Below are 144179 nucleotides of genomic sequence, written 5' to 3'. Positions count from 1 at the left end.
GCCCTCCAGGCCCCATCCCACTTTATAGACATCTGTCCAACTTCTTTACTGCCAAGGGACTGTGGCCTGGATAGCTTTATGGACACAGAAGTACAGTAGTCAGGAATTTGCCAATGAGAGGGTATACGCCTTTAAGTGTACTTCAAATTTTAAAGGATTCTGGAAACTTCATAGGCAATTGTTAGCATCCTTATGGGCAATCCTGACAGAAGGGCTGGTTAATGAGTCAGGAACCGAGGTATTCCAGAATAAGGTGGACCGAGCGAGGGCACACACCTTCAATTCCAGCACTCAGGAGGCTGAGGAAAGTGGATCTCTGTGAGTTTGAGGCCAACCTGGTCTACAGAGTGAGTTCTAGGACAGCTACAGAGAAACCCTGTCTTGAAAAAACAAACAAATAAACAAACGAAAAGGGCAGAAGGGCCAGGAACAAGAAGTTTAAGGAGAAAGTGTGGTCAGGGTCCAAAAAAGTAGCATCCACATTGATAAGGAATAGAATGTTGGTTCTTCCGCATTTAAGGTTACTCAAGCATCATCCACACTGTTCAGCTATGGAGGCCTATGTAGCTTCTGGGTACTATCAGATCTCAAAAAGAATAAAGGCGTGTGCCACCACCACACGGCGGAAGAGGACATTCTTCCTTGCTGGGCTCATCAGGGCCCAGAAACACAGTCCAGAGCATTTTCGTTTTTCAGAACTGACTGTGAGAGAGGTTGATCTTATCTCCCAAGACTGAAAGGGACATTCCTGCTGCTTTCTGTTGCTTTCTGTGACTTAGGTCCTGATTTGCAGATTAGATACGGCCCTAGGGGAGGCTCACAGCTCAGTAGCTATGGGCCCTCCAGGCTGAAGCACCCTAGCTAACTACAGTCATAATAAGAAAGAGTCCTCTGACCCGCAGCTAGGTTTGTTCCCTTAGACTGAACCGGGCGGCCGCAAGATGTGGAACTCTCAGATTTCCCCCAAGACACTGGACGGACAATTACTGCAACCGTTTGTGGAGCTTGCCATTTAGCTATTTCCTCCTCCAGCCTGGCCTTTCTCCTCTTCAAAGTCTCCTCCTGGCTATTAAAGACCTGGAAGGACAGATCTAATAATGTGAAAAGGAAGGTTGGGTTTTGAAGTTCTGTATCTAATATCTGGGAAAGGTTTCGTTTAGAAAACGTGTAGCCAAATGCTAGCCTTTCAGAGTCTCGGTGCACATGGTTTCAGAAAGCTGAGGTGGAAGGAGAGCAGGGTTCTTGGAAACCTTTTGTCACCTCCTACAATTTAATGGGTTTGGCGATGGCCATTTGCATCTCCTTTTCTTTTTCTTTTTTGTTTGTTTGTTTGTTTGTTTTGTCGAGACGTGGTTTCTCTGTAGCTTTGGAGCCTGTCCTGGAACTCACTCGATAGAACACAGTCTCCTGTCAGGTCCTTCACCATCGTTTCCTATGTCTGTAACCTGCCAGGATGAGCAGGGCTTTAAAGCAGGCATGGCAATGGAGCCTGACCTGGCTGCTGCTCTTCTGTGAGTATTAACGTGCTCAACCTTGTCACATATGGAAGATCAAAGACGGGACACCTCTTGAAGCATGCGGCATATTATTGGGATGGTAGGGTTGTCTTGGCAGATTAGATCAAAGGTTACCAGGAGCCCTTTGTATTCCTAAATGAAGGTTGGGGTAGCCTGGATAGTATACAACAAATACAACTTTGGGTTGTGTTTGAGGTGGATCAGACATGGAAATAAATGGTGCCAATGTTTCTATTGCTGCCCTGCAAAGGGGAAGACTGTTCTCTGAGAAAGAGGTGGCGGCTTTCAATTTTCCCTGGAGTTTCCTATGTGGTGTTTCCTGAGAGAATGTGTGGAGAGTGCATCCCGGGAATCAGAAGGGGAAGGGGAGTTAGTGGGAGTTCTGCAGTCTGGAAGGAAGGAAACATAAAGAGTGAGCGGTGGGAGCTGAAGTGCCAGGGAGAGGGGTAGATGGTGGAGGGAGAGTTCGGAGGTTGAGCAGAGACTCGAATGTGCAAAAATAGGGATCATCAAATATGTAATCTGGGGGCTGCATTTCGAGGAGATTTGGCTGGGGCAGGAGAGTCTAGGGAGAAAGATAGCAGAGAGCATCCCACTTCCAGCCGAGGAGAGTGGACAAAGACGCAAAGGCTTGGTTATAAGATACCTCGGAGTCCTCGCCTAAATTACAACACAGCCTGCTTAATTATGGGATGCAATTAGAGTTGATTGGGCCATGAGGTAACCAGCATCCTAGATTAGAGAGAGGATCCAAAGAACAAATGTTGTTACAAACGAAAAGAAGTGCTTTCTTGGTGAGAGTGTAAGAATAAAATTTAGATCAGATTTTGAGGCTACACCCTAGGGGTGGATCAGACCAAATAAAAAGAGACCCTTCCCATGAGTCCTCAACTTGCCAGGGGCATGTTCTTCACCCAGAAGGCATTCCTTGAGAGCAAAGGTCTTCCTATTGTCGCTGGAGAGAAAAGAGGAAACTTGGTCTCATCACACGGGCTTGGCTGCAACACGCTCTATCTGGTTCTACTCAGAGGCCAAACCTGTTTGGTAAGTCAGGCCAGACCAAGCTCTGAGGGAAAGCTTCCAAACCAAAAATGCCCACTAATCCAGTCACAAGGAAAGGGAGACACAGCCCGCTGCCTGGGAAAGAGGAAACACCTGGCTGGCCAAACACGCCTCAGATCAATGATGCTGCTCTAGAGTGGGATGGTAGGGCACACGCCGTCAGCTGCACACTCTACTGCCCAAATGCCAGGGTGTATGACTGGGGAGGGCCCCGGTGAGAAGTGAAAGGGGAAAGGGAAGAGAGCCCTAACAATCTGTAGAGAAATGGGCTCTCAGAGGAGTGCCAGAGTGGCTCCTTCCCCTTGCAGAGCACAGCAAGCAGGCCTCCTCTTCTCACTGTTCCCACCACAGAGCAGCCTTGGCCAGGACCCTTCCCTTGCAAACAAGAAGCTAGGCTTTCACAAAGAACCTGGAATGAGCTCCTGGGGTTTGTGCCTTTATAGACAGCAGAGATCCACAGGCCCAGTCAGGAGGCCTTCGAGTCTCCCCGGAGACTCAGAGACCCAGGCAAAGCCTTCAGAGATTTGTCAACTGACCTAACACCATGAGAACCAAAGTCAAGAGTTACCAAGCAAGGCAAGGAGAGAGTTTCCTATCTGGGCCACCAAAACAATATGCTGAGAGTGCTGGTGACAAGCCAAAGGGGAGGGGGTAAGGAGCATTTAACAGATCGAAACAGATATAGAAAGATTTATTAAGGAACATTTAAGGCTAACGATATGGCTTAGTCGGTAGGAGTTCCTGCTGCCAAGTCTGGTACTTGACTAGTCTCTGGGATTCACAGAGGTCAAGGAGAGAACTGATTACCACAAGCTATTCTCTGACCTCCTCACACACTCCTGGAACACATTTACGCACACACACACACACACACACACACACAATTGCAAAAAGAAAATTTCAAACTATTAAAAAAATTGAACTGCGGGGCAGTAGTGGTACACACCTTTAATCCCAGCACTTGGGAAGCAGAGGTAGGTGGATCTCAGTGAGTTCAAGGCCACCCTGGTCTACAAAGCAAGTCCCAGGAGAGCCAGAAACGTTACATGGAGAAACCTTGTCTGGAAAAAACAAACAAAACAAAATAGGTCCCAATATAGCTCAGTTAGTAATAGGCTTACCTAGAAAGCACAAAATCCTCGTTTCAAGCCCCAGCTCTGACTGAAACTGTGTATGATGATGCATCCCTCCAGTCCTAGCACTGGGGAGGTGGAGGCAGGAGGATCTGAAGTTTAAGGTCGTCCTCCTGACTACACAGAGAATTGAAGGCCAGCCTGGGCTATGTGAGACCTCATAGTCTTAAAAACCTTTTGGCTGTTTGAGGCGATGGCTGAGATAAGTGTCTGGCGTGCAGACACTAGGACCTGAATTTGACCCTCAACACCCACATAAAACAAAAAACTGGATAACGTGGTAGGTGCCAATATTGTCAGCACCGGGAGGGCACAAACAAGATGGTCCCAAGGGCTTTCTGCCGGGCCAGCCTAGCAGAACCAGATAGCTAAAGGCTCAGTGACGGGGCATGTAGCAAAATAATAATAATAGTAATAATAATAATAATAATAAGGCAAAGAGTGAGGAAGGAAGACATCGGCATCAACCTCTGTGTGCACATACGCCTCACACACACATGTACACACACATGTGCAGACATGAGCATGTACACACACACATTTTTTTTTCCATTGAAGAAAACATGCTGCAAACGAGCGGTATGGCTGGTTCTCAGAGAGAGAGAGAGAAAACAAGCCTCTTGAGGGGAGAGGAGACCTTCCTTTCACAGGAAGTAAGGGAAATTTCTTTTGGTTTGGTGTGCCATAAGCGTGGGGTCCCTATCCGGAAGAAAGAGTGGGCATCTCGGTAGCGCGTCAAGTAGTAAACTTACAGATCCAGTCCCCCTTTCTTCTTCGTTTAAACTTATTTTAAGTCTTCACGCACATATATATTGTATATTGAGTATATTTTTCTCACACCCTCATTTTCTCCCTTTTTAAATGCCTCCTCCCCACCCATTAGCTCTCCTCTGTCGTCTTACGGTTTTATTTATGCTTTCAAGTCATATATACAGTTTTGTAAACCATATAACACCCAGGAATCACAAAGAAGAGAAAACATCTGATATTTGTCTGACACTTGCTTCATTTGCTGAATCTGATCGCCATATATTTTCCTACAAATGACATAGATTCATTCTTTTTTTTTCCGTTAGACTTGTTTATTCAAGTATCCGAAAACACTCTTTCCACTTCCTCCCCTCCTCCCAATACCCTCCCACTCCCCCCACTCCCTCTCCTCCTCCCTCACCATTCCCCAGAGCAGTCAGGGTTTCCTGCCCTGTGGGAAATCCAAGTTCCTTCCCCTTCCCTCCAGGTCCAGGAAGGTGAGCATCCAAACAGGCCAGGATCCCAAAAAGCCAGTCCATGCAGACGAAACAAGACCCAGTGCCATTGTCAATGGCTTCTCAGTCTTCATTTGGACCTTGGGGGCTCAGTCAGCCCCCATCTCAACCACATTCAGAGAGTCCGGTTTGATCTCATGCTCTTTCAGTCCCAGTCCAGCTGGCCTTGGTGAGCTCTCATTCGATCAGTCCCCTTGTATCAGTGGGTGAACGCAGCCTTCGCGGTCCTGACTTCCAGTGCTCCAATGTGGGTCTCCATCTCTATCTCCATTCATCGTCAGATGAAGGCCCCCTCTGATTTTGCTTTCCTTGCTCACGATCTCCCTCCCTCTGCTTCTCATTTGGGCCTAGGGAGTTAAGTCCAGTGTTCCAATATGTGTCTCTGTCTCTATCTCCATCCATCGCCATATGAAGGTTCTGTGGTGATATGCAAAATATTCATCAGTATGGTTATGGGCCAAGGCCAGATCAGGCACCACCTCCTCTGCTGCCCAGAGTACAATCTGGGGACCTCTCCTTGGGCCTGGGAACCCCTTCAGAATCAAGTCTCTTGCATACCCTAAAATGGCTCCCTTAGTTGAGATATAAACTTCCCTGCTCCCATAACCATCCTTCCTCCCTCCCCCCTCCCATTCCCCCAATCCATCCCCGATCCTCCCCCTCTCCCCTCTCCCTAACCATCTCCCCGTACTTCCACCTCCCAACCCCCCCCCCCCCCCGTGCACCCAAGTTTGCCTGGCAATCTTGCCTACTTCTAATATCCAGGAGAATAACTATATGATGCATAGATTCATTCTTATTTGTGGTAAAAAGCAATTCCATTGTATAAAACTCATGGTTTTTTTTTTTATTTTATCTTTTCCTCTCATTGGACACCTAAGTTGATTCCATGTAAGTTGTCTTTCTTGAGATTGACCATCTGGGATAAGGCTCCATGGATGTTTTTTGGGTTTTGTTTTGTTTGGGTTTGGTTTTTCAAGACAGGGTTTCTCTGTGAAACAGCTCTGGCTGTCCTGGAACTAGCTCTGTAGACAAGCTCCATAGGTTATTAGAGATAGTCTCTCAGTGCTTCTAGAAGGCGTCATAAGTAACTGGAGCAAGGTTCCAAGTGATCAATGTATGAATATTTGTTTTTATTTTGGGCCTTTTTGGTCTTCCATCCATCCATCCATCCATTCATCCATACATCCATCTAGGTTGCCATTGTCTATCATCTGTTTCCTCCCTTCTTTTCTTTCTCCCTCCCTTCCTTACTTTTTTCTTTCCAAACTCAACAGCCAGACCTTTCAAATGCCCCTCCTGAGATTCTCTCTCCAGGCGCCAGTTTACGGGAGGCTGGAGAAATGCTGTCATAACAGTGTTGGAGAAGATGGGCTTAGGGGAGAGAGAGAGAGAGAGAGAGAGAGAGAGAGAGAGAGCAGCCAGAGCTTGCATAAACCTGAGTGCTCACTGGGAAATGCCCCTGTGGTCCAGAGACCTCATTAGCTTATCTCTCCACTTGACCAGCCTTCTCCCATCTCACTCCCCTTCACACCATCAGTAGCTCAACTTGTCCCCTAGTTTAGCAATGTCCTAGGTCCTACACTCTAAGATCTCCATGTTGACCACGGAGGAAAATACAAATTGATCTTACGTCACACAGAAGAGGGTGAAAAGGGATACTGAGAAATGATGAATTAAATTCTACTACACAATTTCTCTTGGGTTAGTATTAATTTTTTTAAATGTGTAGTCTATGAAACAGAATATGTGACCTTACTTCAAATTTGTATACGTATGAGGGCTTTACCAGCATGCACATATGCATACCACTTGTAGAGACCAGCGGAGGCCAGAAGAGAGCATCAGATCACCTACCCCGGAATTGGAATTACCCATAATTACCGCCTGCCACAGGGGTGCTAGGAACCCAACCTGGGACATCTGCAACAGCAGCAAATGCTCTCAACTTCTAAACAATCTGCCCGACCTAATGTCTTACGTGACAACTAACCACCTGCATCTGTAGCAGCCACAGCTTCTCGGCTGAGGGGCTTTCTAGTTCTCATACTTCTCCTTTGAATGATGACCTTTATACAGACTGCAAGGTTGGGAAAGCAGAATGTATGAAGTTTTGTTTTTAAAGATTTATTTATGTATTTTGTTTACCGTGTTCTGCCTGCATGCATGCCTGCGGTCTAGTAAAGAGCAAGAGATCTCATTCCAGATGGTTGTGAGTCACCATGTAGTTGCTGGGAATTGAACGCAGGACCTCTGGAAGAGCAGCCAGTGCTCTTAACCACCGAGCCATCTCTCCAGCCCAATGTATGGTGATTAATCACCATTTTATACTACTTGAATTGGTTTGAAACCAGAAAAACAAAGTGATTATTCTTCTCTTTTCCCCTTTGAATTCATTCATTCAAAATATGTATTCACTTTTGTTGCTACATCTGACACTAAATGAAATGCTGGAGGTGCTTAAACACCCATAGACTAGGGTGATGATGGATGATGGTTTCGACGTCAAGGATGTTACAGCAGAATGTCACAGACTGAATAATGTAAAGAACAGAGGCTTCTTTCTTATAATTCTAAGGGCCAGAAAGAGGCTACATCTGGAAGGGTGTTCTATTTTATTTGTTGTTTGTTTTGTTGTTTTTGTCTTGCTTTCTTTTTGTTTGTTGTTTTTATTTTTTGAGGCAGGGTTTCTCTGGGGAGCCCTGGCTGTCCTGGAACTCCCTCTGTAGGCTGGCCTCGGACTCAGAGATCCTCCTGTCGCTGCTTCCCAAGTGCTGGGTTTAAAAGTGTGTACCACCACTGCCTGGTGTTCTGTCTTGTTTTCAAAGACAGGATCTCAATTCATGGTCCGAGCTGCCTCAAATTCCCCACAGTTCCCCTGCCCAGCCTTCATCCTCCTAAGTGCTGGGATTATTGGGTATGAAAAAACACAGCCCAGATATAAGGGTTTTCTTGATGAATCATTGCCTAGCAATAGATGGAAACAGGAGAGAGAAAGGGAGTGGGTGGGCAAGGGAAAGAGAGGCAGACGTAAGAAGAGAAGATGGGTAAATGGTGTGAGAGAGAAAGACAGAGTCATAATAAGAAGGAAGGGAAGAAAAACAATGAATAGGGAGGAAAACAAATCCATTCTTCCATCAGCAACTCACGCCTACAATGGCATTACCTACCTTGTGCAGAAAGAGAGCCCCCTCATGACCTGGACACCTCCTACACGAGGTCCTACCCTAATGATCTCAACATTGGGGGATCACATTTTCAACACTCGAATTTTGAGGAACCCATTGAAACCACAGCAGGTTGTTCATCCACACAGGAAGCCAGCTATTGGAATATGGTGATGGGAGGACTCTTCAAGGTCTTCGTTGGGTTGGCCTGAGGATATCCACCCAAGGAGCAGGTAACAGTCCAGGAGGTTTGGGTAAGGGTCCCCGAGGAAGTAGCACAAGCCAAGATTTGCAGTAAAGCAGGAGCCTCTGGCTCAGCATTCCTTGTCAAGGAATTCTATCAAAGAACGTGAGTTTTGTCCTTCAGACTTTCTCCTAGTGGCTCCTTTTTCTTTTAAAAATTCTGCCTATTTATTTGTGTCTGTCTGTCTGTGTATCTGTCTGTCTGTCTGTGCAAGTATGCCAAGTGCCTCTATCAGGGTGTCAGAGGACAACCTGTGGGATTGGTTCTCAGACCATTGGGTTTGACAGCACAGCACCTTTACCCAGCGAGCCAGCTCTCCAGCCACATGGCTCCTTTTTCTCCTTGTGATTATTTAGACTACTAGAAAAGCATTAGTTTTTATTATTTTTTTAGTATTTTATTATTATTTCTCAGACTTGCATTAGCTAGCACCTTTCATGCGTTGTCTTACTTGATATTCGCAACAGGGACTGGCAAGATGACTAAGCCAGAAAAAAATCTCTTGGTTCTCCTTGTGCAAGCCTGATGACCCGAGTTCGAGTCTCTGAATGCCCATAAAACGGAAGGAGAGGAAGAACTCCACAAAGCTGTCTTCTGACTCTGGCACACCACACACTGTGACATTCTTGTAACCCCCTCGCCCCGAACACACACGCATCATACACACACGACAATAATTTTAAAATGTTGATATCCACAATGACTTCATGATCTTAGTTGTGTTAGTATTTCAATGTGTGTGTAAGGAACAGTGAAGGGTTAGACATATTTACAGAGCTAGTAAAGAAAAGGTTTGGCATGAGGGCACAGGCAGTCCTTGTCAAGAAACAACATTTTTAGCCATGCGGTGGTGGTGCATGCTTTTAATTCCAGCACTTGGGAGGTAGAGACAGGTAGATCTCTGTGAGTTTGAGGCCGGCTTGGTCAACAGAGCTAGTCCTAGAACACCCAGGGCTGTTACATAGAGAAACTCTATCTTGCAAAAGGAAACCAACACTGGGCGGTGGTGGCGCACACCTTTAATTCCAGCACTTGGGAGGCAGAGGCAGGTGGATCTCTGTGAGTTTGAGCCCAGCCTGGTGTACAAGAGCTAGTTCCAGGCTCCAAAGCTACAGAGAAACCCTGTCTCAAAAAAAAAAAAAAAAAAAAAGAAAGAAGAAAAAGAAAAACGAAACCAAACCAAATCAAAACAAAACAAAACAAAAAAAAACTAAAAAAAAAAAAAAAAACACTTTAAATCAGTTTCCAGGTGTTTCTCTTACCTGTGTTGATGTCTGTACAAAGTGAGGTTGGCAGCCTGGGATGAAAAGCAGGCATGGTTCATGCTCTCACCCTCTTAGAACTAAAAAAGGCAGAGGGCAAAATCCAGGCCAGCCTCCTCCGTGAATGGAGACGTCCTGAGTTTCCGGGTGGTGGTATGGCTTTTGAGAAGGATTTTGCTCTTAGTCTTGGTTCACTTAAAGGGATGCAAAGCTTCCCACTTACAGATCACTAATGTTGACAGCCCAAAGAAGCTGGATTTATGTAATTTCCTGGCCCTAAACAGATGAATGAACTCAGTATAATAGCAAAGCTTATGTTATTGGTAACACCTGAGAATTGGGAAGAAGGTTGACTTTTGGCTCACAGCTTTTGAACCTGTCTGTCTATGACTATTTGGTGTTCTTGCTTTAGGTCTGTGGGTACAGCACAGAGCAAAGCTGCCCATCTCATTTCAAGGACATAAAGGAAGAGTAAGGAGGGGCCCAGAGTCACCCAGCCACTCTCAAGCAATCCCTGCCCCCAAGGGATCCAAAGGCATCCCACAAGACCACTTCTCTTAAAGGTTCAGCCACTCACACTGCCATTCTTTGGCCACGTCAGATGTAGGTGTTCCAAATGCAAACTTCAGCCTAAGAAACCCTGGGGCCCTCCACCACGGGTAGCCATCCAGCCCAGAGCTCTCTGTATTACTCCCAACTTTGAGGGGACACGGGTTCTGGCCCACTGCCCTGGCAACCGTGTGAGTGCATAGTGCTTTGTCATGATGGCAGACCACAGTTACCGGATTATGTCTTTACCACACCATCTGCATTCCTATCTCCCTTTTTAACGATTCATTGATTTATATTCCTGTCTGGGTCTGTTTGCATGAATGTGTGTTCCACGGGCACGTAAGGTGCCTGAGGAGGCCAGAGGGTGTCCTTCCCTGGCTTTTGAGTTGCAGGTAGTTGTGAGCCATCTGATGTGGGTGCTGGGAACCTGGGTCCTCTCCACAAGAACTTTAAGTGCTCTTAACCACTGAGCCATCTCTCCAGCCTCTCTGCTTTTCATAGCGACTTTAGAGCAGACTGCTTCTGCTTATGAAGTTGACTGTAAATAAGTCTGCCATGTTGGGCCGTGGATTAATTTCACCTCATGTTCTGCTGTTCACTGTGGCCCTAGGGGTAAGAGTCTATCGTGCATACACACACAGACAGACAGACAGACAGACAGATATACAATGCTTGTGAATTCCCTAAGATTCCTTCTGTTATTAGACGTCATAGAAACGTGACTAGAAATACTACCTGGAGTTGACTGTATCTTCTTGGGTTTGCGAAGGCTTGTTTTCTGCTCCAACACTGGATCTGTAGTTGAGAATGTTTGATACCTGCTAGAGCAGAACATCTACTCCGCAGCTGTGATGGAAAATTCCGTCTGCTCTGACGTGAGCTTTGAATCCAGCACTCCCTTGCGTGTGTTCCATCTGAATAATCTAACCATCTTGGAAGTGGAATGCTGACGTCACCTACTCTGTTTGTCCTTCATATTTCTATGATGCTTCTTCATGTCCTTCATTTGTTTTACATGGTTAGGCACTCCAGTTTAGGCTCATATGGTTTGTAAGGGTTACATCACCCTGATCAACTGGATCCTTATGGCTAGGTAATGACAATCCTTTGTCTCTAGTAAGTTTTTTAATCTACAAGATTCTATTTATATTTATTTTCTCTGTGTGTGTGTGTGTGTGCGCGCGCATATGTGTTAGTGTGTCATGGCATGCATGTAGAGATCAAAGTACAACTTGCAGGATTTGGTTCAGTTTGGTTGCCAGGCTCGGCAGCATGTGCCTTTATTCACATGGCCATCCCAACCCTTTGATTTGAAGTTCATTTTATCTCACAGAAAGACAACCACCTATCTTCTCTTTTGAAACCGGAGCATCAGCCAGGCGGTGGTGGCGCACGCCTTTAATCCCAGCACTCAGGAAGCAGAGGGTGGCGGATCTCTGTGAGTTCGAGGCCAGCCTGGTCTACAAGAGCAAGTTCCAGGACAGGCTCCAAAAGCTACAGAGAGACCCTGTCTTGAATAAACAAAACAAAACAAAACAAAAAAAACCTGGAACATCTTCTGTCTTTCACATTCTTATTTATATAGTGCACAGGTGCCAAAGTGCACACGCAGACGTCAAGTGACAGCTTCAGGAGTTGGTTCTCTCCTTCTGCCATGGGGGTCCTTGAGATTCTGGTGATCTCTACCCTTCACTGTCAGTCTACTGCATGTTCTTACCACCAAACTGGGTCTTTTATACACAGTATATATAGTTGGAGTTTGTGGTCCCTAATAAAATTCTTTAAATCTAATCTCCCCCACGGGGTGTGTGTGTGTGTGTGTGTGTGTGTGAGAGAGAGAGAGAGAGAGAGAGAGAGAGAGAGAGAGAGAGAGAAAGAGAGATAAAGAGAGAAGAGAGAGAGAGAGAGAGAGAGAGAGAGAGAGACTACTCTGTTACACTCTCACATCTTTCTTTGAGATAGGGTCTCTGGGTCTTCAGCCAGGCAGGTGCAGCAAACCACAGCAATTCTTTTGGGTCCACATGACACAGCACTGGGGATATAGGCATGCACACACACACACCCACACACACACACCCACACACACACACACACACACACACACACACTATGGAATTTTATATGTATGCTTGGATCAGAACTCAGGTCCTGACGTATGCTCAGCAAGTTTTCTTACCCTTTGAGCCATTTCCCCAGCCCACCCCATCCAATTTCCCTCCTGCAGAACAAGATTCTTTCCCCTCCCTTTCCCAATTCAGAGGTTCAAGGTCAACTTCCACCTTTCCCTCCCCACTCCTACCTCACTGCTCCACTCCTGGACCCCCACTGTGCACTGGGCCAGCCCCTCCCATGCTCCCTTTTCTCTTCTAAATCTCTCTCAGGTAGAAAAGCAGCTAGGTTCCTTTTCTACTAATCATTCTGCTTCCTCAGTCAGTATCAGATGTTAGGAAAGAGTTTAAAAAAAAAAAAAGTTGATGATGGTCCCCAAACTCCTATATGGGAATTGGTGAAAATGGCCTTAAAAGTTTTTAATGCCCGAGAGGAATCAGCTGAGTCTTCCTGACAGACAAGGCTACAACAGGCAGCTAACCTACAGGTCCAGGCCTTAGCAGCTGCCCTAAGGTCACAGGAAGGGGAACAAAGGAAGCCAAACACAAGACTCTACCCTGGTGGAGCCCAGGCTAAGTCAACCTCACAGGCAAACTGCTTCAAATGTGGCCTGAATGGTCACATGGCACAATATTGCACTACACTTACTCCAAGGTTGTGCCATATCTGCCAACAACCTGAACACTGGAAATCACAGTGCCCCCGTGCGGGCTTGTCCTCTATGCCAAGCCACGAAGGTCCAGCCTCATCACCATCGGCAAGTGAAACTGTGCCAGCCTTCAAATGTCTCAGCCTTGCAGAGGATTGTACTGCCCAGACTTGGTTTATCCCGTAACCCTCTCCAAGCCTAGGGTCACGCTACAAGTGGCAGGTAAGTCCATTACTTTTATTCTCACTCAGGCCTTAAGTTTCCCTCACTAGTTTCAGCTATGGGGGTAGATGGGACCCGTTCCTCCCCAGTTAAAATTTTGCCATTGCCCTACCATCTTGCAGAACATTTTTTTTTGTCATTTTTTCTTAGCAATACCGGCTTGCCCAGCACATTTACTGGGTGGAGTTAGCCTTAGCGGCTTCTCCAAAGCTTTGTTCCGTTTCTTGGAGCCCCTTTTAACCCCACCCATCTCCAAGATTCTACTTTACAGGTTCACTCCTCCTGCCAGACATGTGCCCAGGCCAACCCACAAGGAGCTCTCCACATACACCAGCTTTGTGGACACCAACCGGGCAAGGATTGACAGGTTAATTTTACCCATATGCCTACTCATAAAAAACTCTGTTATTTCTTAACACTTGTGGACATGTTTACAAGATGGATTAAAAAGTGTTTCCAGTCTCCAGGGAAACAGCAGATGTGGTGGCTCAGGGTCAGAAGCTCTCAACATCTCCTGGACAATGTGACTCATTAAACAGCAACTAACAAAGCTCTCCACTGAATTCAGGTTATCTTGGCCCTCACCTTGGGGTCACCCCACATTCCCCTATGGACCTGAGCCCTTCTGAGTTGCTTTATGGCAGGCCCTTTCTCCTTAACCATCACCTCCCAGTTCAAACTCTTCCACTGGCGGGGTGCCTACCCTACCTCTCCCTCTTAAGGTCCCTTCTCCATTCACACGCTGACATTTGTCTTCCTGCCACCACACCAGTGGACCCTAAAGCCCCTAAACCTGCCCTGCTCTCCCCAGAGGACAGAGTACTCCTCAAACAGTTAACTCCTAGGTCTTTCGAGCCTCGATGGACAGGACCTCACACAGTAATCCTCACCACACCCTCAGCTGCCAAGCTCTTGGGGCACCCATGCTGGTACCATCTCTCCAGGCTCAAGCAGGCGCCTACTCAAGACACTTGGTCTGTTCAGCAGACAGGACCTTCCACCCTCTGGTTTTCCAGGATGCCATAATGAAGGGCCTACCTGCTCCTCATTCTGGCACACTCATCTTTAGTGATAACATTTTTTTTTCCTAGACATCTGCCTTCTCATCTCCCCCAAGGAATAGGTGCCTGCCTTCTCCGGGATGACAGTTCATGGGATGTCTTTCCAGCCACGCCTCTTGCTAAACGTGGACACCTGGCTGTCCCCTTCCCCATGCCGCCCATGCCCGCGGGAAGTAGCCAGATTTGAGTCTACGCCCTTTTTCCAAAGAGAGCCTAAGTGTTTGTCATAATTACCATTCCAATTTTCTGTCACCCCTATATCCAAAGAGTCTGGAATGTTAAGTTGGGAATGTAGGTCCTAGTCCCTCACATCCATCCCAGCCCCCAGGCCTGGTCTAGACTCCAAATCCCAGCAGGCCAGGCCCTGGGGGTGAGGTCAGGACCACTTCCCAGGGTATTTAAGTGATTCCCCCAAAAGAGGAACACGTGGTCTCCTTTCTTCCTCCCGGGGGTCGCGTTTCTGCAGCTCCCTGTTTTACCCCTGGGGCCACCCGTGAGCACAGATCTCCTATTAAACCTGGATTTTTAAGAAATATTTATTTATTTATTCATTCATTTATTATGTATACAATATTCTGTCTGTGTGTATGCCTGCAGGCCAGAAGAGGGCACCAGACTCCATTACAGATGGTTGTGAGCCACCATGTGGTTGCTGGGAACTGAACTCAGGACCTTTGGAAGAGCAGGCAATGCTCTTAACCTCTGAGCCATCTCTCCAGCCCCAACCTGAATATTTCTTAATTTGTCTTGTTTTGATTTGGCTTGATTGGGAATTTTTGTGTCGGGAGGGAGCTAATATTAGGAAATATTCCTAATATTACCTAACAAAGGAGCAGGAGAAGAACTGTCTAAGGTTCTTCAAGGATGTTCAGAATCTTATTCTGAGTTTGTTGACCACCTGTTACAGCTGAGAAGTCACATTTTTGGGGATGTGGGCTCAGCTATGCCTGTCATAAAGCAACTAGCCTATGAAAATGCTAACAAATACTGTCAAGAGGCTAGACGTCCCCGTAGAAATAGGAGTTTAAATGACTTTATCCGGTTATGCAGGGACATTGATGGCACTCACGTCATTGGTCAGGTAATTTTTTCTGCCCTTAGCCAGAGACAAAGGCAATCTCAAGTTAGTGTCACCACTTGGCGAGTCCTCATAGCTATTGACCCGGAGGATCTTTCAGTGCACATCTGGCTGAACTCAGTGATGCCAGATGACTAGTGAGCCAATGATGGGAAAGATTTTTGGGGGCTGCCCCAACCTAAGACAGGAAATATGTTTTGACCTGGACGCTTTCCCATGAAGGGCAAGGGGTATTGCCCGATGTTCAATGCCACCTAAGACAGAAATTCCTTGTGCAGTAGCTAGGTATATAAGGATTTCCCCAAGGTTGAATAGATGGCATTTGGCTAATCTCCTTTCGAATGACCCAGGTCTCTTGTGTGCTATTTTAATCTCCGGGCCCTGGCCCAGCTCGCATACGGTACAGTGGTGCATGAACTGTACCAAGAGTAATGCAGGTGTGGGCGTTACAGTTGGAGGCACCCCTGGGATCAGGCATTACAGTTGGAGGCCCGCCAGCAAGATCAGGAGTTACACCCTAGGCTGTATAGATGCTAGGTGTATTAGTTACTTTCCTGTTGCTACGAGAAAATGCTACGGCCAATGCTTATGGAAGAAAGAGTTTATTTTATCTGACAGTTGCGGAGGGGTAAGACCACCATGCTGGGAGGTGTCGCAGCAAGAAGTAGGCACAGTGACTGGAACAGCAAGCTAATAGCTTGCTTTGTCAAATATATGCATGAAGCAGAGAGGGTGAACTGGAAGTAGGGTGAAGTTTTAAATCTCTAAGCCTGCCCCGGTGACATGCTTCCTTTAGTAAGGCAGCACCTCCTAAACCTCCCCCAAACAGCGCCACCATCGTGCCACCAAGTCTTTAAATGTCTGAGACTATAAGGGACATTTTTCATTCAAACCCACCATACTGGGTAACCAGTATGTTAGTAGGAACTGAACTACATCTGTAGCCTTATAACTAAGTAATGGAGCTGGTGCTTTATAAAGAAACATTTATCTGGGCATGGTGGCACACAGCTGCGAGGTCGCCATCTGGAAGGCTGAGGCAGGAGGACTGAGAGTTTGAGGTCAGTCTGAGCTATGCAGCAAAGTCTTGCTTCAACAGCAACAACAAAAAGGGAACAGAGGAAAGAAACAAGGTGGCGTGGGACGAGGAGGGGGAAAGGAATAGAAACTTTAAATAGCTCACCAAGTTCAAGTCCATGCAGCCCCTCTGTTTAATATGTGCTGGAGAAACAGAAGTGGAAACCGCCGGCTTGAAGCAAGGGTTAGGCGTGGGAGGTAGGTTCATTTTGCTAACCCCATTTTGGGGAATGAAGTCATTCCACACAGCCAGCACTAATTCCCTCCTTAATGGCGCCCCCACAATCTAATCCCCAACAGGCCTTGCCTCTCACAGGCTCCCTCACGGCTCAACACCACCACCCTGAGCATTAAGTTTCTAACACATGAACCTTCGGTACACTTTTGAAACATACCAAACAAGTGGACTGGAGAGATGGCCTGAGATAACAAATCAGGATTAGAAGCTTGACCTGAGCAGGAAGTAAACTGGACAACATCCTTAACATTTTCAAGTGTGTTTTCTCACCTACTAAAGGGAAACAAAAAGGCTTATCTTGGGGCTGGAGAGACAGCTCAACAGCAAAGGACACTTGATGCTCTTACAAAGGATCCAGGTTTGGTTCCCAGAAACAATGCAGCGGAGCAGCTCACAAGCACACATAACCGTGGTTCCAACACCCTCTTCTGATCTCCAAGGGCACCAGGACAGCCAATATACACATGCATAAAGTGTTCAAACACATAAAATAAATCTTTAAAAATGTTTACTGTCACGACGTTGTTATAAAAAGCTTTAAATAATATCTTTAAAGTCAATGTATAAGGTATATTATATGAGACACATAAAGGATAATATTTATTATTTCTGTTAACGTGTATTTTCTCTATCTACTGATTATCTCCTGCAAGACCCTGCTTTAGCCTTCCTCTCACTCATTTGTTGGGAGGATACAAATTTCTTATTCACTTACAGATACTTTCCATTTATTTAAGACATTTAGTTCTCAGCCATGTGTGTTAAAATGTCTTTCTTGCTAGCAAAGTTTTTGTGGCATCTAATAAGCCTGTTGGTAGCTATCACAAACCCAGAGTTAAATCAGATGTACAAACTGAGACTTTTCCCAGCCCTACACAGATTACAAAAGAGATCCTCTTAGTCAGGCATGGAGGCAGCGTCAGGGAGATCTCTGAGTTTTAGTCCTGATCTATAAAATGAGTTACAGGATAGCCAGAACTACACAAAGAAACCCTGTCTTGAAAAGCAAATAAAAAAGAAAGAAAAGAAGGAAGGAAGGAAGGAAGGAAGGAAGGAAGGAAGGAAGGAAGGGGGAAAATAGACCCTCTCTCTCAAAATGTCCTCTTTACAAATGTCTGGTTTGCCAATGGTCCATGAGACAACAGGAATTGGAAAGGAACATGGGTAGACTATATTCAATAGTCTAAAGTTAGGATAGTTGCCTCTTTGGGTTCAACATGCACATTCTCTGAACACGGGAAAGAAGAGAGGAGTCATGCACAATGGAGCATCTAACTTTACAACTAAAGAGTTGGGAGGTCTTAGGAATGCTTGGCAGCCATGTGCTTCCATGTCTGACCTTCTGGAAGGATCCTGGAATCATTTGTAAGCAGAAATCACACGAGAAGAAGGCCACTGGGAAGCTATGCCTGTTGTACTGAGTGGTGTAGTCTGACTAGGACCTCAGAATGTGGCCTTATTTAGCAGAAGGGTCACTGCAGAGGTCTCTACAGTAAGAACTGTGATGGGACAACACTAGAGTAGGCGGGCACTAACTCAACAAGAACACAATTCTAAGGGCTAGGAGAAGAAGGTAATGCAGAAGCAGAGGTGATCTACAGATGATGGTGAGAGATGGTGTCCACAAGGCAAAGAATGCCAGACTGCTGGCAGTCATCAAATGCTAGGAGTTAGGAATGGGATGGCTTTCTAGCACAGTCTCCACAGGGAAGCTGTCATGCTGACCCCTTGACCCCAGACCTGGAGGTTCCAGAATTTTTACCATGTTTAGCCGCCACATTTGTGTTGTGAAAGTGGTAGGAAGTGCTGGGCAGTGGTGGTGCACACCTTTAATCCCAGCACTAGGGAGGCAGAGGCAGGTGGATCTCTCTGAGTTCAAGGCCAGCCTGGTCTACAAAGTGAGTCCCGGGATAGGCTCTGAAGCTACACAGAGAAACTCTGTCTCAAAAAACCAAACCTAAAACAAACCAAAACAACAAAAACAAAAACAAAAAAGAAAGGATGAGGATGATGTTAGATTCCCCTCTGTATGCTATGAATATTTTAATACCATTGGTTATTGAAGAAGCTGTTTCGGCCAATGGCTTAGTAGGGTAAAGTTAGGTGGGAAATTCGAATAGAGATATAGAGAGAAAATAGGCAGAGTCAAAGAGACACCATGAAGTTGCTGAAAAAGAAGGACACACTGGAACCTTAGGAACCTTACTGGTAGGCCACAGCCTCATGGAAATATACAGATTGATATAAATGGGTTAATTTAAGATGCAAGAGCTAGCTAGAAATATGCTTGAATCATTGGTCAAGCAGTGTTGTAATTAATACAGTTTCTGTGTGATTTTTCTGGTGTGGACTGCCAGGAAATGAATGAGCAACCTCTGCCTACAGGGCTGAAGACAGATAATTATAGTTTTCCTTAGTTATGGTAAAAGATAAAGTATATAAATATTGTAACTGTAATTCTTGCTTGATACCTGTTTTGCATATGTAATTTTACTATGTTAAAGCTAAAACCTCCCTTTTTAATTAGACAGAAAAGGGGAGATGATGTGGAATGTCCTTCTGTATATCTGTTGCTTTTATTGGTTGATGAATAAAGCTGTTTCGGACAATGGCTTAGCAAAGTAAAGCCAGGCAGGAGATCTGAACAGAAATATAGAGAGAGAGTAGAGATGCCATGTAGCTGCCAAAGAAGTGCACTCTGGAACCTTACTTGTAGGCCACAGCCTCATGGCCATACACAGACTGATAGAAATGGGTTAATTTAAGATATAAGAGTTAGTTAATAAGAAACTTGAGCTAAGAGGCCAAGCAGTGTTGTAATTATTATAGTTTCTGTGTAATTATTTGGGTCTGGGCAGCCAGGAATGAATGAACAGTCTCTGCCTATAAAAGAAAGTGGTAGGAAACAAAATGGAGTAACTTGCATAGAATAAAACAAAACAAAAATCAAACAAATTCTAATAAAAGTAAACAAAGAGAAGGCAGGTCATGAAACAAAGGAGCCTTCTCACAGAAGTTTATGAACAAAAACTGCCACTATACTTACAACTTGCAAAGGCCATGGCAACCTGACACAAAGAGTATGTCTGTGAGAATATCTGCCCACTAAATGCTTATTCAACCACAAACTGATGCCACCTTCATTACTGAGTACAAAAAGATAGTTTCCAAATACTCTTTGGTGCTCTCTTCACCGACCTGCGAAGTCCTTCTCTTTCTGAATACATCCATTGAAAGGGGCCTCAGAGTCAGCACAAGACACCTCAAATTCTCAGCACAAAGGAGATTTACTACCCCCAGAGAAAAAAAGTGTGTGTGCAGGGTGGGGGTGTGTGTCTGGATCAGGGAAAGATGGCAGCAGGTGTTTCTGCAGGCGTGGTTTTTAAGAAAAAAAAAAAGCAGAAGTGTGTGCTAGAGAGTTGGTAAGTCTTGACTGGATCTCTTAGTCAGTGTAGCCAAATAACACATTTTGATAGCTGAACCTTTGTGTTTTGTTCGCTGGACTTTGGAGTTTTAGACAGGTATAAGGAAGAGATCAAATAAGGGAATGGACTTTGGGGGCTAGCATTAGGAATGCGATCTGTTTAGCAAGGGAGAGGGCAAGATCTGCCAGTGCAATGTTTGCCATGCCTGGGACTCTTCGAGAACCCTTCATTCACGGATTCTCACCACAACCCCCTCTCTGCAGGCTCTACAGATCCACATTAAATTAAATATTAAAATTATCTTTGGCAACCTGCTCTCTGCTGTTGTTTACCTCAGCCATAGAAACGATCATGGCATTCTTAGAAAACATCCCGATATTACTCAAGAAAGTGGATAATGCCCTATGTGGGATAGGTGAGCTAAGAGCTATGACAGTTGAGCTTGGTCAAGTAGAGCTATGCCCACAAAGGTTTCAAGAGTTTAGGAGACAAAAGAAAGAACGGAAAAGACTTTAAGTAGAGTGTACCTCAAAGGAACCCACAAAGTGGACTGAATTTACAGGCAGAAATGGGAGACAGAGTTGGGAGGGAGGGGGATTCCAAGTAGAGGCTGCCAGGGAAGAAAATCATGAAGGAGACAAAGCTTATGAAGCTCAGAGATGTCAAGTGGTCCAGCTTGGTTTAAAGAAAACAGTCTAAAAAAAATTAAGTCATTGCTAGAGGTTCCCAGAAACAATATATGCACATTAAAATGCATTCGTATGCTAGATAAATCCCAAGCTAGCATCAACACCATCCATCTAAGAATTTAGGATCTGTTAAAACATATATCTTGATAAAAACATATCAAGAAATGGATATTAAAGACTTCATTTATTTTCCTTAATGTCAGAGAGGTGGATCTGTAACAGGGACAAGACTAAATTCTAAATCCTTTGTGGAACAGTCGTGTGTGTGTGCGTGCGTGCGTGCGTGCGTGTGTGTGTGTGTGTGTATCTGTCTTTCAGAACGAGCCCATAGGCTGTTGAGATGGCTCAGTGGGTAAAGACAATCAGTACTCAAGTCTGCCCACTCAAGTTCAGTTCCTGGAACCCAAATAAAGGTGGAAGAACTGAATTCACGAACTTGTCTTTGACCTCCACGCACCCACATGACACAGTGCTGCCCACACACCCACCACGGCACAGCTGCTGCCCACACATCCACCACGGCACAGCTGCTGCCCACACACCCACAATGGCACAGTGTTGCCCACACACCCACAATGGCACAGCTGTTGCCCACACACCCACAATGGCACAGCTGTTGCTCACACTCACACAAACATACCATGAACATCCATTAACAAAAAATCGCAAAGTTTAGGATTTTTTATTTGTTTATTTGTTTTTTTTAATGGTTTATTTAACTTTATTTTATGTGCATTGGTGTGAAGATGTCAGATCCCCTGCAACTGGATCTTCAGACAGTTCTGAGCTGCCATGTGGGAGCTGGGAATTGAACCTGGGACCTCTGGAAGAGCAGTCAGTACTCTTAACCACTGAGCCATCTCTCCAGCCCCTTTTGGTTTGTTTTTTCGAGACAAGGTTTAGCTGTTCTGGAACTCACTCTGCAGATCAGTCTGGCCTTCAACTCTGAGATCTGCCTGCCTTTGCTTCCCACTGGGATTAAAGGCCTGTGCTACCAAGGCCCAGCTCAATATGCAAATTTTTAAGTAGAAAAGTGACTCATTATTTTCTCTTCTGTCCAACTAATTTCTGTTGGATTTTCTTTTAAAATGAAGCACACGTACATAGGACAACTCAAGTATCTGAAAAGAAGACCCCATAACTTACCAAGTGTGGCCATACATGCTTGTAATCTTATCACTGGGGAGCTGGAGACAGGAGGATCAAAAGTTCAAGGCAGTCTCAGTTACTATCTAGTGAGCTTGAGGCTAGCCTGGGCTACGTGAAACTCTGCCCAACTCACAACAAATAAAATTCACAATGATTTATTGATGCTGTACGTGTTTAGTGCAGATGAGGGAACAGACGATGTTTCTTATGCATGGGTATTTTGGGGTCTTCTTTTCTGGAAAAAAAAAAAAACCAAAGTATACCGTAGGCTCTCCTGCTTCCTTCTCTTTGTTTCCAGACAGGGTCTTCCCTGTTGTTCAAGCTGCAAGCTGTAACGCAATCTGCCTGTGTAGCCCAGGCTTGCCTAGAATTTTTGATTGTCTCATCTTATTCTCTGTAACGCTGGGATTATCATCACCCCCGTGGAACTCACACTTGGCCTGTGTCCCCTCATCCTCTTCCTTAAACGTGAATTAGCAGCTAAGGCCCGATGGGACATAGCTGTGACCTCAGCTACTTCTATACCAAGGCAAGAAGACCAGAGGTATTTTGGTTTGTTTTCAAGACAGAGTTTCTCTATGTAGCCCTGGCTGGCCTGGAACTCCCTCTGCAGACCAAGATGGCCTCGAAGACGCATGTCACCACCACCTGGTTAGGAGGATCATAATTTCAAGGCAAGTTTGGGCACTTGAATTATTCCATGTCTAAAAATAAAGATTAAAACAATACCAGATCATTCATTTTAATGTGTCTTAAATGTCACTCCCCACTCCTACACCGCAGTAAGAATGAGATCTCAATATCTTAGCTTATTTAGATCCCAGTGGGGCCTCCTCAATTCTCTGGTTGAAATTTTCTATACTAAAGTCCTTATTGATAGCTTGAGATTTTGATAGTCTCTCATCTTCAATCCCGCAAATTTAAACTCATTGCTTGGTTTGGTTGTTTTTAGAAACCAGGTCCCCTTTGTTTCTTTCTTTTTCTTTTCTTTTTTCTTTTTCTTTTTTGGTTTTTCGAGACAGGGTTTCTCTGTAGCTTTAGAGCCTGTCCTGGAGCTGGCTGTCCTCAAACTCACAGAGATCTGCCTGCCTCTGCCTCCCTAGTGCTGGGATTAAAGGCGTGCGCCACCACCGTCCGGCCCCCTTTGTTTCTTACACTGGCTAGAAATTGCTGTGTGCGGACTCTTTTTACTACAGGGCTTTTGCACTGGATCTCTGAGAGACTGTAACCAGCGGGCGACTCTGTGTTAGTGAAGTCTCAACTCCAAGTTCTTTTTTCAGCGAGGCCTTCTGGGTTGATGCGGGCACTCCTGGTTCTGTCCAGTAGGCTGTTTAATTTTAATCTTTGTATTTCGCTCGAGAACTTCGAAACGGCAGCAGGCAGCCACCAGAAGCGGAGAGTTCAAGCCCCAAGCAAAGCAAACTTGCAATGGCTCAGAATCTTGAAACTCTCAGAGCAGGCCTCTAGAGACACGTGTCCCCAACAGAGCCACACCTCCTAAAGTCCTCCAAACAGCATCACCAACTGGGGACCATGTGAAGACTCAAATGGCCAAACCTATGGGAACATGCTTATTTAAACCACTATATTATGCAAGGCTCACTGGTTTGACAGCACTCCGTGTGGACCAAGCCGGCCTCCAACTAGCAGTGATCTTCTTGCCTGATTAGAGGTGAGCATTGCCAGGTTCGGCTATCATCACTCTTTCCGCTCCTTTAGTCTTATCACTTAATCAGTATTCCTCCACTTCACTAACTTGCCTGATGGCACACATCAGGCACTATGCTAAAGTTTTTGTTTCATCAGCCACACACCCACCTTTAAGCCTAATGTTGCCAAGTGAGTTGTCTTGGGCCTTACCTTCAATGTCACTCGAACTGACCTGGCACATCACCCTGGAAGGACAATTCCTACCCAAGGGGATGAGCAAAACCTTTACATGTGTCACCATACATATTATTGCTAATCACCAACTAATCTAGCCCTGTGATTGATGTAATTAATATCCTTACTGGATTTCAACTCTTATTTATTTATTTAGCTTTGTGTGTGTGTGTGTGTGTGTGTGTGTGTGTGTGAGGAGGGTAGGGTTAATGTGGCCCCAAACAGCCTGGAGTTTGCTACTTAGCTGTTTGGGTTAAGGCTTCACCCCAGTCCCTGGCATCCAGACATCCAAAGAGTCTGGAATGTTTGGGTGGAAGTTCCATCCCAAGCCCTCTCCCCTGGGAGTTGTCTCAGTCCAGACTCCACTTCCCGGAAAGCTGGCCAAATGATGACCCCCTTCCCCAGAGATGCTCAAGACCGCCCCCAGGAAAAAAAAAAAAACACATGGTTTTTCAGTCTTCTTTCCCCATTTCCTCTGGGGGGCTGGAAGGCCACCCGGGAGCGCTGGCATCCAATAAACCTGGGCTTTTTCTAATTTGGTTTGATTTGGATTATTGCATCGGTAGAGAGGTTTATTGGGCACAAAAACTTTTCATTAGCCAAAAATGACCTCAAACTCCCCATGCTCCTGCTTCTGGTTTCCAAATGTTGGAATTATAGGCATGGGTTACCATGCAAGGTTTATTTAATTTTTTTAACTAAAAAAAGTGTGTGTGTGTGTGTACGCGTGCTCGCGTGCAGGTGGGGTTGCATCTCTGAGCAGGTGCGTTTGTGAAGGCCAGAGGTTGACTTAAGGGTGTCATTCCTCAAGACTTTCCTCTTTCTTTTAGAGACAGGATCTCTTAGGATCTCGAAGTTCCCTTTTTAGGCTTGACTGGCTGGTCAGCCAGCTCGAGGGTCTTCCTGTCTCAGCCTCCAGGCACAAGCGACCCTGGCCAGCTTTTTTTTTTTTTCCATCTTTTTTTTTTTTTTGAAAGTAATTTTATTAAATTATAAAGAGTTTCCATTTACGCCCCTCCTCCCAACACCCTCCCACTCCCCCCCTCCCTCTTCTCCTCCCTCTTTGTCCCCAAGGGCAGTCAGGGTCTCCTGCCCTGTGGGAAGTCCAAGTTCCTCCCCCCTCCCTCCAGGTCCAGGAAGGTGAGCATCCAAACAGACTGGATCCCAAAAATCCAGTATATGCAGAGGAAACCAGTCCCAGTGTCATTGTCAATGGCTTCTCAGTAAGACTGCAGGCCAGCCACATTCAGAAAATCCGGCCACATTCAGAGAATCTGGTTGGATCACATGCTCGTTCAGTCACGGTCCATCTGGCCTTGGTAAACTCTCATTAGATCCGACCCCTTGTATCAGTGGGTGATAGTATCCCTCGCAGTCCTTCGTCATTTTCTTCCTTCCATTTGGATCTTGGGGGGCTCAGTTCCGTGCTCCAACGCGGGCCTCCATCTGTATCGTCATCCAACGCCAGATGAGGGCTGGCCAGCTTTTTGTAGGTTCTGGGAATCTGAACTCAGGTCTTCATGCTGAGACTTTCCCAACCCTGTCTTGCAGGCATTTTTTTTTCTTCCTTCTTTTTTTTTTTTTCTTTTTTAAGACAAGGTCTTACTTTATATGCTTGGCTAACCTGGAACTCAGTAGCAGACCAGGCTAGAGTCAAACTCAAAAAGATCCATGTGTCTCTGACTTCCGGAAGTAATGGGATTAAGGTCATGTCCCACCACACTTGTCCCCCTCCCCCCTTTTGAGACTGGGGAAGGTGTGTCACTGTGAGGCACAGACTGATTTAGAATTTCTGGTAGTTTTACATAATATAATACATGCTAGCACTAAGCTTCTTGCCTTAGCCTCCATGTAATACTGGGATTACAGCTCTGGCTGTTCTGGAACTCACAGAGATCCACCTGCCTCTGCCTCCCGGGTGCTGGTATTAAAGGCATGCACCACCACCACCCGGCTTCCATCTGTAAACTAATAGGTTGGTAGCTGGGCCATTGCGGCACACGCCTTTAATCCTAGAACTCCTGAGTCGCGTGCCGATAGATTTCTGAGTTCGAGGCCAGTCTGGACTACAGGGCAAGTTCCAGAACAGCAGGACCACACAGAGAAATCCTGTCTTGAAAAACCAAAAGCGTTTAAACTAATAGGTCTTTCATCGCTCCATTTGTTTATGGTTGGATCCAAATAGATTATTAGGTATTTCATTGTCTCGCACTTCTTCACCCTCTTAGGAACTGAAACTACAATCCCCCAGGGAAACGAGAGGGGTATATGAGAAATGTAAGGTTAAAACGATGCTGAGTGTTCAGAGGGATGGGCATGGCATTCACCCCTCTCCCACATTAATCTGTTCTTCCTAATTGCACAAGGATCAGCAGAACTGAAGCAAAGCATACAGATAAAAAGTTTTGGCTTTAGACCAGTAGGCCTAATTCTGTATGCCGAATTCCTTTCCCCCTTTGTTCGCTAATATCCCCCTCCAGGTACTAAAACCCTTCATCTAACTCTTTTTCGCCCTTCCACTGCTGCCTCCTAGTCACCCTTGACTCCCCCGGTCCTTATCTTTAGCATCCTGTCTGCTTGTGATCCAAGGGCTCCGCGAGCCACATGGTCCCGCGGTCAACCTGAGTCCACGCCCAAGTTGCCCCGTGGAGGTGGTCTTTTGAGACCCTTTGGGGTATTGCGGGGTTTGGGAGGCGCGCTCGGCCGAAGTGATCCTCACGTTCATTTGCCAGGAGTTCTCATACGAGAGACCTGGCAAGTCTTACTATTTCCCAATTGTTTACTCGCCAGGCTTTCGGGTCCACGCGCCTCCCAGCTGCGCCTCGCACGCTGAACTTCATTCAAAGGCCAGGCAGGGCGGCCCACGAGGTTGCGAATGGGCTAGTGGATGACCTCCGGGCTACTTCCTCCCTTTCGGCGCCCTTCCCCCACTCCTCCAACCACCTTCTGGTAAACAAAACTGTCCCCCAGGGCGAGGGGAGGTCTTGCTCTTCCGCGCCCTCTCGCGCAAAGGGTTAATTTTCCTGATCGCATGAGGGGGAGGAGATTTCCCTGTAGACGAGTAAAAAGCGTGATGGACAAACGTGCGGGCACTAAGACCGCAAGGCATTCATTTCCTCCTACCGTGGTTGCGGACGCTGGGAGGAGAACCCCTGAGCCAGGAGCTGGGAGCCGAAGCGCAGGCAATGCTCAACCCTGGATGTAGCTGAGAGACTGGGAGAGAGATCGGCCGAGGAGACTGACAGCGGGGCAATACCCAGGGGGGGGGTGGGTGGGGGAAGCAGACAGGAGAGCACTCAAAATAAAAGGCTCTTTACAGATTTTTTTATTTTGTATAGAGAACACGTAGCGACTCCGAAGATCAGCCCCAATGAACATGTCAGTGTTGACTTTACAAGAATATGAATTCGAAAAGCAGTTCAACGGGAATGAAGCCATCCAATGGATGCAGGAAAACTGGTAGGTGATGCTTTTCGCGTGGTACTGTTCCCGGGAGTGCATTAATGTCGGTATTCACGGTCGGAGCATGAGCGAAGCGATGAATTGCTAGCAGCAGGCAGCAAGCAGATCGAGGAGTTCTCGAGTCTAATGTCTGCAGGAGTCTGAGGCTGCATGAAGCGTGCGGTTTGGGGGTGCCCTGTCTGAGCCGCGGCCACGCGGGCATCTTTGTGTAGATTATATAACGTAGACCATATAATATGTGTGCCTGGAATGATATACGGGAGACAAGGGAGACAGACACATACAATCCAGATACCCCACCTGTGCTGTCTCCCGGCTTTCGCCTAGATTTGGGGGTTTTCTTGGCCTCCGGCAACTGGAGCGTGCGAGGCAGTGGAGGGAGGACCCGGTCTCCGCTCTCTTTAACCCTCTCCAACCCACCTCTCCCTGAGCCTCTCCCTCTCCCGGTCCCTCGTGCCCTTCCTTTCTCCTTGTAGTTCTCACACTTCACTGCCCTCCCATGACTGCCGCCCCCAGTCGTAGATGCCCGAGGCCCAGGACCCCTTCCCCACTCTGATTACTCTCCGGTTTCTTAAAGACGTCGGGGAAGAGGGGACAATGAAAACTGCAGTAAAAATGAATGAACCCGAGCAAGTGGAGCCACGCCATTATTAAGTTTCTGTGTAAAGGAAACGCCTTTTGGACACACTTCTCAGTGCGGAGCGGCAGGAGTTTGGGCACTAGAAAGCTCTTGCCGAGCAGTCTTGGGGGTCCTTCCCCAGAACTTCGAATCTGGGAAAACATCTTGTTTACTGTGTTCCCTCCGTCCGTCTTTTGAAAAATCCCTGAGTGGGAGGCGATCCAGTGTCACCTTGCAATACTTAACAAGGGAGGTCCCTCCTTCCCCATAGACTGTGTTGTGGTGGAGACGTAGCCCTCCGGCTTAGTGCGAGCCCTGTGATCCCCCGCTGCGCAGCGGCTGGCCCTCGGGGGGCTTCCGGGCTTGGGGAGGTTCCGCTGCCGCGTGCGAGGGCGCTCGCTACCTGCCTTCCCTCCCTCCATTCATCAATGGGAAACCGGAGACGCTGCCGCGCCCGGGGCTGGCGCGGGTGGTGGCAGCCGGCAGGAGTGCAGGCGGCGGAGGCCAGGAGATCGACTTCCTCTGCCCGGCCCACGGCTTGTGGCTCCCGCCCCTTGGCGCCCACCCTTGGCCTTCAGCCTCCGAGTTGGGCCCTTGGGCGGTTTACGGCGGCGACCGGGCGGGCGGAGCCTGGCTCCCGGGCGCGCGAGTTGGGCTGAGGCATGGCGGCTGCCCGCGTGAGGCCCGAGCCCTAGAGCTAGCTTGGTGTTGTCGCTGGTGTCCTCCGGGACGCCGAAGCCGCTGAGGGCGCGGGCCTGGGTCTGGAGGGTGGTTACACCCGGGGAGTCTGGATCGCCCCGTAAGGGGGCGGTCAGACGGAGGCCAGGGCGCTGCAGGAAGCCCAGCCTCCTCGGGCTGGCTTTCAAGGGTCCTAGAGGTGCATCTCCTCCTCCTGCAAGGGGCTTGGGGGGTGCGGTGGCCTGAGAACAGCCCTCTAGCCTGGGACTTCTAGCCTAGAATTTTTTAATTCCACTTGTCACCGTCCCTTGCCGCACCTACTCTAGCCTGCCTTTCTCCTCCAGTAACCCGCTGCTCGCCTCTCCAAACGTGCATTAGCACTGCTTGCTGTATCCCGGTTGGGCCTGCCTTTTGGGAGTAGGCTTTCCCAGCCTCTGCAGGAGCATGGCCCTCACTGTCCGACCTTCACCACCTGTGAATACTGTCTCTGTTTGTTGCCCTCCTAACCCCCAAAACTACTTTCTGTTCCTGCCCCAGGACCATTTCCCGCCTCTTTCTGCAGACACTCAAATAAGTGACAACCAGACAGGTCCTTAGCCCTCATGGGACTGAAAATAACCCAAATCACAAATTTCTTTTCTCTTGTTCACCTCTGGCCAATGTTTCTTCTTAGCTCTTGAATGAACAGTCCCCTTTTTTCCTGGTCGTGCGTTTTCCTGGCGCTCTGTTTTGTAAGAGGTAGATACTTACATATGCTTCCTAGAACATCATGGGCTGATGAGGGCAAGGTTTTGCAAACACACACACACACACACACACACACACACACACACACACACACACCCCTTGATTCTGCAAAGCACTATATTCATGGCAGACGTTTGCAAAGTCCAGTGTTGAAAATGCTCACTTTGCCGCCAATAGTATCTGCCCAGATCCACACTACCGCGAGTTGAGCGTACTTGGCTTTTTGCGTTTTGCCCTTCCTGCCTTCTGATCCTTGCCGTTGTGTTCTTGGATTGCATGGTACTGATCTTAATCGCTTCCCCTTTCTTCTTCACTCCCTTTCCTTCAGCCTGCTTTTAGAGCGCTCCCACCTGCCCTCTCAAGATAACCCCCAACAGCCAAAATGTCTTGAACAAAAAGAAGGTCCTTTTTTTTTCTCATGTTGTCATTAGAAGAGAATGCCATCATAAAGGCTCATAGACCCTCTGGAGAGGAGTGGGGATGACTGGAAAATCACGGAGGCTCATCTTAACTTGACCTGGTCACTCAGAATATTTTGAAATAGCCTCTGGAGGAAAAACATGGAGAGAAACTTCTTCCTTGGCCTTTGAGGACTTGTTTGTAAAAGTTCTTTAAAATCTCTTAGACCTAGTCTAACGGTATCTCTACAGAGCGAGCTAGCTGCAGGGGTAGCTGAAGACTGGGGGAGGGGAGGGAAGCAGGTGTGGTGTCTTGCATTGCAGTAGTCTGAATGTACTAACCAGCCTCGTGTAGGAGGACTCAAAATAAGGGATGGGTGACACTGACCCTATGATGTTTACCTTAACTACCTCAGCATCCATTCAAATGGGGCCCCAAGTTTTGGGTAAACTCCTGAGGGCTGGACTGAGACAAGCTCATGAAGTTTATTGCCGCTTTGAATGTCTAACCCGATACAAATTGGCCTAGAGACGAACTATTGTCGACTTTATTTTTGTAGCAAATAGTTTTATACAGAATAAGTTGGGATGATAATTTCAGTGAGAAGTAGTGTCATATCTTGAAACTGCTTCCCAGTTTAAAATACCCTGGGTAATTTTTTTTTTTCCGGTGCCGTTTCTAACAATGAGGCACAGGAAAACGCCTGCTTTTTAGTTCCAAATGATATTTTTGAGTTGCAGGCTTAGAGTGAAAGGCCAAGTTAACCGCGTGGACATGGGGACATTTTGTTCCTTTAGGAGATGCCCAGCCTTTACCTGCTGTGCTCAGTAATAGCAGACTCGGTCAGTAAGTGCTGCTGGCTAGAGCGCAGGCACCCAGCCGTCCTCAGGAAGGGTTGGAAAGGAGACATAAACTTCATTGAGAAGGAAAGCAAGCTGTGTCTTCTCTGCTTCTGCAGCCTGCCAGGTTTGTGCTAACCACCGCCAATGCTAGTTGCTCCGGTTGTAATTGCCTGACCAATGATGATTATCTTCTGATGTCGGCTGACACGGTGTTCACCAATAGGAACGCAGGAGGCCTGTGCTGACTGCTGTAACATTATGTATGTGGGGTGATGTCATCAAAGGGCTTGCCTGGAACCTCATGAAACCCTCCCCCCTCTCCTGGCGTCCTCCACACATCCAGCTTTGAGTGCTTTGTATGTGTTTCTGACTTTCTCCTCGCCTGTGATTTCTAGAAGACTTTTATTGTTGTTGACACTTTCTGTCTGTATTCTAAGGTTATGAGACAAGGTTTTAGAATGAAATACTATCCCGCAGAGGAAACATTTTTACTTTTACTGAAGGGGAAAAAACTGACTTTGCCTGTCTGTGTATTCTTCTGTATATGAAGCTTTAAAAAGTAATGTGACGTGGCATGTCAGGGTTCTAGGGCGTTATAAACCCGTGTTAGCTGTTTACATGTTTTCAAATGGAGAGATTTGGACTGTTTTTCCAGTAGGGAGAACTGCTTTGAATTGTTCTGGAATTTTCCCCTCTTCCCCTCAACTTGCTGTATGCATCTGAGGAAAGTGCTGGGAAACCCTGGTGTCTGTGGGCATGGAACAGAATAGACCAGACTTTTCACTGGGTGATCATTAACAATACAGGAAATGTGATCTGGGTTGCTGTCCAGGAAAATCTTGTGTCCATATTGAAATATGTGTGTTGTTGCTACTTACTTGGAGAACCATAGCTCATGCTCACATCACGACTGGGAGTCTAAGGAGCTGACAGCCTTTCCATTGAACTTCAGTGCGCAGGGGCATAGGTCTCATATATGATAAGAGGGGTAAGGCTCTCACTTTTATAGAGAAGAGAATCATCATTTGTGTAACACAGGAAGTAATAAAAGGCTGTGTGGGAACTTTGACCTGAACTTCCAAGTAGTCAGGTCTCTTTCCTTTTTCAGGGTCTCAGTGATGAAAGCCAGTTTAACGTAGATTACTTGGTTATTCTGTTATCTACCTATATGTTTGTGTTAGTTAGTATATGGGGATGAAGGGGTATTTGTTTGTTTGCTTTTTGTTATTTGTCTTTACAAAAGACCTCTTGCTCAATTGGTCATTTCTTTATTTCTGGAAAATTGCCGGTTGCCTTTACATCGCTGATTCTAAAGGTGTCATGGGACACCTTAGAATTTAACCCTAAAGTTCCCCTACTTCATATCCAATGGATGCTTTATATATTCGCTTGAAAGAAGACTCACTCCAAGACAGTGGAAAACTCCAAGAGGGATGGAGGCCTTCAAACACTTTGGAAAAAAATAACCCACCCAGTTAGTTATTAGCCAGCAAAGTAAGATGAAGATGATCTATGTCCATGATCTGGAATATGTTGGGTCTGTGCACTTTTTTTAAATTAGTTTTCCAAATTAACTTGCCTTGGTCATTTATTTAATCTTTGACATATGGATGGGTGAGCTGTGTTGCTCCTTATTTATTAATTAAGTCAGACACCAGTCTGTCAAGCTTGCCCTGGCGCTTCCTTTGCTTGTCCCTGCATCAGGTCTGCCAGCTTCCCCTTGGTTCCTAGTGCCTTTGTTAGGTGAGCTCAAACGTGTAATTAGAAAAATTACCATACTCAAGGTCCCCCCTCCTCCCCCCCAGACGGTTTCTTTGTGTAGTCCTGGCTGTCTTGGAACTCTCTGTAGACCAGGCTGGCCTCTAACTCACAGAGATCTGCTTGCTGTTGTCTCCCTAATGCTAGGATTAAAGGCACGCACCAGCACCATGAGGCTTCTACTCTTGATTCTTGTAGAAAATTCTGTATGTGGGGTAAACAACAATAATTGGGGCCTCGTATATTTTTTGTTTGTTTAATAGTTAAAACTTGTTAAAATCCTCTCTTGCTGTCTAATCAGCCCAGTTGCTTAGCTTCTGTGTTAGGATGTTAAATACACGGGAAATGCTTCAGCCGCGGGACTAACTGGAGTGACAGACGTCCAGGTGAAGGGCAGCAGGTGGCACTGAATGCTTCTGACGTTGGGATTTCAGAGTCCTGTGTTGGGAGGCTTAATGAAAACAGCAAGGAGGTGATGCAAAGATTTGTTCCCCAAACTTGTTGGAATTCTGTTTTGAGACTTCTGTTGAGGCCCCCAGTACCTTTGCGGGGACAGGTGGCAGGGTAGCCGAGAAAATGGGTTAGCTGTCCTGAAGAAGGTAAGAAGGAAGCTCAGTAAAAGGCATTTTACAAAGAAAAGTACCTTACACATCAACTCCAGTCAATTTCCTCTGAACTTCGTCTGGCTTTTTGGTTATAGAGGGAAAAATGGAGAAATGCAGAATAGGCTTCCTTTGATTTGGTGAAAGGATGTTAATTATTGATTGCAGCATTTCTTTTAAGATGTTTTAAGACTGTTGATTAGTCTCCGCACCAAACTTGCACTGCTTTATTTATTTGTTTGTTTGTTTGTTTGTTTTTATTGATACTTATTGAGCTCTACATTTTTCTCTGCTCCCCTCCCTGCCTCTCCTCTCCCACCTCCAATCCTCTCCCAAGGTCTCCATGCTCCCAATTTACTCAGGAGATCTTGACTTTTTATACTTTCTACTTCCCATGTAGATTATATCTGTTTGTTTATTTATTTATTTATAAATAATAAGAAAGCAGAAGAAAGCAGGTGCTGTGTGTGTCTCTGTGTGTGCGTGTTCCCATGTCCGTATCCCTATAGGGACAAGTGGAAAATAAACTCCTGGTCTACCTAAGGCTCAGGCTGGGGAAGAATTCACACAGACCCACTCTTCCTGTTGTTCAAATATAGTATCCAGTCCGTCTGACAATATACAGGAAAACTTAGCTACCCTAAAACGTTCCTGTGGTTTTAGTCAATGATCTGCAAGTGTCTCTTGTCTTAATTTTCTTTAAGTAGATCCCAAACACTTAGAGCCAGAATAACTACAGAAAGCCCTTGCTCATTGTACTGGGTACAGTGGACAGAGAACCGTGTAAATACTTTAACCACTGCAAGTATTACTTTCCGAATACTGCTTGTTCCCGAGTGTCAGCACCTTTAATGACGCTTGAATAATAAGACTGACAGCTTTTCATCTCAAATACTGGCACAGGGATTGGGAACAGTCATTAAGCTTCGGCCTTTCCAGTGCCGTCTGCCTTTTTGTGATACCCACCTCTCACTCTTGGTCCTAGACCCCACGGGTGATGCCGGTGGCCGTGCTTTCTTGGGGACAGTTTCCGTCGCTGGTAATAGTCGCTACTCTGCAGATACACAGGCTAGGGGTTGCCCTGTCCTCAGAGGTCAGCTCTACAGTGTGAATGTTTAAAAAACGTCTTGAATTTTGCTTTTGAAACTTTTCCCAGTTCTAAAGCAACAAAAGTGCTTGTTAGAAAAAAAAAAAACAAACTCACTTAAAAAGAAAAAGACAGAGCCAGGAGAACGATCTCTTTAATTCTTACTGAGAAGTAAACGCGGCTCTTTCTATACAGTGCCTTCAGTTCTCTTTCTGGGGTTTTTCTCCCCACTAAGGCATTTAAGGATTTATGTGTTAGGTATGTGGTTATGGGTAGTTGCCATTTCCATGCTGCCTCCTCTCACCTTTCTGTGTTGCTGTTGTTGTCTTTACATAATAGATGTGTGTGTGTGTGTGTGTGTGTGTGTGTGTGTGTGTGTGTTACTAACACTTTAATATTAGTGACTACTTAGTATTTTGTTGACTGGGTCTCTTTGTCCAGCTCTGGCTGTCCTGAAACTCTGTAGACCAGGCTGGGATTTGAACTCAGAAACCCACCTGCCTCTGCCTTCTGAGTGATCAAAGGGCGTGCACCACAACCGCCCAGCTTGGGTAGACATTACATTCTTAATACATAGAATGTTATATTTCTTGTATTTTGTTACTAGGAATAATTCTCTGAACATCTTTAGATTTATTTATTTCTAATCTTAGGAGTGTTTGCTTGCATGTGTGTGCACCACATGCATGCCTGGCACCCTCAAAAGTCAGAAGAGGGTGTCAGCTCTCTGGGACTAGAGCTGCAGGTGCTTGTGGGCTGCCACGTAGGTGTTGGGAACTAAACTTTAGTTGACTATTAAGTGCTTTTGACCTCCAAGCCATTGCTCCAACCCCAAGGTGATGATGAGCATCTTTATATGTTTATCCGTTTACTCATTGATTTCCTTTGGAGAAATGTGAGTCCCAATTTAAGAGATTCTGATGTTTATAGTAGAACTGCTGTCTAGAGAAGCTGGGTCAGTTTATACTCTGGCAAGGATGGGCATTATTTAGACTTGTAACAGTGAAGATGATTTCATGTGAGACATCTTGAATAAGTTGGTAAGGACAGAATGATAACCCATCGTTTTAATTTCTACTTTATGGTGTGTGGAGAGAGTCAGCCTTTGTTTTCCTTTTGTCCTGGCAAATTATTACTCCGGTATTTGTCCGCCCAGCTACTTGCATACCATATGATGCATTAGGGAGATTAGTGATTTTTGTCTAGCGTGACTTCATACTTTCCTCTTTGGGAGGATTAGTGTGACCTCTGCTGTACTAATTACATAGTCGAGCAGATTAGAAGCCAGTTTAGTGGCTGGATAATGGCACACGCCTTTAATCCCAGCACTTGGTGGCAAAGACAGGCAGAGTTAGTTCTGAGTTCAAGGCCAGACTGGTTTATTATATACACAGTGAGTTGTAGGAAAGTCAGAGTTCTATAGGAAGACCCTGTCTTGAGAAAAGAAAAGAAAGACCCTAAGAGAGACATATATGGATCTAATCTACATGGGAAGTAGAAAAAGACAGGATCTCCTTAGTAAATTGGGAGTGTAAGGATCGCAGGAGAGGGTAGAAAGGGAGGGGGGAGGAAGGGAAGGGAGCAGAGAAAAATATATAGCTCAGTAAAAACAACAAATTTTTCACTGTAAAAATTATATGTTTACTAAAGCAGTTCAAAGGAGAACAAAGGAAGAGATCAGTGTGTGCAGTAGCCCGCGGGTCAGCCGCCTCAGGAAGAAGGGCCTTGAATTTATCTTAATACAGACAGGTTAAGCATTTCTTTGGCTTCCTGCCAGTTCGGACATTCTTACTGCCGCACTGTTCGGGTTTTCGTGGATGTAGCATCAAGCACTTGCTAGGGCAAGGTAATGTAGTGGCGAGTGCAGAGACTGCGGATTTAGGGTGACTGGGTTCGGGTTCTCAATCTACCAGGTAGAAGCTGGGTGGTTCCTGCTTTGGTTCTTTCTTCTGCAAGTTGGAGATGTATAACATGAAGGACTGCTTGTTGGGGTTTCTGTCCTGCCTGGTACCCCACAGCTGACAAGACCCCAAAGAAAATCACACAGAGATCTCCATAAGTTATAAAACAGATTGGCCCATTAGCTCAGGCTTATTAGCTCTTATCACTTATTTAACCCATTATTCGTATCTATGTTAGCCTTATGGCTCAGTGCCTTTCTCAGTGGGGCAGCTCACATCTTGCTTCTTCAGTATCTGAGCAGAACTGTGGAGGGAGCTTCCTGCTTCCCAGAATACTCCTATTCTCGTCACCCCGCCTCTACTTCCTGTCTGGTTGACCCACCTATACTTCCTGCCTGGCCAATCAGCATTTATTTAAAATAGGATTGACAGAATACAGACAGTTTTCCCGCACCAGAGATGTTCTTGCTGCTCCCCATTGGCCTCTGGTTGGAAAAGCCCATGGAATGAAGTCAGCTGTCCGTAGGCTGTGAGAATTTTACGTAAGGGTCAACTGTGTCCAGTCTCCAGTGCTGTGCCCAGCACATCCATTTTTACTGTACTATTACAGTCCCCTTTACCATTGATTCTGAGTTCAGGAGAGAAGAGGGAGTCTCTGTGGAATCATAATGTAGTTTCTGAGGTAACTCCAGATGGCTCTGTGTCAGCCCTACAAACTGACAAGTGCCCCTGAGTGGGTCCTGAGGAAGAGGAGAGAGTGGCTTCAGCTCCACCTGGAAGACATCTGTAATCCGCTTAGAAAGATCTTGGCAAGAGAATACATTGATAACACAGATGTGGTTTCATCCTCTGCCTTTGCTGTGCCCATTTGGAAACATTTTGAGAAGCTAGGCTTTTTCTGCAATCACACCTGATGAACAGGATGAAGGACAGACAGCCTAGCAATAGACACTGACTGCTAATGTATTTTCTACAGAGGACCTGGAGTTACTCACCAAATGCCTGCAGCCTCTCTACATGTTACACCAATAATAAGATTGCTCTGCCGGTCAATGAAATGATGGTGACTGAACATCTGAGAACCTTAAAATGCTTTCATGAAGTGCTTGGTTATTGTTCAAAGAATCTCTTATTTAGAGGCCTGGTTTTATTAATGAACTTAAAATTCGACAATATCCCATGTTTATTTTATTTTTGAGTCAGGGTAAGGGGACAAGGGTATTTCTTTTTGTCTGCTTGTTCAGGCAGGGCCTTGCTAGGTGCATTGCAGTGGAGGATGCTGGCTTGCCTTACAGCTAAGGTGAAGCATTATCTGCATTATCAGTGGCTTGTTCCTGTAGGCAGATACACAGAGATTTCTTCCTCAGATTTAGTGTTTTAAATCCTTGGGATTTATGATCATAATATGCAGGGAAGCAATTCTTGGTTCTTTATACACTTGCACACGTGCACATACACACACACACACACACACACACACACACACACACACACACCCCTGTATCAAACTCATGGATCTTAGGCCAGTGCTCTGCCCCTAAACTTCATCCTCGGCAATGCTTTATTCTTGACTTGGTGATCCAGGTTCAGAAACTGAGAACTTCCTGAAGTTGCTTTCAGTTTGCTCCTCTCCAGTGGCTCTCATTGCCTGAGGCTCTTTGTGACTAAGGATTCTTCTATCTATTGATCTAAAAGCTGCCAGTCAGTTTTTCATGGTTCTGGCTCTAATTGTACTTTACTCTTTCGCAAGGACATCAGTACCTCTTTTAAAATACCTATTGAGCCCTCTCTAGGCCTTTCTAATGCATTCCTCCAATACTGTTTGCAGTCCCCTGGTGATCTGCAGAGACACTGTTGAAAATAAACAATCAAGCATCTTTGGATTTGAACGATTACATATTTTCTTTATTAGGATACTAAGAAATCTATTGACGCTTATGAAAATTTGGCACATTCAAATGAGGGAGCCTGTGTTAGAGACCTGATTGGAGGAAGGAATGGAGACCTCCCCACAACTCTTACTGTATATGAAATTCTAGAAGATGTAAGCATCCTGCCACCAGCAAACCACCGGGGTTGAGTTTGGTTGTAGTTGGTGTTATTTTGTTGTTGTTGTTTTGTTTATGCCCCCCCCCCCCCAGAGCAGGTTTCTCTGTGTAGCCCTGGATGACTAGGAACTCGCTCTGTTGACCAGGCTGGCCTCAGATTCAGAGATCCAACTGCCTTTGCCTCCTGGGTGCTGACACTAAAGGCGTGTGCCACTGCTGTCGGGCTTGTGTTCTTATTTTCAAAACTACCATCTGCAGCCTGTATTCTGTGATTCCTTCCTGATGATGTGATGTTGGTACCTCTCTGTTGGTACTGGGTTATTCTCTGGGTCGCTAAAATTATTGAAGTATTTTTGTACTGATTAGAAAGAAGCATAATTAATGATTTCACTCTTTAGTCAGGTAGGTTTGCCCTACTCACCTGGATGCTCCCTTGCTCCCATAAGCATCTGCAGGCCTCCTCAATCAGTTGGCCAGGCTGTGGAGGGCCTCAGGTGGAAAAGCTCTGCTCCCTGGGCCTCGGGGCTCTCCTGTATTGTTTGAGGCTGGCTTCCGACACCCTGGATAAGGACTCCTCGCCTTCAGCCATCCTCACTCCGACTTCTCTCCCACGTGGAGATCACACCAAGCCCCCAGTTCGACTCCTGTCTCTGCCTCTGCCTCTGTGTCTTCCGCTACTCGCACACCTCCTCCTTCTTGAGCTTTAGTATAAAGTCTCAGATTTGATCATATCATTAAAAACTTAGTGGTTTCCCATTGTTTATTAGATGAATACAATTGTTTTGAGAGGCTCTTCAGCTCCCTGACCTTACTAATGTTACCTACTTCTATGGCTTGTCTCCCAGCCTGTCAAAAATCTGTTGTTCTTGCCTTGTGGCTTCCTCTCATTTGGTTCATAAAAAGATTACTGTTTTCTCTCCCACTAAGTCTGTGTCAGCCATAGTTTTTATCAATAGTTAAATATTTGTGTATCAACTAGAAGAATGGATATATACATCAATGCCCAAGTCCAAATGTATCTGATTGGCATCTGATACATCTTTTTATTTTCTTAGTGAGGTGTGGAGGACTGACTGTTCAGTGTCTTGAAAATGCATGCCCTAATTGTGTCAGCTGGTCTCCATTTTAAGAAGAGAAGACATGGGTTTGGCATGACTAACTTTTAGGGAACATTTGCTAATTTGGAGGACGATCCGTTCTTTTCTAGGCACTCAGAACTATCCACTCCTCTCAGAAAGAAATGACTTTTAAAGAAGGGGCTGGAGGGATGGCTCAGAGGTTAAGAGCTCTGGCTGCTCTTCTAGAGGTCCTGAGTTCAATCCCCAACAACCCCATGGTGACTCGTAACCATCTGCAGGGAGATTTAATGCCCACTTCTGGTGTGCAGGCATACATGCAGATAGAGCGCTCATATATGTAAAATAAATAAATAAATCTTGAAAAAAGAGTCCCCTGGAATTGAATATGGAATGGTAGAAAAAGGTAGGTAGAGGGACCGGAAGAAAATGGAACAGTACTCAGATGTAATTGTATAAAGATGGCAGGTGTCAGTTAATATTTCTCTCTGCTGTTCCTATTTCCTGGAGTCTGTATTATATTCTAGGTAGGTGTGAGTCCTGAGGTCTTATCTTTATTGTTGTGCTCTGTGTTTTTGTAAAGAAAGATTCAGATTATAAGACGTTTCCATGAATAAGTGTGTATTATATCTAGTGTCAGGTGATAACATGCTTTTAAGCGAATACATTTTAGGATTAGAATTAAGGCCAGCATCCAGGTGAGCGGAGAAGCAGTTTGAAAGGACGATGAATTGCAGTCTTAACCTCATTGAACGTGTTTTTTTGAGTTAGGGTTAGAGGCTAGGGGTTAGGGGCTAGGGTTGCTTACTTTAGTAAGAAAGGACCATAGTCTTTGAAAGAGAAGGTTAAAAGACAATTAATTAACCTTAATATTTTTATGCACAGGATCTAGTGGGGCTTGGGGTCCCTACGGATAGAGTTATCTAATCTAATAGAGGAGAAGGATTCTACATAAACTTCTCCCTGGGGGAAAAGAGTGAATAGTGTAATTGCCTGAGGGACCTTGTGGCACCTGGAAACATGCTGCGCACATACCTGGAATACCTCATTAGCAAATATGTCTCACATTGAAGGGCACTTAAGCTAGATTTAGGGAGGCTCACAGGATCTTGGTGCTGAAAATTAGGACTGTTACTGACCAGTGTGTCCGAGGGTATGGGTCCAGGGAGCTAGTGCACACGATGTGGGTGGAACACTGTGGTGAGCTTCCTCACAGGGCTGTGTGGTGGAGCAAATTGTTCTAGGCATTGTTTATGGCATCTAGCTGCTTCTAGGAACCTCCCCCACCCCGCTTTGGGAGAGATGGAGGGTCACTTCTGCGTGTACAACAGGTTTTTTTTTGTTGTTATTGTTTTTTTGAGACAGTTTCTCTGTGTAGCTTGGAACCTGACCTAGAACTCACTCTGTAGATCAGACTGGCCTCAAACTCACAAAGATCTGCCTGCTTCTGCCTCCAGAGTGATGGGATTAAAGATGTGTGCCATCAATCTATCAAGGTGTTTTTTTGTTTTTTTGTTTTTTTTTTTTTAAGTTGGCAAGTTAGCCAGGCTCTAGGAAGTTACTCTAAGTCTAAGTCCAGGGTTCATCTGTCAATCCCAGTCTTTTCCTGTCTACCAGCCGTGCCAAGAAACAAGATGGAGGGGGAGAGACATTCTAGAACGCTGTTCTGAGTTGTCTGGGTACCGTCTTTTAAAAAACCTCTGTAAAGAAGTTGGCGATCCTCGGGGTTCTTCTTTATCTAAATTTAGATGAAATACCATTATTAAATTATAGACTGAGCTAAGTACTTCTGAATGCAAAAAACAAACTGTAGTGGAAAAATAGAATGCTGTTTCAGTATAGATTTATTGTCAGATAAATGCTGTGGAGAATCAGTATTACCGTGAATTAGTAAGCTAATGATTCATGCACTAGTTGAATTAAAATGATTAATGTTTTCGGCATATTAGCCTTGGCTTTTTTAGAACAACATGAGAACACTCTTTCCTCACAAAGATAGTTGATCCTACTGTACTTTAATCTGCTCAACATTGTGACGCTTGAGTTAGGAAAAAAGACAGGATTCTCTTTCAAGTAATTTTGAAGGGAAACTTTTTCTTATTGTAGAAAGAAAAAATGTCTTTTTTTTTCCATTTTCAGAGACAGAATTTTCCTATGTAACCTTGGCTGTCCTGATGTTTCCTCTGTAGACCAGGCTGGCCTTGAACTCAGATCCTCCTGCTTCTGCCTCCCTAGTGCTAGGATTAAAGGTGTGAGCCACAACCTCCTGGCAGAAGTTCATTAACAATTAACTACCCCAGAATAAATCATAAATACTTATTCAACGCTTCATATTCTGTGGCCACCTCTTTTTTTTCACTTGTCAGTATTAAAACTCCCACTTATTAAACATACAGTGTTCTGGCTAGAATTTCTGAGCCCGTACACACGGGAAAAGAAAAGCCACGTACCCTGCCCCCAACTCTTCCATCTACATTTTTACCTTATATAAAGCCTTCCGTCTACATTTTTAAAAACTGTTTGTTTTTGTTTTCTGAGACAGAGTTTCTCTGTGTAGCCGTGGTTGTCCTAGAACTCCCTCTGTAGACCAAGCTGGCCTCCATACTTTCCTTAAAATTCATGACCATTTTTTTCATTGTTTACATGTATCTCTCTCTCTCTCTCTCTCTCTCTCTGTGTGTGTGTGTGTGTGTGTGTGTGTTCCTAAATAGGTAGAGACAACCTGCTCAGTTGGTAGATTGTTACTTGTGTGTTTTCAGCGCTGACCCTTCTGTATTGGGGAGCCAGCTGGGATGCTCTTCCCCAGGGAAGACCTAATTCCCCCACTCTGCGCGCATCTCTTCAGTTACCTGTCCTTCCTTGTGGATGGTTGAATCTCCTGGGCTTTTACAATCTCCATATACTAAGGTTAAGCATATTTCCTTTTAAAAATAAACTTTGATCTTAATGCTGGATACAATGAGTATTGTATTTAAAAGTAAACTTCACTACCGATGCGGCTTATTCCAAATCCAGCAGGTGTGGACAAGCGCCTCCCATTTGGCTGTGCGAGTGTAGACGAGCTTGACATGGGATCCTTTGGTCTGGGCTTAGAGTTCAGTGTTGTTTCCTACGGCCAACCTATGGTTTTGTTTTGTTTTGTTTTTTAATTTGCATTACAAGGATGAAATAACACACCCAGGATGGAAAGCTACACAGATCAAACAAGGTCTCCATGTTGTTTGGAATTACTTTGAATAAGGAATAGAAAGTTCAGGCTCAGACAGATGACTGAAGTTTTTGTAGGGAGTATCTATTCTCCACAAGGGACCAGGCGTACATAAGCACCTTTTGCCCAAGCCCTGCTGAGGTTACAAGGACCAGGAAGCTGTGACACCCAGTGTATTTTACTGTGTCTCCATGAGTACACTCTATACCAAAAGGGTGCAAGGCCGGTCCTGCCTCACCACTAAGTTTACGCAGCGGAAGGAGCTAGGCCTCTTCTGCGCTGAGTTTATTATGTCTGGGCATGCTGGAACAGATCTTGTGTTTTCTTTAGGTAGTTAACAGTCTAACAGCTCCATATGTCTTGTTGATGTGCAATGACTGGGACATTTGGAGCGCAGCCGTTTTCTGAAACGGCCTCGTAAGTTACGTTTTCCTTGGTCTCTGGCCAGACTGTCAGATGCTTGCCAGTTGTCCCCCCACAGTTACCTGACATCGCTATTTCTTCCCTTCATGTGACAGGCATTACTTATATTTTCCGGGGAGTTCATATGGACTTAACCACTCAATCCATATACCCAACCTTCTGAAATAAAAACTTCCAAATTTATATTTGTGTAGACATTGCTTTACTTTGTCAGTTTATCTTTTGTGAGAACTAGAATTATGAAGCTGGGCACAGCATCTTTTCTGTTTGAGTATGTGTGCATTTGTGTGGCGGAGTACTAGGTTTTAAACTGATAGAACAAAGATGTGTGTTGTCTCAGAAAGAAACATTTACATTATTTTATGTGTTTGGGTGTTTTGCCTGTGCACCATGTGAGTGCCTGGTGTCCCTTGGGGTTAAAAATTACTGATGAGTGCTTGTGAGCCACCATGTAGGTGCTGGGAATGAAGATCTGGTCCTCTGCAAGAGCAGCCAGGGCTCTTAATCACTGAGCCATCTCCTTGTGTCAAATTTAAAAGGAATGAATTATCATTTAATACTTTGTGCTTATTCTGAATAAGCCTGAAACAAGAAATTTAACACACTGGGAAAATAGAATTAACCAAAAAAGGAAAAAAGTATTACCTGCACCGAAATAGTGTTTACATTTTAACATTTAAAAACATTCAGTCCTTTTGTTTGTTTTTGAGACAGGGTCTCACTCTTAACCTTGGGTGGCCTTGAATTTGTGGCTATTTTGCCAACTGCCTCCTGGGGCTGGGATTGAAGGCGTGCACCACCACAGGCGTGCACTTCCACAGGTGTGCTCCACCACAGGCTTGCACCACCACCACCACAGGCTTGCACTACCACCACAGGCGTGCACCACCACAGGTGTGCTCCACCACCACAGGCTTGCACTACCACCACAGGCGTGCACCACCACAGGCTTACACCACCAGCAGCCACATCTTTCTTGAAAACACATGTTAATCACAGTACTCATTAATCTTATCTTTTCTGGAACCTTCTGTTTACCTCTGTTTGTGTTTTGAGACTGGCTTGCTGCATAGCCCTGCCATATACGGTACTCACTATATGGACCAGACTGGTCTCAAATGTATGGTAGCCCTGCCTTAGTCTCCCAAATCCGGGGATTATTGGTGTGCACTCCAAGAAAATGGAATGGTATGTAGCACAGCAAACGGAAGCCTTTCTTTAATCTTGTTGACATGGCAACTTGTGGGTGCTACGTGTAATCAGCGTGGGGTTTGCTTTTGTTCTTTTGTTTGTTTTTTTCTTTTCTTAAGACAGGAGAAAGAAACCTAGGAGCTTTAAAAGAAAGCAGAGCTTCTCTGAATACTAGTATTTCAAGGGTTCTATCTCTGGGCTGGGGGATGTAATTCAGTAGAATTATTGCTTCCTTAGTCTGAACAGAGTCATGGGTTCAGTCCCTGGGACTGCATAAATCAGGGTGGTAGAGGCAGGAGGAGCAAAAGTTTATCCTCAGCTACCAGCAACTTCAAGGCTGGTTTGCTCTGTGAGATCAAACAATACCCCAAACTCATCCCCACTTTTCTTTTTTTTTTTAAACTGGTCACTGGAGCACAACATTTTGTCAACGAGAGTGGTCACGGGTCCTTGCTGCTGGTTGTGGCAGCTTGGGGAGTTTTCTTTCAAGACCTCTTCCCAGGTGAAGCCAGGATTCTTGACCTTGACTCAACACAAACAAACAAACAAACAAACAAAAACTTTACATTTCAGTGTTGTCCTTTGTTTTTGTTTTGAGTCTCACTGTGTAGCCTTGGCTCCTCTGGTACTCACGTGTCTCCATCTCTGCCTCTAGTGATGGTTTAAAGGCATGCACCACCATGCCCAGTGTATTTCAGTGTCTTTTTTGGTGTGGGGGTGGGGTGGGGTGGGGGTGCATTTTGAGGCAGAGTTTCTCTGTAGCCCTGGCTGTTCTGGAATTGGCTCCCTTCACCTGGCTGGCCTTGAACTCAGATCCACCTTTCTCTTGTCTCCTGAGTGCTGGGATTAAAGGCGTGTGCCAACCACCTCAGTGTCTGAATAATATCTATGCATATAATGTTGGTGGTTCTGAAATTACATTGTTCAAAGTGTTTTTAAGGAAAAGCATCTGTGTGCGTGTGTTGCGTGTGTGTGTGTGTTGTGTGTTGCTATCTTGCCTCCCCTTTCTAAGTAAATGAGATCTTAGGCTGGTTTTTGAGGTACCCTGGATGGGGCTACAGTTTAAGAAGATAATAAAGATGAAAACTCTCACAGAAGTTCTTACTCTAAGTCACAAGGAAGTTCAGAAACATTTCTACTATAAACAAAGTTCCCAGTCTGAGATTTTTCAGGAATTTCTAGTTTATAGCTAGGGAAGGAGTAAGGTTCACGTTTGTATATTCTGAGGCCTTAGACATGTGTGATTCATGGTTACTTTGACATTTTTATTTGAAATATCATTTTATAAAAACAGGAGTATTATCTCTATGTAGGAAACTTCTGAGAGTTTTCTTAGCTGTCAGGATTTGTGACTCTTGGCTGTCTTAGAAACTTTAAGCAGAAACCAGGCATGAGGGGCCCCTTTCCCTCCCCGAGTCCTCTTAATTCTCCTTGTCCTTCTGACCTCCTTCATCTTTGTATTTTTTTTTCCTGTACTATGTCTTCCGTGGTGATTATTCTTCATTTTCCTGTGCAGAGTGTATTGGCCAATCAACAACTCTAGAGCCATTTAAGGCTCAGAATGTAAAGGTGGTTAATCATTCTACAGAATCGTAACCTAATTGTTCGCTGAATTATCATATCAAGTTCTAGGTTCTATCTGAATTGCTGCTGCTGCTCTGTGAACTTTAACCTACAGGCAGTAGGTTCTGTGTAGTTACAAGGCTGCTGCTAACGTATTGCCAAGCTTCCTAAACAGAAGGAGTGAGAAAGTGGTCATTTCTAGTTCTTTCCCCTCGCAAGGAGAACTTCAGCCTGACCTTTTTTTGACATGTTTATTTTGTGTGTGTATGTATGCATGCACGGCATACATGTGGAGGTCAGAGGGCAACTTGTGGGTCCTGGTGCCCAGTTGCATGTCACCGGCCTCCTAATGTGTGCATGTTCATTTTTACAAGTCTTTGCTCAGAATTGTCATCCCTGCCAAACCTAGGCCCCGGCTCTCCCTTGTAGACCCAGCACTGGCAAAGAGCCTGGGATTTCTTTGCCCACTCCTAACAAAGACCTTTATACCAGTAATGTCTTTTTGTGTTAGCACAGGGAGGCACGTGGAAGATGAACTTTGACCATGCTAGCTAGAGCAGCCACTCTGAGAAGGGAAAAAAAAGCTTTTAAGACTCAAATAAATCCTATTCACCTTGCACTTCTTGCAGAATGTGCTTAAGAATGTGGAAGCATTGCGTTATTAATGATGTTAAATGTGAATTACGCTTTAGCTTCTAAAAATAGAGCTTCCTAATGGAAGTGGGAGAAAAATGGGTAACTACTGTGTGTGAATTCAACCCTTTGGTATTGCTGGAGCAGGAACCATTTCTGCATTCCGAAAGATTCCACATGTGTTCCTTTGAGGAAGCAATTGTTTCGTTTTTAACTCCATTGACCATTGGTGCAGTAGGAAAGAGATGTGAAATTGAACCACTGAGAAAAAGTTCTTTTGTTTGTTTAAATCTGGGTAGAGGATTTTGTAACCTGGAATTCCTCCCCCTTTTGTTTAACAGCTATGCCAACTATTTCTATTATAGTTTATTTAAGGTGTGAATTATATTAGTACATGACTGTGGCGCGCCCCTTGACCAGCAAGGAAGAACGACCACGAATTCAAGGATTCTCAAATCACACTTTATTGGAGCCTCTTGGTTGAAGGGAGAGCGGGAAGCGAGAGAGAGAGAGAGAGAGAGAGAGAGAGAGAGAGAGAGAGAGAGAGAAAAAGAGAGAGAGAGAGAGAGAGCGAGCGCGCAAGCGAAAGCCAAGCGGCATCTGCTTATATAGGTTGAAGGGACTCGGGCACTGTCCTGATTGGTGAATACCAGTCTGCTGATGCCCGAAGCCTCGGGATTGGCCAGGGACAAAGGCTCAATTGCGCATGTACAAGCAAAGGGCGCTCAGCCCCACGCGGCAATGCCAAATAAGGACCTGTTTACCTCCAAGCTGCAGGACCGCCGGGCGCCATCTTGTAATGGCGATAATCGGTCGGCTCCTTACACATGACATCATGACGTTTGAAAAGCGAAGTACAAGCAAATGACTGCGGTCAAGTCTGAGATGGGGGCTCGGGACACTGAGGCGGATTTGGGGGAATGGAGTTTATTAGAAGAGGACATGCTGTCTCTTCTGGACAGACAGCAGCAGTATGACAGGGACTGTGAGGAGAGAGAGTTCAGGTCTTATCTTCATTAGGGTGTGTGTCGGGGTCTTGGAAGAGGAAATCCCAGCCCACATTGCAGAAGTGAGGGATGGATGGCCTTACAGTGCAGAGCCTGCCACCAGGCCGTGATTCTCAGGAGGGGGCTGGGAAGGGGATGGGGGGCAGGATGTATGGCCAACTGTATTCCTTTTGATGTAAACTCACTTGCCTTACAAGAGATCCTGACACACGAGGAAGTCTGGTCCCTAGGGACTCACAGGCAATCTCAGTAGGGTGCTTGTCTGTACCTGTGAGGGCAGAGGCCTGCTGTAGTGCCATGTCTGCTCTATGTGCCACGGTACGGTACGTTTTGAGAGTCGGGCAAGGTGCTGGAAATTGAAACACACACACACACACACACACACACACACACGTAACGCCAAGGATGCCCCTTTATTGTGTTCCTGGGCAGCTTATATAGGGTCTCTTTGACTAATGGCCACACCCTAACTCTCAGCTGCAAGGCCACCAGAAACCACTCCCTTGCCATCAGGAACTCCCCAAGGGTCTCATGCTCAGAGCAGCTGCAGAACAGGTTGTTTACTTCGTCAGCCAGGGGGGTCACAGGAAATTTAGGGTCTGGGGGGGTCCACAGTCTCCAACAGCCCTCTCCAGGTATTGTGGCCTGAGCGGGAGCGGGATCTAACAATCTGAAAGTTTCACATGTTACATGGGCTGAACTGGGAGCCTTAAAACCCAACATCCACAAGGCAGCAGGACCACAGACATCAGAATCTGGTATTTTTGTTCTGCACTTGAAGATCTTCCTCTGCTCTCCAAAGCAATGCTGTGTTGTTAGTGTGTTTTACATCACAGACCACAGAAAGAGGGCCCTTCCAGGATACACCGTGTGGTTTCTGACCCTTAGCCAGACACGGTTAGCTCTCAGGTGGAAGGTCATGCCTTCTCTGAACCGCTGCGTCCTCCTTCGTATCTAAAATAAAGCCGCGTTGGCCCGGTAAGATTGCTGCACGGGTACTAGGCGCTGATGCGTGTAAAGCATTGTGTAACGCCGCATGTCAGCTGTAATTGTGCTAACACGGAGTTTTAAATGTTTCAGTGTTTAAATTTTTACCCAGTAGTGAGTTCCCTGTTGCAGCTGTGCAGAGCTGTCGGAACTTTGACCCTGGCTTCATGGGGAGCACAATTTCATATGCTGGTGTTTTCCCTCCCTCTCTCCCTTCCTTTTCTTCTCAACCCACCCTGCCCTCCTTCCTTCTTTCCTTTCTTTTGACTGTACTGAGGATCCAACCCAGGACCCTCGTGAATGCTAATCAAGCTCTCAACCACGGACCTCCAGCCTTGAACTTGGTTTATGCTTCAATGGGCTTGGGCTGGACGGATGTCCCATGTATGTATAGGGTATAGATGCCACTTCTTAGAAGCTGTCCAATTTGTGTTTTTTGGTTTGTTTTTTTTTTTAAGGCTTATTTTTATTTACCTCTATGTGTGTCTATGTGAGTGTATGCCACCTGTGTGCAGGTACCCACCAAGGCCCGAAAGTGGTCAGCTCCTCTGGAGCTGGAGTTGGAGGTGCTGGAGAGCTGCCCACTCCGGGTGCTGAGAACAACACTCTGGTCTTTGGAAGAGTGGCAAGCTCTCTTAACTGATGACCCGTCTCTCCAATCCCCACCTTGTATTTTAAACAGGGCCTCTCGTTGACCTGGAACTTGCTGATGAGGCTGGACTGAGTGACTAGCAAGTCCCAGGGCATCCCTTGTCTTTGCCTCCCAGAGCTGGGATTACGAGTATACGCTTGCCCTTGTTCTGTGTGGGTTCTGGAGATCAAACTCTGATCTTCGTATTTGCCTGGTAAACACTTCACTGACTTGAGCCATCTCTCGACCCTTTGCCTTTCAGTTTTCTAATTACAAACTTTATTTATATACAAGCCAGAATTACATGTAGAATTTTATTCTTATATCACATGGCCCATGTCAGTCTCATAGAGAATGGAACGTTTAACAATGTTTCAGCAGTCCTTGGACTCGGTGAGAATAACATAGTTCACAGTGTCACATTTTGGGTGTGGGTTTAAGTGCTAGCTTGGTAACAATAGTGGTATAGTGTGGCAGCTTCCTGGGCACTGGTTTATCCAGTACCTGTACATTTCCCATCCGTGTCTGATGAACTGATGGAGAAACATTCATGTATCGAGTCTGTGTCACTGGTTTCTAAGGTGAAGTTTCATGCATCAGGGAATCTAAGGCCAATAGGAATCTTGGCAAGTCAGGTTTAATTCAGTAGGACAACAGACAAAACTCAGTGAAAGAGACTTCTCTGATTTGATTCATGATCAGACGTAGAATTCATTATGAATTCAAAATTCCACATTCAACATTCAAAATGTTGGAATGACTTTACATCCCTTTAAGTCTTCTTAAAAATTACATTGGTAGTGATAGTTTATTTTTATTTCTTTACTTGTTTCACATTTTGATACAGAGTCTCCCCATGTAGTCCAGGCTGGTCTCCAACTTGTGTCTTCCTACTTTAACCTCCAAAGATGCAAGGATTCCAGGCTTGCGCCATCACATCCAACTCTTGATTCTCCAGCCCCCAGCCTCCAAGCATACTGACCAGCCAGTTAAAAAAGATTGGTTTCTTTTGCTTTTTTTTTTTTTTTTTTTTTTTTTTATAGTTCAGGAGTTTTGGCAGGAGGCAGTCAGGGCTAAGTGACATGGGCGATTATATTTATCCATGCCTGCTGTATATCATGAAATCAGGTCAGGAATTATTCTCCTCCCCAGGTTGAACGAAGTTTTCCGTGACAGTCTGGAGTCTTTCAGGGTCTACCAAACTAAATGTCCTAGGATAAAAGAGTGGCTAGTTGTGGGTGTTGTTGTCGCGGGTACTAGCTGTGGGTGTTGGCAGGGGCATCCACAGGACGTGGGGCAGTTGTTGCTGCCCTGAGATTCACGCTCACAGAAAGTTAGTCTACAGATATCACACGGGCTGGTTTCCTTTTATTGCCTGTCTCTCGCCTTCTCACCCTGCAGTCTGTTCTGTCTAGGTGGAAAAGCAGGCCAGAGATGTTATTTTGGCACATAGGTATGCAGGTGGACCTTGAGCCCAAACCTGTGTGTTTGCTCAGCACAGGAGACAATCAAAGTGTCGCTCAACACACGCATATGCGAGAAGTGGCGTGCTCTAAGGTCTACCTTCCTGTAAAAAACCTAAAGACAGACTAAATTCTGGGGGGACATGGAGATTATAGTTGAATTTTTTAACTTGAGCGTGAGCCTCACAGGTTCCTGCATTTCAGATGGATTTTATGTGTGTGTGCTGTATCTGCACACGTATCTGCACACACACCTGCATGCCCGACAAGGGCATCAGATCTCATTGTAGTGTTGGAACTGAACGCAGGACCTCTGGAAGAGCAGCCACTTGCACTTGCACTCTTAACCACTTGCAGTTGGGCCTTATGAGGCCCAGTGTAACGTCCTAAGCCTAACTTGAGTTTGGTGAGGCCTAGTGTAATTTCCTGAGCCTAGTTCAAGTTTGGAGACCTGTCTCCACTACATGACCTAGGCCCACCTCTGCCCAGCCCCACCACTAATGAGGCACAATATTATGGATCCTGTTCCTTGCTCCACCTCAACCCACCCCAGGCTTTCCTACCCCCTGTCTCAGCCTATGTAAGTTTCTGCCTGATGCAATTAAAGGAGTCCCTGCTTTGACAGACTCCCAGCTCAGTGGGTGTGTTTCTTTCCGATGGTCAAGGGGAGGTCTGGGTTGCCCGACACTCAGTAGCACCCTCGGCCCCAGGGAAAGCCCAGCGGGTCCTGCTCTGCCCCCGCCCTTTCTGCCAGAGAACTCGACACTTATCCATCACTCCCGCCGAATTCAAAACTCTTTGAAGTGTCCAATGTCACAGAAAGAACCTCACATTTTTAAGTCCTTGAGGCTAACGTGTACTTACTTATTTTACGCCAGACATACTCAGGTTGCACTTCTCAAGAAACAACCCATACCAAACGCACGCTAAATCTCCCCAGGCCCTTCCTGCTGTTGCCTTGGAGCCTTAAACACACCTGTGGGAGGTCTAGACGCAGAGATACCGTGGGCTGCTGCAATGCTGGGAACACATGGTGCATATTGAACTGCTGTTCCCAGGAGAGATACCGAGGTGGAGGGTTCAGGATGTCTCCAAAGTACTTCTGACTAACTGTTCAAATGTAATCTTATTTTATGGATGCTTCTGGATGAAGTCTCCTACTGCACATGCGTCGTCAGTTGGCCGCCACATGCACAGCCCCTCAGATTGCAAAGCAGTTCATTGAACACAGTTTCTTTGCAAGGTCTGGACAGCCTTGTGTGTAGAGGATTATACAGCGTTTTAGTCTTAGGGTTCTTTTTAAGTCTAAATATTGTGACTAAGGAAACCGAGGAAAAGATACTTGTTTAACATAGTGTGAGTGTCAAAGAAGGCAGACCACCATCTTGCTATACCTCAGTGGGTATGTGCCATCTTTGAGGATGACTCAGGTGACTGTGAGCACACACAGGCAAGAGTTTGTTTTTAAAAGAATATGAAGCTGGGCAGTGGTGGTACACACCTTTAATCCCAGCATTTGGGAGGCAGAGGCAGGCGGATCTCTGAGTTCAAGGCCAGCCTGGTGTACAAGAGCTAGTTTCAGGACAGGCTCCAAAGCTACAGAGAAAGGAGAAACTCTGTCTTGAAAAACAAAACAACAACAAAAAAACAATATGAGTTTTTAAAAGAATATCTTTTATTTATCCTTCGATAACTTCATCCATGGATGCAATGTATCTTGATACCCACCGAGAGCTATGAAATTATAAATCAATTTTCTTGGAAGGTGTGCTCTCAATAGCGAGGCTTGGCGACACTTGTGGAAGGCTCATAGACAGGGTTGTTCTGTGGGAACAACCAGGAACGGATGGGCTTGGTGATAGAGCTCTTGCCTCCCGTGCTCAAGGCCCTGAGAAAAATCAAACCACAACACCAAGTTCATGTCTTCCTCCTGCCCTGGGTAATGGCAGTCTTCCCCTAAAATACTTTCCCACAGGACACCATGAAGACAATCCTTGTCTCTTGTCACAGTTGAGTCACCAAAGGCTCCTCAAGGAGGAAACTTGATAATTTAATTAAAGGAGCTCGGAACGAGAGTGAAAGAGTTCCGTTTTCTCGGAATCCAGAGAGCAATGTGGCTCGCTATGGATATACAGTGAAATCTTTGTGTCCTTCTATGAAGATGGAAGAAGCGTTTCTGCTCGAAATGCTTAGTTGGGGGCTTGTGTTGAACATTCACCAAGGATATTTTAATTACAGAGAGCTTACCCTGTGCCTACTGAGGGCTTTGTGGTGGACAGTATGCTGCCTTGTGTAGTCTGAAGTTGGTCCCTGTGAAGGAGTCCCGCAGACGGGATAGCCACAGAGTTCACTAACCTGCAGAATGTTGTGCATTTGCTAGCCGGTGAGCCAGGTTTTACGGGGTTTTATAGGTCTACCTCTTCTCCTATGAATTCCTCCTCGGAACATCTCGTGGAAACCATCTCTTAAGAGGGGGAGGTGGGCGCCTTTCGTTACAGAAGGCTCAGCTTAGTGAAAATACATGGGATACCAATTTCTGAAAAACTCCAGCATCTGTTTGCCTAGACCAGTAGTCTGCTAACTCATACGGTGTGATGCACAGGGCAACGATGGAGCCAAAAATGCTGATTCGTTCTTGAAGAATGCGAGTATTTTTCTTTGAATAATTCTTTTTGTGACCCTTAAATTCTGGTTGTACTCATAAAGCAACATGAAAGAAAAATTTCTACTGAAACATTATCATAAATAACAACCACTCCCTAACTGGCCTTTCCAAGCACAAAGTCTAAAATATCATCCCTAAAACAAAAGGAAAACATTCCTTAAATGGTCAGATGCTTAAAGGCCTCAAGGACTTTTCTGCAAGCCATTAGGAAACGCTATATAGAGACACTGGTTCTTTTCTGTAGGGCAGTGCCTGCCCTATGCGCCATGCACTATGGTACAGTTCTCGAGTCGGGCAAGGGGCTGGAGATTGAAACACACAGACACAGGTAACCCCAAGAATGCTCACTCAGTTGTGTTCCAGGGCAACCTATATAGGGTCTCCTTGACTAATGGCCACGGGCCCTAATTCTTAGCTGTTTAAACCCACCATAAACCACTCCCCTGCCATCAGGAACTCCTGAGGGTTTTGTGCTCAGAGCAGCTTCAAGCATAGGAAAACAAGTTGTTTACTCCGGCAGGCAGGGGGTCACAGGAAATTCAGAGTCTGGGGGGCCACAACCCCCACACTTTTCCCTCTATTTTAAAAAAAAAAAAGAACGAGACTCCTGCATGCCTTTAAAAAAGTCATTAGAGCTATTTTGCATGTTCTTGACAAAGATTGATAGATCAATAGTAAAGTGGAATTTTTCTCAGTTCCCAATCCCTTATGTCACCATTAAAATCTTGCTATTGAAGAATGTATTTTGACAGGAAATGTACCCATTGGAAAAAAGTCTACAGCAAGTGTAATACAAGGTCAACTCATAGAGTGCACACATGCGTACAATATAAAAATATAAGTAAAGGCTTAGGATTTATACAGTGTCTACGCGTATCATAATCTGATTGTCTTATGAGGAGAGGATGACATTTATATGTTGTTAGGAAACTAGAAGTAAACCCCGGTGCACCAGATACTTCGGCTAGCTCAGAGCTTCAGCCCATAGCAGCTGTGTGCGGGGAGGCTGTGCAAGCTGCCCTTTGGTTGGGCAGTTGGTGGCCGGATGATTGGAGTCGGCTGTTGTTATTATGGGAGACAGGCAAGACAGCCCCAACTATTTCAACTATTGAGTTGCTGTCTACCCTGGAGGGAAAAATGTGCATGCAAAATACGGGCCAGAAGTTGTAAAGCAGGAAGCAGATCTTGGAGTGATGGCGTGCAGCAATGATCGGCCACTCCGAGAAGAAAATGACTGGGGTCGTGAGCAATGCAGATGGCTAAGAGGCAGGGATCCGAGTTGATAGCTGGGCTAACAAAGGGGGTGCTGCTGGTGGAGGTACTTTCTCGATGGTAACAGTGGAATACTGCCTTGTGCTAACAGCGGGAGGGCTAACCACACTGAGGTTGGGTGTCCGTGTGCAAAAATAGGAACACGGGATTTAAGAGTGTTCTTATTATCTCCAAAGAGGAGTAATGTCTAATGACTGTTGTTGGGGGGAGTGTATGCTTTCATAGGCGGTGCTTAAGGATGAACCGCTGAATTAAGCAAAAGACTTGGGGGCAAGTTAGAGATGAAAGTATCAAAGAACATAGAGTCCAGGGGGGCTAAATTAATATGGGCTTGAGCGACCTTCAGAATTTTTAGCTGATGGCAGCTTAGAAATTAAAGTGCCTGAGGAACAGGCTGTGCTTGCAGAATCTGCTCCTAAGATCAGCCCTGGGCTAGGCTATTTTTTATTTTTTTTAAATTTTGCTGAGCCAATAAAGGAGGTGCTGTAGCTGCTTATTGGGAATCTAGGGAAGCCCACATCAGGCGACCTGCTTTCCGCCTTTTCCCTGGTAGACCGGAGGGTTCAAGCAGCGGGTGTGGTGTTGTCTTCGGGAATTGTTCTTGGATCTTTCAGGGACAAATGGTCTGTTTTTCAAAGCAGGTGTTAAACCTGATGGTTTCCACATCAACTTATATTCATAAGTCCTGATAATCCTGGCAGGACTGCATTATCATTGTTAGCCTGTAATCCTGCAGCCAGAGTGATTAGCTCACCCCTGCCCTACTTGGGGTGTGTGACTGAGATCAGAGCTGCCCAGCTCCCAAGACCAGGGCCTATGCTGCCCCCGCCCACGCAGCACTACCACCTGTGTGGTAGAGAGCACAGCCAATGTTCCACCTTCTCATGCCTTTGTGAGCTGGAGGAGCTCACGCGGGATCGTTCTGATTTTTGCAGCATCATTGAAATGCTGGTTTGATAAGCATCAGCAGCTGAGAGAACCAGCCGGACATGACTGAGTGGTTATTGGGGCGAATAAAGTTGGGTACCTGCATGAGTGTAGGACCAACAGCATAAGGACCTGGAAAAAAGATACAGCAGACAGGAAGGGACCATATAAATCAACTAGGAACAAGATGGCCGAAGTCTTCTTTAGACCTTGGTAGTATTGAGGATGAGCTATACAAAATTACTTGTTTGGACCTATGAACTGGCATGGCTCCACCAAACAGGTTTCCTGGCCCTGCTTTCTTTCCACGTTTGCTTTCATGTGAAGGGTAATGCAGAGGCTGTCCTGGCCGCCTGCTGTTTGCCAGTATCAGACACACAGGCAGTTGGGCTTGTCCAACTAGTTGAAGCCAATTCTCTTTTTGCAAAATAGAGGTCAAACAAACCTGCCTCACAGGCTTGTGTGTTGGCGCACTTTGGGTGGGTGTCATAAAGACTAAGTACACAAAACAGCCGCACGGCAACGGCCTCGTGTTTACGCAGGCCATCCCGCCGTACTGCGTGCCTTCACTGCGTCTTTCCAGCACTTATGGTTGGCTTGGGAAATATGAGTTATGCGAAAGTGTTCGGTTGACCACCCTGCTCAGAATTCTCAAGCCATACCTGCTTTCCTTTCTAAGATGGCCATGGCCTTCTCTTCCCTTCTCCTGAATTTCTTACCAGTGAGTTAAAAGTGCGGGGCTTATTGGTTCTTAAGCAAATCTATGCATGCTATTCTGTTGAGCAGGCTTTTGCGTTTCTAAAGGTGAAAATGGGATCATCAAAGGGAGCTACGGTAAGAATTATACAGGTTAAGGTGTGCCGAAGACTTACAGGGCATCAGACACTTTCTGATCCCTCTGTAGACAGCAGCTCAGCCAGTAGGAACGTCAGAAACCCCAGGAGCCCCGCCTTGCATCCAGCACAGCAGCAGAATTCCCATCAGCAGCGCCTTTTAACTTCTTAGGGCGCAGGAATGCTGCACCACTACTCCGCCCACAACTCTCACTACAGCCGAATTACCTGTCTTGGTGACTCTGGTTTGTCGTCCTGGTAGGAAAGACTCCTCGTGTTCTGCCCCCAACTCATCAATCATTTCAGCCTTGAAAAGGCAATGCTCTTCTCCCAGTGTATAGCTTAGGACTCTGGCCAGCTGCACTGCCAGCATGCCACCTGGAATGTCACTCATGTCTTTGAAGGTTCTCTGGTAGTGTCTGAACTCCTCATCCTTCGGTTCATGCTCCCTGCTCGACACTGGTAGCTTATCTCATAATCACTTACGATTAGTACTATATAGGCTATAGCTGTTGCTATACTCCTATATTAGTACTCTAGAGGCTATAACTAGATGGGTATAGCTATTGCTATACTCCTGAGAAGACTTGGCCATCATCTCTCTAGCTGCAGAATTGCACTGACTCAATATGACAGGTGTTTGCCAGATGCTGTTCTAGTCCCAAGACCCCTGTTGGCACAGGTAAGCGTGCCGTGGTATCAAACAGGCAAATCATGATGGGCACTGTGTAACAGTCCAGGAGCAGCCGCCAAAGACTTGCTGTCATTGAGGAAAACCATGCCAGTGCCCAGGCCGTGGGACAGAAGGATTCAGACGAGACAGAGCAGGTCAGAAGCTTCCTCTCCCTCTGAGCCACGGTTAACGTCAGCTTCCCGTTCAGTTATGTAGCTGCGCTCAGATACAGGTGCAGAAGTCAGATTTGGAGTTTGTGCATTCTCAGTGTTGGTCAGAGCTGTTGTTAACTAAATGATGGGCTGTTCTCATAGGATGCTACTTTTCCCTTGCATGTTCTTAGACACAGAACATTTCAAGTCCCTTGTTCTCTCATTTATTACCTGGATGTAAGTTACACACACACACACACACACACACACACACACACACACACACACACAGATTTCTGCCTTGAATAAGGATCCTATTTACTACTTGGTGGGGTTCTGAGACTCATGAAGTGATGGGTAGCAAGTGCCTGGCTTGTGATAGACGCTCAAAATACAGTAAAATTCCTTATGTATTGTACATTGGTGCACTGCTGTAGCTTGGTATACAAGGGTCTCCCAAAAGTTCACATGGTAAAGGCTGGGTTCCCAGCAAGGCACTGCTGAGAGGTGGTGGGAACTTTATTTTAATGGGCTATCCACTTGATCTCATTCTGATCAACACACCCCTTCCTGAGCCGCCTGCCTCCTGTCCCTGAGGATTGCCAGTGGAGCTTTCAAGAGACAAAGCGAATTAACAGTGCATTCAGTGATCGCTCCAAATGGGTTTGGAGGGCCTCTGGGAACAATGTTTCTTTGTAAATTTCTTTTATTTTTATGTGTTGTGAATGCTTTACTTACACATAAGTCTGTGCACCACGTAGGTGCCTACTCTGTCAGATCAGGTGAAATTGGCTCCCCCAAAACTGGATTTAGGGGTGTTTGTGAGTCATCATGTGGGTGCTGGGAAACAAACCCTCACTAAAGTGTTCCTAACTGCTGAGCCATCTCTCCAATCCCTGGGCACAACATTTGACAAGTGATTGCTACATAGCCTTGCTTGCTTTTGTTTTTTGTTTAAAAACACTATTTCAGAGGTACTATTGATTCACTAACGTAGAGTTTTTGTGCCTGGGAAGGCTTATTTTCTACACATTTTCTCTATTGGACACACCACAGCCTTCTTGTGCTAACGTGCCCTAAACACAGGGCCATTTGAAGTCGTAAATACAAAAATGAAAAGAAACACAGAATGGAAAAACGGGGCATTAAATAGTCTTTCTCAGCCATGCAGAGTCAAAACTGGACTTTTATGGCCCCCATCCCCAGCTGCAGTGAAGAGGGTAATGCTCTGCCTCTGGTCTCAGTGGTCACACTGTAAACACGGGTCTTGTTCGTGCTCTATTTAATGCCTCGTCTTTCCATTCTGAGAATTGCCTCATGATTATTGGTTTTTGTGGGGACAGTGTTAGTGGGCAGGAGAGCTTGCAAGGAGAACATCAGTGAAGACGATCAAATGTGTGTCCGTTTTTTGTTGTTCCCCATTAAAGAACAAATGGTATTGTGCAGGACTTGATGTTCTACACCTCCCTGTTTTTACTGGAGGCTGTGTTTTTAAAGGTATTTGATAAACACTCATTTCACTTAGGGTAGGAGAGTCTATGTTCTATTTCGGCTTTGAGGGTATATGTTCCATTAGATGGGTAATTCTTTTTTTTTATCACAATGTTTTATTTGTTGTCTAAAATATTTTTTCCTGTAGGACACAGGTCCTTTTCTCTCTCACACACATAGAGGGCGATAGGACTAGACTCTGGAATTGAGAAGTGACAGACAGACAGACAAGGTGGGGGAGGTCTGTGAAGAAAAGACTCAGCAAAGACTCCAAAGTTACCCACGCTCCTGAGTGGCCTCGAGCTGATGAAATGAGATAGGTTCTTTGTAAGTGTGCATACATACTGTACATACGTGTTTGCTGTGTACCTGGGGACCAGACGACCTTGTATATGTGGCCTGGGACTTGCCAAGTAGGCCAGCAAGTCCCAGGGATTTGCCTCCCCAGCACTGGAATGACAAGTGTGTACTACATCTGGATTTTACATGGGTACTTGAGACTCGTGGTTCCACAGCCACATTACTGAGTTTTCTCCTTGGCCAGAAATTGGCCTTTTTTTCTTTTTTTTTATAAAAAATTTTCATTTTATTGATATTTATTGAGCTCTACATTTTTCTCTGCTTCCCTCCCTGTCTCCCCCCCCTTCAACTCTCCCCCAAGGTCCCTCCCTATGCTCCCAATTTACTCAGGAGATCTTGTCTTTTTCTCCTTTCTACTTCCCAATTAGATCTATGTAAGTCTCTCTTAGTGTCCGCATTGTTGTCTAAGTTCTCTGGGTTTGTGGTTTGTAGGCTGGTTTTCTTTGCTTTATGTTTAAAAGCCCCCTATGAGTGAGTACATGTGATAATTGTCTTTCTGGGTCTGGGTTACCACACTCAAAATAATGTTAGAAGGTTTTACAGATCCATAAGAAAAAGATAAGTAACTTGGAAGATCACAGACAGGAGAATGTTAGTCATTTTTTTTTTCCAACAGAGATAGAAAAAAGCTTTCAACTACACTCAGAACCGAAGAGATAAAATTGCAGTTATTTTAGGATTTTAGACACTGGAAATTTTGAGCAGTCTCGGTGTTTGAGGAAGATGCTGCGTGTGGAAGTGTGAACTCCTTCACTCTTTCCAGTACTTTTGGGTTTTCTGCTTGTTAAACATACCAGTCTCAAGTGCTGCGAAGAAAGACTTCAGAAGTACACCAGGGTGTGGAATATGCCAGGATTCACAGTGATTGGTTATGGCTTACATCTGAACGTCTATCTATTCATATTCACAAGTCATGTGCAAAACTGGAACTGTGGGATTGAGACTAAAGTATGAAAGTGAGACTGGACTTTACTTTTGATAACCACATGTAGTTTTTGTAGTAAAAATTTTAGACGTATTAAATTAAAACTGGAAAAGAAATTTCCCCAAGTATAGTGAAGCAAAGAAGCACGTGACGTCACTATTTGTATCTCCTCACGTGCCATCGACTGATCATCCCCTTGGATTATCAATTCTTGTGTGTCAAGCACTTTACACGTGATAACTTTAAATTTTACAACTGAAAGCGAGGAGGTACTCGACAGATCTCCCCAAGTATTTCAAAAAGTGATCCAAGTAGGCTAAGAAGAAATGAAAGGCAACATCTGTACTAAGGATGTTTAGTATTGAAAACAAGCTAGATTTGTGAGTCGTGAGGAGCTGTTTGTAGTGGATTACCTAGCTTCCTCATTCCTTTTGAAGGTGGTTGTGACAGTTCCTCTGGTTCTTGGCCTTGATAAGGATGGAGCTTTTCTCTGCCCAAGATGTCTTCCTATCTCAGTTAACTAGAATGTTTGTAGCAAAGTGTAGCTTGGTCCTACATTGACAAAAATATTTTGGGGTCATGCTTACTTATTTTGTATGTGATATTCAAAAGCACATGATGACCAACACTGTAGCCCTGTGGTCTGTCTATGTGACTGTGCTGATGTTAGTGCTGTCAGTACTAACATGTGCTGATGGGATGGGTTGACTGGTCCATGGTCCTGGTCCATGACAGGATGAGTGTGTGATACGATTGACTTCTGTAAATAACGTGTATTCTGAGTGCTCTCAATTGAATCCAAGGGCAAGAAAATTAGCATTTTTTGTTTGTTTGTTTGTGTCTGTTTTTGTTTTTTAAGACGGGGCTTCTCTGAGTTGCCCTGACTGTCCTGTCCTGGAACTCAATTTGTAGACCAGGCTGGCCTTGAACTTGGAGATCCGCCTGCCTCTGCCTCCCAAGTTCTGAGATTAAAGGTGTGCATTATCACTGCCTGGCAAATTAGCAGTTTTTTAAGTGAGTCACTTAACTATTTAGACATAGTTAAGTCACTGGATACTGTTTTTTTTCTCCAGTGTACTTAATGACAAACCGTAACCAACGCAACTTATAAAAGAAAGCATTTAATTTTGGCTCCCTGCTGCAGAAAGTTTATCCTTGCGGTTGGTCTAAAGTAACTGCCCATTTTGTAGTCCAACCTTTTCTTTTGGGCCTCCAGCACCAAATACTGACACAGAGGCTTATTATTAATTATGAAAGCTTGTCTTTTTGCTTAGGCTTGTTCTCAACTAGTTCTTTTAACTTAACTAATTGTTTCTATTAATCAACATTTTAGCATGTGGCTTTTTACCTCTCCCCCCATTTTATATATTGGGTCCTCTTCAGGTCTTGCTGGCATCTCTGTGGTGCATTTGGAGTCCCTTCCTCCGCCCGAAGCGCCCTCTAAGCTCTCCTGCCTTGCCATTGGCCATTCAGCTTTTATTTAACCAATCAGAATAATACAGTGACACATTTTTCACACAGTGTGACCAGTATCATCCCACAACAACATTCAGTTATCATTTAAATGTATCTTCTTGGTCCTTCCTGTTTCTGGGAAAGGATTTTCTCCAGCACACTTTCAACTTCGGAAGGTTTTTTGTTTCCTTGTTACCATTCTTTTTTTTTTTTTTTTTAAATATTTATTTATTTGCTCATTATGTATACAGTATTCTTTCTTCAGCCCAGAAGAGGGCACTAGGCCTCATTACAGATGGTTGTGAGCCACCATGTGGTTGCTGGGAATTGAACTCAGGACCTTTGGAAGAGTAGGCAATGCTCTTAACCTCTGAGCCATCTCTCCAGCCCCCTTGTTACCATTCTTGTCACGATTTAGTTACTATATAATGAAACAAAGTATCCTATCTGTTTCAACTGAAATAATTACCCCAGGTCTTTGGGGTCTGCTGCCGGGATTCTGATTCCCTGAAATGGTTGGTGCTCAAAATGGCTCTACAATGGCTCTTGTTTGCTGCTGTTGGTTTTGTTTTCTTTTTGCCTTAGAGCAGTGATTGGAACCTGTGGGTCCGGACCCCTTCTGGCGTCGCATATCAAATATTCTGCATATCAGATATTTACATTATGATTCATAACAGTAGCAAAATTACATTTGAGCCACTGCCTTAATTTAAGGGAAGATAAATATTTCTGGGTATTCAGTAATTTCTTTTGCGTCTCTCCAATTATTGTGATGTCATTTAGCATGTGCTGCTCAAAATAGAATAGTGCTAAGAATTCTTGCCTCACAGTCTACTTATTGAGTTCATTTCTCAGACTCCTGCGGACTCTTCCTAGTTAAAGCAGTAGTTGTTGAAGAGACTTGCATTGCAGTCTGTGTTTTTTTGTTTTGCTTTTTTTTAAAGGGGGTTCGAGTCTTGGCTTGCCTTCTTCACATCTGGCCTCTGATAGGTTTTGGCCTCGCTGAGTGTAATGCATTAAGTAAGAATGCTGTAGGTCCCCAAGTGGCAGCAGTGGGCAGTAGGTCTCAAGAGCAGCTAGTCTTAGGCAAGGATGATGCAGTTCCCCGAGTGCCTGCAGTGGCCACGAGTCCCAGGCAGGGAGCTGCGTGGTGGGTGAGAGACCTGGATGGGGCAGCCAGTACCACGAAGAGACATAGATAGATGGGCACGCCATGAGACTATGCCACAGGTCTTCAGAGGTGGTTGTTCCTGGACAGGGAGCCACGTGACAGGCGAGGAACAGAGACATGGACTGGCAGGCAGAGTGAGGTTGGATATCTATGGAAGGGAGGGAGAGAGAGGTAAGGGGAGAAAGGGAAAGAGCAAAGAGAAGCAGAGAGAGAGAAAGACAGACAGATGGGGGGGGGGAATAGGAAAGCTGAAGATCAGCTGTGGATGTGGAGGGAGTGGGCGTGGCTTGTCTCTTAAAGGGACAGAGATGACCATTACACTGAGGACCTCAAAATATAAGCTGACCTTCTCCTACCTGTCAGTGCAAATCTGTCAGAAGTGCATCAGGGTTTGGTGAGATGGCTGGGTCACTAAAGCACTGCACATGCTTCAGTTGTGAGTACTGAGTTCTGATCACAGTAGCCATGCAACAGCCGAGTGTAGAGCCGTGTGCCACTGGTACCAGAAGATTCACTGTCCAACCGGACAAGCCAGTGATTGAATCCCAAGTTCACGGTCTCAGAAAATAAGGAAGACCAACATAGACACTCAAACATCCCAAGATGGGTTCACAGAATAAAAGTCTATGGGTAACTCTTGTATGAGAAGCCCATTCCCATGTCTGGGGGCGTGTCTTTCTTTTCATTTTCGCTTAACATTTGTGCTTAACGTCTCTATTAAAATTTCTCAGGAAATTCTATCTCTGCTTCATCTTGACGCCTCCTGAAATTCTTTTCTATACCAACGTGGAGACTCCTGGGTTTGCCCGAGGCTGAAATCACCTGGCTGCTGCAGGTGACAGACAGTAGGGGCTGTGTCCCCGCTGCAGTTGAGACTGTGATGGAAATGTTATTCTATAGGAAGAACTTCCCCTCCCAGAACCCTAGTGTATGTGTGGAAGTGGAGCCAAGAGTAGAAGTGACCTGAGTCCCGGTCAGGAAAGCATAGGCTGCCCTTGAATGTCCTTGTTCTGGGCAAAGGGATTCAGGTGCTTCACCCCTACAGGGATGCAGAGCTACAGTATTTGGGGTTATTCCATCCCCATCTGTATGTGCATGCAGGTGTGCTGGTGTGCTGGTGTCCCCAGCTTCCCCCTCCCACACGCCGCTCAGATGGAAGATATAGGTGAATCTGATGGCTGTATGGCTCAGGAGGCCCTTGTGAAGAGTTAGCTAAGACACTCAAGTCTGAGTCATAGCACAATTTCTGTTCAGTCCTGCTATGGCAGAATAGAGCTTGGGGGAAAGAAAGGCGTCCAGGTTAACATTATGACAGATGTCAGTTGGCAGAAAGACTCGAAACCCCTCTCACCTACATGTAACCGAGCACAGCCCCCTTCCTGTGTGGGAGTAGAGAGGGAGGGAGGCAGGCATTGTGGCAGGAGCTTTAGAATTTCAGGTCTGTCCTGGTCCTCTCTCATTTCTGTTCTCAGAAATACTTTCCTCTTTCAACTGTTTCTACTTCTCTTACTTTAGATCAAGACAAAACAAAAAAAAAACCCAGAAAAACATGATATTTTGTTGTGTGGCAGAAATTCATCAATCCTATTTATTGGCCAAGGAAATATCAAATGATTTGCTTTAAAAAAAAAAAACAAAACCTTTCCCCTGAAATGTAAACTGCTAAGTCCTAAAAAAGAACATTTGTTCCCTTGCCAGCGAGTCCTGTTTTTCTGTTACGTGGCTCTGGCCATGAATAAGGTGGCAAATCAAAGCCTGTTGATGGCCAACTGTGTCCATATCCTCAAGAAAGCCCTTAGCTGCTCAGTATCTGCAGACCTTTTGGGAGAACAAAATTGTAATTGTAGGTCACGTGTTATCTAATCCTTAGCTTCAAAACCTCCCATCAAGAAGATATTTTAACTTCATGAATGTTTAGATCTTCCTAGCCCCAATAGGGTCATTCCGATTGTCAAGGCCTTGTTTGGTCAGGGTAGCCATTCCCAAACCTTGCTATCTCCTAACTTTTGGTTTTCTCCCCGCCCCCTGCGTTTTGTTTATTCTATTAAAGAGACAGGCTTGCTGTGTAGCCCTTGCTAACTTGGACTTTGGTCCTCCGACCTCTGATTCTCTTTTTATTCTGCCTTTCTTGCCTTTGAATAGGCATTCAAAGCAAGATAGTCATATTTTGAGTTCTGCCTGCTAAGGCACTATTTTAAAGAAGTGTTTGTAGGATAGCTTTTTGAAAATTCGTGCCCACTCATGCCCTCACGTCTGTGTGGAAGCCAGAGGACCGTTTGCTGGAGTCACATCTCTTTCCATCTTAGGGACCGAACTCAGGCCCTCAGGCTGTGACAGCCAGCACCTTTACCCAGTGAGCCGTCTTCCCAGCCAGGCAACACTCTAATGCTGTGCACTTTATTATTCCTGTGCATTTTGCAGCAACCGTCAGTTAGGCTAGTGGTTCTTCACATGACCTGTGCTTCTTACCTGGAATCCTACGAAGGTTTCCCAGCCACCAAGACCAAAATCTTGAAATCTCTGCATGTGGAGCTTCTAGGGTGTGACGAGAACCAGTTATTAAAATAGATAGTAGAAAGGAAGGCCTTGGTTATCCGCATAGACATTCAAGTGATTGCTTTAAATGCCCTTGCAGTATGTCCTGTTCTGTCCTGTCCTGGCCTATTGAGCTCTCTGTGGATCAGACTATGGATATATGAGCCCCAGGTAGTTTGGGACTCTAATATCTGGAGAGAACAGAATTATTTTAGAGGAAAAATAAATGTTGCAGCAAAAGTCAGTAGTAACATAATCAAACTCTGACATTTGTGGTACAAATTGCTAAACTTTTTGGAGTCTGTCCTGGAACAAGCTCTTGTAGACTAGGCTGGCCTCGAACTCACAGAGATCCACCTGCCTCTGCCTCCCGAGTGCTGGATTAAAAGTGTGCGCCACCACCACCTGGCTCTAAAACTTTTAATCTTGTATAAAACTCACTTTGCAGTAGGTTGTAGTTGCATTTTTTTGGTAGACTGGGGAAAAAGAGAAACAACATTTCTGACTTACACATGATACAGTATTTGGCTGTAGACTAGGTGAGTTACCATGTTCCCAGTCTCTAGCACTGTTCACTGTGGCACATATAACCTGTAGACATAACTCTGCGATCAAATGAGAGAGGTTTGTTTAAAGTCATAGTTTATGATTTCATTCTAGAAAAAAATCAACATAATAACCGCCACCTGAAAGGTTTAAGTGAAAGAGAGGGTTGTGTTTGCTTTTTTTCTGTGTGAACGTGGTCAGTGTATGCGTCATACATATTATATGTATTATATATTTTCATAGAATTTTAACAAAGATACTACCAGTTGTACCCTATATTTGCTTAAAGAAAAATCATGTTGGAGCTAAGCAAGAATATGCCAGGCATTTAACATATGCTTCAGATATACTAATGTAATAAGTATGTAACAATATGGTTCAAGAAAGGGATAGAGTCATGAATAGCGGGGGCCTTAGTTGCAGGGTAAATCATTGTCACGGGTCTTGCTTGAACTCAGCTGTCTCTTGCTGGAAGGTTCTTGTTACGCTTCCTGTTGCGTCCATGTTTTTGTGTGGCGTTACAGCCAGTGTAGCGTTTCTTCTGTGAAATTATATGTGAGACATGGCGTCTACGGCAAAGATGGATGCACACTACCTGTGTCCTGGTGTAAGAGTTACATTTCTCATTGTGATCAAACTTCCATCAAGAAGTGACATAGCTGGGCAGTGGTGGCGCATGCCTTTAATACCAGCACTCGGGAGACAGAGGCAGACGATCTCTGTGAGTTCGAGGCCAACCTGGTCTACAAGAGCTAGTTCCAAGACAAGCTCCATCGCTACAGAGAAACCCTGTCTCGAAAACCAAACCAACCAACCAAACAAAAACAACAAAAAAATAAGCGACATAAAGGAGGAAGCGTGTACTTTGGCTTACAGTCGAAGGAGGGAGTTCTCCATCCAGTGAAAAGTGTGGTAACAAGACCATGAGAGAGCTGGTCATGTTGCACCTGCGGTCCAAAAGCAGACAGTGAGCAGGAAGTGGGGCGGCCCAGGCCAAGAAGCTTGAAGTCCCACCCCCAGCAGTTCACTTCCTGTAGTGAGGCCTCCTCCAGCCTTGTCAAAACAGCATTGCCAGCTGGAGCCTGTGGGGGTCTCCCACACATCCAGGCCCTTTCATGGGGTACCAGGCTTTCTTCTCAGCCTAGGTGGGACTCTGAGAGAGGAGTTGGCAGAGTTTGAATTTGATGAAAGGTATTTAAAAACTTAACTTAAGGGCGAAAGTTAAATCACACGTTAAAGTTGGCGTTAAGAAATTACTAGTGATTAGCCACAGGCTGGTTCTTTCGGGATTCCCGGACGCCACCAACGGAAAGAGGATTTGGGTTTGAATGATTTGAGTCGGCCTCACTGTGTAGCCCAGGCTGTCCTCACCCATTGTCCTCCTGCCTCAGCTTGCCAAGGGCTGGGATTGCAGGAGTTATTTTTATTAGACAAGGCCTACACTTCGAGGGAAAAGTGTGGAGAAAACTCCCATTTCTTTCCCGTGTTGATAAGGTCAAGAATGCTATTAGGTCAGCGAGGCCAGCTGAGCCTCTGAAAGCCGCTTACGTTTGCAGTGAGAAGTTCCACAGTAGGAAAAGCCTGTTACTTATACCATCCGAGAGCTATTTCAGGAATGACGGTGGAAGGGGCTTGGGGAGCCTTGCTTTAAACAAAGACCTGTAAACCTTGCTCAACTCTGTGAACCCAGATTTAAATTCTCAAACTTTTAAGATCACAACACTTTAAATATGAGTAAGTTAAAACTTACACTTTTAAAAGATTATAATAATAAAATTCCTGATTTCTATGGGAGCATGAAGTTTTAATGCCTTTTTGAAAACTACTTTAAGAATGTGATTTACATGAATATATATATATATATAGATTTTTTTTCAAGACAGGGTTTCTCTGTGTAGGCCTGGAACTCAGAGATAGCTTCCAACCTCCCTACTAAAGGCCTGTGCCTACACACCTGACTATAGTTTATAAACCTTAGGAGAGTATTTATTTATGTATTTGAGACAGGTGTTTTAGGATGTAGCCCAGGCTGATCTGGAATTCTATGTAACCTCCCATAGATTTTCCTGCTTCAGCCTAAACTTGCTGGGATTGCAAGCCCTGGGCCAAGCTGGCTTAAAGGACCATTTCTTTCACTTTCCTTTTTATCTTACACAGCAATCTGACCATCAGTGAGTGAATTTCTCATCCTCTTTAACCTACAAGTTCTTTAGTTGCCCCGCTGTCAATGGAGGCTTTCCCCCCACAGTTAAACATTCACGCTGTCTATTAAAGTTGAAAGCTCTCTTTAAAAGAGCTGGGTGTGGTGGTACATGCCCTGGGTCCCAGCATTTGAGAGGAAGAAACAGGGCAGTCGCTTCAAGTTGAGTCTAGCCTCCTGTTCACTGCATTCTGGGGCAGCCTGGGCTAGATAGACACAAAACTCCCTGTCTCAAGACACCAAAAACAAAACAGTCAAAAGAACTAGGTCGAGTAAATGCTGGCGCTGTAAATACTTTGAGCGGGGAATTAAGTCAGCTCTAAGACGTCCCAAGAGATGCTAGCTGTAGTCTCTGGACGTTTATCAGATGCTGTGCTTGCTGTGGTCTCACTATAATTGCAATTCCTTTCTCGTTCGTTTTATTATGGAACTTGAAAAGCTTTACCATGACGCCAGCAAGTTGCCCTGACCTGAATTCTGGCTGAAGTTGCTTCCTTCTGTCTGTCGGTTGCCGCTGCTTTCTAGCCCGCAGCACGGGTCAAGCTGCCTACGCAGAACATGAGGCTGTGCACTTTTTTTTTTCCTGAACACAAGGCCCTTCAAACGGGAGGTTGACCAAGGGTCATACATCTTTATTTTGAGAGGAAAAAAGAGATTGATTTTGGAGATTTCCACCAGTAAAGTTTTGGGGAGAGTCAAACGTTCCTTTTGAAGGAATGTTTGTAGGAGAGAGCAGAGGGACCCTTTTCCCTTTTGTCGTCTAAAGCCTTCTGGAATATTTTTTAGCTGCCCACCATATGAGCAAAGGTGTGCTGGAGTGGGTGTGTGCGTGCGTGCACACAGAGGCACACCGAGGTGGTCCAGTTACCCCAGCCTTCCTCACTGTAGACTGTGGAGAAGCCCCATGTGTGTGCAGTGGCAGGCTGCAGAACCTGCAGGATCTCAGGCGGGATCTAGGCCAACCTACTGCCTTGACTTCTCATGTCAACAATGCACTCTGGACTCCTCAGGGAGCGCGAGGCATGGCCTCCCATTGCTTTCCTTGACTGTTCTCTTTTCCTGCCTGAGAGAACCCATAGTCTTTTTAAAATAAGAGAAACAGGTGTCAGCGAAGTAAGGTGTGCGTATAATGCCGGGAAGCGAAGCCATAGAATCCTTTCTGACAGGTGGCTTTCTCTCAAGTGCTCACTGCTAATACATTCTGGGAGAGGGTTGTGAGGTAGGAGGCAAACTCCTTACAGGTGTTTGGGGAGCTGTGCCAGTGTTCCCGGCTGCCTTGAACGGAGGACCTCTGACTCATCCTCCTGCATGCTAAGATGACAGGCCCATGGGCCGATGCTCAACTGGAAATTGTTCCTTACAGGCTAGCCCAGCAAGAATTAGCCTTTGAAAAGACTTGGAGGGTAGAAGGTAAGAGAGCCCAGTGTTAAGGCAGTGGCGACAGCCATTTGTACTCAGACACTTCTCATGGGAATCTTCCTCCCCGTGACAGATACATCTCCGTTTTGTCATCAAGAAGTAAACATTTAGAAGTTAAGAAAAAAAAACAAACAAATAAAAGTTCTCTTGCTCCATAAAATAAATGCAAAATTGGCTCAGGAGGAAAAAGCTTACTTCCTTAGAAATAACATCCATGCTCTTGCATGTCCGGCCTCTGATGACACCAGATACCATCCAAGCTGCCCTTGTGGCTGACGGCACCGACTCTTCGTGACTAAGCATGTAAAACCTTACCATTACTGCGCTAATTAGTCACAGTCCTTGTGTAATAATTACACACAGGCTCAACACACCCACACAACATGTATCTATCCCATTGGTCACGCCCCAATGCTGATCTTATTGGTAGCTTATTAATGAATCAGTGAGACTAGAATACTTCACAGGCTCCAGTCCTTGGGAATGTAGACCTTACAGAGATGTGGACAGTCAGGACTGGGGAGGTAGCTTGGTAGGTAAAACTTGCTTTGCCAGCATGAGGACCCGAGTTTGATCCCCAGATCCTACATGAAAGAAGCCAGGAACAGTGGTACAGGCTTATAATCTCAGACGGGGGTTTCTGGATCTCTTGAACTTACTAGAGCTTAAATAGGGAGCAACAGACCAGTGAGAAACTGTCTAAAAAACAGAGTAGACAGCTCTTAAGGAATGACATCTAAGGCTGTCCTTTGACCTCCACACACATGGAGAGAGAGAGAGAGAGAGAGAGAATAGAGCAGAAATAACCATTCATTTCAGAGTCTGCAAGTTTAAATTTAAAGCTATATTCTTATTTTAAAACATCACCTAATAATACTGCAAAGATTATTTAACTCAAAAAGGATCCAAAATCATTTAAACAATGTCAAATTTTTAAATATTCTGTTTTAAAGTTTGGTCGGGGAGAGGGGTCTGGAGAACTAGCTCTGGTTAGGAGCACTGACTGCTCTTCTGGAGGACCCAGGTTCAATTCCCAGCTCACACTGCCTTTAACTCCAGTTTTAGGGGACTGGATGCTATCTTCTGGTCTCCTTGGGCACCAGGCACACACATGCCACACAGACACACATGGACACGAACAGCCCATACACATAAAATAATATTAAGACCCTTTCGTTTTACAAATATAAACTAGAGGATTAATTTTTTTTCTCTTTCTGAATTGTTGATAAAGTCATCATTTCAGGAAGTGTCTGATGGAGGAGCCATGTAAGTTCTAGACTCCTGTTGCAGTGCCCAGGAATTGTGTTGACATGGTATTTAGGTATGATGGCCAGTGTGTTCAGACATCCATCCGTTGGATTGAAAACCACTTCAGACAAGTCCAGATCGATTAATGCAAAGTCTCTTCAACTTGCAAGACTTATCCCTTGCAGCCTTGTCTGTTCAAGTTTGACTGACCAGGTCAGGCAATGGGAAGGATGCATGAACCGAATGGGAACACATTTGTGAAGGGAGCTTTATCTATGCATATGTAGAGTATCTGAAGTACGGCGCCAAAATGGAAGAATAGCTTCAGTCTAGAATTCTGTTTCTCAACACACTCCGTCCCTTCTGACGGACTTGCTTTTAAAAAAAAAAAAATTTTAAAAGGCTTTAGGTAAGCAAGCTCTTTAAGCCTGTAGGATTTGGTCTTTGACAAAGAATCTATTCACATGTGTATCAGTGATTTCTCGCGTGCTATGTTATTCACATAGGCAGTAAATACGTCTTAGGAGGAGAAGCGACAGGAAAAACAAAGTAGCCACTCAAAATATTTTAAGAGAAATGGGAATGTTAGGGAGCCTTTTGGTCACTCTTCCCCTTTTGATTTCTCTGCATCCTGTAACCTTTACATATTTGAGCTATTGCTTTGTCTTAGAGATAAAGAAATGGACAGGTCCTCCCAGGCCAGTGATAGAATTTGAGGACTTGATAGAGTTCAAACCCACACCTGCTTCCTTCCTAAAACCACATCCTGTGTTTAATAAGAACATTGTGCCGTCCCATCTCTGTGCCGATTTGCTGTCACTTGGATGTAAATAGGCTGGCCTACAACTCTTCAAGGGCCAAATTGGAAGTCATACAGCTCGTTCCGGGGTCTGGTCTCAGAAAAGCTGTTCTTTGCCATTTCCTATGGGGAGGGCTACTAACCAGCAGCCTCCTCCCTGGGTTGAGAGAGAGTGTGACTGACAAGAATTGCCCCAGGAGGCTTGTTGGGCAGGTCCTTTATTTCTGTCAGTCCTGTTAGCCAGAAACTGAGTCCTAGTTCACACAGCCCTTGCCCCATGCTTGAATCTGCTCACCACCATCAGACAGACCATTGACGTCCACCCTGGACCATCTACGCCCTCCCCGCCACCCCCACTACCATGGCTGTGGCTACATTGCAGCATGCTGAGTGCCAGCCTTCTTGAGCCCTGTCGGTGCCGTCACGCATCTCCTCAGCATGACAAGAGAGCCTTTCAGCAGTCCATGGCTTCCGTCATTTAAATGAAATCCTCAAGTGCGGGGACACGCCTCCATCTTTAACCACGTGTCTTCTGGCAGACTGCCTCTTCACAGTGATACAGTTGTTCCATTTGGAATTAGTTCAGCTGGTCAAAACAGGCGTAGTCTGTTGAAACATTGACAATTTGATGAGTTTGATTTTCTTTTGCTGTGATAAACACCTTCATCAAAAAACAAGTGGGGAAGAAAGCGATCATTTGGCTTACACTCTCCGATCACGGTCCATCATGAAGAGAAACGGGGGCAGGAAGTCCAGGCACTAACCTGGAGGCAGGAACGAAAGCGGAGACCGTGGAGGAATACCGCTTAGTTATTGACTTACTCCGGCTGACTCGATGAACCTGCTTTCTGGCACGGTCTAGGACCACCTGCCCAGAAGTGGTACCACCCATTTTTAGATCAGGGCCAGCCGCAGTCATCATTAGTCAAGAAAGTACCCCGGAGATTTGTCTGAAGGCCAAGTGGATGCCGACACGCATCTCCGTTGAGGTGTCTTCTCAGATTGTCTCTTCCATTGCATTCTTTCTTCAAATACGGTAGCAGTGGAAGGCAGGAGCATTGCTGAGATACAGCTTCGTGAGTGGCCAGCACACTGGTGGCTAGCCACACTCATTTCCATAAAATGTTCATACTCGTCAAAGAATTGGAAAAGGAGGCAGACAAACTTGATCTTCAGATCACGATAGTTTCCTATATACGTATGCTATAAAACGTTGAACCAGGCGCTTGATTTCCAATAGAAGAGGGCTGTTCTGTGTACAGAGTAGCCATAGTTACTCCCAGCGAATCTCCACGCCTTTTGAGAGACTCTACCTAAAGTTATTGACCTAGGTGGAGTCAACGTGCAGGCCTTTACCTATGTGAGGGTGGCTCCCGCAGAAATGGACGCTGACGTGAATTGCTCTTTATCTGGTAGAAAATGTCCCTGTGTGGGAATCAACATTGTGTCGTTCAAATTGCCTTATTAGCTCCTCCGTTTAAAGTTTTTCAAGATGCTTCCATTATGATACTGTGAAAGTGACTCGTCTTATATTGTTACTGAATTTTATTTTTTTAAGATGGAAAATAAATCCTCTAATGCAGTAGTGATCAGATTTTAGTATGCATCTGAATATCCTTAGGGAATCCCACAAAGGGTAGGTTTTTAGATAGCAACACAGATTCGTACCTTAGATAATGTTAATAGAGCTACTATCCTCATTTGTTTTCCTTTTTAAAATAAAAACAAAACATTTTTAGGATGGGTATTTTCTATACAAACTAGATTTCTTAAAACCATTCCATGAATGCAAATGCATTTAAAACTGAACTAACAAACTGAAAACTCTGTAATATACATTAATCTTCAGAGGCAGGCTGGGGCGGGAGTTGGTAGGGTCCTAGCCCAAAATACTTGAAGTCCTGAGTTGAATAAACTGCACACTTATTGTATATACCCTATCATCCTAGTGCCCAGGACGTAGAGACAGGAGTAATCAGTTCAAAGTCAGCATTAGGAGAATCAGGAGCTCAAGCTATATCTTCAGCTATATAGTGAGGTTGAGGCCAAGCTGGGCAACAAGAGATTCTGTCTCACCAAGTGAAGGAGAAGGAAATCTTCAAAAGAGTGGCGAAACATACTTTGGGTGTCTTTGTGATCACATTTATTGGAGTGTTGGAGAAAACTCAAAGTGCCATTTGCTTAAGAAGTTGTATGTTGGTAATCAGCTCACTTCCACAGTGTAATACTCCTCAGATTATTTCTTAGCATCAAAATGTCTCCATTTCAAGAGCCAACTAGCTGTGCAGTTCTGTTTTCCACACAGGGTAAGCTTTTCTGTTTCACACGTCTCTTGGAGAGGCAACTGGTCTACCAACAACCTCGTAGATGGAAGCTGCATAGTTGTGAGGCTTTGGGTAGTCAGGAAACATGAAGTATGCTTGAAATCCCCACTATGTCTTGGCAAAATGTTAGATAAAGCTTGGAAGATAGCCTAGCAGCTTCCCAAATATAGAAGGTTTCATACATATATTCATGTATTGGGCAATTTCTGTAGTCACGGGAGTTTCTTCCTTATTTCCCAGTATTTTTTTTAAATAACAAACTGGCTATCCTGGATCTTCTGTAGACCATGCTGGCTGAGCTCCACCTGCCTTTGCCTTCTGCGTGCTGGGATTAAAGTGTGCGCCACCACCACCCAGCTTCAATATCAATTTTAAATGTTACGCATAAGTATGTAATCTGCATCCGTGTATCCAATACAAAAACATAAGGTTTTGTACCCAAACTGAGGCTCACTAGACCCAAGGGTTTCTAATGTCAATTGTGGCTTATCTGTGTTTTATGAAACATGTTTCCAGCCCTGCACTGTTCCCTGTTCTCCCCGGAGAACAAGAACATCTCAAAGAACAAGAACATCTCAAAGAAACAGAACACTGAAGTGTGAAACAAACATAGATTTTAGGGAAGAGTTTATTGTAAAGATAAGCATGAGAACCCAGGGCAAGGGCATTTGCTGTTCTATCAGAAGACCTGAGAGTTCAGTTCCCAGAACGTGCACGACCACCACAACTATCTAGCTTCATTTCCTGGGATCTGAAACCCTCTTCTGACTTCCACAGGAGGCAGACAAACACATGAGGTGTATATACATACATGTAGGCAAAACTCATGCTCATAAGCTCAGATAAATCTAAAAATAAAGCTGTGTTGGAAATGACACGGTGGAGGAACATGCTCTGTGTAAAGGCTTTCTGGGTGTGGAGCTGAGGGACACCATTAGCACCCAGCAATGTAGAAGAGGCAGTATTTGGTTTTGTAGTGACGATTCGAGGTCAAATCCTGATATTCTCCGTGCACTTGTCCAAAATTGAACAGCAGCGGTCATTCCAGCCTTCCTCATTTCCTACACAGGAGAGAGGTGTTGGGTGTTTCATTTTAAAGATTTTATTTTTTAAATTTATGTGAGTGTGAGTGTGTGTGTGTGTGTGTGTGTGTGTGTGTGTGTATACATGTGAGTACATATTTGTGTGTGCTTGTGAATACAGGCCAGAGGCATTGAATCTCCCTAGGGCGAGAGTAAGATGTACACACTTTGAACTATCCCATCTCTCCAATGTTATTAGCTTATAATATTAGACTCAAGGGTCTAAGGAACCTGGGAAGAGATGAGTCATTTTGCATGTTCTGAAGGAAGTAGGTGGGAGTCGATATGAGAAATAGAAAACCAGTAATTCAGTGAGATTTTTGTTTGGTATAATTAATAACTTTTTGAAAAAGTATGCCTATAATTAAAAGATGACAAATCAATAGGCTATAGCTTGCTTGATAAGTGTGTGTGTGTGTGTGGGGGATGGTGACTAGCCTATAAATCTCCCAGGCATAGGGCATGAAATGGTAGAAAAAAATTAGCCTGGAGTCAGTAATTCTGTCATCTCGTTACTCATTATGAGCGGACACAAGCCATGATCTGTCCCGAGGAGGAAGAACCAATTCAATTATCAAGAGAACAAGAGTTCATTTCAACCAGTTCAATATTAACTAATTCACCCAACTGTATTATCAGAAGTGCCTTAGGTGGACTAACTAGAAAGATTGACATCACCAACAGTGAGAGATTACAGTTGGGACAGGCCTACGTGGGACCGGAAGCTGTCTATACATTTCCTTTAGAATGGAAACCAAACTAGTCCTGCTGTTTTTTTATTTATTTATTTATTTTTTTAGTTTTTGAGATTTATTTCTTTAAAATGTTATTTTTTTTAATGCACATGAGTGTTTTGTCTTTATGTATGCTGTGCACCATCTGCGTGTTTGGTGCCTATAGAAGCCTGAGAATCGAACCCTGGTCCTTTGAAGAACAGCCAGTGCCCCAAAACACTGAGCCTGCTGATAATTTCTTTTCAAGCAGTGGTTCTCAACCTGTGAGTTATGACCCCTTTGGGCCAAATAACCCGTTCACGGGGGTTGCCTAAAACCATCGGAAAATACAGATATTTACATTATGACTCAGAACAGTAACAAAATTACAGTTATAAAGTAGCAGCGAAAACAGTTTTATTGCTGGTAGTCACCACAACATGAACTGTATTAAAGGGTCACACGCAGCATTCGGAAGGTCGATCCACGCTTAAAGAGCCTGGGAAAATTTCCTATGACCCCGTGAATATTACCAAATGCTAGTTAAGGGCAGGCTATCCAGGATGAAGTTCACTGCACCTCAGAAATGCAAGAAATAGATGGCAGTTGATAGACAAAGGCCAAGATCAACTTTGCAATAATACAGTCACACCACTTCCTCCTCTGCTCAGAAATGGAAATGCCGGCCGTGCCACCAAATGGACAGCACAGTCAATGAATGTCATCAGTAATCACTTGCTGAGTAACTCGAATGACATTGATCTTTATATAAAGAACTTTGACCTAAAAAATTTTTTTTTTAAATTCCACAGTCCAAAATAAAAATACGATAGTCTCAGAAAATACATGTCTTATCAATTCCTTTTGGGTTTTGATGCCCAGTCCAATGTCACTGGTAGACGCAGAGCGAGGTAAACAGTATGTGTGATGCCCTGCCAAGTTCTCACACCCTCACCTGCAGCTTCTGTGCCAGAAGCCACAGATGCTCCCAGCCTGTTTGGAACCGGGAGTGTGGAGTTTTACAGCCTACCAAATGAAGAGAAAGCTCCTCGTTGAGAAGTGATGTCTGAAAAATACGATATATGTGAAGGAACTTGCAGATCTGATGTTCTCAGTCTGGATGGTTTGCATAGGATTGTTTCCTGGGAGGATGAAGTTCTTTTGCAGGCTAGGTGGGAGCTGGTCTTTGGGGTGAAGGAAAGTGAGTAGCGCCCACTCGGGAGGGCTGCAGGAGCAGAAAAGGGTGCCTCTGGGGGATGTGGTAACCTTTTCATGTGGGAAAAGCACATTTCGAAGCCTGTTCATATTAGAGAACAATAGCATTTGGAGGGATTCAATCAGGAAACATCCTATTTAGAGAGGAGAGCTACTCATTTTAGAATCAATAATTTCATTTTATCAGAGTGAAGCAGGAGACATTCCACCCATGAGGAAATTAGATAGGAAGCGAAGTGCTTCTGTAATCTTATCAACTTTCCTTTGGGGTTGTCAGATTGCCAACCCCACTGGGCTGTGACACAGAGGGCATTAGCATTTGATCAGCACTCCCCAGAGATTCCAGCGCCACCAGTCACAAGTGGACGGGCAGGCCTCAGGGACGGTTTTGGTTTATTAAGGACTCTGCTCCAGACTCCCAGAATTACTGATGTTTGAGTGACCACTGAGGGAGTGGGGCTTTGAACCTTGTGCGCAGAATCAGAAAAAAAAAAATAGAGCCTGGAACCTGCTCCCGGAAGAGTGAAGAAGGGGCAACGCGGGGGCTTTGTAAACCTTTTCTTCTTTATTCTGTTTCTGTGAAAAACAGTTTGAGGCAAGCAGAAAGGTGCCAGCTCTGGCCTTTCTCACAGGCGACACTGAGAAGGAGAACTGACAGCCAAGTAGGGAAGGCGCACCTGCGCCAGTACAGGGTGTGCTGAGCATGGGTCCCGATGATGGCTGCATGGCAGCCTTGTGATGCCAAGTGGACAAGAGGCAGCCAGCCCTGAAGGTGCAATGAGCAGTCTCGGAGGTGAATTATGTAAGGTTCCCTGCCAGAGAAGGGTGCTCATGGGACACGGTTTCAAGCCAAGTAGGGAAATGAGACCGCTTGCGGGGAGGTGACCCCAGGTCTGTCACCCGTTGATAATATTCAGAGTGGGCTGGGGAAGGTGAGCAGAGCTAGGCTATGGTCTGATGGGGCAGGGGAAATCTCAGTTCTGCTTAGTCACTGTAAACCAAGGGCCTGGAAAGATGGCTATCAATAAATTGCCCGTCATACATCAGAACCTGAATTTGGAACGTCCTCCCTGGAAAAAGGAGACGGGAGGATCCAGGGCCATGGAGGCTAGTCAGTCGAGCTCAACTAAGCTCCAGGTTTTCAGTGAGAGACCCTGTCCCCCCAAATAAGGTAGAGAGTGATTGAGAAAGACATGGAACATTGGCCTCTGACCTCAGAATATACAGGTACACACGTACATGTGTATATGCACACACTCACATGAATCTGCACCCATGCAAGGTCCTAAAATCTAAAAAAGTGGTGTTTCTTACATAGTGGATCTTTTCTTTGCTTGCAAACCTATTCCCAAAGGAAAGAGAAAAGAATTGACCGAGGAGGGAAAAAGTCTATGTCCAGCAGAACATGGAAACGGAAACAAATTTCTGATGTGCGTGGTTAGTCTCTCAAAAAGAATGCCCAAGCCTTAACCAAAACAGATCATCTGAACAGACAGAAGGGGAGCTTTAGGGATGAGAAGAGACGCTGGTCAAGTGGCCGTGGCTCTCAGCATGTGTCTACCTGTCTCTGAAGAGTGAAATATTGACAGATGAGCTCTCCAAGTGGCTAGAAACGCATCTAGGTCTCAAATAAAAATATATTGGGCTCCATGCCAGTGAATATTCTTGGATTTGATTTTCTTCCTTGCCTAATTTTAGCAGCCCATGTGGAAGAAAATTTTTAAGTGTGAGAATTGCTTTGTGGTGAAACTTAGGAACCCCAGTTCCTTCCTGAGAGAGATGTGCCAGAAACTATGTCGTTGAACCTGAGCAGTAGGCCTATGCATTCCCGTAAAAATTCAAGCAGAAGCCATGGGAAGAATAAAGCACTGGTCTGGCTTTGAACTCAGATCTGTAATGCGTTAGTCAGTCATTAATGAGTTCTTTTGTGAATCTCGCTCTTATCTGTAAAAGGCAATAAGTTTGTCTCATAAGAATAATGTGACATCTAGGCTTCCATTAAATTCCGATGCCATGGAAGCCGCTGCTCTGTCTGCAAACCTATTCCCAAAGGAAAGAGAAAAGAATAGACCGAGGAGGGAAAAAGTCTATGTCCAGCAGAACATGGAAACAAATTTCTGATGTGCGTGGTTAGTCTCTCAAAAAGAATGCCCAAGCATTAACCAAAACAGATGTATCTGTATCAATAGCTATGTTTATGACGTCACTAATTCGTGGTGACCTTTGTGAAAGGGATGGCAGCTCTGCCATGTCAGCAGGCTTCTGTGTTTAATCTGTGGTCGCTCACAGTGCAGCTGTTCTAGCTGTGGTCCTTGGAAGCAGGAGTTTGGCGCCCGGACACTGGGCTGTCCCCATCCCCGTCAAGTGACAGTGGTTTGTTATCAGCTCCTGATAATGACAGATTCTGGTTTTCGGGTTCTCTGAGATGCATCCCTTTCTCTGTGGGCCTCTTCCTTCCATCCAGGCTGTCTTCTGTGACACCAGTGTGTTTGCTATTTCTTAGGGAAACATTTCTGCTCTTTCCATAAAGCCCTCTCACATCCATACCTCGCGTCTTTCAGAACCCTCTGTGCTTTGCTGAGTGATTTATCGTGGGCTACTTTATTTGGTCATTGCACAACATCTGTCTCTTCACTTGCCATCAGCACAGGCTCTGTGAGGCTCACGTCAGCGACGTCCACAGCACCCAAAAAGGGCCTATTTGTAGAATAAGAAGGGTTCACCTTCATTAGTAATAACTTCATTCGTACAAACCCATGATGTCATGAAGCGGGGCGGTGGGCGGGCGGGGGGGGTGTCGTTTGAATAGTGTTTCATAGATAAGTTTCCAAATTAAAAGTTACAAGTGGATCCTTGGAGAAGTGACATCATAGGTAGGTGATAGGACATGTAGTCGTTGCTTCATAGGTTTTCTAGGCAACGTGAATACACCTGTCCTCATCCGAGCAAGGGCACCAACCAAAAGGAGGTTTCGCTCAAGTCCGTCTCAGTGAACCAGTGAGTTTAATTGGAGTTATTTCCAGGAACATGGGTTGGGGGTTCCTTGAGGACTATGGACAACTTCCAGGCTGTTGCACCATGGAAGACAAGAACCACCCACCAACGCCCACAGCAACCAGCAACCTTGGGAGTTATGGTGCTGGCACCACTGTCACATGAACCGTTTGTTCCTTGCGTGTCACCTCATGTACCCCGGGAGCTCATCCCTTTCCTCGGTAAGGAAGAGTTAGTGGCCCTGATCTTGGGGAGCTCCCCGTTGCTTTGTTATCAAGGAGACCCATGTCGTGCCTGGAAGATTCGCAGGTTCCAGAAACTATGTCGTTGAACCTGAGCAGTAGGCCTATGCATTCCCGTAAAAATTCAAGCAGAAGCCATGGGAAGAATAAAGCACTGGTCTGGCTTTGAACTCAGATCTGTAATGCGTTAGTCAGTCATTAATGAGTTCTTTTGTGAATCTCGCTCTTATCTGTAAAAGGCAATAAGTTTGTCTCATAAGAATAATGTGACATCTAGGCTTCCATTAAATCCCGATGCCATGGAAGCCGCTGCTCTGTCTTCTCATTCATGAAGACAGCTGTCTGGGAGTTCGGGGTAGTTCTGTTAGCAAAACACCAAAACCTACCCTGGGGATGGAATGTGTGTGTTGTCAAGGACATTTAGTTAGGGAATGCATTGTGTAAATTATGAAAGTCCATGCAGATTTATGTTCACTGTAACTATTGGTGAATGGTTAAAAATTCCACAGACTTTATCAATCAGTAAAAGGAATCCGCTAATACTATTGGCTCTCTTGAAAACAGTTGCCTTTTTAGATAGATTGAGATATGCAGTAAAGCTAAATGCGGTTGTAGAGCCAGGGTTGCTGACCGTCGAGAGTGAGTCTTCTCACTAGGTGAAAGGTCAGTTGGCTCCATTTCTGGCTGACTTTGACCTTGGCGTCTCAGCCTTGCCCTGGAGGATGTTAGTCAGGATAATGAACATGAGGAAACAGTCTCTCATAGAGGAAAGGTTATTTTCTAACAACAAAATGCCGTTGTCAAGAAACCTGTGTAATGTTAGCAAAAGGGTTTTGTGAACTACGAAAGCACACAGGCTCATATACAGAACATGCAAATATATGTTCTATTACTCTTGTTATAGGGTTTAAAACTCCTATCGACTAGCTAGTAATCCATGTCATTGCTCATTATGACGGCTGCTTTAATCCTGGCCCCAAGTCAGAATCCTTGGTTTCTAGTTCTTTCTAGAACTCACGGCTGTTCTTATGAATCCTAATGTCTTCAGCTCTCATGACTGCTGGTCTTCTAAGGAATTTTTTTTTTAAAGAATTGTTGATGTATATCTGTATATGTAGAGGTATATATTTAAAATTTCCGGAGTTAGTAATTTCCTTTCCCAGCTTTGATGTGTGATATTTAATGTCACGGTGCCCTTTGCCTTCCAGCAAGAGAGGGGGTGGGAGGTAATTCTGCAGTTATGGGATTCCGCAGCTCTTAGTTGACAGTCCCAGACAACACTGGGAGAATCCTGTGTTCAGGTTTCTTTTCAGGCCTCCATGTCTCTTCTTGCAGTACCCCCTCCTCCCCCCGCCTTCTAGACTCAATATTGTGTCCATGTCTCTTCTTGTAGTACCCCCTTGCTTTCTAGACTCAATATTGTGTCACAAGGTGGGGGGCATGATATGTTTGACAGTGACTGCTGATTTTGTTGACTTAGCCTCAAAGAACAGTTTTAAGAAAGAACAAGCATTTGAGGACTTAGAAACACGAAGGTGATATGAAGTCAGAAAACCTTGGCTGACCCTGAGCCAGCCGTCCCAAGGGTCATGCTCCACGTGGTCATGGGATATGGCCAGAATAATTAGGGAGTGACAGTCCTGTAGAAAGCTGTTCAGGGTAAACACAACCAATACTCATTAATCTAGGGTGTCTGTGTCTCTAGTTTACTTCAGCTTTTATGGAAGCGCTGTATTTTCCCTTGCGTAGGTCATTATATCTGTTGGTAGTCCTTCCTCAGTTAGAGGAAGATATATCTCCTCTATTGCTCCTTATGTGTTTCTAAAACTTTAAATGAGATAATCACCAAGGATTAAAGAGAATCCTAAAATTGTATGAATTTTACTCAGTAGTAGTATTGGCTTGGTCTTCTGCGCTGTAGGAATGACTGAGCATAAATGTGGAACTCAAAGTGTGTTGCTTTGTCCTTCTCTCGTAGAGTGAAGGAACATCAGAGACACTTGTCACAAGAGAAATGAAGCTTTATTGAGAAAATTAAGCCCGAATTTATATCTAGAATTTCAAGTATGCAGAGCCAGGAAAAAGAATACATAGAACTTAACCCTTTTGGTGTGTGTGTGTGTGTGTGTGTGTGTGTGTGTGTGTGTGTGTGTGTGTGTTTGAGTTTGAGAGAAGGTCTCACTATGTACCTCTGACTGTCTTGGAACATCTATGTAGACCAGACTGGTCTAGAACTTACAGAGATCCACCTGCCTCTGCCTCCTGAGTGCTGGGGTTGAGGGCATGCGTCACCACATCTGGCGAGTTAATTGTTCTGAACAAACACATCCCACTGTGTGTGTATAAGTGTACTTCAGTGTATGTATGTGCATATACATGCAGGAACCTCCAGAAGTCACAAGAGGGCATTGGACAATCCCCCTGCCACCTCCCCCGGAATTGGCTTTAAAGATGGTTGTAAGCCACCATTTGGGTTCTGGGAATTGAATCCAGGCTCTCTGCTAAAGTAGTGAGTGCTCTTAATTGCTGAGCCACCTCTCTAGCCCTGGATGTTTTGAAATTATCTTGAGACTAGTTTTAAGAAAAACATTTAGCTAGTACTTCATAAAGTAACTAGAGGCTGAGTTGGGTTTGTTAATGATATCAGAGCCTACAAACATGTTGATTTAACTTGGTAAACATGTTGATTTAACTTGGTGAACTGATATATTTTCTTTATTTACCCTCTTAATTTTATTTAGAGACCATGATAGAGTATATTGGAAAACAATGACTCGCTTAGCTTCTTTATAATTCTCTTAATCAGGTCTACGAAGAGTCCTGAGGTCAAGCTGTTGCTTGCCTGCCCTCTGTCTCAGAGGCGGCTGTCACACACACACACACACACACACACACACACACACACACACACACATACACACACACACCCTGGTTTGTCCAAGTGCAACGGCAATACTCTACCTACAAATAAATTCATTTCTCATGCTTGGTCAGCTTACATGAAAGAAGCCACTGCTCATGTTGGCAAGGAAGCATAGAATTTATTTGCTGTGCTTTCAGGTTAGGATGAGATTGGCTTTGCTTCGGGACTTGACTTTCTTGGATGGGATTACTGTTCTTGATCCCCTGAAGCCTTGACTTCTCTGTATCTCCTGGCTGAATCTTCACACTCGGGTTTCCTTTTTGCTTTCTGCTTGCCTGGTGCTACTCTGACCCACCAAGCACTCGAGGGGCTGAAGGTCAGAGTGTAATTGGGAATCTTTGTAGGCTCTCTGGATACAAATACATACCGACTGCATTCTAAATTCCTGTTTGGCTTTTCTCATTAGACCAAAAGCAGCTTGTGACCTATGTTCCCACCCTCTGAAAGAGCATAAACCGTTGTCCTCTACAGTGGGCCTCTGTGGGTTCTCCACAAGATGTCAGAATTTCTTAGGTCTTCTCCCCACCCTCACAGCACTTAGAGCTGTGTGGTTTTAATCTTTCTAATGCTGCCACCCTTTACTACATACAGTTCCTCATGTTATGATGACCTCTCCCAACCATAAAATTATTTTCGCTGGTACTTCATAATTGTAATTTTGCTATTGTTATTAATCATTATGTACATATTTTTGGAGATGGAGGTTTTCCAAGGGGATCATGACCCACAGGTTGAGAACTTTTGATAAAAACAGTCAAAATTGATGTATTTGTTTACAATAGAACCCCACAGGTTGTTTGTTTGTTTGTTTTTTTCTGGGTTTTTGAGAGAGGATTTCTCTGTGTAACTTCAGAGACTGTCCTGGACCTTGCTCTGTAGATCAGGTTGACCTCAAACTCACAGAGATCCATAATCTCTACCTCCAGTTTTGTGTGCCAGGGTTACAGGTATGTGCTGTATGTGCTTGGAAGAGAGTACTTGTCTTCCAAGCAACTCCTATTAAATGGGTCTGTAATAAATATGTTAGAATAAATAAGTAAATCTGCTGAATCCATTTATTATATTGCCTTCCCATGCACTGCAGCAATTTAGATTTGTTGCTGATAATTCTAAAAATACACATCATGTTTATAAAACAGCAGTTCTCGGAGAAAAGATTGCTTATCTGTTCTAAAGTGAAGTGGGGATTTGGAAATCCCATGGCCAGTTTTGATCAACGTAAACAAACAATTTGAATAGTTCGGGATAAAAATAATCCGCCCAAGAACTCCTTTGCTGTCTCACGGTGCGGAAACTCATCTTCTTTCCACATACATAAGAATCAGTGCAAGGCTCGGAACAGCCCACGGGAACGGCAGCAATGTTGTGACAGACATTTCATAGTGTTTTGTTATTTTCTCCTTGTTGTCCAAATCCAAGGTGCAGGCGTTAAGTGCTAATAAATTCGGAAGCTCCTAGTATATTGAGGAAAAACAATAAAAGAAAACCGCAGCCAGAGCTTCCGTCCAGAAGTGGGAGCTCATTTGCTAAAGATCCCCATCGTGTGTGAAACCTACACAGGCTCACTTCAAACAGAAACGCATACTTATCCGCGTTCACATGCACACATTCATGCACAGATGCAAGCCTGCTGCCTTTGATAGCTCCAAGTGACTGCATGTGTTGCTCATAGAAGTCAATCAGAGAGTCCTGGAGCCTGCCAAGCAGGTTATACCTCTGAGTAAATACATGCAGTGGTTGCTGCCTGCAGCCCACGTGACACATTTGATTTCAGGTGAAATATCCAGTAGCTGCCAGGGCGGATGGTGGCTGAACTGCTGGCTGAGTCGAAGATTGCTTAATGCTGTGTTACTTAAATTTCCCGAAGGATTTTCATGGAAACTTTTGTCCTCTCCTTTTCACCTGGGAAGCCGCTTGGTGGTGGTGGTGGGAGGGGAGCAACTTAGCTAAATGAGACTTTAAGGACAAGATGCCCAGGAAGTATGCGGAGAGTCTTGAGTTCTGTTTTCTTGCTCTTTCCCATAGGTTAGATCAGATCAATGTACTTATAGGAGACGGTATAGATGCTACCTTGTATTGGTGTGTTTGTGAGCATTTGTTTTGTGTGTGTGTGTGTGTGAGCATGTGTTGTATGTGAGCATGTGTACTCTGTGTGTATGACTACTATAGAACTTTAGATTGTTCGCAGCAACAGGATTTAGGATGGTACACTTGGGTTTGAATAGAGTATTAAGGCTGTGTTGTGCGGGTCTAATGTACAGTCCACAGTCCAGGCCTTGATGCAAAAGTGGGGAATATCTTTGTTTCACTCACAAGTCCAAAGAGCATAATGTGGAGCCTAAAAGCATCTCCTCGTTGATGGTATCAGGAAAGCTCTTTGGTCTTCCACTCCATCCTTCTCATGTGTGACTCACGGTGCAAGGTGATTGTCAGGCAATGGTGGTAGCGCAGAGGCCTAAAGCTCAAAGCTGTGTCACCCGTATGGACCCAGGGTCTCTCAGAGGTGTGCCCCTTAGACCGTTCGGCTATGTGGTTGGTGCTCCAGCTTCACCAGTTGACTGTTTCCGTCCTCACTGAGAGGAAAAGCGAAGGGGAAACCTGCCGTGGCCGGAACTTGAGTCAACCTGGAGAGGCGCACTGGGAGCCTGCCCAGGAACACTTGGTTCCCCTCGGAAGACATCTTGTGGGGCGTGCCAAGAAATATATTGTCCATCCTGGTGTTGTGGGATCCGAGATTCAAGGGCTTGTGGCCACTCTTTAGCTATCACGGGGGAGAGACTCCTCACAGTTAGTTGTGCGTCTCTCAGAAAATACAAAACACAGTACTAGTGTTGGTATTCACAAATAATTCATTTTCTCCTCAGGGAGGAAAGCTCCCTCAGTGATTTCAAAATACAGTTCAGCGGCAGAAGAGACAGTTACAATCCTTGCCTTGGCGTCACTCTGCCGTGCAGTGAAAGATGACAGCTCCGTTCTTATGTGTGAGGCCCCAAGTGCTTCTCTTGCTCAATAATCTCAGATTTACCTATTCTCATCAGTCCAGCTTTTCTTGGGGCTTCTAGAACACATTGCCAGGTTGCTGAGGGCTTTCTGTCTTGTTGTTTGGGTAGGAGTTTTCTTAGTCCTGAATCTGACACCGTTGACACAGAGGGTGGAGATGTCTGACCCAGGAGTAGACACCAAGACAAAGGAGGACGTGTCAGGCTTGCCTGTGTACCCAGCGCTCGCAAGTAAATACGGAGAGAACTTGTTTGCAGAAACCACGCGCCGAACCTTATATACACGAACATCTGTGGAACATTTGACCCATTGCCCTGACATGATTCCCAGCTAGGGCGTGCTGACCTGTGAATGTAACCTAACTACGCATGGTGCCTGCCTTCTTTGTCCCCAGCTTTGGGTCCTGCTCTCACATCTAGGCCACTCCTGTAAGACTCATTCAGGCATTTGCTTCTTTCCCAAGTCCAAGCCTGGCTTCATTCACTTAGAACCCCCTGTGAGTTTCTGCCGCTCAGACTTAAGTTTGTTTGGTCCACTGGAGCTGTCTTCGGGTTGTTTTTTTTTTTTAAGTTATTTTAATTTATGTGTATGTGTGTACCTGAGTGTACGTATATGTACCACCTGTGTCCAGAAGCTCATGGAGGTCAAAAGAGATCACTGGATCCCCTGAAACTAATGTTAAGCCGTGTGGGTGCTGGGAATGGAACCCAGGTCCTCTGTAAGAGTAGCAAGTGCTCTTAGAGCAAAAGCTTTTAACTAGAGTTGACTTAACTAGAGCTGTTCAGGGGTATCGGTCCATTTACTGTCATGGTGGGAAGTAGGGTAGCATGCGGGCAACCATGATGCTGGAGAAGTAGTTTAGATTTCTACATCCGGATGCTCAGGGAAAGTGACACTGGGCCTGGCTTATGCATCTGAAAGCTCAAAACCCATCCCCAGTGACACATTTCCCCCAACAAGGCCACACCCGCAACCACAAAGCCGCACCTCCTAATAGTGCACCCTCTATGAGCCTATGGGGCCATTATCATTCAAAGTACCACTGAAGCCCTAATCATCTGTCTACCACTGGAGCCTTTGTCTTTCACCCTTATCTCTCTGGGATTGGAGGTTGAGCACTGTTCAGGGTCTTACAGTTCCCTGGAATGTGCTCTCTCCACTGGCTCTACAGCGAGCCTTCTCGGACTTACTTAGATCACAGAGGCTCCTGTTTCCTAATTGTCCCTTATCTCAATTTGCCACTTACTTTTCTGTTTTCCTCCCAAAGCCATTGAAAGCCCTGAGGTCAGGGAATGCCGTCTGTTTTGTTAACTGTTCTGCATACCTGGGACATTGAAATATTTATTGTTTAACCCTTGGGGTGTTTGTGGAGCTCTGTAAGAAACAATGGGTGAACCACTGCCCTCCTCCTCTGTGGTAAGAGCTATCGATCCTGAAGGAGTGTGTGCCAAAACCCAAGTCTTTGTGAAATTTGAAGTTACAAATAAATAAATCCCTTGGCGCTGTGTCTTTAGACTCAATTGCCATCCTCAAAACCATTCCTGGAGAGCAGTGTATTTCATCCAATATAGCTGATTACTCATGAAAAGAAGTTACTCTTCGCTTCAGTTTTCTTAAGCAGAAAACAAAATAATAAGGACTCGGTGCTGTGAGATTCTTAAACGTATGAGAAGGTGTAGGCGCTTTGTAAGACACTGGTTTACCTTTGTAGGAGTGGAGCCGTGGCAGCCACGGAGCCTGGCCTCAGATATGGGAGATGGTCTCTTAAGTCCCTTTGTCTTGTTTTCCTCCCCCTTGAAAGACTGTTCATTTTAATTCAGTCTTTTGCTTTCATTTCTGTTCATGATTTTTATATGCAGATGATAGTTAGAAATGTTCAATTTTACTACAGGATGCAATTGACTTGGATTGGGGGTCCAGTTGCAGTATCTTGAAACTAGGAAGTCAGAATCCAAGAGGGTTTGAGAGAGCGGTGGCTAAGGCTGTGAAGCTAGCTCATCATGATGATCTAGTAGTTTGAGCTGAAGGCGATGCCTCTTCTAAGATTCCTGTTTAACCGCGGATCCCTCATTTAACTAAAATACGGTTGCATTATTTCCTCCTCTCCCCCCACCCCTCCTCATCTTCCTCCCTCCCTCCCAAATTTCTGGCTTCCTCTTTAACCATGGCGGTTATACGTATAAATGAATGAACAGATAAATATAGTCTGCTGAGTCTGTTCAGCATTTGTGTGTTTCTAGGGTTGACTTCTTCAGGGAAGACCCAGTCACCCTCTGCTGGGCAGTTAATTGCCTATAGCTCTTCATCTAGGGGTACCATCCTCTCCTGCCCTCCATGAGATTTCCCTGGGAGTGTCAGCTGTTAGAATTTAGGAGCCCATGGGTGTAGCTTTCCTGTTCCGGCTAGAAGGCATGGTCTCGCGGCAGACTTCCTGGTCCTCTGCCTTTGAGATGTTCCTGAGCCTTGGGTACCCAAGACTTCTTATAGATGTGTCATCTGGGGCTAGGCTCTGTTATTTTCTATCCCACGCTCTGTTGTTTTCTAACACTGACGGTTGTGCAGATTTTTAGTTTCCTGGGTTCGGAATGCCTGGGAGGGGGAAATCGGCATTATTGACCTAGGGAGGTTCTTTTCGTGGGTAGGCAGTAGGCCATTTTAAGAAGCCACCTAGAAAGGCTGAGCATGCTGGAGAGGCAGCTCAGTTGGCAAGTGTGGACGTGAGTTACATACCCAGCATCCATGTAAAAGGCCAGCAGAGGTGATATGTGTGTTTGTGATTACAAGCACTGGATGCGTGGAGACAGACAGATGCTGTGTACCTGGGGCTACTAGCTAGTTGCCACTAGGCAAGCCGTAGGACCAGTGAGAGCCTGTTTCTTCACAGAGGCCCTCAGCTTCCCTTTCAGATGAAAAGTTCTGTTCTGTTGGGTTTCCCTCAATGGCTCCTTCCCGTGCTTTCACTTCTGCAGTGTCGTTGAGGCTGGGCTTCTGGACACGCTCTAGAATATAGGGTGCAGTGTCCAGTCACCTGTGGGGACTCTGCTCCCTGCTGACTCACGAAGAAAATGGAAAATCCATTTCCTGTCCTTGTCAAGAACGGCTCTTTCTTAAATCTTGGACCTAAAAGCAGTTTGCTAGTGAGGCAAAATCAAGGTACCTGTAGTCACGCTCTTATCTAATGAAGACATTATCTCGGCAGCTTTCATAAAGAGCCGGCCCCTGTTGGGAGGTGCGGGAGACCCTGTGTGTTCATGCCCGCGTTTGGATGCCAGGCGTCGACTTGGGTGTCTTCCTCAGTTGCTCTCTACTGGATTGACCGAGGCAGACGCTCACTGGATCTGGAGCTCAGCTAGCTTAGCTAGCCAAGCCCTGAACACTGGGGTGATAGGCATGACGCCATGTCCACCCGGCGTTTCTATGTGGGAGCTGGAGACTGAATTCCGGTCTGCATGCTTACACGCTTTGTCCACAGAGCCGTCACCCCAGCTGTGGCTTGCACGCTCCTATGTTCAGGTTTGAGTTCGAGTTTGCAAGATAAGCCTGAATGGCAAGAGCAATATACACTTTCTTTGCTAAGGAAGGCTGAGTAAAATCTCTTTAGTGTGAGGCTGCTTTAAGTGTTTTGATTCAAGGCTGTACTGCAGTGCTTGATCTATTCACTGTTTCTTTCTTTAAAGGTAGGGTCGCAGCTTGCTCTTCAGCCCCTGTTCCCTCAAACCGCTCACTCCGTCTCAGCCTCAGGAATTTTGTTCACCACTGTGCACAGCTATCTCTCGCTACTTGCCATGTTGATGAAAGAAGCAGAGTTGTTGCTCGGATACAAACTTAGAGCTACTTGCTCAAATGGCATATCACGGTGTTCATCTTCCCATTGCTGTGGAGGAAAAAAAACCCTGAGACAACTTAAAGGAAAACTTAACTTGGCTGCTGTCTACAGAAATTTCTGCCCATAGTCACATCTCCATCTCTTAAGCACATCATACATCATGGTGGCCAAAACCGGGGAGTAGACATGTTTGAATTAGACTGTATACATATCTGAAATTGCCAAGGAGTAGATTTAACATAGAAAAAAAGAATCAAGATGTTTTGTTGTCATTTCGATCAAAACTCTATAGTTTTATTATTATCCACAGTCACGGATGAGAATTCTTGACCACAAGCTGTCAGGGTGCCTTTGCAATGCTAGCCTTGTCCGAGCCAAATGTCACCAGCGGTTTTTTAGGCGGTCACACCTCTGGATGGATCTTGCCAAGAGTTAACGATACAGGAAAACCCAGCTGAAAATGGAGAGGGCTGGGCTTGTAGTGGCAGAGCACAGCGCCAAAACTAGAAAAATAAAACACAGAAATTAACCTTTTGCTACTTCCAAGAAAGAGAAAACCTACTTATTTATTTAGTGTGTGTGGAGGTACCTGGGTGCTTGTCACTGCACAGTTGCCAGAAGACATCTTATTAGGGGGTCAATCCCCCATGCCATGTGGGTTCCTCGGATCAAGATCAGGTCTTCAGACTTGGAGGCAAATGCCTTTACCTTTTGAGCTATGTTGCCAGCCTAACAGGGCATTCTGGGTATAAGGCTCTTCCTCATCAGCGCATGCCCTGCTCTCTACCCCATGGCTGGTGGACTCATGAGGGCTGGCAGAGTGGAAACACTGGGTCGCCCTTGCTCGTTCTCTGTCCTTGCCAGGCCCTTTCATAACTTCGCAGTTCCTTGGGATTGTGACCCGGGTTATCTTGGAAGCTTTATAGACACCACCACCCTGCCGTCTCTTTCCATATCAGGATCTATGGGCGTTAATGGGCAAAGGGCAGATGTTAAAAACCTAAGAGCATGAGTTACTAATGGCCAAAAAGTTCAAAAAGCTGGTATTTGCTGAGGGTCGATGGGGTTCACCCCACGACAGGTTTGTAGAATTAGGGACAGGCAGATTCTTGGCCAGTGGTCCCTCTGGGCCATCTGATGGTGGTGCCAGGCCCGCATTCCTCCATCTTGATACCCTTTACACTCGACAGCTGATAACAAACAGGCAGAGACCGGTGTAAGACACCTATGTTAGCCTTGTGATAAGTCCTGCATTTATCACTTGTCAACGCATGGCAGGACAATGACCTTTATAACACTTATGTGTTGCAATATAATACTCGGCTCTCGTGGCTGAATGGCCAGTCCCAGCTCAGCCGCTACTCACTGACTTGAAAGGGATCAAGAATACTTCTGACTGGTTTAGAAAGAATGAGCGGCTTGCTGTCTAGGTTTTGTGACTGCAGGTAATGCGTCGATAATTGCCAGCACATCGTGGGACTTTGAGCTCTTGCTCACATCAGTCACATTGGAAACATTGGCTCTCGTCCTTGCTGCCTCTCAGTAACTGATGAAATGAGTGTACAAGGAGCCTGTTTTTCCTTCCACAATAAATAGGTCAGGAATGAAAAAGCTAATCCTTTCTTTTTCATTATCTTTCAGAAACACCTGTAGAAGGCTAATAGAGTTCCTTTATCATATCTCATCCTCAGTGGCATGCTTTCAAGTGGCCCAGTACCTTCAGTTCAGCTGAAGATCGTCCCTTCCCAATTAGCTCAGAATTTTATGACCTCTATGTGCTGACTTAGGACTTCTTTTTCCAATTGTGTGTGTGTGTGTGTGTGTGTGTGTGTGTGTGTGTGTGTGTGTGTGTGAGCACAGCAAGCAGACACCTTTGTCTGTGTGTGTCTGTGCCTCTGTGTGGGATTGTGCAGCCCACTGCATATGTGTGGCGGTCAGAGGACAGCTTTTGAGAGTACATACTCTTCCTCTCTGGGTTCTACAATTTGAACTCAGGCCATCAGTTTGTCCAGTGAGTCCTTTTACTCTGAGCTGTCCCATCCCATACCCCACGGCCCCGGGAATTCCTTTGCCTGAAGTATTCCGATTATTGTGGTACAATATCAAGTCTTTTCCATTTTCAGGCTGATCAGAATAGTGTGCATCCTGGGAAACCCTTGCTTGCCAAACACATGTTTGGTGGCTGAGCGGGAGGAGCCAGCTAGCAGGAAGAAAGGCTGATACATGCACGGCACCCGTCAATGGCGGTTATTCCTGCCCACCCTGTCTTTGATTTTAACAGGCACACCAAGAAAGCAGTAGGCGGTGCTGAACCAACCAGGAGTGGGTGTTTAGGGGCACAGCAAGACCCAGGACAGCTGCTGAAGGAGCAGCCTGCCTGGGAGAACACACCAAGCTTTCCATAGATGTTGGGGGAAAAAACCCAATAGGCTTACAGTCCCTTGCAGGGCAATGTCTAGACTTCAGACTTAGGGAGCTTGAAGTACATTCTCATAGCTAACTTTAGCATAAATTATTCCTCTTAGTCTCCTAGTAATATATTTTCTTTCTCTGTAAAATATGTCCCCAATGCAAGATTTTATTTTAGAAGCAGGGTCTCACGGTGTAGCAGTTCTGAGGCTGCCTGGTGAAAACAGTACCACCAGGACTGTAGTTTCGAAGATCTTTTCTTTGAAGCCATGCCGGAGAATCCCAACTGTACATCAGTCATTTCCCAAGCATCACCTGACTTACAAATGAAAAGATTACCCGGCTGTCTCGCAAACAGTAAACAGAATCTTGAGGATAAACAAAAGTCTTCTTTCATTGTCCAAAGAAACAGAGACAGTGTGCTTTCTGTGCGTATTTTCTGAGTGATCTTGACATGTGTTCCCGGTAGGAATTTTTCCCCAAGAGGCCTTTGTATCCTGTTCCCCCCTTGGCTTTGAAGTTATAAATAAAGGAGGAGGGGCACTAAAGTCTTTGTGGGAAATGATGTGGGTAGATATAAAGATAAAAGTCATCCAAGCTATGAAGATACTTTTATAAAAGGCTCCTCAACCGCCTGGGACGCTGTCTGGCAGGTCTCGCTCGGGTTTCCTTGTAGAAACTGATGACCAGCGGATATAGAACAGCCACGGACAGAACTTATTTAGCCATTTGTTTCATCAGTCTGCCTCCAACACCGCGGAAATAGAGAGGAGCCAAAGCCCTGAGGAGCTAAAAACGGGGTGAATGCTTGTCGTCCCCCCACCAGCTGAAAGACCTTAAACCTGTTCATCACAACCAACACCTAGCTTCTGCGTAATCCCAGCACTTAGAGATGGAGCGATTCCCACTCTCTAATGAACATTTATGTCATAGAAACCATTTTATCAGATTGTTTCGTCGTGAACACTAGCTCACTCCCATGCTGACGGCAGAACCGCAGCTCCCTTCTGGGTTGAAATTGGCTTTTGTGCAATTATCTCGTGGAGATTGAGCTAATGGGAAGATGAAAGCCGTGGCAGTAATAACTGGAACCATGCTGCAAGAACTTGGACTCTTGTGTGGGTTGGGAGAGGGGATGTCTGGACAGTGGCGTCTCATTCTGGTCCACCTAACCTCTTCCCTTCTGCCCTTTTCAGACCAAGCTTCAGGTGACCTTCAGGGCAGAGAAGCCTTGTGGTCTCCGGCAGTTGGCACAATTGATCTAGCAGCCTGTCTGGGTAGCTGGACCACAGTTCCATGGGAATGAGACCGGCGAAGTGGTCTTAAAGAAGGAAGGGAGAAACGGAGAAATGTGGGGCCCATCTTAGCTGTTTGGTCACATTTTCTCTGTGTATCCCTGGCTGTCCTGGAGCTTGCTCTGTAGACCAGACTGGCCTTGTACTCACAGAGATCCTACTGCTTCTGTCTCACAAGTACTGGGATTAAGAGTGTGCACCACCACCATCTGGCTTTGATCACTTTGGCAGTTTTAAATGGGACTGCTTGCTGGGTAAGGCCTTGTCGGATGTACCCTGCCTGGAATCTGGTAGAAACGATGTAGGTTGAGCTCATTTGAGCATTAGTTGTACTATCCCATAATACTAGCATATTCGTGAAGCTGTATCCTATTTTAACAAAATGGCTTTGAGTTCTCTGATTTTTCTTAATATCTTTCTTGAGTTTTGCTTGCCCAGGCTTTCCTGTTCTCGGCACCATTGAGACATTGTGTTAGGTCATATTTTGAGGTAGATGGCTGGAACTGGAGCCTCCTGTGTGTCCACAAGCTAAGAGCTAGGTACCACCTCCCCACCTGTTGGAAAATGCAAAAGATACCATCATGTACCTTCCTGGGGACAAAAGGTATCACCTCCTAGTGTCCCCAATGTTTGTGGGGAAGTAGGCTGAGCTCTGGGTCTTTGGTAAACTGCCGAGAGACCCTCAGCAGTGTGCGTGTGTTGCTCCTTCGTCCTGCGAATGCTTTATCGAGACTTGGTGGTTGTGCCGAGATTAAGGGATTTGAGCTGGGAAGATTATTTCAGAATAAGTAGAGCCAGTTAAACATTGGGGGTCCTTGAGATTGGAGGACCTTTCTAGCCTGTGGTCCTGGATGAACTCTTAGCCCGTAGGAACTGCAAGAACCTAGAACGGGGTTCTTGACAGGAAGACAAGAGTCAGAGAAGTTGACACGACCATGCCAACAGGCCTTGGTGGGGACAGTGTTTGGAGATGAGGCAGTGAGAACCCAGGACCTCTCTGTTGTGAAGGGCAGGAAAACAGGCCCTACCTGGAGGGAAGCAGCTACCTCGACATCCTTGATTTTAGGCACTAGAGACTTAGTTCTAACGATCTCCGCAGCAAAGTATAAGGGACTTTTGTGATTACAAAACATCAATTTTCTTTGAAGCAAACACAATTCAACCATGTCACTGAGTGAGTGCTCATTCAGGTTTCATTCGCTTTCGCCGTAAAGGACTTTTAATTAGTATTGGAAGAGCGAGGACACATGACGTTAAGAGTATTTTCTCTACATGTTTTGTTTGTGTTGATTGCGCTCAATAATGGGTTTCACCGTGGCGATGAGCGGTCGGATTTGAAAGGAACAATATTAATATCTGATTAAAAAGTTTGCCATTATTCTCCAGAGAAATAGATCCATAGCCTTTCCCCGAGTAATGGGGAGGAGACCTCCGTTGGGAACAATGTATGGGTCACTTTTCAGTTTGGTAGCTTAGGTTGTGCCACGTTTTACTCAACGTCCATTCTCACATTGTTGAGGAGCTCTTGCCTCTCTGCCCTAGAAATAGCATCTTGTGTATCTTTTTTTTTCATGGGTGATCCCCATTTTCCTACCGGAATTTTATGTCATTGAAAAAGTTAGTGAGAGGTGTATTCTCTCATCCAGTGGTTACCGTGGACGCCTGTTCTCCTGCCTTGACTTTATTTCCTAGCTTGTTTTATTTCCTAGCCATCTGGGAGGCAATAAATAAACCCTGTATGAAAACAAGGTGGCAGTAGCGACAACACCCAGGCCATCTTTCAATACTCATCCCTTGAGGATAGAGACGTACTTAACAGCCATGAATGGGTTTATGTCTGTTTACCTCGCTGTCTATGCGGCTGTCGTTTGTTTCTGTTTGGATTTAAAGCTAGGAAAATTCTGTCCAAATTGACTTAATACTGTAAATCAGTTGTTTGTTAATTTTTTTACAATCTTGGTCCCGTTGTCCATATCATATCCTTTTAATACATTCATTTCCAACTGTGATCTCTAGCTCTTAGATAAATCTAGTTGTTTGATTGGTTTTTTTTATAAGATTTCTTTATGTGTATTTTTTAAAAGATTTATTTATTTATTTATTTATTTATTTATTTATTTATTTATTTATTATGTATACAACATTCCTTCCATGTCTGAAGAGGACACCAGATCTCATTATAGATGGCTGTGAGCCACCATGTGGTTGCTGGGAATTGAACTCAGGACCTCTGGAAGAGCAGTCAGTGCTCCTAACCTCTGAGCCATCTCTCCAGCCCCTTTATGTGTATTTTTGTATGTCTGCACACTTTTATGTGCCATAATAATGTACAGATACCCAAGGATGTCAGACAGTGTCAGATCCACTGGAACTGGAGTTACAGATGGTTATAAGGCGTGCTGGAAACTGAGCCAGGTCTTCTGGAAGAGCAGTAAGGTCTCTTAACTGCTGAGCCACTTCTCTGCTCTCCAATCTGTTGTCTTTATGTCTTGAAAATCCCGGTGGCTTCTTTATCTGAAGACAAAAAAAAGCAAGCAGATTTTTATATCTTTCTTTAAAATAGTTTCTGGAAGCTTGTTGTTAACCAATGGAGGAAAGGTGAGTGGTGCCGGATTTGGGGTCTTTATGTCGTTTGTTTTGTGGGGGGGTGCACAGGTGTGTGCAGATTCACGTGCACACATACCCGTGAAACTCAGAGATCAGCTTCGGGCATCATTGGTCAGTGGCTCTCCACCTTGGTCTTTGAGTCTTGGTCTTTCTGCTAGCCTGGAGCTTATCATGTAGGCTAGTCTGGCTCACCAGAGAGCTCTGGGTGCCAGGAGGTGCCACCATAATTGGCTGTTGGGACTCTAACCTCATGCTTAGATAATTTCTGGTGTGGGGTTGTTAAAGTTTGAGAGCATCCTCTTCCCGTTCCAACCCTGTTTTCAGTTAGAACAAGGCCCCACATGTTTTTCAAAGGCAACGAGTATGAAATATGGGCTGAGGCATGGTGATGGATGATGTCCAATGCCAGGTCTGTTCCTAAGAGGGCTGGACCTTGATGGGAAGGTGCAGGTGCTGTTCTCTCCGGTTCGCTAAATGTCATTTTACTTTGGCCTACTTCAAGATAGAAAAACTGAAGTACAGAACCATGGTTTTCTCACCTTTAAAAAATACATAAGGAAAGCCTGTGACCTCTAAATTAGCACTTGAGAGGGAAGTGAGTGGGGTGGAGGTGTTTGGAAATCACACATTATTTAGGTTCTTGGGACGGAAGACACCAGATGAAAATACCCCCCCCCCCCCCTTTCAGTAGTAGCTTTGCCATTTCCGAGCCTCACAAACTTAATTTTCGGGATCTTGAGGAATGTGTTTTGTTTCTGCATGTTAAAACACTTAGCAAAACTAGTGCTGAAATTCTGATTGCTTTCATGGGGCGGAGGGGATGTTTGTTTGAAGTCTTAGAATTCTCAAAAATGTGACAGAATTCAGCCCTCCCTTTAACATTAAGAATACAACCCCAGGGCCTTTCTCAAGAAAATTTGTTTTTTATCCTCTAATCAAACCAGAAACGGCATAGACATCCAAAGCACCGTTACCTTCTTCAGTCTTTGGAGCCCCGTCTTTCCAAAAACTACTTTCTAAACCATATCAAAGCTTGAATCAGCATCTGAACTAGAGAATTCTTGGATTCCCTTGAAGTGTAAACTCTATTTTACTTTTTTTTTTGTCTTTTCTTTCCTTATTTTTCTCTTTGAGACGGGTCCTGTAACTCCCTATGTAGACCAGGCTTACTTTGAACTCACAGAGACTCTCCTGTCTCTGCCTCTCAAGCACTGGATTAAATGCACGCAACACCACCACGCCCAGCTACATAGACCCTTTTCATGCACTAAGTAATACCAAGTGAACTGGGAGGTATACAGATCTCTTCTTTTTTTTTATTCCCCTCTGTCAGGTTGGTTTTCATTTTCACAGGTGTGTGTGTGTGTTTGTGTGTGTGTGTGCGCGCGCATGACCCTTGGATACGCATGGACAGCTATAAACAAGGTCATTTAGACACAGCATGAAATACTGAGGAAGGAACTCAGACCATCTTTGCAAGGTGCTCAGTAGGAGTTAGCCTGTGTTGAAATACCACCCATGTGAAAGTTCTGGAAATCAGCCTGCTTGACTCTTGGAGGAGGCCCAGTCGCTGTCAGATTTCAATGGGAAACTAAGGAGGTGCAAGCTGAGTACTGGTTTCAGAGACATCCCACAAGTTTAAAAAAAACCAAAAACCCATTTGAATTATACAAGGTGTTCATTTATTCTAGCGAGAATAAAGGCCCACCTCGGGGAGTGATTTGGGAGATAAAGTAGTACCATAGAGAAATCCAGATCTCTAGGAATATAACTTAACTGGTTTTTCTTAGTTATAAACTAATTTCCATTAGTATCTCCTTTTATTACTGATGACGTAAATGTAAGAGACAGAGTTTCTGCTTGTTCAAAAAGAAGTCCAAGCGCAAGGGAGCAATACACATTAGTTGTGTGTGTTGCATGTTGTATGCATACATGAGTGTACAAATGTGTGTGCCCATGTCCCGGCTGCAGAGGCTAAAGGAGGTGTTATGTGTCATCCTCCTCCGTTTTTGGTTGTTGTTGTTGTTTTGTTTTTTGTTTGTTTGTTTGTATTTTGGGGTTTTTTTTGTTGTTGTTCTGAGACAGGTTTTCTCACTGAACCTGAAGCTCACAGTAACTTTCCCAGGAGACTGTCTAGCCGGGGAGCTCTTAAGACCTACTTGGCTCCGCTCAGCAATGATGGTGTGACAGGCACACAAGGCCGTGTGCTGTCAAGTCCTCTCTTTCCTTTTGACCTGTCTCCTGCTTGGTTCAGTGCCTCGGAATCAGCTGCAGTTTCGCCACCCTGCAAGAACTTGTCTAGTACCCGAGAGGAAGGCTTGTACTGTGTGATGAACATTGAGACTCATTAAGCAATGTAACTCCATGCTACCTAGTGATTACTAATTACCTGATACAAAACATTGTAGTGGCCACATTATTCCCATCCCTGGATGCCTACAGGAAAATGGAGAATTACTGGATTACTGTTGAAGCATCAGGGAGCTCACTAATCCATGCTAAACACTGAGTAGGCCAGTAACCAGTCATTGCTCAACCTGACTGTAATTGAACCTTTACCAGAGAGTTACTGGTAGGGAAGCCAAGTTTTGTTCACTGAAACTGCCCAGTTTGCCAAGCCTTCCAAACAATGGAAAAGGAATTACACTTTTTGAAGTGGGAGTTAATGCTTCAGTAGATGAGTTCTTACTGAGGGAGTCTTAAGCTTTTGACACCATATTTTCATACGAGTATGTAATGTACTTTGAATCACATCTATTCCATCGCCCCTTTGTCTTCCTCCTGCCGCCCCTCCCTTTTCTAAATGGTCCACCTTCTACTTTGGCCTTGCAGCCCTGCCCTCTGCTTCATTCCTCTGCTTCTCTCATATATGACTTTTGTATATGAGAGAAAGCGGCTTATACTTCTTCCAAATTGGCTACTTTTCCTTGTTATTAAGATACCCTGTTTCGCCCATTTGCCCTGCAAGTGTTGGAATTGAGTTGTTTATGGATGAACCCGGTTTAACTCTATAAACTCACCCAGAACATTGTTTGGATTTCTCTACAGTGGATGTCTGTAGTCTACAGGAACACATGTTGTTCCCATTGTACTTAAGCCAATGTCATTCTCGTCACTAACTGTCCGGGACTCACAGAGCCCAGAGCAGTCCATTTCTGCCTCCCAGCCTTCTTGGTATTGATTAACCACGAGCATTCTAGCTGGTCTTGACCAGTGTGTACAGTGATCGTGAGCAACTAATGCCATCAGCCTCCTTATCCTCTCTCTAGTAGGATGAGGGACTTGACCTCTCCCTGGACTCTGCCCTTCAGGTTCCTTATAATTCTCAAGTTCTGGGTCACTGTTTACCTTGGTTGAACAGATGATTTTCTCAGAGATGGTCTCATGTAGCTCAGGCTAGCCTAGAACTTGTTAAGCAGATAAAGCTGGTTTTGAAATCTAGATCCTCCTGCCTCTACTAGATGTTAGGGTTGCTTGTATGTGCCACCACGTCTTGAATTTTAGAAGTTTTGTTGTTGTGGTTGTGATTGTTGTTGTTGTTGTCCTGGCTGTCCGGGAACTCATTTTGTAGACCAGGCTGGCCTGGAACTCACTGAGATCTGCCTGCCTCTATCTCCCAAATGCTGGGATCGAAGGCGTGTATCATCAGTGCCTGACTGAGTTATGGAAGATATTTTTAAAGAAACATGTAAAAAAGACAGTTGGTCTTACAGGGACATTAGCAGTGACTTACAGAACGAAAAAAAGAAGAAGAAGAAAGAGGGAAATTTTATTCTTCCTTGGTTCTTGAGGCACATTTTCTTCTTTATGTCTAGAATGATACAACTGTATAAAGACATCATTTAATTTGGTTGGCACAAGTAATTGGGTTCATGCCTCCAAAACCAGGACCTAAATTATGTTACATGACTAGGAAATAAGGGTAAGAGATGAGAGTGATGCCTCGGTGACTAAGAGCGCTTGTTCTTGCACAAGGACCAGGTTCATTTCTCTCCTCCCATGTGACTGCTCACAACTCTCTGGAACTCCAGCTTGTGGGGGATCTAACGCCCTCTTCTGGTCTCCTCAGACACCAGCCGGTCTCAAGGTGTACGTACATATATGCAGACGAACATGCCTACACCTAAAATGAAAAGAAATCGTTTTAAAAATGAGAAGCCCTCTTCAGGGACATTTTCTTTGAGAATGTTCTCAGCGTTCTCTGAGAAACAAGGAGAGGAGTGAATGAATGTTTCACAGACCTGGGAAGTTCAACCCTTGGAGCCGGATGGTGTGGGATGGGTTCCTTGGGCTTTTCAGGGTAAAGATCTTTTCTGCTTAGTTACCTTTGCAGAGGTCACCAAAGAAAGCCTTACTTGCTATGACCAACCTCCCTTTCTCCTGTAAATTTACTGAAAAGAAACCTAAGGGCTACTTCGCCTCTGAGTCCTTTAGGTTTGTTTCTCTGACGTGGAAGTGATTCTTAAGCCTCAAGGTGAGGTGATTAGGGGATTAAGTGACAGGGCCTTTCAGCGGGATGTCTGCCCAGGGGAATTACTGAACAAATAAGCACCTTGTGGTCCCAGTCCCAGTTACCTTTATAATTAAGAAAATAAGAACTATACTGTTTGACATTACCACTGCCTGCTTTACAGTAGGTTTTGATTTCTTTTTTTTCTTTTCTTTCTTCCTTCCTTCCTTTTTTTTCTTTTTTTTTTTTTTTGCAAGTCATTGCTAAAGCCTGGGCTCTGTATGTTTTCTATTTCTTAGTTTCATATCAATATAGAAAGAGTGTGTCTCATTCTGTGTGTTCTAACACCATACCCTGGGCAGACACCAGAGCCCAAATACACTCACGTGTATTTATGGGTGAAGATAGCTCTTGAAAGATTGCCAAGTTATATTTTTTTTCATAAATTATCTTTTTGGGGGTGGGGCTTTGCTTTTGAGGCCAAAAAGAAAAAAAGTTTGCTGGAGGAGGAAACCGTGCCATAACCCATACGCTTGTCTTTAGTGTCCCCACTGCTCCTTCCTGCAGTTGGCTGAGGACCCATAGGTTCTCTTCGCTTCAAACTTGGAAAGCACAAAGTCATTCATTCAGCACACATTCACGCTGAACCTGCTTCGTGCCGGCACTGTGCGTCCCAACAAGCTCTTGCCATGGTAGCACGGTAGTGTTAGAACTACCGTACATGGTGTTTATTTATGGGTCAACTCCTGGGATCATAGCTTTATCAGGTGGGACTCGGCGTGCTTGTAAGCCCCAGTGTTTCTTGGCTACAGGCTAATGCTCCAGCAGTCAGGGAAATAATCGCTGGAGTGCCGTGTGTGCTACGTCCTTCAGCGTACTTTGATTTTCATGGTGTCTTTCCGCTTTATCTCCTCAACCATTTCGCCGCTGCTCCACTCGCGTGGCGGACACCCATACTAAGGGACAAGTTTCTATCTCTGGAAGTATGCTTAAATGTTTAATGTTTCTACAAGGCCTATGTAGTCCCCACCCGACCCCACCCCTCCCTTCTCTCATTCTTTCTCTTTCTCTGTGTGCTTTGGCGTGATTAAACTGTGTGTACAGTAACATAGCAGCCGTGGGCGGGACTTGGAGGAGTCCTGTATTATCTTGCTGATGTATTTCTAACAGCAGTTGCCTCTCTGTGAGCAAGAGAAGCTCACAGTAGCTCCAACAGGGGCCACCCTCTCATACTGTTTTAATGCAGGTTCCTTTGGAAAATACTTTAAATGGGAAATGTTTGACGTTTTTCAGTGTATAAAGGGTTTCTCCATGTTTGCGGGGGAGGAGGAGGATGAGCCCCTCTCCCCCTCATCCCTTTTGTCCCCCGCTGTCCTTTCCCTACTTGTTTACTTTGGTTGTTTCCTGGGGTGTTTTGAAACAAATCTAGGACACCCTATTCATAAATATATCTCAGTGTGAATCCGTATAGACAAAGAGCTTTAAAATTCTTCCAACACCTGCTTTTTTACACTAGTTTCTTCAGATAAGAACCTTTTTTTCCTTTTACATACTTCCAGGGGACCGCTGTGTCCCTCCAGATGGTTTTAATTTTATCAACACCAGATTTTCAGCCATGTTGAAAGAGATGTGTTCAGTTGTCTTGCAGATCTTATATCAGAGATTCGTTAAATTCAGTTTTATGTACGTATCTCACCGTTTAGCTTTTTTTAATATATTAACATTGAACGTTAATGCTTACGTTTGACCAACGCCACAGTTCTGTTTTAAATTCATTTCCCTAGAAAGGATAAAGTTAATTCCTCTAGTGAAAAGGTCGCTTTTGTAGCTCGGAACCACTACGTTGAAATTTTTGATCCTGGGGCCTGAAAAGAGCATCTGTCTGCACTGAATGCTGCTCACTGTGTCAGGTTGGCAGCCAGAGGATGATGCTACCAGCAGAACACTTCTCCAGGCGGATTAATGTTTCCCCAGAGTGGGCCATCTACTCCAGAAAATGTCCCTAGCACAGACAGGGCAGCTGCTGTGAAAAGGGGCTTCAGGACTCCCATCTCACGAGGCTTGGTCCCTTTCTTTCTTTACAGGAAGAAATCCTTCCTGTTTTCTGCACTGTACGCGGCCTTTATATTTGGTGGTCGGCATCTGATGAACAAAAGAGCGAAGTTCGAACTGCGGAAGCCGCTCGTGCTCTGGTCGCTGACTCTTGCCGTCTTCAGGTAGGTCGTGTTCTTTCCTTCAGCTACCCGTTTCGTTGGAGGAAGGAAGCCTTGCATTTTACTTTATGTCTGACACCACGAAGCTTAAGTTGTATGAGAGAAATGCTCCGTTTCAGTCACATTGGCCCTGGTGCGCTCAGTCTTCTATTGGGTGAGGTCCAGGACTTTCTTTTTTCCTCATTCAGTAATCCCAGTCCTCAGTAGACACCATCCACCAACTATGTTATTCTTGTTACATACATGTAAGTGGAAGGCGAAGTGCAAAGACACACCAATAAGTTGTTAAATGCACTGGAGAGCAGAACTGGCTGTCATGGTTGTGCTTAATCTAAAAATGACAGTGAGACATAAGACCAAGCAAGCCCTGGGCATGAGTCTGCGGCTGCATCGTTAGAGCAGAGAGCATTGTGGCCCTGCATCCTCCAAAGTCCCCTCCACGTTATTCCCTGCACTTCCAGGCATATGTTAGTGCCGCCGGTTCTTCTTGTGTGCCTGGCAGAACTCAACACCGAGGCTGTGGAAATGGTCCCTGGTGCCTCCAGAGATGCCAGTCAACCTGCAAGTAGGCACACTCCTTCGGAAGCTTTGAGAAACATTTCCAGTTTTTAATATTTGGTGATGCAGGCCATCCCAAGGCTGTGCGAGTTCAGGCAGGTGCCGGGATTCACCTCCAGCAGTCACGAAGTCACTTGATCTATTTGTGATTTGCTATTTGTGATTTGCTTTTCAAATCCAGCAAAGTTTGTGACTGGGTTTAGGAGAGAGTTGGCCAGAAGCAGGACAGAGGGGACGCAAGACAAAATATACCGTCTTACGACTATCCCTTTATATTTTTTGAATGATACACTAGCATTGCTAGCACTAAGGAGAGACGGCGATCTCATTAAAAGCCTCATTAGTCACCTAAAGCTTTATTAGGATCACTCATGAAAGATTTTCCCGTGGCGTTGCAGGGGTTGCACATTCCATTCCACTGACTGCCTGTCCGTGACACCCTCATTACCATGGCTCTACTTTTTATCTCACTGGACTGGCGGGAGAGGAGTGCAGGGATTTGAAGGGCTTGGGCTTGGGTCTGTCGCTGACGACTTCCAGTCCCTTTCCAGCTAATGTGTGATTCTCTAAAAGGAAGCCTCGCTTTCTTTCCCCTTTGTACCTACACTGCCAGTTCACCGTGCATGCCCAACCTGAAGATTTTTTTTTTTATGATGGCAGGAGGGCATCATATCCATATTCTAAAGAGGACTTTTAGAAAAGTCGGGTTTTCAATATTCCCCCAAACCTTGTAAGCCATAAATCAGATTAAAGAACAGCGACACTCCATGCACCCAGGAGCCTGCTTAATACTCTACACCTGTCTTCCCCCTTAGCCCCCAATGACTTGGAAATAATCCAGGCTGAAGCAGTTCTCTGAGAGCTGAAAGGCCAAGGCTCTTTTCAAAGAATGAACACAGTAGTACCATTTCCTCACCTACGTTTATGGTAATTTTTTTTTCTTTGTTAAATCTTCAGATTTTGCCAGGCAGGAGTGGTGACCATCTTAAGTCCCAGCACTCGGGAGACAGGCAGGTGGACTTCTGTGAGTTCCCTATCAGTCTGGTCTACAGAGCGAGTTCCAGGACAGCTAGGACAGTTACACAGGGAATCGTTGTCTAAAAAAACTTCAAAACAACAAAAAGAAACTGCAGATCTTTCTAGATGACTTGTTTCCTTTTTATACTTTGTTTATAAAAACCTGGACCAAAACAAGGTCTGTGTATTTTCATTGAAACCGCCATATTTCCTTACCCTCTCCCCTCTTTCCTCTCTTTTCCTCTTTAATGCATCCTTTAAGGAAATCCTATCTTGCCCTCTGTAGACTTTATCCCACAGAATTTTCCCTAGACTGGGTTTGTTGATTTTACTCTTTCACACTCTGCATGTCTTATAGGTTGATAGTTATAACTCAAAGGTTGATTAGACTCATATTTAATATTTCACAGAACTTCTGTAAAGAATTTTACCTTCACAGTGTCTTAGGTTTCTATTGCTGTGACGAGACACCACAACCGCAGCAGCTCTTATAAAGGAAAACATTTAATTGGGGCTGTCTCTGCATTGTCAAGGCGGGAAGCATGGCAGCGAGCCCATAGGCAGGTGTGGTGCTGGAGGGGTAACTGACAGTTCTACATCCAGATCGGCAGGCAGAAGGAAGAGAGAGCGAGCCGCTGGATCTGACTTGAGCATCTGAAACCTCAAAGCCCACACCCCCAGTGACACACTTTCACCCCTACAAGGCCACACTTCCTAATAGTGCCACTCCTTATGTGCCTATGGGTCCATTTCCATTCAAAACACCACAACTAGTAACGTGAAGTGCATGTATTTTCTTGTATCTTGATATGGTATGGTTCTAAAAGCAAAACAAGATACCGTGAGGTATGTTTAAAAAAAATGTTGCTGAGTAATGTGCATACCAAGTTTCTTCATTGGCAATAACATCTGTATATCATTTGTTAATAAATTTAAATATTTATAAAACTGTTTGAAGAGATACTAGAAGAAACTTACGTCTTGGGGAGGACAAATGAGAGCCCAGTTTTAGCAAATCTGGTGATTTAGAAATTTAAACTTTTTTTTTCTGTGATGCATTATCTAATTCAGAACAAAGCAAATTTTGCCCTTCTTCTCCTTCTCCTTCTCCTTCTCCTTCTCCTTCTCCTTCTCCTTCTCCTTCTCCTTCTCCTTCTTCTTCTTCTTCTTCTCCTCTTCCTCCTCCTCCTCCTCTTCCTTCTGATTGAATGTATAAAAGTTTCCTTTGTAGAATCAAATTTTTTTTCTCACGCTCCATTCCTGAAGCCCGAAACAGTCAGGATGAGAGAGAGCAGCCTAACCTGACACATGTGGGCTGTTTCAGAGGTTGAGTCACAGACTGATACCCAACCTCTGCTCTAAGATAAATAGGAAATATTTTTGTTTCATAAATAGCCAAATAAATGATGGAGTATAAAAACCCAGTGCTTCCTAGAAGCCAGAAAGCCCACTGCCCTTGAAAAGCTCATTCTCTGTTTATCTAGCCAGCCCAGTTCTTCTGGCTTTCTGCCTGCAGGAAGGACACCTGCTGGCGTTTTCATAACCAAGACAACAGCATCGTGTCTGAAGAATAACTCGCTTTGTTTACTTAGAGCCCAAGTAGGTGTCTTAATATCCCTTTTCTAAAATTAGTCAAGGAAATTAAGGACGGCGATACGCTAACAACTGCTTCACGTCTCTTTGTAAAAGGGCTAAGACATACCGAGTCTACAAACAAAGGCGTTTTGAATGTTTCCGAGAAAGTAGTTATTAGATTAAATAAGTAAATTCACAGTGTGTTCTTGTGGTAGATTATGTGATTTGATTTGATTTTTTTTTAAAAAGCCCTAGAATGGGAGAGATTTCCCAGCTGCTATAGGAGGTGTTTCCCGAGGAGAATTCAGGAAGGCGTCGCCTGCTCTGCAGACGGCATACGGGCTCCGATCAGTGTGGACGGTCGCCGCCTTGTGATGGGCACTGACCTGCGGGTCACTCTCCTGTTGAGGACCCGGATGCACAGAGACTCGGCCAAGCTGCAGGGCCGTGTCTTCACAGAGAGCTGCTTCCAGTTATAGCCTCTCTCCCCCAGGAATTACAGGCTTTCAACCTTTGCTTCCCTATCACTGAGAACGCTAGCCGGTAGTGGTGGTTGTTGTTATTTTTACTTAGCTATCTGGTAGCTTTTTAAAATTTAATTTCTAGCTTTACAAGTACTTTCCCATTCATGAAAACAGAAAATAATGAAAAGCAAAAAGAAGGCAAACACATAACAACGCTTTTACCCATAGATATTTACTCTTAATATTTTGATGAATGCTCTTCCAATAATTTGACATTAGGCTTGAGATGTTTTCGGTCACAGCTTAAAGTCTCTGTGACAGAATATTTGAATTTAGACAATGGCATGACTTGCACGCCGATATAAGACAGCCAGCGTGACTCTCCAGGTGCCTCCCCTCTCACCGAGAGGATCGGGTGTGAGTCACTAACGCCGTAGGGCTTCTCAGGCTGAACTGAAGAGTAGCATGCTTTTTCAAAAGGAGATTATGTGGTAGCGTAGTATGGATTTACAGCCACATCATTTGTTAGCGATTGTTTCGGAATTAAGATTAAGCAAGGGATTATGCTGCCTGTAAATTTTCTGTGTTAACTCAAATCTGTAAAGGATCTTGTTGGCGAGGGTTTTGCTTGGTGTGTGTGTGTGTCTGTGTGTGTGTGTGTGTGTGTGTGTGTGAAGAATTTGAATTTCTTCTGAAGCCCATCACTCTGAAGGCATGAATTTTTGTGAAACTGAATAATTCCATAATCTGAAATGTACCAGATGAGATGGACATCCATTACTAACTGAAGCGACTGCCGTTATCTGTCGATTGGCAGAAGAAAAGCGTGGGCGGATGCTAGATACTCCTATTGAGATTCCTCTTAGCAGCAGCTCTGAGCCTCCTTCTTCCAGTAGCCCACGCGTCCTCAGGGTATGGACGCAAGTAGACCGTTCCGCAGTGTAGGAACATTGCTGGTTCACACTGGTTCTCCTGTTACGTCACAAAAAGATCCTCCTCCTGGACACAGTCCCTTTCCTGTCTGAGATGATATTTGTGGGCCACTGAGCCTGTCCTTAACAACTCTTTCCTGAAAGCTTTCAGCCTGTTTTCTCTGCATTTCCAAATAGTCAGTGCCTGACTGGGGTGACGCTGTGGTATTGATAGGTTCAATGCTTGACTGAGGTGATGCTGTGGTATTGATGGGTTCAGTGCTTGACTGAGGTGATGCTGTGGTATTGATGGGTTCAGTGCTTGACTGGGGTGACGCTGTGGTATTGATAGGTTCAGTGCCTGGCTGGGGCGACGCTGTGGTATCGATAGGTTCAGTGCTTGACTGGGGCGATGCTTTGTTATCGATAAGTTCCTGGGTCTCATTTGTCTTGATTCTGACCTGGGAAGCATGAAGTTATTTTCCCCTTGCGACTAGCAGTTCTTTCTGTCAGTACTACCATCAGATGGATTTGCTTAGTTAATTGTGAGCTCTCTTAGGAATTTATTGCCTACTCTTTGCAGAAAATTCACAAGTGGAAATTGGTGCAGGTTCTCTGATGCCCCTTTAGTCTCACTTATGACTAAATTATTACACTTGTCTGAGGCTGTGATATCCAAAAAAACACCACTGAATTCATTGCCATTTCAGATAGTTCTCATAGTTTTTAGAGTCCTGGATTCAGACTTCCATGTGTGTAATGAAAGTGATTGAATTTTTTGAGACGATTTCACTTGCCTGCACAATGCCCGTTCCTAATATAATAAAGTATCATTTATAGTGATGCCGTGGTGTACAGAGAAGTTTCCTTCTCCTCACCCACATCTTGCAGAGGTGAAAGCGTGTGTCTGCATCAGAGGGCCTGCTCAGGTGACTGAAGTAGGTGGGAGAGGTTGTGCATTGATGCCAAGTATTTGTAGTAACTAACATAGGTCTAGAGTAGACATCGTCGGCTCATCCTAATAGTACCACTAATGATATGAAGACATTAGAATCATCATGAGTCATTCAGAGTCATCTTATGTAAGATGCAGTGTTTGGGTTCTCTGAAAGCATGTAGCTTCAAATTAATCCATATACTAGCTTGATTAGTATTGAGAGCAGTGCTTCAGAACACGAGGGAGACGAACTAGGAAATCCATCTAACAGGCCGGCCCTTTCCCAGGCTTGGATGACTCTGGAGGTTCCACTGACCTGCTGGTTCTTGCCACCTCACACATACTTTGTGAGACCAAACTCATCTTTCATCACACCCAGGAGTAAAGGAATCGCGCTTGAGTGTTTTCTAACCTTCCCGTTGACACCCAGAGTGGAAATATGAATAGAGGGCGCCCTGCTTTTGAAAATGTTCTAGTACTCCATACAGCCTAACCCCCCTACTCCACACACACACACACACACACACACACACACACACACACACACACAATTTTTTATCAGTGGGAAAACATGATCTCAAGAGGTTCAGAAAATTTAACAGTAAAATCTAATCCAACTATTCTGTTACACGGGTCTGTCTAACCGGTTTAGTTACCGGCTGCAGACTGATCCACTATGTGTTCTGCTTTGGTGGTTTTTGTTTTTGTTTTTGTTTTTTTTTTCAACAACAGGGTTTTGTATGTGTTGTCCAGGCTGGCCTGCTCAGCCTCCTGGTTACTGAGATTATGGATGGGAACTACTGTCATCATTTTTGGCCCTATAACATTTTTAGAAGACAACAAATCAAGTTGAGTGACTTGATCCTCTTCAAATATCATGAATATTCGGTTACTGTTAGCCCCATAACATTGGGCCAGCAATAATAGATTGAGGACTAGGAGGATTTGCCATATTCATGATCTTAAATTGCAAGCAAGACTTTCCTGGTATTATCTATAGCTCGCTTGCTCTGCCACTGACAGTTGGTCCGTCTGCTCAAAAGCTCTCGCTGACCAAGGATCTGGGTCAACAGACGTTAATTCGCAGCTGTAGTCTTGGTTCTCTGCTCAGATCTCCCGAAAGGCACAGGCTCTTGGGTCCGTTTCAACTCAGAAGTTGAACATCAGCCTCCCATTTCTGAGAGCTGCTGTAACGTGAAATGCCTGTGTTCCCATCCTCCCGTCTCGGGGTCAATCATTAAGCTGTCTGAGCTTGTTCTCACCGCTGACTTTTCCTCTTTGACCATTTTGTCCTAAATTGAGGATAGGAAGTAACTACCGATGGACGTTTGCTAGGAAAGAGGGGAAAGTGACTAGCAATAAAATAGACTAGCATGGGTATTTCCACGGGGGGGGGGGGGGGAGTGATTGGCCAGAGTTCTAGCTCACAAACTGGGCTGTATCTCTGCAAGAAATTCCTCGTGTTTCCTCGCAGTTGTTGCATTCTGCTTTTTGATTAATTTGGACTCCCAGAAAGTCCATTAGCTGCTGCACCCAAAGGAGCACCTCGTGTTGGCTTCCACTTAAGGAAATTCCATTCGTAGTTCCATTGGCCCCTCTGATGGAGAACACTTTAAGGTCTTCGAAGTTTCCAAACGCATCATGGCTTGGGTCGTCTCAGCCTGGCATGTACTCCCTTTGATCCAAAGGTCAGAGACCCGATAGCAACCAAATGGCTTCTAATTACCGACCAACCCTAAAATGAGCAACCCTTAGGGGCTGGAAAGCTGACTCAGCAATTCATAGCACTTGCTTTGCAGAGGACCTAGGTTCATTTCCCACACCGACATTCCTCAGCTCTGCTGTCTCTGCCGTCTTCTGGCCTCTGCGGGCACTGTACGCATTGTACGCATGTGCTGCGCATAGGTCCACATGGGTCCATACACATAACTAAGACGTTTTTAAAACCGTCTTTTGAGAAAGCAAAGCCACCAGACATCTTACTCGATTAGAAGCATTTTGTAGTGAAAAAACCACATGGAAAGCTTTTCAAAAATTATTTCTTCCTTCATCCCACTCACCCAGAGTTGGAAGGTATTGTTTCTTCATGCATATCCATGGCCGTAGCCAAGGGTAGTGGTCCATGCCTGTCCCTCCAACGCCGGGCAGAGAGGCAGGGGCTTGGAGAGTTAGTTCTAGGTCACCTTGGGCAACACAGGGGTACCCTGTCTCAAAAAAATCCTAAAATTAAATAAAAATAGATGTGGTTAAGTAACTGTGCGAACACCGTGAGTGTCCTTGCTGTGGCATTAGTGACAGGTGCACAGTAAGAAACCCGTTCGGATAATTTTTGCAGAATCGGGAGTGTTGTCAGCAGCTGGCTTGGGACTGTTCCCGGAGTCCTTTATTGTTCCGTTTTGGATCAAATCCAACCGTGGGGAAAAAAAAATCACTTTGGCACTGCCACGTTTTCAGGCTGTTTGGATGACTCTAATCTTCCAGTGGAGGGTTTGGGGAGGACGTGGACCTGAGTGGAGGTGCACGCAAGGTGAGCACATTTTACGTAACATTTCTGCGGAAACCTTTCCCCCGCCTGGGTCAGTGCACTGCTGAGAGCAGCCATCATGGCAGCGCAGGAGCCGAGGGAGGAGGACGCACCCTGTGTTGAATGGGAAGGGTTTGCTGTTGCAGAATTTGTTGCACCCTACTGAAAGCGAACAGGGTTCCTCTCTTGAAAACAGAAGAATTAGCAGGTTTTCCTCAAAAGTCTCTAACAACCAATTTTTATTTTTTTTTACAGTATCTGTCAAGTTCTGTATCCGCACCAGCCTACAAAGAGTATACTACGTTTGTAATCTCTAGTTATGGCAGGCACGTTCTTTCAATGGTCAGAAATTGGTCAGAACCAATCAAACATTTCTGAACTCTTGGCAGCTCCAGATCAATTTCCCCGTAGGAATAAAAGCCAGACAGGGTTCGTCAGAAACACATAGATCTATGTCCATATAACTCTGGGTTTGAAAGCATGATTTTAAATGCAGCAAGTCTATATGAACAGTAATTTTCCCTCTTAAAGGGGCTCTTCATTTGGAAGTGTGGCCCTGATGGTGACATGGGAAGCATTGCTCTGGTTCACCAGCTGCGACTGTTGCAGGGGGCCAGGAGTGAGTAGCGCAGTAACGTAGCGTCGTGCCGGGGCTTGAGAGCTGGTAGCAGGAGGCTTGCAGGTTTGAGGACAGCCTGGGCTAAACACCAAGCAAGGCAGGCTGGTAGTGTGACTCAGGTCACTAGCCCACCTGCGTAGCCCAGCCCCAGCCCCGTTCCCACCCAGTCTGCACTGAAGACTCGTCACTTGCCTCATCAACAGAATTTCTAAGGTGACAATGGAAGACAGGGAGAAACGTCGGGTGTTGCTCCTTAAGACACTGTTATAAGCTCAGTCTGGACAATTGTCTCTTGAGTATAGTTTATGTATGGGGACACATTTCATCAGATGTTATGCATGAGCCACAGCACATTACTATATATCGGAATATTTCAGAACGTCGGGATTCGTGTTCCTATGTAAGAACTGACAGAATGGGAAGAAACGTCCCCATGGACATGCACACAGGCAGCATGGTCTGACTTGAAAGTGCCATTAACTCCGTTCCACATTCTTTAGATAATTGGAAGGCCAGAGTTTGTAAAAGGGCTAAACCCGAGAGAGTAACCCAGTTACAGAGGCCTATAGAGCTGGGATATAGTTCACTGGTAGAGTACTGTGGAGAGAAAATGAGTGCGGAAGACAATAGAGAGAGGGTTTCTCAAGCTCTGGCTTCGGGGCGTTTTACTTACAAGCATCTGAATGTTAATTCAAAATGAAAAGTTTTCTGGGTCCTCCCCTCAAGCTGTTGCCTTGAAGCCTCTGGAGGCAGAGCCTAAAAATCTGCATTAAAAATGGTTTATTGTAAGTCACAATTCCATGTAATTGGAGGGGCTGACATGACCCATTCCTCACCCTCGATGTCTCCTTTCCACAGCCAGGGGCTGCAAGACATGTGGAGCCAAGAGACCCCGTGTGGCCTGCTGCTCTAGAAAAATCTGACTGGGACTCTGCCCCACTTGGCACCTTATCTGTATTTATAAGCCTGCTAGTCATGGGCTGACCTCTGTACAGCCATTTTCCCCACCTCTGTGGACTATGAGCTGGATGCTTTCACCTGAGATAAACTTTGATTTAGGGGGTGGCTCTTCTTAAGTCCGCCTCCCAGTTGGCCCAGTGCCATCTTGGCAAAGCCAGGAGAGAGAGGCAACCTTGGAACGTGTCTGTTCCTTCAGGTGTCTTCCTGAGTCGGACTCCCCCCCCCCCCAAAAAAAAAAGTTGTGTGTGATCTGATGACTCTTCTGCCCTGTTTCCTATCAGCCCATGTTTTCTTTCACTGGTAGTTCATCTTGCCTCAAACTCATTGCTTTAAAGAGCTTTGCTAAAAAATGTTTTTAGTTGGCTAACAAGTCCTCCCTATGATTAATCGGTAGCAAGTAAATTAGTAATTAAGTTGGTTCCTCTTTATCTCAGTACTGCATCACGGTCCACAGTGTTGCTGAGGCCATGGCTTTAGCCTCTTCTTCCTCGCTGCATCAGACCCTTGACAATGTTTTCAAGCTTTCTTCCATGTCTGTCATTGCCGTTCCAGCTCCCAGCATCCCTTTGGGAAGGAGAGAGCTAGCCCTTTCTAAATGTTCTTACTTACCCTGTTATGTAATAGCACGAAGAAATGTTCTTTACTCAGAACGCACAGTTGTGTATGGTAACAATGTTGAGGTCTTTCTCCATGTGATAGCCCAAAGTATAAAGCATATCATATTCCTGTCCTGCTTAACGCCAGTCAGTGCCTCTACACTGCTATCGGGTAAATGATTTTTATCGTTGATAATGATCGTGTCTTATAAAATCCACAAATCACTGCAAGCTATGACCATCCCTGGATCTTATTCCCACCCCAGCACAACCAGCCTTCCGAGCCTTGGACTGGAATGCCCAACTGCTATGATCCTTGTCTGCCCAGTGTGTTCGTATCAAGGCTGTGGCAGGACAGGCTGATGCTCTGTGAATCCAGTATCAGCTCACCTGTCACCTCTTTGGTTTCCCATCTCAGTAGGTTACCTTCCCCCACTCACTAATCACTATCAGTGCTAAGATACTTAAGTACAACGTGAAATCATTGAGTCACTTCTGTGTGCTAGATGGCCCAGCAGAATATAGACTTGGTAAAAACAGATTTCTTCTCTTTCTCTGTTTTCTTAATCAAAGAACACTAAAGAGAACCTTGCATATAGTAAGTGTAGAGGAAGTTTTTTATAAGAATCAACGCAGATAGACATAATCTAACTAATTAAACCAGTTTTCAAGGGGGTTATCTGTGCTCCCTAGCTTGGTTCAAATGGGGCGCTAAGTCTTGTGTGACCATTTAGTTAAGATTAACTAGTTACAGTATTTACATCTAACTGCCTGGAAAGAGAAAGCTTCATTAGTTTGAGATTTTCGTTGTTGTTGGAGGGCTTGTGGGTAATGACGGAGTATGTCCGTCCCACAAACTTGATCTAGCTATCGTAACAATTATAGAGACAGTTCTATCCTTAGCCATTCTCAGCCCACGACATCCACACCAGTGTTTCTCTTCATCAGCACCCATCTTGAATTCTTCACATTTGCCCATCGACTGATCTGAATCATAGACTGAAGTGCACAGTCATTATCTAGCAATTTCTTCCAAGATCCTCTTGCAGGAGGCCGGCTACTACATGGTCTCGGTTTCTCTAATTGACTTGGCTGTGTGCTGTCGAGCTCGCTGACTTGTGGCCCTTGCAGGAGGCAGGCTGTGACATGGTACTCAGTTTCTCGAATTTAAAGGCCCTTTTCCAGTTTTCCAGAGCTTCTGCTTTGGGGGGAGCAGTATGGTGAAGCAGGGAGAGACTGTCTGTTCTCTCAGTCACTTTGATGTGTATCAAGTATGTTTGAATAGCTGTGCACCCAGATGTAGGGCTTTTTTATCTTGCAGAATTGAAACTTTCCATGAAAAGATAATTGTCCATTTCTACTCCCCCCTCCTTCAGCTCTCACCATTTTCTTCTGTCTATACATGTTTGACTTATTATAAGCTGAGTCATACCGAATTTGTCTTTTTGTCGTGGGCTGATTTCACTTTTCACGGGATCCCTCACTGTTTGTCCATGCTATAGTTGATGACAATTCCCTTCTGAGGCTCACTGGTCCATCATTTGAATGTGCCACGTTTTGTTTACCCATCCATCCACTGACAGACACTTGGGTTTCTCCCACCTCTTGTCTGTTATGTATATTGTTGCTGGAACATGTGTGTGAAAATAAGTTATGGTTTTATTTTTAGTTCTTGTGGATAAACTGCATACCATGGGGTAAGACTGATGAATTGTGTGGTCATGTGTTTTCAACTTTTAGGGGGACTGCCATACTATCTTCTTAGTGTAGTCTGAGGCTGCTTGTTCGTCCCCGGCTACTCAGACTATGAAATAACTTAGCCTCTCCTTCCATTTTACGTCTCATCCGTCAGCACCCAAGGGGTCTCGGCTCCCTCCCTTCTTTGCAGCACTGCTTGCTCTCTGATAGTAACCACACTAATCATCAAAAATGAGATGCCTTGAAGGAGGCGACACCTCTGGGATGAGGCGGGTAGAATCCTGGGCCAGGCTGCAGTCTGAGGTACCAACTGTCGGGCCCCTGTAGGCCTCCCCTCACTAAAGAGGTAAAGTGCCCACTGATGCCCCCCAGGAAAGGTACCCAAGTTGCTACGTCTAGACTCCGGCAGTAGCTATGGAGGAGTCACTCCGTGACAGGAAAAGACACATTGCTATTTAGGTTCACAAGTGAATGAATATTTTACAGATCATGCACCTAGTAAAAAATAATGATAGTGTAATATAAAAATAATTATTATAATCTGGGAGAAAGCAAAACTGAACTCTTCTCAATGAAGAGTGCAGCCTACCACCCAGAGAGCATTAATGCCGAATATTTGTGGAATAATATGGTCATCTAATAACATCACCTTCCTTGATAGGCCTGGTGACACTAATGATTCAGTTATGTGACAATTCAGACAGTGACAATTTCCGAAGGAATTAATGCACTGTTTTAAAGGGTGATCAAGATCTGATGATTGTGCCCAAAGGAAGAAACTGGATATGGGAAGGAGCAGAATCTTACTGCCTTGTGATTTCTTCCCTTCCTCGGAGCTGTCCTGAGAGGTCCTGGAAGACGGCATCCCCAGCCCATTCGTTTAAGGCTGTGAGAAGCTGAGGACCACGGTGACCTTCCTTCACTCTCTCCTCCTCTTCCTCCTCCCGGAGTAGCTGAAGTAGGCTGCACATGATGTCCTGTAGCTGGCTTCAGGAGCTTTCCCCCGTGAGGTTGTCATCAATTATCCCTCGGAGGAGTTCGGGCGACTCCCGCAGCTGTGTAAGCCAGCAAAGCCTCTAAAGTCGTGCCGATGGAGCAAGACTATTAGTCTTGGCACTGGAATTAATTAGTGTTCTCGTAATCTGCTCATATTCCAAACATGATGAGTTTTCCGGAGGAGCTAAGTTTTCTGGAGCAGCAAGGTGACGCGCCATTTTTGTAGGGAGGTATGTTTGGCTTCAGTGTTCGTCTTCCCGGCAGCCTCATTGCATTTTGGGTTCTCTCTAGTTCATGTGAGTCCTGGGGGTTTTCTAGCATCCGGTCACTAAGGTTCTGGTTTTTGTTGTTGTTCTCATTGTGAAATCCAGACACTTGTATATTGTTCTTCCCATGTGAAATCGAAAATCTCCTGAGGCCTGGGTGAGCCCTGTCAGGAATGTATTAGGTGGAATGTATCAGTGGTTGAGTGAAGAATGTAACTCAAACAGAAAACACACCCACCATGAGACGCGGCCTTGTCTTCAAAGTCAAGAAGGGTTCTTACCTGGATATCTGTAGGTCATAAATGGGTGCATGGTTCCTTCCATTGGTTGCTGATGTAGCTTCATTCACAGATTCATGGGACCAGGAGGGCAGACAAGTGGTATCTTGGACTGGAATGTCTAGAGCATCTTCTTAGCCAAGAACTCAGACTAATAGTCGTTCCCAAGACTACGGGCTAGACTCCTTGGTGTGAGTTGTGTCCCGGGCATCGAAACCATTTTAGGGCGTGCAGAAGGTTTTCTCTTCAGTCACACCGACAGCCACTCCCCTCACGACAGCCTGGTGAGTTTTCAGAAGAAGCTGCAAGCTAAGCTGTAGACTAGAGTATCTGCTGCTTGGGAACTTTCCGGAAGTCCTGAGGCTAGCCCCAGACCCTCTTGCTGCCTGTGTCCGTGCCTACAAAATAGAGATGCCAGTGCCTCATGAAGCTAGGGGATTGCATCACCTGGGGGCTCAGTGAAGTTCCTCAAATGGGAGACATCCTGAGATGCTCGCAGAATCAAGTTTGAGCCAGCCAGACCCGAAGCTGGCACTGTGAGGTCTGAGGGTGAGGCTGGCACAGGCACTGTCCTTATTGGTCCTGAGGGAACTGAAGCCACCCACCGCTTGTGCTGGGCAGATAGAAATCCATGTGACTCGCAGTGAAGTGTAACAGTAACTCTGGTAGTGGAAGATCCTGCTGTGTTAGGAAAACCTGTGATTGATCCTCAACGAAGGTGTCAGCTTCTACAGCCACACGTCCTGTTCCCCATGGCAGCTGCTAATGGAGAGCCATCGTGGTGCTGGTGCACTAGTAATTATTTTAATTTCTCCTTGCCTCTTCTCTTCCCCTTTTGACAAAAGCTGTTTTTTCGTTTTTTTTTTTTTTTTTTTTTTTAATAAAGTTAGTCATGCATACTTGGCCCTGGAGTGTCAGTACCTTGCCAGGCAGGTTCTTGGAACAAGTGGGTCATTTCCAACATTAATTTAAGCAATGTTCATCCCTTAAGACTTCCTTTTTACTTGAAAAAAAAATTGCTTATATTTACAAGTTATGGGAACTGAGCTGATTGATCAGAAGACGAGTCTGAGTGAGCCCATCCTCTCGGACATAATCAGAGCAACTGTGCGAGGCAGGAGCTCCTTGGCTTATCAAAGGGGTATTGTGAGCGGAGACGGCAGCTGTGCACTGCACACCCACCATAGTGCATGCCTCCCAGGGCACACTGTGAGCGAGCTGTCTACGTACAAAGCCTCTCTGTACTCTTATACTTCCCCCACCAGCTGTCTCCTGCAGGACACCTCCAGGACTAGCGGCCGCCATACTCCGGCGTGTATCGTTTACGTAGCCTGGCATCACCTTATCATCTGTGCTTAGCGGTCACTTTTCGTTGTCATTACAAATGAAAATCAGCTAGAAGCTGTCTCGTGATTCCAGTGTTACATGTCTGCTTTTCCTCCTTGCTTTAAACTGGGCTCACCGTTTACACCCAATGTTCCTTCCATCTGTCTTCAGTTCTAATTATTCCTTTCCGTTGTCTCGTGAGATTGTTGCTCGTCAGGAAGACGGTAGTGTCTGAGTAACAGAACTTCAAAGGTAGAATCCCAAGGATTAAATTATGAAGTGGGTATTAGCAAAGAGAGCTTAATTATACAGAGAAATCTATTGCTTTGTATGTTACTTAATAAATAATAAAAACTGGTTTTAAATTAGAATAAAACTGCTAAAGTTAGTTTTCTAGTAACTTCTGGGAGAAGAGGGTTCTGTGGTTGTATTGCTACTAGGGTCACCGAGTCCAAATACATGTGTCGTGTCAATTAATGCTTCACATGATGGACAGTTTTAGCCTCTTGAGCCACTGTATTTGGCTTTCCACATTTCCACATTTCCACAAGAAGTGTCCGGTATATTATTTTCAAAGTAAAAATAAATGAGTCAAGAGACTGGAGAGACGGCTCAGTGGTGACCATCACTGTCTCGTTCACAGGACCCAGGTTGGATTCCCAGCCTCCACATGGTGGCTCACAACCATTTTTAACTCCAGTTCCAGGGGAATCCAACAGCCTCTTCTGGCATCCATGGCCACTGCAGGCCAATAGCACACGAGCTAAACATTCACCCATATAAAATAATACATCATACTAAACACTCATTTGTATAAAATAATAGGAAAAATACACATTAAAACATAAAACCTATAAAAATACTTCTCAGTAGTGAAAGCTAAAGAAAAACTATGTAATTATACACTTTGCAAAGCAGAGAGACAGAGTAAGTGGTCAGAGAGCTCAGATTAGCTGCTGGCCTGGTGGACAGAAACAGTCTGTCCTTTGGCTTGCTGTGTTGCTGTTGAAAACGGTGTCATCAAGGCTAACGTATGACATTCTCTACTGAGTGTGGAAGGGCTCAGACTGTGAGCTGCATGTCATCAGTAGAGACGTTAGGGGCATGGATGCCCTGATTCTGTACCATATGTGTAGCCTGCATCCTGTCCTAAGTGTGAATGCATTACAGTGGATGCTGGGTGCTGCTGGCTGCTTTGTGGGGTTTGTTTTTGTTTGTTTCATTTGTTTTATCCTGTTCTGGGATCATTGGGTGTGTTTGCCCTACTCTCAGTCTAAGAACAATGTCAGCTTAGATTTCGTTAACAGAAGTTTTTCTGTCCGTGGCCTCTCCTGAGTTTCTAAAGGGCTCAGCCGTTGCCATGTTGTAACTACGGACAAAATCCCAGACACTGATGCTGTAATAGAAGCATTATTAAAACAATTTCATTTCCCAATCGTGGAAGTGATTCTACCTTTGGTGCAGATCTTGGGGGTAGTTGGTAGTTCACTAAGAGCCTTAGGGACCATGTTAGAATTCTAAATACCATACGGCTATGCCAAGACCAATAAGGAAATGCTGTGAAAGAGGTTTTCAGAAATGGATTAACTGAATGTACTCATTACACAAGACCCTTCTTAAGGTAGAGTTCTGAAATTCTTAATTATTACTCAAATATTCTGTTCAGATATTTAGGTGATAACAGAATTGAGAGGTCAGAATAGCACCTTAGTCAATATTAAGTAGGTAGATGACCAGGACTTGTATGAGTTAGCAACCATTAGCATTGTCTGTTATATGTCTTCTTTTTTGAATAAATTAAAATTTTAATTCGGAACCATTTCTATAAGCATATTTCTTGAAGCTTTGTATACAGCAGGTCACGACTGTGGGATAGAAGCCACTGGTAAACCCGAAAACATGGCACAAATAGCAGTGCTTTCTGATTCACCCCAGTAGCACTTTTGTTCAAAATCATGAGATAGCTCCATCTGCTCACTTTGAGTATACCGACAAGGAAACTAATCGGACCATTTCCGTCTGTTTATACAAAAGGCTGCACTTGTTAGACTTCTTTTTCAAGGATCCTAATACTTAGATCTTCAAGCTAAACAAGCTAAAGGCAATTTTTTTTCTAAACTTTTAAGTGTTCTGCCATCAGAAGAGGAGTCCTGGCCATATACACACTCACTCCATTCTACCTTTTCTAGTGGTGTGTGTGTATGTGTGCGTACATACGTGTGTACATGTGTATGCCTATGTGTTTTAGGGGTCTCTGTAACCCACAATATGTTACAGAGGTTCTCTGCCCTCCGCACGAGCCCTGCAGTATCTGACACTTGGGATGTGTGAAATGGTTGTTGGTTCAGTAAACGGATCAGGCTTTTCTCCAACAGTCCTAGTGCCGGTTTTTGTTGTTGTGTTTATTTTTGTTTTTATTCTTGCATCCTGACTGCGGTCCCCCCCCTCCCAGCCCCTCCCATGCTAGTTTGTGCTTTAATCACAAGGTGACTGCTATCCGCCTCACCTTCCCGCTGAGCCGTCAGTCACAAGCCTAGTTGCTGCGGGCACCTCTGCTTTTGTTTATTCGGTGAGCAATGGACGCCAGCTTCCCATTGAAGTAGAGTTTTTTTTAAATGTTAATAAATGCTTATGGAAAATAACCGATACTGAATGTATATGCTTGGGGTACAAAGAACACGGTCCTCTCGTTAACCCGTGGATTGTTCTCTTCTCAACTTAGTGCCCAGTAGCTATTCCTGGCATCTGCCTGGGGAAATTCACAACCCCTGTCCTTACAAGGTGGCCAGAGGTAAGGAGCGCCTCAGCCAATTGGGGCACTTAACTGACCACCTTGCTGCATGGGGGGCGGGGCAAAGACGTTGACTCCTCCCTCCCAGGACGCTCTTGCGTCCCTTGCCAGATGTTCATCGGAGTTATGAACTTGCTAACTGACATGGATGGCGAAAAGCTGGCAGACACAGGGTTTGCAGTCTGGGTAGGAGAGCAGGGAGCCTGCGCCGACTAAGTATACAGTGTCCTCAGTTGTGTATCGGCATCCCCTCCCTGCTTCCATCTTACCCCACCCCCCCACCCCACTGCCCCCACCCCTACCCACATCGGGCTCCTTGGCGTCATGCCCTGAACAGCCAGCTGCAGCCTACAGCCCTCTCTAGGGAGGGCTCAAAGAGAATGACTCCCAACTGCTCCTTTGGGTTCAGAAGACTTGAACTTCAGCTGTGGGGGTGGCTAGAATGTTTCTTTCTAGAAAGGACTAGTCACGTGTCCCAGAGAGTGAAAGGCCGGGCCAAGCCTACCAGAAAACAGTGGGCACGGGACCGGAGCTGCTCTTTCATGGCTGAGTCACACCGTCTAGAAGTAACGCAACTTACACACAAAAGAGGTCTCTCCTTAAAAGATGTTTTAGTCCTGTGTCACCGCATGCTGTTGTTGTAAGAGTCACTTAATCCAAAACACACATAGCTGAGCTATGGTAGAGCAGAACTAGTGGGTTCCCTCAGAGGACCTGTTGGGCAGTAGCGTTGTCATAGCCCAACAATGTGGCTTTGCTCATGAACGCATGGCTGGCACCGACATGGTCCCTCAGAAGCGCCACTGCCCTCAGTTCTGAGTCAGCCTTACTGTTCAGAGCTCAAGGAGTGAGGCTTACGTCCAGACGCGAGACAGTAGTGTGTCGTATGTATTTGTCAACAGTATTGTGGGTTATCGTGATGTAAGAAGTTCTCTGCAGTGGTTTTCCCATGTCTAGCACTCAACCCTGTGAGTAACTATTTGCCCTCAGCTCAAATGCCGGCAGGCAACGTGTCTGCTGCAGTTTCATTCAGACAGTACGGGCTAAGAGCAGCCAAACCATTCCCAGCCCAAAGGAACACTCAGCACCTTGGCTAGAGATGGTCACATGACCACCATATCTTGGGGCCACATGGGCATGATGGGCTGGAGATGATGGCAAGATTATGCTTTATAAAATATTTTATAGAAAAGTCCTAGATCTAGCTGGTGTGTTTTGAAGGGTATCAGATGTGTCCTGGCCTTAGACTTAACAAGTCATTGATAGCTCCCCCTGCTGGTTTATGAGAGATAACTGATAGACTATGTACCGCCATACCAGCAGTACATAGTATTTTGAGCCACAAAGTGATTTTTGTACAGAATGTTAAAAAAATGAAATAAAATAAACAAAACCAAAAAAATAAAATAAACAAAAAAATTGTATCTACCTAGGGCTTTGGACTACAAGTAATAGGAAGAAAATTTCTCAGTAGTTTCCGTGATACAGACTTACCTCTCAAATGCAAGAAGTCTGAACCAGGGTAATTGAAACATGACTTCATTCACCAACTCATCCACGTCCAGAGCCACTGTTTTGCTACCCTGAGTTGACTTTGTTCGCAAGGCTGCAAAATGTCTGCCTTCAAACCATTCGTATCAGCAAAGAAGCCTTTCTCGACCCAAAGCGGGCCTCTTGCTAAAATCGGCCAAATGTGGACCCTAACCAATCTCTGCCAGGAAAAACGGGGTGCTAAAACTGGGGTAGACACTCACGATTGCTCCTAAACTACAGATGAGATGTTTTTCTTAGAATAAGCTATTGGGACACCCCGAACAAAGGACTCTTAATATGGAGGTGGGAGGTTCTTGACTCTTCATCAGACAGCCCACCATTGGATCACACGTCCATGCTTCTGTTACCTTTGATAACAACAGAGTGTCTAAGACCTAAAATCTTGATTTGGAGAAGCTGGAACCTTTCCTATTGAAAGCTCAGCCAGCATCTAGTGAAGCAGGAGGGAAGGCTGGAGGTTAAGAATGAAAAGCTCCATTATCCAACTTTGACTAATGAGATGCAAACCACTGTCTCTAAATTAGGGCTATTTTCTTGACTGTAAATTGGGAGGCATCCCCATCAGGAGATGATGCCTCTTTGGGATTTGAAAAGGACCAGCCTTGGGATGGATCCAGACAAGCTCCCAGAAGGAGGAAATACCTAGAGGGTCCTGAGGAGAGAACAGGTAGTGGTACCCAACAGTAGTACCCAGCGGTGCTGGCTAGAGCACCAGTAAGTGGGCGAGCCGTAAGGAAGCCCTGTAGAACCACGTGATTCCCGGATAGGAGGGGCTTCTGGGTGCAGAGAGCAACCGAAGGAGTAAACTGGAGCCGTAATCAAAGAGTGACAATACGTACTGAAATCAGGGACACGACACTTAAGGATGCTGCTTACAGTCGCAACTTAGATGGGCACTGACTTGAGGAATTCCCTCACCGTGGAATCCCCTTGCTCCAGTTGCCAAGTCCTCTCACGTTTTCAGTTACGGTGTTGAGTCAGCAAGTTCCAAAGTACTCCTGTTTCCTTAGCAGCTCCACGTTTTGTTTGTTTTGTGTTTATATTGTCAGAAAAAAAAAAAACCTTTCCTCTTCTGACATCTCTGTGGACCGTCTATGAGTGTGTAGAGGCACACATATTGAAGAACAGTATTGGTAGTTCGTGTGCACAGTTGGGTTGATACTTAGCTCTTCTGCGGCGGGTGGAACTTGCAGCAGGGTTGGGAGTAGAGGTCAGCCTAGAGGGCACTCCTGTACTGATGAGGAAGATGACCACAGAGCAGAAGGAGGTGGCCAGGACCAGCGGCTTGGATCCTGCTGCAGAAACCAAGGCGTCTGGTCCAGATGTGCAGGGCGAGTTAGCTTCAAGACACTAACAGACTTCCAGGGCTGAGAGCCAACGGGACTTGAAAAACGACTAAATACAGATCCCACTGAGGTAGGGCCAAAGACAGGCAGCTGTCCTGTCTCCTGTCCGTGAAGTGGTTCCCAAGCAGAAACCCATTCCTAGGAGATTCTTAGGAAGATGCTGGTGTGGACTGAGTCTTCCATTCCATGACCTCATTGTGGAACACTGATGAGGAGCAAATGGTCTTCAAAACAGAGGACTGGGGGTTGTGTTAGCTCCTTTACAGGGTACTTGAAAAGGTACCCAGGGCACTGAGTACAAGAGCCTTCTCTGCCTGCTTTGACCAGTAGCCAACCGATCTCAGCTTGTTCACATCCGTGACTTCTCATTGCTGTGAGAAGGGAGGAACAATGGAGGATGGGTTTATTTTGATGTACACCCTAAGGAAGGATGCAGTCCATCATTGGAGGAGGGCAGTATGGCAGGAAGAACATTAGGTAACTGGTACCATTTCAACACAGTCAGGTGACAGAGAGACAGCAGGAAGTATGACCAGGCTGTACAGCTTCAAAGCTACCTACCTCAGAAAGGTTCCAGGACCTTCCAAAGCAGGCTATCAGCTGGGGACCAGGTATTCAAACAAACGAGCCTTCGGGGGCCGTTTCACGTTTACACCGTAACAGAGTAATGCTGTATGTGAAGTTGTTTCCCTAATTGTTTCTTTTTTTTGTTTGTTTTTAATTTCCCTAATGGAAGTATATTCGGTGCTCTTCGAACTGGTGCTTACATGGTGTACATTTTGATGACCAAAGGCCTGAAGCAGTCAGTCTGTGACCAGAGTTTTTACAATGGACCTGTCAGCAAATTCTGGGCTTACGCGTTTGTGCTCAGCAAAGCACCTGAACTAGGTGAGTGTCCGCGTCGTCGTCCCCCATCACAGCTTCACATGTGCAGGACTTACTAAGAGTGAAACACCCAACGTGTAGGTCTGTCTTTGTTGATTGCTGAAGAACTAAAACGTGAGAACTTGAAGATTTTGACGGGCTGTCCCATCCCTTTGCTCCCTCCTTTTTAAATACATCATGTATATTGACAAAAAAAACCCCGAGGTTTCAAATGCCAATTTCCCAGCTCTACTAAAAGTAAGTCACTTTCAGGGACTTATAAAATAACACACGGTCTCCTCTTTGAGCTCCATTAACAGCTGAGCTGACATTAGAACGCAGGGAGGGCGAGCAACACGGCAATTTCCAAGTCACGTAGATAAGCAGACGTTCATCTCTGGAGCTCAGGCTCAGATTGAGAAATTAAACTTTGCTTCTGGGGTGCGTGTTCTCATTAGCGAATGCTAACTGTTGAGTTCTGCCATTTGGTTTTCTTCCCCCCCCCTCCCCCGAGTCTGGCCCTGGGGAAAGCGAATGTAGGGCAGCTGCCAGAAATCAGTGGAAATTATTGCTCAGCTTATATGTTCTCTTTGCTCTTTTCGATGGTCGTGAAAGTAAGGGAGGCGTAGGTTTGCAGGAGCGTTGACAAGTGACAAGGACCTGGGAAACCGGTGTGTGTGTTTGAGGAAGGCAGGTCACCTTCTCTCTGAGATTCCTGCTATTTCTAACCTGGGAGTAATCATATGGCTTTAGTTCACGTGTCTGAATTGTGGAGTTAAAAAGACACATGTTCATTGTTTTCTCTCCCTTAAAGAGAGGTGACAGAGCCTACTGGTAGTGGCGCACGCCTTTAATCCCAGCACACGGGAGGCAGAGGCAGGTCGATCTCTCTGAGTTCGAGGTCGTTCTGGTCTACAGAGTGAGTTGCAGGACAGTCAGCATGGCTACACAGAGAAGCCATGCCTTAAAGAAAAGCGAAGGAAAAGAAAAGAAAAGAAACGAAAGAAGGACGACAGGTTGTAGGTTCATCACAAGACTTCTCCAGTCTGCGCTGGGGTTGGTGACATCCTCACAGTTCATGGTCACATGCCCAGGAGCTCTCCCCAGCGTGTTGGGGAGCAGCTAAGCCACTTGCCACAGTGTGCTGCGACGTCTGCTGCCTGTCGGAAGCTGGCGGTTGGATTGATGGTTGTCTTCCAAGGTCAAAGAATAACAAAGAGTAGCCGAAAACTCTAAAACCTTTTCCTGTGAGGATCAGAATGCGGACACAGGACGCTACATGATCCAGGGTGAATGCTGTGTGTCCCCGCAGCAGGCACATACGCACGTAGCACCGTGAGCACAAACTCAGAATAAATGTGTTAATATAGATTCAGTTAGTCAGTCGATGAATTTATGTAAGCACCTATTATTAGATGCAAAGCTACTTGACAGAGATTTTTACAATTTGAAGACTACAGACTAGGCCCCAGGAAGTTCTCCGTGAGTGTGTGGGTGTGCACATTTGGGTGTGCAAGTGCAGATAGACGCATGCTCTGATGTGCATTTGGAGGCTGGAGGACAGCCTTGGGTGTTGAGCCTTTCCCCTTTGAGAGAGGGTCTCTGTTGTTTCTCTAGTGTGTACCCCATGCTAACTGCCCCCCCAATTTTATCTCCGCTTCTTTCTTTAGATGCTTGCTTAGCACATGGCAGCTCTTTTATGACTTCTAAGGGTTTGGACTTAGGTCCGCACACTTCTTGTTGAATTTGCTCACATGAACTAAGACACAGAAACTCCTTCCTAATGAATACTGCCAGTTCTCTAGTAGTGATACATTCTTCATACAGCCCCAGATCCTTCATAGGAGGATATGAAGATCTGACAATACTTTCTTAAATTAAAAATATGGAACAGTGGCCTCCAAATACTCTAGAGCTTGTGTAACAGTGTCTTGTCAGGGGGTCCGCTGCTGAGTGTCACAGGTCTAAAAATCCAAACAGGTGTCCCCCAAACCAGCCCCGACCCTTACAGTGTGTTTGCCCGTGCATGTTGAGGGTTCAATTAACTCCTGATTTTCTGCAGTTAGGAAGTCTTGTCAATATCATCTGATTAAGAAAGATTTATCCATTAGAATTATTTAGAAGTTCTCTTTAGGTCCTGCATTCTACCTTTCTGTAGTCTAAGATTTATGGACTCCTTTACAAATACCAGAGAAAGATCATGCAGGAACGTGCATGCACACACACACACACACACACACACACACACACACACACACACGTGCACACGTGCACACGCGCACACCCCACCGGTAGTACACCACCGAAACTATCTGCAGTCCCCCCAAAAGCATACACCTAGAGTTTTCACCGTTCTCTTCTCCCCGGGGACTAAACAGGCATAGTATTCACATTGTGGTGTAGCCATCACACCGTCCATTTCGGGAACTTTCCTACCTTCCCCAGCTGAAGCTGTACTCACTCACCACTGACTCCGCTTCACTAACCTCCTAATGATGGCAATAAGGGCTCTCTCTATTTCAGCGGAAGTGGTGGACCCAGTGGATTTAAAGGACTCCACTCTGCTAGCACAAGTGAGAGCAAGAGAGCCGCCCCTCTACTGTGTGTGCCAAATTGCCAGTGCCCACGGCTTGAATTCTATTAAAACCTGCTGAGATTTGCTTTTGTTAAGACTTGGAAACATCTGCTCTGTGTCTAGGCCCTCGCGCAGCCGAGCCTGTCATTGGTGGGGAACTCTGACTCAGCAGCTCGGCAGCTAACTCTGCGGAGAGGCGCTCAGTCATCTGTGACAAGCCACACACACAGAGTTGGCCCAACATAGCTTTTGGTGGCCGTGATTGCCCTGAGAAGAGAAGGCTGGTTGACGTCTCCTTAGGCACACAGAGGTCTTGGGTCCAAGAAACCCCAATGTCTTGTCTGCTAGTTGTCTCTCAGTTGAAGATAGCTGGGCCGAGGGTTTTAGGGGTCACCGTAAAGAGGAACGTGAGTCAAAATGTAACAAAATAGTGACAAAGCAGACACCTTCAAGAGGTCAAAGTCCTTTCGTTATTACTCAACTAGCACCACTTGCATAAATGCCAAGGGATATTTGTGCCAGGAAGTTGACTAGCCAACACTGATCCTATCAAAGTCCTCCGGGTAACATATATCTCTTAGTTCCTCTGTTGCTTCTGCCACACCTACAAATCCCACGATTTGGCATGACTTGGAAAACAGAAAGTAATAATGATGATGATGATGAACAAAGCTATATTTGCATCAGAAAAACATGGCTATGCAATCAAACAGCGGTAGCAAAGGCCGTGAGGGTCGAGGCTGGCCCTTCCAGAACCTAGCCATAGTATTTTACGGGAAACCACCATTTCTGGGGACAATAATCTGGATCAGGCTTTGAGTAGAGCTGCTCAGAACTCTCAGAGCCCCCATCTTCGCCTTCTACCGTCCTGACCATGCGTTCTGAAAAGGACTCGGTGTAAATTCAGGTGGATTTTGTTTTGATCACGACAGATGATCTCCCTCCCTCGCCTTCCCCCAGAAGTAGCTAGGCCGACTAAGACAGTCGAACATCCCCCTCCCCCAACTCCAAGCATGGGAAAGCACAGCCTACTTCAGTACCACGGATCCTGCTTCCATTCCCACACTGTCTGTCTTGTTAGACAAGATGTCCTTCGTGTAAGAGGGCTGACAGTGAGAGTTAGCTAGAATGATTATTTCATGGCAAATTGCCACCATTCCAATTGGGTATTGAATCAGGTTGATATTTTTTATGAATGTTAAGAGATTCGTTAAAACATCTCGATTAGGACTGACTAAATTTGTTTAGAACGTGAAATTCCCTAGACTTCCCCCTTCTTTCCATTCCCAGCATATTTACATTATAGTCCAAAGAAGGAAGGCACAGAACAGTCATTGCCCAGAAACGGTGATTCTGGCAGGTGTGCCGAAATAGCAGGGTTTAATACAAAGTAGAATTTGGCCCTTCAGCCTACCCGAGAGTGACCATTGCCTTCTGGCATTTCGGTCCACCTAGCATTTCTAGGCACAGTGAAGAGCAGCATCTCACAAGAGAGCAGAGGATTTCAATGGAAATTCCATAATCGGTCTCGAAATGAAGCCACTGGCAACTTTGCTTTCTTTTCTAAACAAATAAGAAATAATTATGTTTAATAATTCAGTAGGGAAATAAAGTAATAGCCGCTGGTAATTGTAATGGGATACCGCCTGTAGTAGTGTAACCGCAACCATAGGAACGTTGGCTTGCCGAGGCCCCACATTACTTGGCCTTGTCTATACCAGGAACCCTAGGCCATCCACCAAGTACGTGAGGGGTAAGACTAGGGTGTGTACTTGCTCCATTTGTCTGTAATGAAACCTCAGAATAGAACAAATTTCCAGTTCTTACTGGTATTAAAAAATATAGTTATATTTGTGAAAGACGTTTTACGCATGTTGTACACGTGCACATTCATGTTGCTGTATGCGTGTCTGCAGAGGCACTTCCGTGTGTGTGTGTGGCGGCCTGAAGTCAACTTCAGGTGACTTTCTCAGCCAGCCCCCCACCCCTACTTGTGTTTTGAGGCAGGGTCTCCTGCTGAACCCGGAGCTCACCAATTCCTTGAGGCCAGCCAGTGAGCTCCAGGAATCGACCTTTCTCCTCTTCCCCAGCTGGGATAACAGGTACCTACCAAGAAGCCTAGCTTTTTACAAAGGTGCTCGGGATCCGAACTCAAGTCCCCTGGCTTGTACAGCACACAGTTTATCAACCCAGCCATTCCCCCTGTCCTGAAGCTGACTTGGCATGACTGAGCCCTACAGAGATTGGGCAGTGGCTGCACCATTTACCTGTGTGAATCTCTGACAGCTCACTGTTTATCCATTTTCCCCCCTAAGTGGCCCATACAGTACATTTCTCAAAATCACGGAAGGGGATTTGTGAGAACAAGCAGCTACATACCCGAGCATAGCTCTAGCTTTTATATAAACTCCCTACTTCAAACCAATTCTTTTCTTCTTCGTGGCATGGAGAAGGAAAAAATTGACATTCTTAGAGAATTTTTAATAGTCTTTTCATAAAATTTAAGTCTTAGACACTGTCATTTGTTTCCACTTTCCTCTGCCCTTGTCTCCTGTTTAATTTGGGTTTTCTTCTGGTCTCTGTTTTGTTTTGACTTCTTGGTGGGATTGGAGGTCAGACCCAGGGCCTTGCCAATGTTGGGCCAGCCCTCTGCCCCCACAGAGCTACATCTCCCATTCTGAGTCACCTTTTTCTTATTTACAAGGACCCCATGTTTTACACAGAACTCACAAGATACATGTTTGAGGGCTCTATTTTTTGTCTATCTAAGGGTAATTATGGTTTTACTATCAAGAGATGCCTAAGAACGTTTCGTTGGGCATCTGAGTCTGTCTCCTGGTCATTCTTGCTCTGAGACCAGTCACCCGTCCTTTTCTGGTCACGTTTCCGTCTGTGTATGATTGAGTCTGGTTGATAATGTCCCTTTCAGATCAGAAATAAGTAAGATTTTCCGTTGAGTGTCTGGAAAAGTAGCCTGTCTCGCTTGTTGAGGATCTTCCTACCCCCACTCCTTCCGGAGCACGCCGTGGGCCTCACCTCGCTTTCTCCCCGCTCTTTGTATTCCAGGAGATACGATATTCATCATCCTGAGGAAACAGAAACTCATCTTCCTACACTGGTACCACCACATCACCGTGCTGCTGTACTCCTGGTACTCCTACAAAGACATGGTGGCCGGGGGTGGTTGGTTCATGACGATGAACTACGGCGTGCACGCCATCATGTACTCTTACTACGCCCTGCGGGCCGCGGGCTTCCGCGTCTCCCGGAAGTTCGCCATGTTCATCACCCTCTCCCAGATCACCCAGATGCTGATGGGCTGTGTCATCAACTACCTGGTCTTCACCTGGATGCAGCATGACAACGGCCAGTGTCACTCCCACTTCCAGAACATCTTCTGGTCCTCAGCCATGTACCTCAGCTACCTTGTGCTCTTCTGCCACTTCTTCTTCGAGGCCTACATCGGCAAGATGAAGAAAACAGCGAAGGCTGAATAGTGCCAGGACTGAGGAGGAAGACATAGCTCAGGGCCACCACGAAAAATACTAGACAAAAAGATATAAATGGCACAAGGAATCACACATGGTGCAGCTAAAAAAAACAAAACCTACGTACGAGCAGACACAAACCCCGAGGCAGCTTGGGCGTAATGATTCGTTTGACTTCACGCAGTAAGTTTATGATCCTTTTTGGGTGAGGACTCACTGAGCGCTTCTCCATCTCAGTACTGCTGCTGAGGGACCCTTGTCCCTCTCACCTGTCAACTCTAGAACACACTTGATCCAAAGGGAGCCACAGGCGGAGGGAGTAGTGGAAAGCAAGCAAAACACTATAGAAAGAGGGGGAAAATCGAGTTCAGAGTTATTTTTCTCTAAGGACAAAGAAGTTCCCCCTTCCAAACTATGTGAGCACACACATACACAGACACAATTCCTTTCCATCTTTTCAAACCAGAGCTGGTAGAAATGATAAACATGGAAGAGACACAGGGTTTATATCTAGAACAGCAATGCTTTTGCCAAAATCAAGGCCTTTTAAAGGAAGGTTAGCTTGTAGCCCCTTGACAAACGATGTCTTAATTACTTTTACTGCGGCTGAAATTCAGAAGCTAGGTTTCCCTTCACTGCACAGCCTCAGGCGACTGAGTTTGCTACAACCAAACAAGTCAATACTTCCTCACGATGCTGTATTTCTGGGAGGATGGAAACCACGCAGCCCACATCCCAAGAAGGTGGTCCCACAACAGACCCTGCGGTTGAAGCGTCGCCTTGACAACTGTTACTTCTGCTCTTCGGCGAGATATGAAGCCTCCTTTGTTCAGTTGCTCCAGGCTTTAGGACGGAAGAGTGAGTGCAGAATTGAAAAGATGGAAGCTCAGCCAGTTGACTTGAAAATGGGATTTTGTGCTATCTGCAACAAAATTCAGCCAGTCGCCACTGAGCCGGGAAAGGGGAAAGGACAATGGGAAGAGACCGGAGCTGAAGATTCATCCAGGAGACTGACAGTATGTTTGTTTCTCCTTCTTGTTTGGCTTCATGAATACTCCTGGCTTTCCACATGAGGCCCCGTGACACAGTCCATGTTTTCTATATTTTTGTGACTTTCAGAAACAGATCTCGGGGCTCTGCCTGATTTGGGGTAAACACTGTGTTTCTACATCCTCTGCCTTTGCTACCTAAGCAGCGCGGAGGCGTGTGGAGTGCCCTCTGCTGGCCGAGTGAGGAACTCCAACAAACACACTTAATACAGGCTGAAATAACAGGCAGACCACAAAGGGCCTGCGTAGATTAATCCCTAGTTCTAAATGCTGTCAAATGCCCGGCATACATTTGACCAAATCAGAACAGAGCCTCACTGCTTCAAGTAAGCTCCACTAAATTCTAAAGTGACTTTCACTTGGGAACTCGGAAAGTAAATGTATTAAGAGCCATATTCTTAAAAGAAAGAAAGAAGAAAGCTAGACAATGTTATCTGTAATATTTCAGCCCTCTACAAGCCAAATAAATGTGTCGGTGTTCCTAATATTTCAAAGACGCAATTATGTAAAGTTGTTCAATGTGGTATAATAGTATTCTAACTGGTTAAGTAGCTTAATGATTAGGCAAACTAGAGGAAACAATTAGAGGCTGCTACACATCATAGATCATGTACTCCTAACCACTTGCACACAGAAGTGTGAGGTACACTGAGCTGCAAAGCCCAAATGAACAGGAACACAATTTTTGGCTAGCAGAAACTATCGCTATCTTCCTTTACTTGAGAGTGTACAGTAAAAGGGATTTTTTTTTTCAAATTATTTTTATATTATTTTAGCTTTAATTGTGCTGTCATTCATAAAGCAGCTGCACAGCCTTTCTGAGGGACGGCAAGGGTGTTCCCGGCAGCTTGTTGATGTGAGGAGTTAGAAAAGAATAAAACCTGATTCCATCCTGTGTGGATGGATTGACCAGTGAACAAAGAATCCACGCAGGTCAAGACCTGACTGAAAGACCGACCGGGAGCCAAGCTGGACTGGGGGGTAGCTGTCGCATCCACGTTCGCACTGGGTGCTGGCTTCACGTTGCCTGGCAGAGGGGACGTGGTTGGAAGGGGGTGGTGTTATCAGGACAGAAGTTGACTTGAGCTGACAGTATAGAGAGCCACGTGGAGTCTTACGGTGTCATTGTTTGTTTGACCTTTGTAAAGGCCCGGTCCTGAACAGTAATAAGCCTTTCCCTTGCCTTATAAAAGAAAGCGAGCAAAATAATGAAAATGAAGAAAAGGTCACCTGTCAGCTGACTTGAATCTAATCAGGGCCAGCCCGAGGTTCGTCTGGCTGATTCAGTTAAATTCAGATATTTATCGTAGAATACAGGCTACAATATGGAAATAAGCATAAACTCTAAGAAGACTAAGCTATGCTTCCAAAGCACTTTAATCTTGATGTTCGCTTCATGCTGTGTTCACTTGTAGAAAAACTTAGACTTTTCGTTTGCAGGATGAATATCTAATAAATAGTTTCTAAACCAGCTAAATATATCTAAAGGCATTTCCGGTGTTCATCATGGGGGAAAAAAAGCCACATGTTTTTTTAAAAAACAGAATTCTGATATAGGCTCAGCACACTGTTTTTTAATATATCAGCTTAGCTGCTCTAATTATATCAAGATACGAGGCTGGACCACTGGCCTATGACACATCTGAAACCTGCCAGAGAATTGACTGCCACCTAGATAATACTGCTGCCAGTTAACATTCCGGGCCAGCAAGTTTGTTAGCTGCCCCACTATGCTGCAATAGATTATCTTCCTATTGACGTCCCCTCTGCATTCCAATCCCAGGGCAGTCAGGACATTGTTCCTGGATTAAATGGAAACAGATCCTTGGTTTCACAGAAATGCAGTTTCATTCACTAGGTCTGAGCATTGACTCAAATGTGTGAGTTTGCAATGAAATTCTAGTGAGAAACCCTTCACACAGTAGGAGATTTTGTCTGGACCCTCTAGTGTCGCTTATGAGGAAGGAACAACTATTACTATTATTTATTTTATCGTATTTATGTCCAATGCCAGGCCAAAGTATTGAATTAAAATCACCGTTCTCAAGGATATTGTTTCAGGCAGTCCTGTGTCGTCATCCCCCCCCCCTCCAGTTTTCTAATCCTACTTTATTATAGACATTTGAGACTGGAGGGAAAAATACATGTGCATTGCTTCAGGAGGAAAGCAGCTTTGTTATGTCTCCAGCAGTATTTATATGATGATTCCCTAGCTCAGGCAGAAGCTGCATGTGGGTGGAAAGCCTCCAGGAGCCTAGGAGAACTCTTCCAGTGAGGACACCCACGGGTTGTTGTTCATTTGTCTTAGGTCAGTTTTATCTCTGTGATGAGATAAATCCTGTCACCTTAGAGTGGAAAGCACCATTCCACTAGTGTAGAATGTCCCAGAAGTCTTGCTACATTCCCAAACTGCTCGGTTACTATCTTATTCTGATAGAAGGAGTTCTTCCTCCGAGCCTGCCAGACCCAGACACGAGCCCTGGCACCTGCCTAGAGCCTTTTCCAGGCAGATACTGTGGTCCTTGAAATACCACAGAAGTGTCAAGGGAGTTCCTAGGAGAAGGGAGCAGACCACATTAGACTCCGCCCCTGGAGTTGCAAGCTTCGGGTTCCTTGTGCAGGCACCTTTCCCTGGGAGCGTGTCAGTCCCGGAGAGCAAGAGTTGTGCGAGGATGTCCTGATGCGAGCCCAGAGCTTTCTAGCCTCCAAACGCGTCTTTTCCTGGTCTTGGTTTGGATGATAAATATTTTGCTATCAGTTTGGAACACTTGTAGAGTCTGTGGTCCTGTGAATCATTGTCTTGTCCAGCTTAGTGTTACTCTGTCCCTGCTCTTTGGTATGCCCATTTCCTGGACTCTGAAGTCCCTGACATCAGAAAGCAATTAGGGTGAAAATTCGCAAGGTGTGATCTGTCACTTCTGCACACTCGAGGGACATCTGGTGAGGCGAGGATGACCTGTTTTGTTCGAACACTCGATGTGAAGCTTTGCATTCTAGTTCACCTCCGAGCCAGCGTCCTCTGTGCCGGATAGCGACGCAAAATAGATGTTGGTGCCTGTTCAGAATTCTCAGTGCCTGTTGTGACAGTCGGCACTTAGACACATGTATGAGCCATAGGTGAACACACAGCTGAGAAGGCCAGCTGAAATAGACCCAGCTGGAGCGCCGCAGAACACCCAGAAGCCTCTTGTGTAACCCAGGACTCCTCATCCCCAGATACTCGGAAGAGTCGGGGTTCTCAGATACCCGGGCTTCCACATTTCCTGCAGACATTTGCTGAAGTTGTGATGGATGCGGGGGGAGGGGGGCATCTGGGTGCTTGGAGGGGGACTGGTCTTGGAAACCACTTTGATTGCAGGTCAAACAAAGTCAAACTCAGATGCTTGTGTGTCACTGGCCAGATGTCCACAACCATCGTCACCACCACCACCACCAAAAAAAAAAAAAAAAAAAAAAATACACTGTAGTCAAGTTCTCCTGGTGTAGCTTGCTGATCAAGATACAAGCATCTAAACAGTATTTTCCCAATGCTTGGGGGGTACTTGAGAAGATCAAGATGTAGCTTGACAGTGCCTCCTACTAGTGTGGACATGTTGTTTTAGTTAAGTATGGGTCTGAGTATGATTGGGCTGGATTTCGCTCCCTGCTGCCCACAAATAGACTGGCTTTCTGCTTCCTTGGCCCTAAGCCCCTATTCAGAGGGAAACTCACTATCAAGCCTCACAGCAAATCACAGCAATGTCAGAATTCTTATTTTCAAGTGCTTATTTCACAACATTTAAAAGATATTTTTGGTGTATTAAGATTTAAAATAAAGTCATCATAACTTTTGATTTAAAACTGTTTCTAGTTTTTGTTGTTTTTACTCTCTGGTCTGGAGCAGTTCAAAGAGGACATCTAAGACACTGTGGGCTCACTGGAATTCTCTGTAAAGTCATTCCTATATCCATGTGCTGATAGAATACCAGAACGGTCGAGATTTCCTTGTGTTCCCTGTCAAGACCAGCCATGACATGCAAGGGCTATGCATATATGGAGGTCAATTCTGCAAGGTTCCTAGCTCTGCCAGAAGCCTTTAGTGGTTACATCCTACAGGTGACCTGGTTCCCACACCTCTTGGCTCTATGTCGTCTTAGAGAGACAGGAAATAGGCTCCAGAACCACTGTGGTAGAGGTGGGAATGAAGTTATAACCCCCTTAAACGCTTCAGTTTTGCTGTAGCCATGCATTCATTTGAAAACTCTAATGTAAACGAGTAAAAATCCCTGTAATTTACACTGAGATTAGTCATGTTGCAAGGCAAAGTGTTTCGGTACAAGACACATTGGAGAAAGCATGTAGACTAGGTAGCATGTCCTTAGTCATGCCTCGGAATGTCATTCCCATGCCAGCTATTGGTGGGGCCATTCAGGTCTTCACTTTATCTCTGACTATGTTATTAAGATAGAACTTTAAAATTCCTGTTATTATCTGTATTTTCTTAATTCAGCGTCGATGGAGGAGAAACCCATGCTGTATAAAGTATTAGTATCAGAAGAAGAGGGATTGAGTAGGAGACATAATAGAAACTTAAGAGTTTCTGTTCTGGTATCTCTTAAGGAATAGGTTTCAGACATGAGTAGCAAGCCAAAGAGGTATACAAGCTACCACTGTCTACCTATAAATACCGCAGTGGCTTTAATACTACAAGTGTCGTAAGCAGGCTTCCTATAAGGGAAAGACCACAATGCCAATGCTACCTATCATAGTTTGGTTGGGTTCAGATTTTGTTTCAGGACTTTAATTTGGTATCCCAAGCCAGTGGTCACAGTGAACATCTCCATCAATGATCAGACCAGTTAAAATAACCAAAAGAGCTCTCCTGTGGCCTGTTGTGTCTGGTACCCTCGGACTCCACAGATGTGTACTGGAACTTCAGGGCTTTCTGTGACACCAAATCGGCAAACCTGGGTAAGCAGAGACGTGTGTGTGTGTGTGTGTGTGTGTGTGTGTGTGTATGCTTACAATCCACAAAACCCAACAGAACACACAGAATTACCAGCCTTGCTTCTCAGTCTGGATTTCCATAGCGTGTCTAAAGACTCCAGACAATGTGAAAAGTTGCTGAGCTGAAGACTTTGATTCCTATCTCCTCAATCTTGAATGTCCCCCCAAAGTCCACCTACTAAAACAGGTTCCCAGAGTGGGGTTATTTGGAGGTGGCCCTTAAAAGAGGTGGTCTTTGGCCTGTGGGGAGTGCCCACTTCCCGTCATTATCTGCCTCCTGTTTATGAGGTGAATGATTTGGGTTGGACTGACTGTAGGTGTCTGCCACTTGACCTAAAGTGGAAGGCCACTCAGTCACAGATTACAGGCTCCACAACTGCCAGACTTAACCTTTCTTCCAAGTTAATCAGCTCAGCTACCTGTTAATACAGCAAAGCTCTCACTGATAGAGCCCTATTACATTTTTTAAATAGCCTGTTATATATTTTCTTTCAGCTTTTCACTGTTTTTCATCTAATGGCTGAAGGTGGACACCTCTGGGATTTTTTTTTTCTTGTTATGGTTGACAGAGTCTAGGTTTTGATGGGAGGGATCATAGTATGACACCCTTGGAAGCCTAAGTGTTAAATCCATGTAGCAGCCGCCTCCTGACTCTGGCCTGCCTTCTCACACCAGGATTCTGTAGTCTCTGGTATCTTCAGCCTTCCTGGGGTGGAAACCCTGGGCTTCACACACAGCTTCCTTTCTTACTGACTACACTAATTCCTTTCATAGGAGAGGGAAAGCTCCCCCCACCCCCATGTGGCTCGGTTATGTTTTATTTATGAAATCTCCGGTGGGTGTTTGAGGCAGCCAGTATCTGCGAGGAGAAAGGAGACTTTGCCTGCATCCTCTGTGGCTCGTGGTTACACAGGAGCTGCTGTAAAATATTGGCATTTTTGCAAAACGAGCACTTGGTGTCCAAGTGAGAAGCAATTCTGATTTCAAGGGAGTTTTCGGATAAAATCAACAGAGCAGAAGTAAATTGACTTCCCACACTGGCTTAGGCAGCCACTTCTGTTCATCTGTATGCGACCTGACTGAGAACCACCAGCCTCTGTGGGTTGCTTTGTTTGTTTGTTTGTTTGTTTATCTGGATTCTAGTCCCACAGATAGCTCTGACATCTGCCAAGTCTCTTGCATCTAACTCTAGAAATCATGCGGAGGGAAGAGCACTAGCTGGTGTGGGAGAATTGTCTGTATTTTGTCAATCATGTTTTAAATAAATGTTGATTGGCCAGGTAGGAAGTATAGGTGGGTCAACCAGACAGGAAGTAGAGGTGGGGTGACGAGAACAGGAGTATTCTGGGAAGCAGGAAGCTCCCTCCATAGTTCTGCCCAGATCACCGAAGAAGCAAGATGTGAGCTGTCCCGCTGAGAAAGGCACTGAGCCATGTGGCTAACATAGGTAAGAATAATGGGTTAATATAAGGTACAAGATCTAATAAGTACCCTGAGCTAATGGGCCAATCAGTTTTATAACTTATAGAGATCTCTGTGTGATTTCCTTTGGTGCTTGCTGGCTGTGGGGAACTGGGCAGGACATAGACCCCAACAAGTAGGCCCCTTCATGTTACACACTAGCCATCTTGAAATTGACCAGGTGTTTTCCTCTAGTCCTTACCAAACCCATCACTGCATCTCGTGGTCCTTGAGAGCTCTGCAGGGCCAGTTCAGTGGCTCCCGGGCAACCACGGTGCCTCTTTCTTGACTCCAAGATGCTGCTTCCCATGGTTGGATGGTCTGTGTGAGAAAGTTCCTCCCTCCTGAGCCAAACACAGGTCTGGAAACCAGCAGACTGGGTGAAGCTCTCTGTTCCACCTTCCTGCGTGGGTCAAAGTTTCCCTTGGGTAGAGCTCATGAGCCTAGTTTTCTCTTCCCTGTGTGGATAAATGTCCTTAGCCCCATCCTGAGTGGACCCCTGGGGTCATTGTATCATCTCCCTAAACCTGCCCAGATGTAGCTAGACCTGTGGATATGGACCCCAGCTCTCCCCCTCAAGATACCTTTACCATAGGTACAGACATATCTGAGACTGAAAGAGAAGAAGGAAGGAAAAGAAAAGAAGAGACAAGGAACAGAAATACATATACATCATGGAATACAAATCCAACCGTGGTAGTGGGAATTGTTTTTTGGTTTTGGTTTTAGTTTGGTTTATTTAAAAGAGCAGTCATAATCACCGAGATTGTATTTATTCCTGACTTGTGGCCTTCACATGTGCCCACCCCTTTCTCTGGAGCATGCAGAATAGGCTGCCCTCGCATGCGCCCCTTTCTCTGTCTGGAGCATGTGGAGTAGGCGGCCCTCGCATGCGTTCCTTTCCCTGTCTGGAGCCTGCGGAGTAGGCTGCCCTTGCATGTGCTCTTCCACTTACTAGGCTTTGTCACTGCAGAAAATGGATTGGTAGAGTGTGTGTTCATTCTACTCCAGAGTTCTAGAGACCGGTAGAGAACTAAATATTCGCTGGAATAATGAAGAGATATTTAATTGTGGTTATTAATACAATATATGCCACAGAAGATCTCTAGTATCCGCCCCCCCTCCAGCTTCGGGAGGAAGAGAATCCTTGGGTTTTTTCCCACTGTATGCATTTATCCGTTCCTTCATTTGTTCTTTGTGTATGTGCAGTGTGGATGGAACCTAAGGCTCATTGTCAATTCCTCACCAATCGTCCATCCTATTTTTTGAGACAAGCTGTCTCACAGACGCCTTGGGCTTGCTGATTGGACATGGTTGGCTGGTCAGTGAGCCCCAAGGATCCACCTCCCACGCAGCTTATTTTTTGTGGGTGCTAGGGATGAGACTCATGTCCTCACGCTTGCAAAGAAAGTGCTTCCCTACGGGAGCCATCTCCCCAGTCCTGCAGTGTGCACTTCTAACCAACAGAGCTGTGTTTTGAACCTTTGGGTATGAACATTATTTTTTTTATCCCACTGTGAATGTTGCCATTTCCAGTAGTGCTCTGTCTGGGATTAACAAGGGTCTTCTTTCAGACTTGACAGCATAGGTCACAGCGCTGGGGATAGTTATCTGACCATTCTGGGCCTCAGTTTCCTCATTTATGCAAAAGAGATAGTGATGGTACTGACTGGGCAGTTGTTAGGAGAACTGACATAGACAATACTTATAAAGCCCTTAACACATGGCAACCGCTCGTTGAAGATTAGTCATTTTTGTCGCACCTACCACTAGTGTGTCTACTGCTGCTTCTGCCAGCTGGTACAACTTATGCCAAACAACGGTGCTCTAAATATCTGTCAATAAAGCTTTCCACCTGTTATTTGTCAAAATATGAACTATAATCAAAACATTGAAATGTAGAGGATGAGATGTAGGGGTCAATAAACAAATACATCTCAATAAATAGACCCTATTTCAGTTTGGGCGGTGCAATGTTTGGCTTGACATTCTCGTTCCAGTTTGGTTTTGTGCATTCATTCATGAGAAATAAGCCAAGACAGTTGAGAAAGAGAAAAAAAAAAGGCTTCTCCTGAGTGCCCACTACGGACAGCATTCATTCCAACCTTCCCTAAGACAATCGTTTCATTTGTTTATTTATTTATTTATACATCTATTTTTGCTATAGGCTCATCTCTAACATTAATATTGTGAGAAAAAAGAAATTTTAAGGCAATAGAGGGGAACTTCTGTATTGTGTAACTTCAATACCAGCACTTCTGTATAATACAGTTTATAATCACCTGGTCATTATACAAATTTAATCACCTGAATTTAAAGAGGAATGACCTTTCTCTAGCATGGTTTTGATGGACAAGTTTGTCAAGAACACGTAACTTAGCAGTGCTTGGAAATCAAGGAGCAAGATTGGAGGAGCTGAGAGCTAGACTAAGCTACCTAGTGAGCAGCCTCGACTACATAGTGAGGTGCTTTCCCCAAAACACAAAATCTAGGAAAAAAGAAAACGCATGTGTTTATCCTACACAGGTTTTTCTGCCGCCAGAAACTCAACTCCAGGGACATAGCCAATGCCCTGAAGATCATTGTATCCAAAACATCGCAGCCTGGATTTCTTCTATAAAATCTGTCATCCAAAGTTCGGGAGTGCGTGTCACTCACTGAGAAGTGTGATCCAATGCACACTTTCACTTAGCTTCAGTTTTTAAATGTCCACTAGGAGCCCTGGGAAGAAAGTTTTCCTGACTGGTGGTTGAGGAATCACATTCACTTATTTGTCCGTGCGGAGTAAGAGAGCTACCTATGGAGCTTTCTGTGGGCAGTTTAACTGTGGGAGTTACATAAAGCTCATCTCTAGGAGACGTATGCTTCCTCTAAGGTATCCATACACTTTCATCTTCTCCATTACTTTACTATTAGATAACAGTGGCTGCATTTCAGTTATAATCGCTGCCCTCTGTCAGCCAATCAATGGAGTTCTGCCTTCATTAGTGCCCAGTCTAGTTTTTACTGCATGCAGAATATTATGGGCTACTTCCCTCTTTTTTATTTTTATTACATAAAGTTTGCTAACAAAGAAAATCATCTATTCCATCCAAAACTTACTTCAGGTCTTACTGAAATGGCTCGCTGCAAAAATTACTCATGCATTTTAAAAAGCAATGTGACACAGTTACTGCATTCTGAAATTTTCCTGATAGTTTGGTTAGTAAGGAACTTGATCGTATCAGTCACCAATCAAACCTTCCATTGTGAGAGCTTTAGAAGGGTCAAAGGGCAGGGATGGTACTGAGAGCAGGACATTGAGTGCTCATGTTCCCAATGCCTAACTTTTTTTTTGACCACATTTATTTTGAAGCAAACCACAGGCATGACATTTCACATATAAGACTGCAAAAGGTTTTTTTTTTTCAAAAATCCATTTTCTTCTTATGTAACCATGCTATTGATATTATGAAAATTTGAAAACTAAATAGCAGTTTTTTATAATGGAATGTCCTAGTCATGTTTTACAAGTCATAATAATTTGTATGAGTATATGGGCTGGAGATACGGGTCATTGGGCAAAGCCATTTGCCAGCAAACCTTACACCCTGAGTTTGATCCCCAGGACAGAACACTGTGGAAGGAGAAAACTGTCAAAAGTTGTTCTCTGCTCTCCATACATAAGCTACAGTGCAAGAACACACACACACACACACACACACACACACACACACACACACACACACACAAAACAGAATTTTAAAATAAAGCCCATGGTTATCCCTAAGATACCTGTGTGTTTGCTTGAGACAGAGCCTCCTCTCTACGTAGCCCCGGCTGGTCTTGAACTTGGGATCCTCTTGCCTCAGCCTCCTCAGTGCTGGGATGAGCAGTGTGCATGACCACACCCAGCTCCAAGACGCTGCAGATCTTCCCTTTTCTCCCAGTACAGAGATTTATCAAAAAACAGCCTGTTCCTATGAGTTGTCCACATTCTGGGTTTTTCTGGCTGCGAGCTCATGGCACCATCTGGCTATTTTCTCCACTCCCTGACATTGTCTGTGAATGAGAATTAGGTGGGATACATGCATAGGACTTTTCTAAGAACACTGGAGGTGTTTCTTGGGAGCCCAGGCCGCTCCTTCCAGGAGACACAGTATGTCTGGGTGCCCATCCTGGGTACCAATGCCCACAGACCAGTGGGAGTAATTCTCTTCCTATGAACCTCCCTTTCCTGCCGTCAGCTCCTCCTGATGTCCTTCCTAACATCTTAGTGCCTATTTTGATGAGTCCCTCAATCGATGATTTCCTTAAAAGATAAAACACAAGTTTAGTATTCTGCCATCTTTCCATATGTATCAACTAAAATTCTTCTGCATGAAATTTTTTTTTGGAAAAATGTCTTACCCTAAACCAGTCATTCTCAACCTTCCTAATGCTGTGACCCTTTAATACAGTTCCTCATGTTGTGGTTACCCCATCCATAAATTATTTTATTGCTACTTCATAACTGTAATTTGGTTACTGTTATGAATCCTTATGTAAATATCTGATATTCAGGCTATCCAATATGTCATCCTTGTGGGAGTCTCGACCCACACGTTGAGAACCCCTGTCCTAAGGCAATCTGCATTTATACAGACAGGGTGAGCAAGTCCCTGATTCTTTGCTTAAATAATCAGTTTACAGATTTAATGCGCAGTCCCCATAAATGCTGACAAGCCCTGAACTTTTTCTTTCACTCTTTCATTATCTTTATGAATGCATAGACTTCTCTCTATTCAGTACATTTGACACAATCAGAATCCTTGATAATTTTCAACTTCTCAGATCCTCTCACCCATAACCATGGGCATCTATATGTTCTTGTCACGTCCTCAGTAGCCTTGGACAATTTCTGTTCTTCTTCGGAGCACAGTAGGGTGCCCTGTGCTTTACAGCCCCAAACTGAGAGCCAACCATTTCCCCAAAGACCCAAAGTTTCTTTCAGGGACAAAAACATGAATATTTTCTTACAACTCTAAATCACTCATGTTTGGACACAATCTGAGATGTACTACATTGCCAGGTAGGAAACAGGCATATTTCCAAGACTTAAATCCCATGCGGGTGCATTTGCCTAAGTCACTTCCGTCAACAGAAGCACCAAACACTGTAAGATTACCCATGAGCTTTGAGCGCTTCCTCTCTTTCGGTGATATAACCATTAAATTCCTCCAAGGCCATCTTATCCCCCAGTGACCCCAGCGAGCTGACTAGAAATGCAGAAATCTAATTGTGCGATCAGGTGCACATAAAACTCAAGGCACCAAACATGTTCTCTCACCACGACAAAAGCAGGTCAGGATTTAAAGAAAATTCACGAAACCCCACCACCAGCAGCCTGCAAGTGATGATGGCAGTTGCTTAATTATGTTTCCGTTAAATAATTCAAAAGAAGTGTTCTGATCATAATTTTAATATTTTATTCCACATAAAACAGGAAGAACGACCAGAGGCTTAGTGTCTCAGCAAGGACAAACATTTATCTATTCGGTCAATAAATATTTATGTGCCTGGAAATCTGCGGCACCCGTTCTTAGTTCTTATAGCTGTGAGATTTGAAATTAATTTCTAAAATAGGCGCTTTGGACTTGGAGAGATGACTCAGCAGCGAGGAGCTCCCTTGCCGTGCCATCACGAGGGACAGAGTTTGGATTCTAGCATCCAGTAACTCAGTAACCTGTAAATGCCTGCCACTCTAGTTTCCAGGGATCTGATGGCCTCTTCTGGTCTACACACACACACACACACACACACACACACACACACACCACACACACCACACCACACCACACCACACACAGACACACACACACACCACACACACATACACACACACCACACACACACCACACCACACCACACACAGACACACACACACACCACACACACATACACACACACCACACACACACACACACCACACACACATACACACACACCACACACACACACACACACCACACACATACACATACACACACCACACACCACACATACACACACACCACACACACACACCACACACACATACACATACACACACACATACACACACCACACACCACACACATCCACACACCACACATACACACACACCACACATACACACACACACACACACACAGTCACAGACACATAGACAACATACACACATTTTTTTTTTACAAGTTAAATGAAAAGTAATCAATTTAAAGTTTTAAATACTAAAATATCATGCACCCTTGAGCTGGGCATTGTGGTGCCTATCTATCTCAGTACCCGGGAGGTAGAGACAAGAGGATCAGAGATGGAGAAAAGAGGCCATCTTCATCAACATACAGAGTTTGAGGTAAGTGTGGGTTACATGAAACTGTCCCCCAAAAAAGGGAAATTTGAGGCGGGAAGAGGGGTTGAAATGTAATCAATTACAACCAGTGTGGAGGGCCGGACCACATTCTCCATTGCTTCTAGGAACAAAGGTAGAGATTGACCTCTGTGACCCCAAGGTGTGGCGGCACACGCCTTTAATCTCAGCGCACGTGTTTTGTAACTCTATACCGCTGCGTCCCTGCCTACTCCCGAGGTTTCACCTGGGACTGGGAGCAGTCAGCCAATCCGGGAATGACACGTCCAGGGCAGGGTCTGTTTCCTTTATAAGGGATGGGTTCCATCTTATCTGGGTCCCCACGGCCGTGTTGGCTTATGCTCTGCTCCCAAGAGACATAAAGCTATTCTGCAGAAGGATCCTAGTGTTCCGTGTGGTTCTTGCTGGCGAGACGGTAGCGCGGGGCATCTGGTGCCGAAGCCCTCGGGACGCCGAGGAATCCTGACCACCGCACCGACGGGGATCTCTTGGATTCACTTTGGATTCAGGAAGGATTCAGAACTGCAGGGTCTGCATATCAGAGAGGTAATGTCTGTTCCTGGATTTTTCGGTTTTGAGCTCGACTTGTCTCCGCATTGGGAAGGTTTCATACAGGCTTTGATGCTTATCTTAGCAATTCTCTTATTTTCCATCAAAAATTGCTTAAAAGATGAATCTTGCCAAGCGGTTGTTGCAAGGGCAGAGGAAATTCAGGACAGAATATCAGAAACTGAATGCAGTGGGAGGTTAGACGCGCGCGTGAGAGAAAAAATTAAGGAAAAAGGACCCTCCAGGAATTCTAAGGAAGTAGAAATGGGGGAGAATATTGGCCCACAAGGCCAAAAGTTTTCTGCAGGAGAAGAGGAAGGAGAAATGGATACAGAGGAGGAAGTAG

The 144179-nt window shown here is 45.1% G+C and overlaps 1 protein-coding gene across 2 annotated transcripts; it reads left to right on the top strand.

Annotated features, from left to right (window-relative positions):
* Positions 1 to 26601: 26601 nt before the first annotated feature.
* On the top strand, positions 26602 to 131948 carry Elovl6 (ELOVL fatty acid elongase 6). 2 transcript variants are annotated; one of them, XM_087897583.1, is made up of 5 exons: positions 26602 to 26732; positions 27122 to 27242; positions 101947 to 102078; positions 123228 to 123379; positions 128997 to 131948. In XM_087897583.1, the coding sequence occupies exons 2-5, from the start codon at positions 27154 to 27156 to the stop codon at positions 129425 to 129427; spliced, it is 804 nt and encodes a 267-aa protein (XP_087753709.1). In that variant the 5' UTR covers positions 26602 to 26732; positions 27122 to 27153; the 3' UTR covers positions 129428 to 131948. The 2 variants fall into 2 exon arrangements, with proteins under 2 accessions (XP_087753709.1, XP_087753708.1); XM_087897582.1 differs by lacking the exon at positions 26602 to 26732 and adding an exon at positions 26807 to 26965.
* The last annotated feature ends 12231 nt before the right edge of the window (positions 131949 to 144179 follow it).

Source organism: Myodes glareolus, chromosome 17 (assembly GCF_982192425.1).
Source record: "Myodes glareolus chromosome 17, mMyoGla1.1, whole genome shotgun sequence".
Lineage (NCBI taxonomy): Eukaryota > Metazoa > Chordata > Mammalia > Rodentia > Cricetidae > Myodes > Myodes glareolus.
The sequence above is the reverse complement of the archived record's forward strand: the minus strand, read 5'-3'. Positions and strand labels throughout refer to the sequence as shown.

Coding starts and splice junctions, on each gene's coding strand:
- Elovl6 (XM_087897583.1), top strand. CDS start 27,154: ATGAACATGTCAGTGTTGACTTTACAAGAATATGAATTCGAAAAGCAG. Junction 27,243..101,946: donor CAATGGATGCAGGAAAACTG/GTAGGTGATGCT, acceptor CTTTCTTTACAG/GAAGAAATCCTTCCTGTTTT. Junction 102,079..123,227: donor CTGACTCTTGCCGTCTTCAG/GTAGGTCGTGTT, acceptor CCCTAATGGAAG/TATATTCGGTGCTCTTCGAA.